Source organism: Scyliorhinus torazame, chromosome 18, assembly GCF_047496885.1.
Source record: "Scyliorhinus torazame isolate Kashiwa2021f chromosome 18, sScyTor2.1, whole genome shotgun sequence".
Lineage (NCBI taxonomy): Eukaryota > Metazoa > Chordata > Chondrichthyes > Carcharhiniformes > Scyliorhinidae > Scyliorhinus > Scyliorhinus torazame.
The window spans coordinates 142,116,439-142,260,617 of NC_092724.1; the positions used below are offsets into that span (position 1 = coordinate 142,116,439).

General features: G+C 47.2%; 3 protein-coding genes across 7 annotated transcripts; all 3 read left to right on the forward strand.

Annotated features, from left to right (window-relative positions):
• The first annotated feature begins 5,065 nt into the window (after positions 1-5,065).
• LOC140395576 (transcription factor MafG) lies at positions 5,066-66,800 on the forward strand. 2 transcript variants are annotated; one of them, XM_072483528.1, is made up of 3 exons: positions 5,066-5,204; positions 31,995-32,058; positions 60,545-66,800. In XM_072483528.1, exons 2-3 carry the CDS (start codon positions 32,023-32,025, stop codon positions 60,995-60,997), a joined length of 489 nt encoding a protein of 162 aa, XP_072339629.1. In that variant the 5' UTR covers positions 5,066-5,204; positions 31,995-32,022; the 3' UTR covers positions 60,998-66,800. The 2 variants fall into 2 exon arrangements, with proteins under 2 accessions (XP_072339629.1, XP_072339627.1); XM_072483526.1 differs by lacking the exons at positions 5,066-5,204; positions 31,995-32,058 and adding an exon at positions 35,421-35,504.
• A 27,952-nt stretch (positions 66,801-94,752) lies between these two features.
• On the forward strand, positions 94,753-104,877 carry LOC140395577 (fatty acid-binding protein 1, liver-like). Of its 2 annotated transcripts, none has more exons than XM_072483529.1 (4): positions 94,753-94,940; positions 98,520-98,692; positions 101,047-101,139; positions 104,538-104,877. In XM_072483529.1, the coding sequence occupies exons 1-4, from the start codon at positions 94,874-94,876 to the stop codon at positions 104,586-104,588; spliced, it is 384 nt and encodes a 127-aa protein (XP_072339630.1). In that variant the 5' UTR covers positions 94,753-94,873; the 3' UTR covers positions 104,589-104,877. The 2 variants fall into 2 exon arrangements, with proteins under 2 accessions (XP_072339630.1, XP_072339631.1); XM_072483530.1 differs by lacking the exon at positions 94,753-94,940 and adding an exon at positions 97,043-97,192.
• Positions 104,878-118,026: 13,149 nt separating this feature from the next.
• Positions 118,027-137,892, forward strand: LOC140395578 (uncharacterized). Of its 3 annotated transcripts, none has more exons than XM_072483531.1 (4): positions 118,027-118,179; positions 133,309-133,453; positions 134,580-134,708; positions 135,842-137,892. In XM_072483531.1, exons 2-4 carry the CDS (start codon positions 133,310-133,312, stop codon positions 137,270-137,272), a joined length of 1,704 nt encoding a protein of 567 aa, XP_072339632.1. In that variant the 5' UTR covers positions 118,027-118,179; position 133,309; the 3' UTR covers positions 137,273-137,892. The 3 variants fall into 3 exon arrangements, with proteins under 3 accessions (XP_072339632.1, XP_072339634.1, XP_072339633.1); XM_072483532.1 differs by lacking the exon at positions 118,027-118,179 and adding an exon at positions 118,187-118,293; XM_072483533.1 differs by lacking the exon at positions 133,309-133,453.
• Positions 137,893-144,179: the final 6,287 nt, after the last annotated feature.

Sequence of the window (144,179 nt, forward strand, 5' to 3'; positions counted from 1 at the left end):
TGGGGTTAGGGGCAAAGCTGATGGTCACTCTGAGATGGGGTTAGGGGCAATGCTGACAGGGTCACTCTGAGATGGGCTTCGGGGCAATGCTGACAGGGTCACTCTGAGATGGGCTTTGGGGCAATGCTGACAGGGTCACTCTGAGATGGGGTGAGGGGCAATGCTGACAGGGTCACTCTGAGATGGGGTTAGGGGCAATGCTGACAGGGTCACTCTGAGATGGGGTGAGGGGCAATGCTGACAGGGTCACTCTGAGATGGGGTGAGGGGCAATGCTGACAGGGTCACTCTGAGATGGGGTTAGGGGCAATGCTGACAGGGTCACTCTGAGATGGGGTGAGGGGCAATGCTGACAGGGTCACTCTGAGATGGGGTTAGGGGCAATGCTGACAGGGTCACTCTGAGATGGGGTTAGGGGCAATGCTGACAGGGTCACTCTGAGATGGGGTTAGGGGCAATGCTGACAGGGTCACTCTGAGATGGGGTTAGGGGCAATGCTGACAGGGTCACTCTGAGATGGCGTTAGGGGCAATGCTGACGGTCACTCTGAAATGGGGTTAGGGGCAATGCTGACAGGGTCACTCTGAGATGGCGTTAGGGGCAATGCTGACAGGGTCACTCTGAGATGGGGTTAGGGGCAATGCTGACAGGGTCACTCTTAGATGGTGTTAGGGGCAAAGCTGACAGGGTCACTCTGAGATGGGGTTAGGGGCAATGCTGACAGGGTCACTCTGAGATGGGGTTCGGGGCAATGCTGACAGGGTCACTCTGAGATGGGGTTAGGGGCAATGCTGACAGGGTTACTCTGAGATGGGGTTAGGGGCAATGCTGACAGGGTCACTCTGAGATGGGGTTAGGGGCAATGCTGACGGTTACTCTGAGATGGGGTTCGGGGCAATGCTGACAGGGTCACTCTGAGATGGGGTTAGGGGCAATGCTGACAGGGTTACTCTGAGATGGGGTTAGGGGCAATGCTGACAGGGTCACTCTGAGATGGGGTTAGGGGCAATGCTGACAGGGTCACTCTGAGATGGTGTTAGGGGCAAAGCTGACAGGGTCACTCTGAGATGGGGTTAGGGGCAATGCTGACAGGGTCACTCTGAGAAAGGGTTAGGGGCAATGCTGACAGGGTCACTCTGAGATGGGGTTAGGGGCAATGCTGACAGGGTCACTCTGAGATGGGGTTAGGGGCAATGCTGACAGGGTCACTCTGAGATGGGGTTAGGGGCAATGCTGACAGGGTCACTCTGAGATGGGGTTAGGGGCAATGCTGACGGTCACCCTGAGATGGGGTTCGCGGCAATGCTGACGGTCACTCTGAGATGGGGTGAGGGGCAATGCTGACAGGGTCACTCTGAGATGGGGCTAGGAGCAATGCTGACGGTCACTCTGAAATGGGGTTAGGGGCAATGCTGACAGGGTCACTCTGAGATGGGGTTAGGGGCAATGCTGACAGGGTCACTCTGAGATGGGGTTAGGGGCAATGCTGACGGTCACTCTGAGATGGGGTTCAGGGCAATGCTGACAGGGTCACTCTGAGATGGGTTTAGGGGCAATGCTGACAGGGTTACTCTGAGAAGGGGTTAGGGGCAATGCTGGCAAGGTCACTCTGAGATGGGGTTAGGGGCAATGCTGACAGGGTCACTCTGAGATGGGGTTAGGGGCAATGCTGATGGTCACTCTGAGATGGGGTTTGGGGGCAATGCTGACAGGGTTACTCTGAGAAGGGGTTAGGGGCAATGCTGACAGGGTCACTCTGAGATGGGGTTAGGGGCAATGCTGACAGGGTCACTCTGAGATGGGGTTAGGGGCAATGCTGACAGGGTCACTCTGAGATGGTGTTAGGGGCAATGCTGACAGGGTCACTCTGAGATGGGGTTAGGGGCAATGCTGACAGGGTCACTCTGAGATGGGGTTAGGGGCAATGCTGACAGGGTCACTCTGAGATGGGGTTAGGGGCAATGCTGACAGGGTCACTCTGAGATGGGGTTTGGGGCAATGCTGACAGGGTCACTCTGAGATGGGGTTAGGGGCAATGCTGACAGGGTTACTCTGAGATGGGCTTCGGGGCAATGCTGACAGGGTCACTCTGAGGTGGGGTTAGGGGCAATGCTGACAGGGTCACTCTGAGATGGGGTTAGGGGCAATGCTGACGGTCACTCTGAGATAGGGTTAGGGGCAATGCTGACAGGGTCACTCTGAGATGGGGTTGGGGGCAATGCTGACGGTCACTCTGAGATGGGGTTAGGGGCAATGCTGACAGGGTCACTCTGAGATGGGGTTCGGGGCAATGCTGACAGGGTCACTCTGAGGTGGGGTTAGGGGCAATGCTGATGGTCATTCTGAGATGGGGTTAGGGGCAATGCTGACAGGGTCACTCTGAGAAGGGGTTAGGGGCAATGCTGACAGGGTCACTCTGAGATGGGGTTAGGGGCAATGCTGACAGGGTCACTGTGAGATGGGGTTAGGGGCAATGCTGACAGGGTCACTCTGAGATGGGGTTAGGGGCAATGCTGATGGTCACTCTGAGATGGGGTTAGGGGCAATGCTGACAGGGTCACTCTGAGATGGGGTTAGGGGCAATGCTGACAGGGTCACTCTGAGATGGGGTTAGGGGCAATGCTGACAGTGTCACTGTGAGATGGGGTTAGGGGCAATGCTGACAAGGTCACTCTGAGATGGGGTTAGGGGCAATGCTGACAGTGTCACTGTGAGATGGGGTTAGGGGCAATGCTGACAGGGTCACTCTGAGATGGGGTTCGGGGCAATGCTGACAGGGTCACTCTGAGATGGGGTTAGGGGCAATGCTGACAGGGTTACTCTGAGATGGGGTTAGGGGCAATGCTGACAGGGTCACTCTGAGATGGGGTTAGGGGCAATGCTGACGGTTACTCTGAGATGGGGTTCGGGGCAATGCTGACAGGGTCACTCTGAGATGGGGTTAGGGGCAATGCTGACAGGGTTACTCTGAGATGGGGTTAGGGGCAATGCTGACAGGGTCACTCTGAGATGGGGTTAGGGGCAATGCTGACACGGTCACTCTGAGATGGTGTTAGGGGCAAAGCTGACAGGGTCACTCTGAGATGGGGTTAGGGGCAATGCTGACAGGGTCACTCTGAGAAAGGGTTAGGGGCAATGCTGACAGGGTCACTCTGAGATGGGGTTAGGGGCAATGCTGACAGGGTCACTCTGAGATGGGGTTAGGGGCAATGCTGACAGGGTCACTCTGAGATGGGGTTAGGGGCAATGCTGACAGGGTCACTCTGAGATGGGGTTAGGGGCAATGCTGACGGTCACCCTGAGATGGGGTTCGCGGCAATGCTGACGGTCACTCTGAGATGGGGTGAGGGGCAATGCTGACAGGGTCACTCTGAGATGGGGCTAGGAGCAATGCTGACGGTCACTCTGAAATGGGGTTAGGGGCAATGCTGACAGGGTCACTCTGAGATGGGGTTAGGGGCAATGCTGACAGGGTCACTCTGAGATGGGGTTAGGGGCAATGCTGACGGTCACTCTGAGATGGGGTTCAGGGCAATGCTGACAGGGTCACTCTGAGATGGGTTTAGGGGCAATGCTGACAGGGTTACTCTGAGAAGGGGTTAGGGGCAATGCTGGCAGGGTCACTCTGAGATGGGGTTAGGGGCAATGCTGACAGGGTCACTCTGAGATGGGGTTAGGGGCAATGCTGATGGTCACTCTGAGATGGGGTTTGGGGGCAATGCTGACAGGGTTACTCTGAGAAGGGGTTAGGGGCAATGCTGACAGGGTCACTCTGAGATGGGGTTAGGGGCAATGCTGACAGGGTCACTCTGAGATGGGGTTAGGGGCAATGCTGACAGGGTCACTCTGAGATGGTGTTAGGGGCAATGCTGACAGGGTCACTCTGAGATGGGGTTAGGGGCAATGCTGACAGGGTCACTCTGAGATGGGGTTAGGGGCAATGCTGACAGGGTCACTCTGAGATGGGGTTAGGGGCAATGCTGACAGGGTCACTCTGAGATGGGGTTTGGGGCAATGCTGACAGGGTCACTCTGAGATGGGGTTAGGGGCAATGCTGACAGGGTTACTCTGAGATGGGCTTCGGGGCAATGCTGACAGGGTCACTCTGAGGTGGGGTTAGGGGCAATGCTGACAGGGTCACTCTGAGATGGGGTTAGGGGCAATGCTGACGGTCACTCTGAGATAGGGTTAGGGGCAATGCTGACAGGGTCACTCTGAGATGGGGTTGGGGGCAATGCTGACGGTCACTCTGAGATGGGGTTAGGGGCAATGCTGACAGGGTCACTCTGAGATGGGGTTCGGGGCAATGCTGACAGGGTCACTCTGAGGTGGGGTTAGGGGCAATGCTGATGGTCATTCTGAGATGGGGTTAGGGGCAATGCTGACAGGGTCACTCTGAGAAGGGGTTAGGGGCAATGCTGACAGGGTCACTCTGAGATGGGGTTAGGGGCAATGCTGACAGGGTCACTGTGAGATGGGGTTAGGGGCAATGCTGACAGGGTCACTCTGAGATGGGGTTAGGGGCAATGCTGATGGTCACTCTGAGATGGGGTTAGGGGCAATGCTGACAGGGTCACTCTGAGATGGGGTTAGGGGCAATGCTGACAGGGTCACTCTGAGATGGGGTTAGGGGCAATGCTGACAGTGTCACTGTGAGATGGGGTTAGGGGCAATGCTGACAAGGTCACTCTGAGATGGGGTTAGGGGCAATGCTGACAGTGTCACTGTGAGATGGGGTTAGGGGCAATGCTGACAGGGTCACTCTGAGGTGGGGTTAGGGGCAATGCTGACAGTGTCACTGTGAGATGGGGTTAGGGGCAATGCTGACAGGGTCACTCTGAGATGGGGTTAGGGGCAATGCTGACAGTGTCACTGTGAGATGGGGTTAGGGGCAATGCTGACAGTGTCACTGTGAGATGGGGTTAGGGGCAATGCTGACAAGGTCACTCATGCCCACTCCTGTTGGGGTTTACAATCTCTGCCACTGCTGTGCCTGCGCCTTTAAAAGTTTTCCCGTTGCGTAGAGCTTCATGAATGAAGCCACATGACAAAACATCATCTGACGTCTGGCCTCGGCACAAGCGCAAACAACGAGTGTGGGGGGGAAATTCCTTCAATTGTCAGAAAGGGGGGAAAACGGGCCCTCTCCCTGCCTATTCCTGCCCCGGAGCTGCGCCGCTGAGTCGGAGAGATTCCCAGGAGTCGGTGAGTGGGGCGATGGCGGGGTTTGGCGGGGTGATTGGGGCAGAAAAGGGGAGCTGTTTTGCTGAGTGTGCAAACGCAATGAGAGTGTGAGTGTTTGTGTATGAGAGAGAGAGAGAGAGGGAGGGAGAGAGAGAGAGAGAGAGCTGCTGACTCATCAGCGGGGTCAGTGCAGCCTGAGTCAGGGAGAGCCTGGACACTGGGCTCTGCAATGGGGGGTGGGGGGAGAGGAAGAGGAGAATGAGACTGCTTCAGAATGAGAGCAATGCCCTAACTTCACACAAGCACGTTCTACATTTCTATCATAATGTGTCTGTATGCTTTATGTATGTGTGTGAACAGGGAGGTGCTGACTCAGGGTCCCCCCAACACACACACACACACACACACACAGTAGTTACCATCACCCTTGTGCTTAAAAGCAGATAAAGGGCTGTTTCATAATGAGACAATGTATAAATGTGATAGCACCTGACTGGAAATATATACATATGTGTGTGTATATCAAAGCTGCTGACTCAGGGCACACCATCTGGTAGCAGCCTGGTATCTTGTGTTGGACAGAAAGGGGACTAGGATATTAAAAGGACAGTAATAGGAATGTGATTGCACTGGTATGATTTTTACACACTGGAGACCTTGTGCATCTGACTGGGCCAATTGTGAGATCTATATTGGGTGATTCTGGGGCTGAGGGACTGCTCAGAGTAAGTCAGCAATAATTTTTGCTTTCTGAAGAGTGAGCAGCGAGGTTTATTTTCTGCCTTGAAAAAATACAGGGTGAATGTTAAGGAATTGCGACAGACGGACCAATGGATGGGTTTTAACAGGACAAGGCCAAACATTCTACAAATGTGTACAGATTAAACCTGCTGACTCGGCTCTTGTTAGTGAGCGTATAAAAGTGGTATTCCATTGCTGATACAGTAAGGCTTGTGATTCATAAGAATGTCATGAGAGTTGCCATAAATACATGTGTGGACCTTGGGAGTGGTGGTGGGGGTTTGGGGAAGGGAGGGCTGTGGGGGTGATGATTGATGATTCATTTCTCGGTTCTCGCTGATCATCTGGAATGGGAACAGAGAGAAGTGCAAGAATGCAACCCAATTGTTGAATTATCAGCCTGGCTCCAAAGTCTGGCATTAGTGTGGACGGTGCTCCTTTAAATAGCCTTGTCAAAAAGCCACGTATAAAGAATGCACCTGCAGATGTACAGAAGAGTTGCTTCTTAGTTCAAATTTGTCTGTAAAGGTGAGCAGTGATGTTCTCCATTGTGAGAAAAATGGGAGCATAGAGCATCAAGGAAGCTGTTAAGTGAGTCCATGGTGTTCCACTTTAACAGAAAAGGTAGCTTATTAGGGTAAATTTGTACCTGTTTAGTAATGGATGTTTACAGTGTGTTGAATTCATGTAATATCATTTTATTTGCAAGAATTTTGATGTGATTTCACAGATTATCCTGCCTTTCTGATATCGGTCAGCGCTATATTAGCTGCGGGTGAAAGCATGCTGTAACAAGTTTTAAAAATTTGTGTAGCACCTTTCGCTAATTAATTCTTTGAGTCATTTTGGCAATTAAGTTGTATTTACAAACTATAAAAGACGTGCAATTTTAGAAATATATATTTATATCTTAAAAATACCTCGCTGTGTTAAGGAGGGAGTTAATAGCTGTCATTCAACCTAAGGACTTTGCTTACAGTGGCAAATTGGATGAGTGTCATTTCATCAGTTTGATATGATCCCTTTCACTGAGTGAATTACACCCTTGTTACACGTCCCAAATATCTGTTCTCTGTTTATAGTGCTGTGTATGTCCACCCAGAAGGAATCCCACTGCTTCACCTGTGCTTGGCAGAAAGGTTTAACTTTATCAAAGGGAAAGGATCCTCAGATTTTTAATTGATCAATTATGGTAGCAACAGATCAAATGTCATCTAGTAATATATCCCTTCCATACAACCATTTTAAAACTCCCCATGCAAAGTAAACCTTTATGTTGAGACTTGACAATCAATGCTCTATAATTCTTTTTGATGATAAAATGTAGAATTGCTGAATTGTACAAGTTGTTTCGGAAATCAGTAATGGCCGTGCTTGCCTCATCTGAAGTTACTGGCATGAACTGTGTTTTTAAAGGCTTTGATTGCATTTCTAACCAAAAATTGTTCGATCTATAATCGTTCATTTATTTAAGAGTTTTGGAGTGGGATAGACTGTTGTGAGACTGGTAGTGTGGTGAGGAAGCTGCTGCATTTTGGCTCTGATTCGCTACTCAATATTCATGTCAAAATCTCAGTCCTTCCTTCAGTAACACGCTGGAATTCTGATTGTACTGTCAACATATGTACAATTACAACAAGGCATGTTTGCCAAATGCCTGGAATTAATTTCCATGAGGTTGCGGGGCAAGGTGATTCAACCCCTGGTTTTAGTTGCGCCCTTACTACTTCACCACACAAAAATGTTCTGCCTATTATTAAAATTAGTATTTCCAACATTTTGTTGGAGGTTTTTCAAAGTTCAGAAATTGCTGCATTTTACACAATTACTTTGGGCTTACTGTGGACGCAGTTAGCCAGGCAGAAACACAACAAGCGTCTTAAAATTCAGTAAACACGATGTGGTTGTACAGTACAGGCCGCAACCACTGATTTGCAGTCTAAGTTGAGTACAGGTTTTTATTGGGTGTGGGCGTGGGGGGTGACGGGGTTGGGGGGGGGGGGGGGGGCGGTGACGGGTTTGGGGGGGGGTGGTGACGGAGACCCATTGCACAGAATACCATCAAAGTCAAAATGAAATGAAGCAAACCAGGAAATAATACTGCCTGGTTTGGGTTTAAAATGCCTCAATTCCAGGTGCAAGGAAGGAGTTAAGAATTTCCACCATTTGAGGTCCTGTCAGGGAAGGATAGGTTGGAGTAGAAGCCTGTACAGCAGACCTTGGTTTCAACATTGTAGGGAGGAGAAACAAATTGCGAGGACAAGGGATGCAATTTCTGTGGAGGACTAATTGTAATGACATTGATGAAATCTGGTGACTGAGATTCTAGCGGTTATAGTGATCGAAGCTTTTTCTTGTGGTAGAAGAGCCTTCTTTCATGCAATGATATATTTGACTGGCGTGAACTTTAAAAACAAAATAAAGAGCGACAAGTTGTTGAGCAGAAAAGCAGAACCTCCAGGAGACAATGTAAGCAATGGGTAGATTCTGGAGTTCTGTTTGAGGTCTTAAGAAGAGAGTTGATATCTTAAGAAAAGAGTTGATATTTTAGGGATGTGCTGTATGGGCATTAACCCTCTCATTTTTACCATTTCAAGACAATTGGTTAAGAGACTGGACAGTGGCTTTTAAATGTTGTGCTTGAACACTGGTCCTGGTGTACCAGTTTCCTGTTCAAACAAAGCTTGTAAGAAATTGTTACAGTGAAAACTATTTAAGTTTCAGCTCTACTGAAAATTTGGAAACAGGGATGCAGCTGCTGAGCAGAGTTTCAAAACAAAACACGTTCTGGGCATCATGAACTTGCATCTTTAAAGATGAACAGTTTTGGAGAGGTTGTTAGAAATAAGTCTCCTCATTAACATCCGATGCTTTGATCTGATGGGTAATTATTCAAAATTCCATGTGTTGCGTGAATAAATAAATATGCTTTCATAAATCTATTGATCTTGTCAAAAATATTGTTTTGGAAGTATCCTTGCAATTTGGAAATAAAGCTGTGTGTCCTGTAATGCTATATTGATGACCATGTGTTTAAAAGTTGAAACGATGAAATGCTCAACAGGTCAGTCAGGATCTGTGACAAGAACAAGAGTTTAATATTTCAGCTGTAGATGCTTTGTCAGAACCGGAGAGTTCAAACATGAAAGGTTAACCCATCTGCTCTCTCCACAGATGCTGATTGACCTGTGGAGAATTTCTAGCATTTTTTTATTTCTGATTTCCAACACATGTAACTGCTTTTTTTAAAAATAAAAACATTTGTTTACATAAAGAGTTGTCTACTGAAGCACTTAAACCCTTTGCTTGATTTCTTTGGACAGTTGAGCTCCAAATTAGAACAAGCAGTGCAAAAGGGTCTGAAAAGATTGGTGTCTATAAAATAAAATCCACTTGTTGCTGCTAACGTTCACTGTGCAAGACTTCGACTTGTGTGTCTGTGTGTGCAGCTGATAACTGCCTCTTTGCCCTTCCTTCCTGAGCAGCAGATAACAATTCTCTTCTGAGGTTTTGCACATTTGTGCTACAGATACAACTACGAGTGCAAAAATAGCACATGTTTAGTTTTGCTGCTTGCTTTTTGTCAGGGGGTGGGGAATGGTGGTGTGTGTGTGTGTGTGTGGGGGGGGGGGGGGGGGGGGTGGGGGGTTGAATTTTGACTTCCTCTTCACTGTGTTCATTTGTTTTCTGGATTTCCCCAGCCTGCTTGTTCTCTTTTTCTGGTTCCTGTTGCCCTCCAGCTTTTTTTTAAAAAGCTGCCGTTACTATTTATTTTACCTGAATTTGAAATATAGATGCTGTGTCTGGAATGCCAAAAATGTGCTGTGTGTGTCTGTGTGTGTGTGTGTGTGGACTGTGGCATGCTCCAATGGAACTTTTTCCTCCGAAGCTTTTGGCCTTTCTGTTTTATTTGCTTAAAAACAGTTTCTGAAAGGTCTATCGTGAACCTGGAATTTCATTTCACAAATTTAAAAACTGAAAATGGAGGGTTGAAGTTGCTGAATAATATCTGTATGGCTTTATTCCTGCTTTATTCCTTGCTGTTCGATGGGTCAGGCAAATGCTTTCGACTTCTCTTCCCACTCTGGCGACCCTGCCCCACTGGTAGTTTTCTGTCCAGACATAGTACAATGTCAGACAGACCTTTTCTCTCGTACCATCAGAGCTGACGTCCTTTTCTCATCGGGACTGGCGCTGGATGTGCCAACCGCCCCACTTGGTTTCAGCTGTCGAACATTCCGGTACCATATTTCCAAGTCAGAAATTGGCACACCATGGGAAGCTGTGGAGCGCTGGGAAAGTCCAAGGTTGAAAAATGAGTACCGAAGTAAAATGGAAGTGTTTGTAGTGGGGTTGGTGGCTGTTTATTTTGGATTTTTATTTTCTGTAACTGGAGAATGTTGGTCAAGTAAGTTGAGATGGAAATACACTTCCTAGTAATTTTTTTCTAGCTTTTTCCCAAAGGTGTCGAGTTGGATAATTCTGCCTCTACAATATACCCCCCACACAATCTCAGCTGTGGAGGGGCACGTGGAGAGACAGAGATGCAAACGTTCTCCTACAGCAGGGAGGGGAGGCATTTGGCTGCCTTTACTTGCTTGTGGTTGCATGAAGAACCACGGAGGCTAGATTCCTTGCCTTCTTAAACTTTGTGTGGGAGGAAGGAAGAGAAATATCTTTAAATCCTCACTACGAGGGCAAATGGTATTTTATTTGGCATTTGTGCTGGGAATATACTTTAATCTCAACTGTGCTTTCAAGTTGGTTTTGCAAAGGAGGAAAATGGGTTCTGTTTGCGTGGTATTGGAACAGTAAATGGCCAATATAATCATTTTCATGAGGCGAAGTTGCTGATTCACCAGGATTACACAATTGAACAAATACCAACCCGTTCTTACTCGGGCACTGTGCTGTAATCTACACTAAAAGAATGAATGGTTTTGGAATGTGATAATGTTGGTATATGTACACCAGAATGCCTTGGCCCTTTGCACAAATATGCAGCTCTATTCTGTTCCATCTTTTTTTTTAAATGAACATTTTATTGAGGTATTTTTGGTATAGTAACAACAGCAAAATAAACAATATACATGAAACCATAAATATAGTGCAAAAGCCATTTACCTCTCATACAGGTCTCACCCTTATTGACCCCCTACTCTAATCTAAACTACTACTTTCCCTCCCCCCTCCTGTCTGCTGACAATTAATTTCCCGCAAAGAGTTGACGAACGGTTGCCACCTCCACAGTGACCCCCTCAAGGCAAACTTGATTTCTCCAAACAGAGAGAGCTAGCCTTGTCCGATAGCCAGGTCTCCGACTTCGGGGGCTTTGAGTCCCTCCATGCTAATAGTATCCGTCTCCGGGCTACCAGGGAAGCAAAGGCCAGAGCATCTGCCTCTTTCTCCTCCTGGATTCCTGGATCTTCTGACACCCTGAAAATCGGCACCTCTGGACTCAGCGTCATCCTTGTTTTTAACACCGTGGACATGATGTGCGGAAACCCCTGCCAAACTCCCCTAAGCTTTGGACATGTCCAAAACATGTGGGCATGGTTTGCCAGTCCTCCCGCACATTTTGCACACCTGTCCTCCAACCCAAAGAATCTGCTCATCTGGGCCATTGTCATGTGAGCCCAGTGAACAACTTTAAATTGTATCAGGCTGGGCCTGGCACATGTTGCGGACACGTTGACTCTACTCAATGCGTCTGCCCATCGGCCATCCTCAATCTCTCCTCCCAGCTCCTCCTCCCACTTGTGCTTCAGCTCCTCGGTCTGCGTCGCCTCCGACCCCATAAGCTCCTTATAAATGTCCGAGACGCTCCCTTCTCCTACCCACCCTCTGGAAACTACCCTGTCCTGAATCTCCCTTAGCGGTAGGAGCGGGAAGGTTGACACCTGTTTACGAAGGCAGTCCCGCACCTGCAGATACCTGAATTTGTTTTTCCTCACCAACCCAAACTTTTCCTCCAATGCCTTCATACTCGGAAAGCTCCCCTCTATGAACATATCCCCCATCCTCCCAATCCCCGCTCTCCGCCATAACCGGAACCCCCCGTCCATACTTCCCGGGGCAAACCGCTGATTATCACAGATTGGGGCCCAGACCGATGCTCCCACTGCTCCCACATGCCGTCTCCACTGGCCCCAAACTCTCAGGGCCGCCACCACCAGGGGGCTGGTGGAGTACTGCGCCGGTGGGAATAGCAGAGGCGCAGTTACCAACGCCCCCAAACTGTCCCCTTACATGAAGCCGCCTCCATACGCACCCATGCCGACCCCTCCCCCACCACCCACTTCCTTATCATGGCTATATTAGCCGCCCAATAATAGTTGCTAAAATTTGGCAGTGCCAGCCTGCTCTCTTTCTCTTCCCCCCCCCCCCCCCCAACTCCGCTCAAGCATTACCTTCCTTACCCGCGGGGTCTTGCCCGCCCAGACGGAGCCCGTGATCACTCTGTTGACCTGCTTAAAAAAGGACCGCGGAATAAAGATGGGGAGACACTGAAATACAAATAGGAATCTCGGGAGGACCGTCATCTTCACCGTCTGCACCCTCCCAGCCAGAGACAACGGAAGCGCGTCCCATCTCCGAAAATCGTCCTTCATTTGGTCCACCAGCCGGGCCAGATTTAATTTATGCAGCCGGTCCCATTCCTGCGCCACTTGGATGCCTAGGTACCTAAAGCTTCCCTTTACTAACCTAAACGGCAGCTCTCCCAGTCGCCTCTCCTCTCCCCTCGCCTGGACCACAAACATCTCACTCTTTCCCATATTAAGCTTATACCCTGAAAACCGGCCAAATACCCCTAGAGTCCACCAGATTTCTTCCATCCCCACTATTGAGTCCGAAACGTACAGAAGCTGGTCATCCGCATAGAGTGAAACCCTGTGTTCCACCCCCCCCCCACCCCCACCCCCCCGGACCAGTCCGCTCCAGCCCCTCGAGGCTCTCAGAACAATTGCCAACGGCTCGAGAGCCAGCGCAAACAAAAGTGGGGAGAGAGGGCATCCCTGTCTCGTCCCCTGGTGCAGTCTAAAATAGTCCGATGTTGTCCTATTCGTCCGTACACTTGCCACAGGAGCCTGATACAGTAACCTGACCCAGTCGATAAAGCCCCGCCCAATCCGAACCGTCCCAGTACCTCCCACAGATAATTCCATTCTACCCGATCAAAAGCCTTTTCTGCATCCATTGTGATCACTAACCCCACCTCCCTACCTTCCGGGGGCATCATGATCACATTTAACAGCCTTCTTACATTGGCTGCTTGCCCTTAACAAACATGTCTGGAACACAATCCTCGATCCTGGAGGACAAGATTTTGGCCAGCAACTTGGCATCTACATTCAACAGGGAGATCGGCCTGTAGGACCCACATAACTCCGGGTTCTTGTCCCGCATAAGTATCAGCAAAATCGTTGCCTGTGACATCGTCGGGGGCAGCACACCTCTTTCCCCTGCCTCATTGAACATCCTCAACAACACCGGCCCCAATATCCCCAAGAACTCCACTGTGTACCTGTCCGGCCCCGGGGCTTTACCCGCCTGCATGGCCTTCAAGCCCTCCACTATCTCCTCCAGCCCGATTGGGGCCCCCAGCCCTTCTACCCGCTCCCTGTCCACCTTTGGGAAATTCAGCCCCTCCAAGAAGTGCCCCAACCCCTCCGGCCCCATAGGGGGTTCCGACCAGTACAGCCTGCTGTAAAAATCCCTAAATGCCTTATTCACCCCGACTGAATCACCAACCAGGTTCCCGTCTCCTTCCTTTACTTTCCCTTTACTTTCCCTATCTCCCTAGCTGCCTCCCTCTTCCTAAGCTGCTGTGCAAGCATTCTGCTGGCCTTCTCTCCATGCTCATAGATCGCCCCCCTCGCCTTTCTCAGCTGCTCCACTGTCCTCCCTGTGGCCAGCTAAACTCCGCCTGTAACCTCCACCGTTCCCTTAAAAGCCCTGCCTCTGGGGTCTCCGCATACCTCCTATCGATCTGTAGTAACTCCTTTACCAGTCGGTCCATCTCCGCCCTGTCTACCTTCTCCCTATGGGCCCGGATCGAGATCGGCTCCCCCCTTACCACCGCCTTCAGTGCTTCCCACACCACCACTGCTGAAATTTCCCCCGTGTCGTTGACCTGCAGGGAGTTCTGAATACATTTCCTCAGCCGCTCGCACACCCCTTCGTCAGCCAAAAGTCCCACACCTAACCTCCATTGCGGGCGCTGGTTACTGTCTTTACTAACCTGCAGGTCAACCCAGTGCGTAGCATGGTCTGAGATTGTAATCGCCGAGAACCCCATGTCCACCACCACCCCCCCCCCCATCAGCTTCATGAACCCTCTTAGTTCCTTTGCCATTGCTGGCACCCTGCCCGTTTTTGAGCTTGACCGGTCCAAGCCAGGCTCCATAACGTTGTTGAAGTCCCCTCCCATGACCAACCTGTGCGAGTCCAGGTCCGGTATCTTCCCCAGCATCATCTTTATGAACTCCACATCATCCCAATTTGGCGCATACACATTTACTAATACCACCTGCACCTCCTCGAGCATACCACTGACCATAACGTACCGACCTCCCACGTCCGAGACTATACTACCCGCCTCAAACACTACCCGCTTATTGATCAGGATCGCGTCCCCTCTAGTGTTTGAATCTAGTTCCGAGTGAGAGGCCTGAGTGATCCAGCCTTTCCTCAGTCTAACCTGGTCAGTTACTCTTAAGGTGCGTCTCCTGCAACATTACCACGTCCGCCTTCAATCCCCTAAGATGCCCGAACACGCGTGCCCTTTTGACCGGCCCATTTAACCCTTGAACATTCCAGGTGATCAGCCTAGTTGGGGGGCTCATTGCCCCCCCCCCCCCTCTCCGCCAATCAGCCATCCCCCTTTTTAGGCCTGCCTCCAGCCCGTGCTCCGCACCTCCACCAGTCCATCCCCAGGCAGCCCCCGCCCCAACATCCTTTCTGTCCCTCGGCCCAAGTCCCTCCCTCGCCAGCAGAACATTCACCCCCCCCCCCCCCCCCCCCCCCAGTAACAACACCCTGTATCCCAACCCCTTTACTAAACCAAACATATGCACACACCCCACACGCTTCCGAGAGCTAGCTCGCCCAGCTAGCTTGGTGGCCCCCATCCCCGGCGCCAGGTAGCCTCCCACCTATTGTTCCCTCTCACACCCCCCCCCCCCCCGCTCATACAAACAAACTCCAACATTAAACAATCCCCACACAATTGCCCAACAGAAAAACACCAAGATCAAAACAAGCACACCTCCATCCCCCAACAGTGCAAATGAAAACCTTAACTCACTCAGCTCTACTGCTGGTTCCAAATCAATGCAAACGGCATCACAAATATCTTCCATGAAACGCAAAATGAGAAACCTTTTACAAAAACAGAGAAACAAAAAGAAAAAACAAAAACATGAACGTTGCAGCCAAGTTCAAAAGTTCTCAATCCATCACCAGCCCTTTCTTTTTCGCAAAATCCAACGCGTCCTCAGGCGGTTCGAAGTAGAAGTGCTGATCCTCATGCGTGACCCAGAGACGGGCTGGGTATAACAGTCCAAACTTCACCTTTTTCTTAAAAAGGATCGACCTGACCTGGTTGAAGCCTGCTCTCCTCCTGGCCCCCTCTACACTCAGGTCCTGGTAAACCCGCAGGATGCTGTTGTCCCATTTACAGCTCCATGTCTGCTTGGCCCTCTGTAGAATGCGCTCCTTATCCGAGAACCTGTGGAATCTCACCACCATTGCCCTTGGGCTGGTCTCCCATTCGCGGCTTCCTCGCGAGTGCTGTGTGAGCCCTATCCACCTCCCAAGGGCCGGGAGAATGCCCCATCCCCCAGCAGCTTCACAAACATGTCTGCAATGTATGCCCCAGCCTTCGGACCCCTCCGGGAGCCCGACGATTCTTAGGTTCTGCCGGCGGGATCTATTTTCTAGGTCCTCCACCTTCTCCGGGAGCTTCTTCTGCTGGTCCCTCAGCAACACCACCTCCAGCTCCACCGCAGTCTGATGTTCCTCCTACTCAGCCAGCGCCTTCTCCACCTTCTGGATCGCCCAATCCTGGGCGTCTAATCTATGCTCCAAGCAGTCCTGTTTCTGCGCAGCAAAGCCTTCCTGAATGACTTGCATCAGCTGCTCCATAGACTGCTGGGTCGACAAGCCAGAGGTCCGAACCTCCGCCATGCTGCTACAGCCCAAGCCTTCTCTATCTTTTTGTTTCTGCCCTTACGACCACTTCTAGTCCTTCTCTCCATGCACCAAAGTGGGAATTTAGTAAACAATTGCCACTGACATCCGTTTTACAATTCAAGTCCGGTAGAAAAATGGGGGAAAGGTCCAAAAGTCTGACCAGAGCAGGAGACACCAAATGTGCGACTTATTCCTTCATAGCCGCCACCGGAAGCCTGTCCCATCTTTCTATTTGCTTACTGCACTGTTGTGTCTCCTGAAATCGAATGGATCATGGTACCAGCCCGCCTGGCATTTGGCACTTTCAAGATGAGGTCATTCGTGTGGATTGAACCTTTCCTAAAGACCAGGAAAAGGGCAGCTTCATTTTGAGGATGGAGATGTGTAGTGTTCACAGAGCAGTGTTTTTAGGCGTGCAGGAAACAGGTTTGCTGCGATGCGCATTGCTGGTATTTGTATCTAGATTACTGGGTATAGTGCGACTGTCTATTTTTCATAGGCTGGTTAAAATTGAGTTATTGCCACGGCGCCGAGGTCCCAGGTTCGATCCCGGCTCTGGGTCACTGTCCGTGTGGAGTTTGCACATTCTCCCTGTGTTTGCGTGGGTTTCGCCCCCACAACCCAAAGATGTGCAGGTTAGGTAGATTGGCTATGCTAACTTGCCCCTTAGTTGGAAAAAATGAATTGGGTACTCTAAATTTTATGAGTTATTGCATTTTGTAGATGATTCAGAATGTCTTTGCAATGTGACTGCTTAACTCTAGGTAATTTCTCGATGTATTTGTACCACATGGTGAGAAAGTAATGTTGGCCATGATCTCATTGAATGGCGGGCGACACAGGGGCTGCATGGCTTGTCATAACCTCTATCCTTACGAGACTTACGACGTTGGGGATCTTGTATTCCCGGAATCCTTGGGGGAATATGTGCTTCGACGCTAAGGGGGGTGCCAGACCGATTTGAACATTTCCGGTGTAAAGCCTTGGTTGGGTATTGCCGAGTGGGGTGTGCCTAAAGCTCCTGAAATAAATCTGAATGATTTCACTCCGCTCGGTGTGGATATGCCCTTCTTGCAAGTACAAAATACTCCTGCTCCTGTTCCTAGTTCCTGTGCAAATCCATGTCCGTTTATGTTCACTTGCAAAGCTAAAGGAAGATGAGCAAATCTTCAATGGCAGATAATGGTTCACGATGATTTTGCTTTCCATGCATAAAAAACTGTCAGACTGAGAATCTAGACGTTGCCATTACAGTTAGCTGATCTGAGATTTCACTTCTCGTATTTGTTCAGGAACGTTGGGAGGGCCACATCCTTTGCTACGGAATAGGTGCATTTTGTCATGCAACTAACTGCCTTCAAAATTTCTTTCTTTTGGAAGGTGTGTGTCATCTTCTCTTCATTAAAAATTGATTATTCAGTTGAGCCAAGGCTATGGGTACTGTCTTCCCACCACCCTGCGCCGGAAAAGCACCTTGCCATGGCGCAGCGTGGCCGGTGAAAGCCAGGAGACCCCGCTCCCGGGATCGACCTGGCTCACAATGCCTCGCGAGATCCCTTAATGCCCCTTTAACTGTCCCAGTCAAGAACTTGAAGATAAGGTGGCGCAGTGGGTTAGCCCTGCTGCCTCACGGTGCCAAGGTCCCAGGTTCGATCCCGGCTCTGGGTCACTGTCCGTGTGGAGTTTGCACATTTTCCCGTGTTTGCGTGTGCTTCGCCCCACAACACAAATATGGGCAGGCTAGGTGAATTGGCCACGCTACATTGCCCCTTAATTGGAAAAAATGAATTGGATACTCTAAATTTAAAAAAAAAAAGAAAAAAACTTGAGCATAAAATCTAGGCTGAATCTTCTGTGTTGTGCTGAGGAGGGCTGTAGAGTAGGCGGTGCCATTTTGAAAAAGCATTCAGCCAGGCTGTACCTGCTCTCTCTGGTGGGTATAAAAGCAGCCACGGTACCAAGAGACAGGGAAGAACTTTGATTTATGTAGCGCCTTCCGCAACCTAGGGGCGCGCATGAGCACTTCATAGCCAATGAAGTACTTTGAAGTATGTTCACTGTGGTCATGTAGGAAATGTGGCAATCCAATTTGTGCACAGCAGACTCCCACAAACAGTGTTACGATTATGACCAAATAATCTGTTGAGGTAACACAGGTCAAGGGATAAATATTGGTCAGGATACTTGCTGTTCTTCGAAATAGTCCCATGAGAAGGGAATTTCCAATATTTATCCCTCGGCCCACATCACCATTAAAACAGATTATCTGGTCATTTGTCTCTTTGCTGCTTGTGGTATTTTGCTGACCACCACCATTTCCTACATCACAGCAGGTTGACTAGATTTCAAAACCATTCCACTTGCTGTGAAGTCCTGAGGTTGTGAAAGGTGCTATATAAATGCAAATTATATTCAGTCAAACTGTGTAAATATACCCCCGTTGCTTTAATTAATTCACTTGGTAATCTGATTTTATTTCTGAGTAACGCTATTGCTTCAGTAACTGAAGAGCAGAAAAGGAAGTAATGTTTGTTGGTGTACCGTGAACGTAAAGGAAATGAGGATATGGTTCCTGAAGGTACTGCATATTTTCACTCTGTCGTCCGCACTTATGGCCAAGTCTTTTTCATAGCCTCATGAGCACTTTTAATGTTAAATACCCATGATTATCTCTTTTTGTAACGTGATACAAAACAAGGCCAATGCAATTGTTTGACTTGTTTCTGGCAATATTTTGGTTTGAACGGTTGAGATAGTGGCGGTAACAGCAGTGTTCTTAGAAACATTCTGACAGTGTGATGCAATTTAAGCTGCAACAGCACCACACACAAGTATTTGGATAGAATTCCTACAGTGCAGAAGGAGGCCATTTGGCCCATCGAGACTGCATCGACCCTCCGAAGGAGCACCCTACCTAGGTCCACACATCCACCCTTTGCCCGTAACCCCACCTAATCTTTTGGACATTAAGGGACAATTTAGCATGGCCAATCCACCTAACTGGACTGAGAGAGGAAACCGGAGCATCCGGAGGAAACCCAAGCAGACACTGGAAGAATGTGCAAATTCCATACAGTCACCTGAGTCCGGAATTGAACCTGGGACCCTGGAGGTGTGAGGCAGCAGTGCTAACCACTGTGCCACCAGAGATCTTGATATTTTGAAAATTCCATTTGGAGAATAGTTATTTCTTCCAAATGTGACTTGAAAAGATTTGACACTGATCCACGCTACGTTACTTTCAGGTAGCTTCTTGACCCGCATCCATTGACTCCATGGAGCCCCGTGCAGCTGAAGTTTCAGACTCTGGTGTTTGAAGAATATTAATAATGAGGGTGTCCCTTTCGCACAGATTGTTGGTGTTGGCTACAGTACCTTTTCAAGTTAGCTCATGGAGCCTATAGTCCATGTTGGTGTCTGGAAAAAGAAACCCAATCGTGTGATCAGTTATCTAATTCTCCACAAATGAAACCTAATGGTTTCAATTTTTTTAACAATGTTACAATCCATTCTTGAAAATTGGCACAATCTCCACACGTTTGGTCAGGGTTTATTACCATAGTCAACTTGTATGATCGCTGCATTTCAGTTGGCAAATGATTTTGCACATCAGTAGTTACATCAGACAGTTAAAGGAGTGTTAAGTGGTTAGGCCCTTATCCTCAAGCATTCACGTGAACGGCTACACACCTTCCTGCAATTGTAAAAGTTAACTTTGAAACTCTCAATGGGAGCCACCAAATTTGCTCTACTTCGGAGGGGAGGTACAATAGTGCTGCATGTACCTAATGTATCCTTGGTTTTCAGCAACCTGTTTTGCTCATGGTAACCTTGCCATCCAGTGAGTTCCTGGAATTCTCCAGCATCAAAAGGGGACCATTTGGCCTCTTTGTTCCTGTCATTTTTTCAAGGAGATATCTATTTAATCCTGCTCTCTCTGCCCCCGTTGCTCTACAAATTTTCCTTTCAGTAGACATCCAGTTCACTTTTTGAAAGTTACTATTCAATCTGGTTCCACCACCTTTTTGGTCAATGTATTCCAGATCATCATAATTCACTTTTTACATGCAACATAAAGTTTCTCTCGTATGGGAGAGGCCATTCTACCCCTAGATCCTGCTCTGCCATTTAACAGGATGATGGCCGATCTTCTACCTCCACGCCATCTTCCCGCAGTATTCCTGTACCTCTTGATATCATTGGTATCTAGAAATCGATCAACCTCTGCTTTAAACATACTCGGTGGTTCAGCCTCCACAGCCTTTGGGGTAGGGAATTCCAAACATTCATCAACCTCCCTTACTGAAGATTTCCTCCACATCTTGGTCCAAAATGGCCGACCTCTTATTCTGAGACTGTGGCCCTTGGTTCTAGACGCACCCCCCTCCCCAAACCAGGGGAACCATTCTTCCTGCCTCCAAGCTCTTAAGAATTTTGTTCACTTGTGATCATCTCTCATTCTTCTAACTTCTGGAGAATATAGGCTCAATCTCCTCAAATCAGAAGACACTCCCGCTGTCCCATGAATTCGTCTGCTGAACCTTTGTTGCATTCTCTCTATGGTCAGTGTAGCATGGTAGCATAGTGGTTAGCACTGTGGCTTCACAGCTCCAGGGTCCCAGGTTCGATTCCCTGCTGGGTCACTGTCTGTGCGGAGTCTGCACTTTCTCCCCGTGTCTGCGTGGGTTTCCTCCGGGTACTCCGGCTTCCTCCCACAGTCCAAAGACGTGCAGGTTAGGTGGATTGGCCTTGCTAAATTGCCCTTAGTGCCCCCCAAAAAAGGTTAGATGGGGTTATTGGGTTAGGGGGATAGGGTGGAAGTGAGGGCTTAAGTGGGTCGGTGCAGACGCGATGGGCCGAATGTCCTCCTTCTGCACTGTATGTTCTATGTTCCTTTGGGTAAGGAGACAAAAACTGAACACAATATACCAGGTGTGGTCTCACCAAGCTTCTATTGAACTGGTTCTTTTCGCTGAAGTTTGAAAGAAAAAGTCAAACTTTTCTTATACCTGTGCATAAGTTGGCAGTTTTGGTGAATATGGAAGCTCATTTGGGCCGGTGTCTGCTTTGGTTTGATGTCATTTAAAACCTGACTCAAATCATTAGCTTTTTCCCTAAGCTTCAAGGAGGCTGGGAAAATGCCTTCACATGGTTTTGTTAATTACGAACATTTGAAATCGGAGCAAAGTAGGCCATTCGGCCCCTTGAGCTTACTCCACCATTCAATAAGATCACAATTGATCTGTTTGTGTTTTGAATTCCACATTCCCATCTACTCCTAATCACCTTAGATTCCTTTGCTTGACAAAAATCTTCAAATACCCCCGTCGCCTTCTGAAGCAGAGAGTTCCAAAGGCACGCAACCCTCTGAGAGAAGAATTCTCTTCATCTCTGTCCGGAAAGGGCGACCCCCCCCCCCCTATTTTTAAAGCAGTACCCCTCATTCTGGACTCTTCCACAAGAGGAAATGCCCTTTCTATATCCACCTCGTCATGACCATTCAAGATCTTGTACGCTTTCATCAAGCCACCCCTCAGCCTTCCAATCCCTCCAATCCCAACCTATCGTGCGCCAGAACACCCCGATCCCGCTGGACCTCCGAATTCTGCAGTCGTTCTCAGTTTAAGTAATTATCCCTGCCAGAGTGAACAACTTCATATTTTCCCACATTACATTCCACCTGCCAGATATTTGTCCACTCACTCAATCTATCACATCCTTCTATTCATTGCCTTACATGAGAGCATATTGTTCTAATTTAATTGAGATCTTGTTCGTTTATTTAAAAATGTGTTGGAAGTCTGTGCAAAACGTAATACTGCAGCCTGCGATGTGACTTTATTTTCTTCCCCTTACATTCACGCACACCGATCCCATTTTCTGTTTTTTCATCAGAAGCACATTTAGGAGTCGCCTGTGCTCTTTTGATATTCAAATGTAGAAGCACCTTGACCTACTTCTCAAAGCTGCAATGTCCTATTTTTACAGAGGTATAGGCATCCTAGTCAGTATGTACTTTGCTGGTGTCCCATTTCAGCCATGGAGCGCTTTTTAATTTGCACGCAGTGAAGGCACCCTCGACCCTTGTACCAGATTCTGAACATGACTAGCTTTAGTCTGCTGACTTAATTTTGTGTCTACTGATGCGCCGTGTGGTATACTGAAATACCCTGAGTTGGTGCTAGCTTGTTTCTTGTGATTGCCATCTTTTTCTTGTCGATTGCACTGTTCCATTGGATCTTTGAGCTTGGGCTGTGATTTGTGCATTGTTTATGCTGTTAGTATTGCCATCTCTCCCCTGGATGTGAACTGCTGTGCGAGTCAACAATCCCATTGTTGAGCTTTTTCGCCATGTGAGAGAATTGGAGAATCTTGACAACCAAACATGGTTTGCAACATAATACTTCAATTGTGTTTGGCTCAGTCTTTGCATGCAATGTTTCTTAAGTAGCAGATATCCATAAAAATAAAAGAACTACTCAGTTGCCCCTCTGGATAAAAGATTTAAACTTCCAATCCTTTTGATCCTAGCTCTACAAATTTAAGGAAAGGTCAAGATCTTTATCGGTCTCTAGTCATGCATTCAAACCTGGCTGGTTTGTTATGGCATGGCCAGTGTTACTTTGAACAAGACCTGCAGAACTGTGGTAGTCCCTACAAAACCTGCTGGTTGGTAATCTGTTTACCATTTTAAAAACAAGTTGCATTTATATAGTTCCTTTTTATTACTGAAAATTGTTCAAAAACACTTCATCTGAGCATTGTCACAATAATAATAATCTTTATTAGTGTCACAAGTAGGCTTGCATTGAAGTTACTGTGAAAATCCCCTAGTCGCACACTCTGCTACAATCCCCACACTCCGGCGCCTGTTCGGGTATACTGAGGGAGAATTCAGAATGTCCAAATTACGTAACAGCACTTTTTTCGGGACTGTGGGAGGAAACCAGAGCTCCCGGAGGAAACCCACCGAGAGAACGTGCACGCTCCGCATAGACGGAAGCCGGGAATCGAACCTGTGACCCTGACACTGTGAAGCAACAGTGCTAACCACTGTGCTACCGTGCTGCCCCTTGGCTACTGTGCCGCCTTCCACATAAGGAGAGGAATAGAGATGGTGTTTATAGGAAATAGTTTGTGGTGAGGCCTGAAGACAATGGTTTTGGTCTCCCCAATACTTAATTGGAGGAAACGTCTGCGCACCCAGGATTGGATGTTGAACAAGCAGCTGGAGATTTGAGGGGTTGAAGAGGGAGCTGGGGATGAGGTAGAGCTGGGTGCTGTCCACTTGGGTGTGGAACCTAATTGAGTCTGTTTAGCACCGGGCCAAATCGCTGGCTGTGAAAGCAGACCAAGGCAGGCCAGCAGCACGGTTCAATTCCCGTACCAGCCTCCCTGAACAGACGCCGGAAGGTGGCGACTAGGGGCTTTTCATTTGAAGCCTACTTGTGACAAGCGATTTTCATTTCATTTCATTTTTCATTTCATATGTATGAGAAATCGGAATGGGCCAAGGATAGAACCTAGTGGTGTCCTCCAATGAGGGGAGAGGGAAGAGAAGTCATTGTAGGCAATTCTCTGCCTATGACTGGCTAAATAAGAATGGAACCGGGTGTGTGCAGTCCCACCCAGTTAGTTGATTGAGAGACGCTGGAGGTGGATGGCCTGGTTAAAGGCTGCAGGCAGGTTGTGAAGGATGAGTGGAAGTTTGCTTTGGTCACAGTTGGATAAGATATAAATTCTGACTCTGATATAAGAGTCGTTTTGGTACTGTGGCAGGCCAGAAGCCTGGTTTGGAGGAATTTAAGGGTGGCCTTCTCGGCGGGGGGGGGGGGGGCAGGCTCGCCCCAAGACAATGCCCAAGGTGGAAGATTAATGGTTTCAATGGAAACTAAGGTGTTCAAGGTGGAGGTGAGGGTGTGGTTGCAACGTAGCAACTGCAGAAATGCCTTGGTTAAGGGGAGGGCCGCAGGCTCGATATTCTGAGGTGCCGTTGTAAGCAAATTGGGAGAATTATTTTTCCCGGGGCAGGTACAGGGCGGGAACAGAGGGAGGTGGGATTAAACATGTCATTACTCAACTGGGCTATTGTTCTGTCTCCTTTATCTCAAGTATATCTCGGTGTTCTTTCTTGACAATGTGGCAGGGGGGGGAAAAAAAGAATCAACAGGCATGAATCTTGCATCCTGCACTTTCAGCAGACACTGAAAGCACGAGCTAGCTAAATTGTACCCAAAGCGCACTGAGAATGAACAACGTATCTTAATCATTGCATTATTTCCCACTGCAGTACAAATCTAAAAGCTACAAGGACAATTCCAGCAAATGCTAAAATCATCTGTGATTAACCACATCTTAATTCTGTGTATTTGAATAGAAGAATGGGTTATTTTCTAGTTGGAAATATCATTTCCTTAAAAGTCTATTGAGGGTTTCATTTCAAAGTTTGGAGAGGATGAACAACTTTAATGCTTTGTACCTCAGAGCAGACCAGGCGTTGTGGATGATGTGGGTGGTCTTTGATTCATGACTTCAGGGGGTATTAATGGTGGTCTGAGAGCAAACCATCATCTTGGCTGCTCGCCCCAAATCAGGTGATTGGGGGGAAGAAACAGATTTTAAGAAAAAATTGGTAGTTGATCAGCCTCCCCTGTAAATAAAATATAGGTGATTGATCCAAATGGATTCACGGACAAGATATTCCCTGGTGTGTGTGTATTACTTTTGCCATGTGAATTGCTTTTTATTGCAGCTTGCATCAGTCTTCGAGCCCCTGTTGGCAGTGAGTGGGTGGCAAAAACCTTTAGCACCAGTTGTGTCCCCTGCATTAGAAAAACGCGGTTAGTCGGACTGTCTGCCAATCTACCCTGCAATCTCTCATATTATTTCTGACTGACTTAACACTTGTTTCCAAGCTGAGAAACCGTTACTACTTCCTTTTCCTATCCTTTCTCCCCTCACTCCCCTGCCAACAAATATGAATCATGATAAAACAAGATGCTTCCATCAAGCGTTTTGCTTTTTAATGCTATTTATTGAAAACTCCCTGGGGATGAGAAGGGGCAAGTGCCAGGCTCTAGCAGGGTGGAGGCTACAAATGGCAACACCGTATATGCAAAGTTAAGTAGCAATCCCTTTTGGTGCATTTTCTTGGGCATATGTATAAATAGACAAACGTTTCATTTTCCCTCTCCCACAGCCTTGTCTCTGTATTTTGAGAAGAGCCTTTTCTTCAGAACAATTTTTTAAAAAATGAATCAGTCGCATAACTTTAGGATGCAGGATCTGGTTGCTAGGCAGAGTGAAAAGAAGTCGAGAGGGCTGACTCCGGGAAGGGGAACCGAAGGGCTTTGCTGGGCTCTCCAACTCCCTGCACACTTGATATGAATTGAGAGAAAGCAGTTGCCCCAGTTAATTTCTCCTTGGCCTAGATACAACAGAGCTGCTGTAAAATATGGCGATACTGTGTAGAAAATCATTTCCGGGCAGTCTGTAGGCTCTGCAGAATGACCTGTAACATTGTAGTCTAGATTGCATTCTGTGATTTACTTTTTCTATTTGTTAAATTTACTAAAGATTAGTAAATAGACTGCATCTTCTGATTTCATAGCTGCCATTGTGGGAAAGAAGAATATTGTAAGAGCCAAGGTTTATTTTGTAGAATGTTTTTCTCTGCTTCAAACATCTGTAATTTTAAACCAGTTAATTTGAATGAGTATCGGATCTTACTCATTCGCGTATGCATCAATGGTGACCGGACACACTGGGCCAAATGGCCTCCTACTGCACTGTAACAATTCTGTGAAAATAAGGGCCAGCTCAATAATAGAAGAAATGTCTACTATTTTACTAATAGTAGACATTGAAACTTGCCCTTGCGCCAGTTTATTTTTGTTTCCTGAAGAGTTGAGTGCAAATGTTCATCTCCTGGGTTCAAAGACATCTTGGGCGAGACCTGATCCGCCCATTCTGAGCTCTACTTCCTTTGAATGATATCTTGATAGAAAGTGATGATGCTGCGCCTATGGTCCCTTGTGAAATAACCAGGGTAACCGCTGAGCAACTTTCAGCCACAGACACAAGCCCACTGCCCTAAACTTAAACCAGCCTTTGTTTTTTTTTCAGATGTCTTTCCTGAGCCAGCACTAGACCACGTGTTCATTTGACAATATTACGTGAACCTGATTTAAATGCTCAGTATGAAATAGCCATACATTCATCACTGAAAACAATGACAAAACAATGAACTGTAGACTTTGGTAACCATGATTCTCCTTTCCACTTGAAAAACAGATATAAGTTGGTCTAGAATCAGAATAAGATTTGGCATAAAGTCACATAGCCACCTAACTATTTTAGCTACTGTAAGATGTTTCTCTATCTCTATCTATTTATATACATATACTAAGGCTGTGTCAGATCAAAATGAAATCTGTTTAATTTATCTCTTCCTATGGGTGGGTGAGATTGATACAAATTGGCATGAAGTAAGAGGAAACTCTAACTTTGGGTTTAAAGTTCATGGTTGGGTTTGTTTAGTTAAGAGAGAATTTGATCAGTAATAAAGGTTATATTGGAGAACAATGCTTTTGCTGGTTGAATGATTTAATGCTCAATCAGCATTTTGGCTAGGTGTGCATTACATTTACAAGCCTAGGCACTGTTGCAAAAAATGTCAAATGTCAAAATACTGATTTCTTTCATCTCATCATTTACCCCCCCCCCCCCCACCCCAAAACCAAATTTGTCTCCTTTAAGGAGAGAGGTAAGAAGTCTCTGAACTAACATTGATGCTGTGTCAGTGGAAGGTTTGTGTCTGTAGCATTCAAAAATGAACAGCCCAGCTTGCGGACGAGGCCAATAAATTAAACAAAAATGAGAGGGGTTGACCGCCCTGGTGGGGCACTTGTGACCAAAACGAAATGTTGGAAGAAAACTAAATGATGCGGTGGTGATATGCACCCCAGCCCCAGCGGGGCCCACTGGTCACGGAAGGCCTGAAGTGTGCCTGTGGACACTGTATGGTCCCTCTCCGGGACCATCCGGCTGTGAGCTTAGTCCTGTTAGACGAGCGGTCAATCGGGTAGGATGACCCCCTCAACCGCCTACTACCTGGACCTGTTAACGGCCATGTTGGCCATGAGCAGGCTTGCGCAGATCTCCTCCTCCCTCCCCGCAAGGTGACCAAAAGATCAGTAGCGTTGGGCTGAATTGTAATCAAAAATAAAGGAGAAGTTCTTCATTGCATATATGTGCGGCAGCATAATGTTGTGAAGTACCTTTCAAATGTTTTCTTTCCTCCAGTTACCATTGCATTTGTATTGCCATCAAATAGTTTTTAAAGCCAGTCTCCACTCCCCAATTTCCGCTGTCCCTCTCCAGAGTTAAGCTTTCAAACTCTGTGCATTTCTCTTGGGAGTTGTGCACCAAATGATGCCCCAGTACTTGAGACTGGAAGAGAAAATTGATGCAAGACATAATTTTACTCCTGTATACATCTTGTTACTGAAGCAAAAAGCTTTGACCGTTACCTGTGAATAGGTCACCCATCAGTGTTCTCTGCCAAGGAATACAGTAAAATGCAGAGAGGAGAAGAGAGTGTTACGACACCCTGTGCTATTGCACGGTCAATTCCAGGCCCGCTCGACCCGGAGTCACAACACAAGTGAATTAACCAATAATTCTTATAAAAATACCAAGTGTTTGGCTCTTGCCTGCCCAATAACTACAGTCACCAGGTTTGTAAGTTTAAACACAATTGTTGTTTATTTATAATAAGAACTATAGTGGAAAGATGTGACACGAATATAGAATGGGGAAAAAATTAAGCACCAATTGCTTTGCAATGATGGATATTTAGAATTAGAAAGCACGACATGCTCTTGTTCCCTGCAGTAGGGATACTCTGGTTGTGGAATATTTATAATGCATAAGTCAGCCACCCAGATCCGTGCCGGTGTTTTACTCCACGTGAGCCTCTTTCTATCCGCCTCCATCTAACCCTGTCAAGATGTGGAGATGCCGGCGTTGGACTGGGGTGAGCACAGTAAGAAGTCTTACAACACCAGGTTAAAGTCCAACAGGTTTGTTTTGATGTCACTAGCTTTCGGAGCGCTGCTCCTTCCTCAGGTGAATGAAGAGGTCTGTTCCCGAAACATATATATAGACCGATTCAAAGATGCCAGACAATGCTTGGAATGCGAGCATTAGCAGGTGATTAAATCTTTACAGATCATGAGATTGGGTAACCCTAGGTTAAAGAGGTGTGAATTGTGTCAACCCCGTCAACAAATATTTTTATTCATTTGCACGTTTTGTTTATCTAGCTTCTCAAATGCATCTCAAACTACTCCCGATACCAACAAGTACCACGTTCTTGCTGCTCTCTTGGTAAAGCAGTTTCTCCTGAATTGGTATTTATTTGTGACTTCCTCTAGTTCTAGCCTTGCCTGCGATTGGAAACCTCTTGTCTACAGCTTCCCCATTCCAATGTAATTTGAAAGATCTTTATCAGTCTTTTTTTTCCCAGAGAAAGGTCACTCAACCGTTTGAATCTTTCCTGATATCTATAAACTCCTCGTTCCGATACCCCATTCTAATACCCATTCTTTTTGTACTTACTCCAATGTCTTTGTCCATTTTTAAAAAATATAAACTTCAGAGACCAGAAGCTGTTCACAGTACTTGTTAGCTTTGTCCAACCCAAGGTTCTGTACAACTTTTCTGTAACTTCGCAGCGTTTCAATTCAGTCCTGCTTTGTATAGTATGCTAAGACAATAATGCAAGAAGAATCAGAAATGTATCAAATCTGTTAAAATTCCCAATGAAGGGCAGCATGGTGGCATAATGGTTAGCACTGGGACTGGGGCGCTGAGGACCCGGGTTCGAATCCCAGCCCTGGGTCACTGTCCGTGTGGAGTTTGCACATTCTCCCCGTGTCTGCGATATGCAGGTTAGGTGGATTGGCCATGCTGAATTGCCTCTTAATTGGGGGAAAAAAAATAATTGGGTACTCTAAATTTTTTTTTTAAATTCCCAATGACGTGTGACTTCATATAATCTCTCTACTCTGCGAGACTAAATTGGTTATAATATTTTAATAATTAAACCACTTGGTGCACAAACCCAAATCTTGGTAAAAGCACAATAATATAATTTAAGATCTTGTCCTTCCAAGTTTGGAAGTGTTTTGAGCAAACTAAAGTGATATTCTGATAGTTACAGGTCTGACACTGATGGTAGGAACAGTTGAAGATTAAACACTCGGCATTGATTGTAATTTATTAATGTTATCAGTAGATTAAGTCAGGGTAACCAACCATTTGTGTAGGGCTGCAGAGGTCTGTACCATGGAGCGCCAAGGGTTACACACAAATTTTAAATCGATGTTCCTTTAAATTGCATTCCTGACGTTCCTTACACAAACTGATCTGTGTACTAATTTATCCTCCAGTGAGACAGCAGTTCATAAAACCAGCCCTTGCCAGAACTTTCAGTCCTTGAAATTTAAACAGGACAAGCCAGTATGCAAGAAGGAAGAAAGCTTAGATTGTTTGGGCTTCAAGGGCTGGATTGCTAATGCTTTAAGATCAGGGGTGTTACACTGCGCACACAGTTATCATCTAACCAGAAGAAATCAGCCACGGCTTTTATCCATATAGTGCCCTTTAACATAAGGTAGGTTTTAAGGTATGATTAATTTGAGGTGCGATTAAAATCGGCGATGCTCAAGAGGATAGAGTTAGTTGAGTGGTGATATCTAGCAAAGCTCTGGGGCTGGGGGAGGTCACGGTTAGGGAGGGGGAAAGACAACAGAAAACCTTGGTTTATTATTGGTTATAATAAGTTAGAATCTGAGTTGATGTTTTTGTCTCGAGCAATTAACTTGTTTTGTCTGCTGACCACATTACTCTCCGAGCAGCTAAAATATGTACTTTTTTAGGGGGGGGTCTTTCCAAAAACTAAGATGTCTGCAGTTGGCCTCATCCTGCTGTCAAGTTTTGATGGCTCTTCTACATTAGGTCAGGAGCTCATCTACTTCAAACAGGCAAACCCAATAGGATAGTGCTGGCTGCGCTGGTTCCTGCTCTCGTGCTGGCTATTCTGCGCACTATCAATAGGATGCAGGAAGCTACCACCTCATTTATACTGGAAGAGTTGTCCTGGTGCATGTGTGCCAAAAGCACACCCAATAGTGGGTGGGAAGCCAACGGAGATGAAATGGATTAGGAAGGTCAGGAGCAGGTGAACAGATCAACTGGAACGACCCCTCCTTTACCCAGCACCCAAACTGCAACCGCTTCTCTTCCCTACCTCTGCAAAGCAACGGAGCGATGCTGGGGCACAGGTCTGCAGTGTCGCAGCTTCTCCTCTATCTGGCTATGGGTTCTCTGTGAGCCTAGAGAACAATGCAGGCTCTTTGACCATTGTAGAGGCGACGCAGTTGAATGCAGAGCAGTCCACCAGCTCCCTCCATCCAATGTCCCTTATAATAACATGCAGGTTCCAACAGGTTATTTGATGACAATCAAATGGGAACCTTTGATATTTTTTACCCTTGCCTTGTAGGCACTGACATCGGTTGCAGGATTTTGGTTACAACCTTGCTGAAATCGGCAAAGTCAGTACACACAGGAATCAAAACTGGGATGTTTTCTTTAGCACTGCACCAGGCATTGTCTTTGCCCAAACGGCTAGAGGACGTTTAAACTCCTGATACTTTTATTAAAGCGTTATTCCTATACTTGGCGATGAGCCTAAAAGTAGATTTTTTTTAAAAAATCCTTTTTATAATGCTGGAAGTTGAATATGCCACCAATTTTGGCATACAGAAATATGAGTGAGTCGAGGTGTCTGCCAGAAGGTCAGTTTGGGGAACTGCTTAAAGCTTTCTGGGCCATGTCTGAGAATGCAGAATAATGGTTTACTGTACAGATCCATGGTGGTGCTTGGGTGTAGTCAGCCTGTCAGTATTGTATTCAGACTTGCTGAGTCATCATGAATCTCGCGTTTATAATTAGCTTATGAACAGCATTTGGTGCAGGGGTTGTGATGAGGCTTACACTACTAGGAAGTTCCCACTGCGATAGACAATTGAGTGATTCTGCTCAATAGTAAATTAAAGCGTCTTGTTCAGAATTCTTGGTCGCCACTCTGCTTCTGGTATTCCCCTGGGTAGATTCCAAAAGACTCTCTGTGAATGCTTTGTTTAATTGCATCTACTGTGTGCTTTATTTATAGGTAAGACTATACCTTTCTTCCTCAAATTTTCTTGCAGGTGAGGGAGATTAAAATAAAATCCTGATGACTTATTTTCTTGGGGTGGGGAGGGGGAGGGGAGATTATCAAGAAAAGCATCGTCTGTGGAACTTACAGAATGTGATGGTGTAACATGAAAATGTATTGCTCATTTTGATATAAGAATACTTCACTTAAGAATACCACATGCTGCTTCCATCTTTGCTGACATTCTCCGCCGTTGACAATAGATCGGCAATTATTTCCCCTGCCCTTTAAGCTCCATTGAGGATGGAACTTTGCATATCTGGTCAACCGCTGGTATTTTGTCCAAATGGCCAGGTGTTCACGAGCATTAGCAGAATGTTCCAGCATGCGGCAACACCAAGGCGAAGTCTAACTTTGACCTTACCTGGAATTCGGGTTATCTGTAGTGTCCCTACTGCTCAGCACAGGCCAGGGGTCAGATCGTTGGACTTCATGGCTCAGCTATTTGTTGAATAAGCTAATTGACTCTCTTGATGGCCCCAAATGGAAGCTGCATCTGGATGCAAAATATTTAATATCTTGGCTATTCGCCAAAGAACAAAACATTGCTCCAAAGAAAAGTTCACTTTTTTTGTTTTCTTTTCCCTCAGGTTTGTGTGATTGAACGTGTGCCGTGGTATGACGACTACTAACAAGGGAAACAAGGCCTTAAAGGTACTGCTGACCTCCCTATAAACGTTTAGTGCACAGGCTGCTGAGGTCCAGTGAAGCAAAACATCTTACTGGTGCTGATCCTGCGGGTCAAAATCCGCATGTAGAGTTAATGACACTGCTTCGAAACCACTCGGAGTTAGCTTCTGAATTACTCTCTGTTTAGTTTCATCCTCAAGTTAGGCACAAGAAATCATCAAGCAGTTGAACTCACAAAGAAGACTGGCCAATATTTCACTGAGATTTGTTCTTTAAGACCACCTCAGTTGGTGGCGATAGCGAGGTTTGTGGCCCGGGCCGGCGGCAGCATGCACAGCCGGCATTTGCATGCGTTTGAATGTGATTAGCAGATTGTACACTGTGTGCTCCGCCCTTCCCTGATGCTCCGCCCCTCTTGGGCGGACGTCTCGCGGGTGGGAATTACTACCAAGTATTTATTTACAAGTGCCGTGGCTGCAAAGGGGGGGAGTGGGACACTTTAAAAAAAACCACTGGAAAACCATTGAAAATGGCTCTCTGCGGGGAGGGGGTAGTGGCTGCCCAGGCTGGGGGTAGTAGTGGGTAGTGACTTGGTGCAAGGTCCGTGGACTTGGGATGTCCCCCTCGGGATCGGAGTGGACTGGCCGTTGCTGCAGTCTGTCTTTTAAATGCACCCCTTAGGTGCTACTTACAGGTTCCTGGCTGCTCACACTGCTGAGTGCTTTCTGTGCCCTTTCAATGTTCAGAAGGCCTCTGGTTATCCCTCTGGACATCCTCATACCCTAGCTGTGTCATCAAGGGTCAAGCCCAGGAGCCCACCCGGTGTTGGCACTCCTCAGAAGCGCTGCCCCATTGCAGGGGAAGCAGGGGATCAGCAGAGCTCGCCCCAGCCAGAGGACACCTGCACTGACCTTTTGGAACCCTTAATGGTTCTCTTCCCCTCTCGGGGCTGAGGCCCCACTAGTGAGCCCCACCCATCCGGATCACCAGCTGTCTCCTGGTGAGACTGACTACCTCTGCCACCACCTTCTAGGCACTGTTCAGGAGAGCAGGCTTGAGTCTGCGGCCCATGCTGGGGAAGAGAATGTCCCTCCGCTCTTCACTGGCATGGAGCCGTGGGTCCACCCGGGGGGGGGGGGGGGGGGAGTAGAGCTGGTCTTCTGTGAGCCATCTTGGTGGCGGCAGTGAGTTTGTGGTAAATGGAGCGCTTATAAACTGCTCCAGCTGCCAAGCACTTCAGCACTATCTCTGACCCTAGCGACTCGAAAGACCGCTGGGTCGGAAATTGCTCAGAATTCGCGCCACCAGAGTGGTGAACCATTTGCGTATCCCAGCTCGCTTACCGAAAAGCGCCCCCAAGGAAAATGCAAATCGCACGCATTTTAGTCATGTCAGCACTTAGTCTCCAAAACAATGAATTGTGCCCACTAACTACAATTCCGCAATTGAGAATTCTGTGATGGGCAAGTCGTATCCTGATTTCCCCAAAGCCTCCCCATCATCCACAAGGCACAAGTTGGGAGTGTTATGGGATCTCTTGAATTGCCTAGATGAGCATGACTACAACAGCACTCGAGAACGTTGACACGATCCAGGACAAGGCAGCCCGCTTGATTCGCACCCCATTCACCACCTTCAAAATCCACTCCCTCCACCACTGACGCACAGAGGCGCAGTGTGTACTGTATGAAATGCAGTGCAGCAACTCGAGGCTCCTTTCACAGCACCTTGCAAACCATGACCACAAGAGTGGCAGATACAAGGGAACACCACCACGCTCCCCTCCAAGCCACACACCATCCTGACTTGGAACGAGATCTGGCATGATCTGATTGAATGATGGAGCAGCCTCGAAGGACTAAATTGCCTATTTCTGATCCTAGTTCCCATGTTTCTTCACTGCCACAGGATCAAAACCCTGGAACTACCTTCCTAGCAGCACTGTGGGTGTGCCTGCACAAGATGGGTTGCAACGCTTGAGGGTGGTGGCTCCACACCACCTTCTCGAGGGCAATCCGGGTTGGGCAACTTTTGATGCTGGCCGAGCCAGTGACGCCCACATTCCATGAAATAATTTAATTACCCATGAGTAGCTTTCATGCTGGAAACAGCGTATTCCTAATGAGAGCCTTAGAAATTAATGTCCCAATAACAGCAAGTAAACAAGCCCCTAATGTGCCTGTGCAATCTTCTGTCTGCTGTTTTTCTTCTTTAATAAACATTTTATTGAGGTATTTTTGGTATTGTAACAACAACAAAATAAACAAACAATGTACATGAAACTATAAACATAGTGCAAAAGCCGTCTCCCTTTGTTACAGGTCCAACCTTTATTAACCACCTACTCTAAGCTAAACTAACCCCCCCCCCCTTCTGCTGACGATTAATTGTCCGCAAAGAAGTCGACGAACGGTTGCCACCTCCGGGCGAACCCTAACAGTGACCCTCTCAAAGCGAACTTGATTTTCTCCAAACAGAGAAAGCTAGCCATGTCCGATAGCCAGGTCTCCGACTTCGGGGGCTTTGAGTCCCTCCAAGGTAATAGTATCCGTCTCCGAGCTACCAGGGAAGAAAGGCTAGAACATCTGCCTCTTTCTCCTCCTGGATTCCCGGGACTTCCGACACCCCGAAAATCGCCACCTCTGGACTCAGTGCCACCCTTGTATTTAACAACCTGGACATGACATGCAAACCCCTGCCAAAATCCCCTAAGCTTCGGACATGCCCAGAACATGTGCACATGGTTCACTGGTCCTCTCGCACATTTTGCACACCTGTCTTCCACCTCAAAGAATCTGCTCACCCGGGCCACTGTCATGTGAGCCCGATGAACGACCTTGAATTGTATCAGGCTGAGCCTGGCACATGTTGCGGACGTGTTGATTCTACTCAACGCGTCCGCCCATAGACCATCCTCTATCTCTCCTCCCAGCTCCTCTTCCCACTTGCGCTTCAGCGCCTCGGTCTGCGTCTCCTCTAACCCCATAAATTCCTTGTAAATGTCAGAGACGCTCCCTTCTCCTACCCACCCTCTGGAAACTACCTTGTCCTGAATCCCCCTTAGCGGTAGGAGCGGGAAGGTTGACACCTGGTTACGTAGGAAGTCTGGCTGCTGTTTTTAATTGAGGCATGTAAAATAAATTTGATTAACACCTGCTTTAAAATAATACAGACTTGAATGGGTTGGCCCATTAATACAGCAAACAGTAGTGTGTGCCATTCGGTACTCAATCATTTTTCAAAGTGCATTGCTAGTGTGACCATTTCAAACACACAATCCACCATCTCACTTATAAAGTGTTGCCACTTAAAACAAAATGTTGTCATTAATCATCCTCTGTTTTTGGCCAGTTGCGGCCTGTGCTTACCAATAAGCAGAACATGGTTTCATGCAGAGGAAGTTGACTCAATATCGGGCCATGCAGCAGCAGAAAGTCAGTAGAACGTGTATGATCAGAAGCTGGACCCAGGTTTGTGTACACTGATCTGCATTGCAATGTGGGGTGAAACATCATTACTTGCTACACACCCAGTGCAAGGTTTAGGGGAGGTGTTTTACTGCTGGGGGCATTCTCCTGTGGTGTAGAGTTTTAAAATTGTGGTTCTGTCTGCCTTAATAGACTTGATGATTCAGAAATGTTTTGCAAACCACGAATCATAAAACGCAAGAGTTCTTGATTCCTGACAACACTCCAATGCAATTCCTGACTGGGAATGTCTAGATTTAAAGTGCTTTTATTTTCAACAAATCCGGAGTAATTCTTACAAGGAACACTCATGGTCCTCGAGGGTACAGGAAAAAAGTAATGCTGGTATGTTTAACACAGTCGTAGGTTCTGCAATCCGGCCACATGGTGTTAAATCTGAAGTGTGAAATTTAACTACATTTTGTACGGAGTGGTATGTTAAAGGAGGCAGGATGGGGCTATTTATGTTGCAAGTTGGACAATAACCCGATTCTTTTCAGGGGAAAAGCTGTTAGTAGAGATGTTGGGATGTGATGTTTCTTAGAGGGTGAGCTCAATGTTATGGATCGTGGTTTTTTCTGATCCTTCTACTGTTACTGATGCTGTTAATCACATCCAAGACTGAGCTATGTTCTATCTGCCTGTTTCTGATAATTCCCCTATCACTGTTTTGATTTGTCATGTATTCAGAATATCAATCCTCTTTGTGGCAAATACGTTGCCGCATCCTTTATGTTGCTTGAGGTAAGGCAAGAGCTGATCAATGACTTTATGCAGGTTTGTAGTGAAACTGGATCAGGAGCAATGTGTTGGGAAAACAAAGGTAGTTTTAAAAGACTTTTATAGGTAAACATTAGAAATAAGATTTAGTTTCAAGTGGGTTTAATTTAATGCTTCTGTAACAGGAAGGGTAAAACCTATAATTAGATTGAGCTGAATGAATGTCTGGGGGTTCCATAGAAACATACGTTGAAAATAGAGCCAGGAGGAGGCCCTTCGGCCCTTTGAGCCTGCTCCGCCATTCATTATGATCATGGCTGATCATCAAGCGCCTGAAGGTTCACTGAGTTGGTACCTGGGGCCTGGGGATTGTCCCAATGGTGAGAGGAGTAAATTGGGCTTATTCTCTCACGCTTAGAAGAATGAGAGGTGATTCTCGAGTGTTTCGAAGATTGAGAGGTGATTTGTTTGAAACCTGCAAAATTCTGAAGTGCTGTGATAGGGTCAATGGGGAGAGGTTGTTTCCGCTGGTCAGGGAGTGTGAAACACATGGGCCGAGGCTCAGGATAAGGGGTAAATCGTTTAAAAATGAGATAAGGAGAAATTACTTCACACGAATGGTTATGAATATTTGGAATTCTCTTCCCCAGAGAGGATGCTCCATTGTTGAATATATTTAATCCTGGTATAGACAGATCTTGGATGTCTCAGGGAATTAAAAGATTTGGGGAGAAAGTGGGAGCGTGGAGTTGAATCCCACGATGAGCCCTGATCGTATTGAAGTAGGCTCAATGGGCCGTGTGGTCTCCTATTCCTTGTGTTCCTGTACATATCCCTGTGTTTGCCTGTTCCTGAAGCTATTATGTAAATGTGTTCTTCGGTTAATGGTGCAGTCAAAGCAAAGTTCTTTGCCATTGGTTGAAGGAGGTTTGCAGTCTGACCTGCATCTGCCAAACTGCAAACAACCCCATCAACTGCAATTCAACTCTCTGACCTCAAAGCTGGTGTTTTTAGCCTAGTTAATGACCATCTTGTGCAAAGCTTCACTTTTAGCAGCAGAACAATACATGTGTATGTTTTATGGTACAACGTTTCTGCAATTAGAAACCAGCCTAACCTTCAGTGGTGCTACAAAATGTTAATGGGTGTAAAGTAAATCTAAATGCTGCGCAAAACACAACAAAGTACCGGTTGATGCTCAGAGAACCTCTTGGTGACTTTTTTCAAGAATGTATTTCTGAACTCTGCAGCCATGTGCCTGAGAGCTGGGACTAGCTAAAGTTTTCTTTTAGTTTGGAATGTGTTAGTTGTGGGCAAATTGCAAGGCACGTTTAACAGCAAAGTGTAATCCTTGATCTCTTTAGTTTCCTTCATTGGTTGAACCATGGTTGTTAGTAAGGCTGAGAGGAATATTTTCATCTTAGTTTTATTAGTTTATGATGTGTTTTCAGCCACATAGGGAAATTAGATTTCTGATTCAATTCGGAATTGCTTGAGCGATTAGCCTGTGGCACAATTCAAGTACTTGGCTGTCTGTAATTTTTCCTGGCGGTCATTGGCATGTCGCCGCTATGGACTACAGAGGGCATTTGCTGATGCTCCATGTAAGGAATTGTTAGCAAAAATAAAGTTCGTGGAAATGGAGCTAGCCTTGTGCTCTTTTGTTGGGAAGGAAACTGAGAGTAGGGCAAAAGGGGACATTCACTGGTGTGATGTGATGAGTGATGTTACCCACTGGTCGATAATGTTGCCTCAAATCTCGCTTTATACATTACTGATTTGGGTGTTAGGAAGCACAGCAAGTTCAGATGCGTGGAATGAAAGAGAATTTGAATCTAGCACAAATATGGCACCAAGTTGTATTGACCCAAATCTTTACAGGCCAAGAAGTTGTCAAACCAAGGTAGGAGGCGGTGGCGTTAGTGGTATTGCCGCTGGACTGGTAATCCTGAGACCCAGGGTAATGCTATGGGAATTGTGGTTCGAATCCCACCTGGGCAGATGGTGAAATGTGAATTTAATAAAAATATGGAATTAATGATCATGATACCATTGTCGATTATCATGAACAACCCTCTGGTTCACTAATATCCTTAAGGGAAGGAAACTTGCCATCCTTCCCTGGTCTGGCCACATGTGATTTTTTAAATGCCTTCTGAAATGGCCTAGCAAGGGCAATTAGGATGCTGCCCCCAGCCAGCGTTGCCCATGTCCCCGGAACAAATAAAATATACGGTTTTCCTCTGGATAGAAAGTCATAACCTTCGTTGATCCTATTCTTTTTGTCTCTCGACGAATCGTGAATGAAAACTCCTTTATAGGCCTCCAGTCACACACACAATTGATTATGACATGTTAGTTAAATATGGATAAGACTTGCCGAATTCCAAGTGTTCCTCACAAACTTCGGGTGGCCAACTTTTATTCACCATTAACCATGTAACTAATCATCAGGGTCCCATTTCCGACTTCAGGCTCCCACTTCACAATGAGTTGTCAAAATTTAGTCAACTGGCATGGATTAGCACATCCAAAAATACACCGCTCAGTCAGCTAAATTGGGCACTGGCACACTAAATCCTATAGCACCCTGGGGAGTTAACCATTTTATTATTTCTAACTATAGTACAGATTTATGAGGTGATTATGTCAAAGGAAAACACAAATTTTAATCATGTGAGATTAGGTCAAACCCTAACCCTACATATATGTGCGTGTGTGTATGTAAGAATAGATTATCTTGCAAAAGGAAGTTACAACAGGGCATAAACAGTCTGCGTGAATGGGCAGAATGAGCTCAATATGGTGAATGAAGCCATGCACTTTGGAACTGCGAAAGATGGATCAGAATATTTTATGGTGACGGACTGGGAGCTGTGGAGGAGTAACTGGGTTTGGATGTCCATGTCTGCATAAAAGTAATCAAAATGGCGAACCCAAAGAGTCATTGGAATTCAAAAGTGAGGAGGTGATGTTGTGCAGAGCCGTGGTCAGATACTGTTTGGAGTATTGCTTTCAGCGTTGGGCACCTCAAAAATAATATATACATCGGCCTTTTGAGGGGGCAGAGCAGTCGTCTACCGGCATTTAATGGGATAAAGTGAGAGAGGTTTTTCTTTTGAAGCTCTGTTTATATTCCTTTTGAGTAGTCATCCCATTGGGGCCTATAGAATGATGGGATAGCGCAAACTGTTTCCTTTGGGCAGTTAAGAACAATTGAGCAAAATCTAAGCAAGGTCAATGGAAGTGAAAATAGAAAGCACGTTTTGTAAGACATAAAAGTAGTGGCGATCAGGAATCCTTCGCCTGCCTCAATTGCTATGGATGGTAAACATCCAAAATTGATGGATTGTTTTTAGGTGTGATGACCTGATCAAGGGATAAATGTGACAAAAACCATGAAATAGAGTTGAGGTACAGATTCTCCATGATCTAATCGAATGACAGGATAGTCGCAAAGGGCTAACTGGCCTGGCCCTGTCACTATATTAATCAGGCAGCTGTAAGGAGTGCCTCAGGTTGAAATTAAAGGCTGGTCTGGAATGTGTGCAATGTTCCTCTGCATATTGCATTCCTGGGGCATCTTGGAAATGGAATGAAGCACCAAAATGGTGATCCTTCAATAAGTACAAGATAATTTACTAAAATTGTGGGTATCTATGAGCAACTAGCAAATATATATTTTTATTTGTTGCCGTTGGAGAAACTTTGTAGAATATATAGTTCAGAGCTCCCCCGCCCGCCCACCCCGATAAATGATCAAGTTTAGAAACTAGCCTACATTTCAGCTCAGTATGATGGAATGAAAGCTGTCTCTGCTTGCTTGATGCCTGTAAATTTGGCTAACCTCAATCCAATTGCAAAGAAACTGCCTCTAGTTCCCTTTTAATTGTACTACGTTTACCATTTCAATAGGAGGCTGGCTTATGTGGAAAACGTTAACAAGACATGAGGTTGGCCTAGGGTCGGGAGATTCAGACAGCTGTAATTTATGGGGAAGAATAGAGAAGGAAGCTTTGCTGTACCTGACCAGTGATTGCATTGTCATATTGAACGACTGGTCTGGAACACTCCCTTTTCCCAGAGCAAATATTCCTTGTGAACTATGTACAAATCACACAAAAAAATCCAAATGGAAAAATAAGGGCTCTGTGTAATAGTGGCGATCTTTGGAGCACAGTGCAAGTACACTCAGGACCAGCTCCCTTAAGACGAATGATGATGTTCCAACAGAGTAGGAACAAAGGTTTCTCTTCACTAAATTTACTCTGAGCAGCCATTCACTGTTCTTCTATTGCTGTGGCTAATTCAAAAATTACTCAACATTTCCCTATAAAAATGCATAATTTGAGAAGCAGAGTAAACAATGTGAAACCTGTTTGGTAAATTGACGTACGACACTCGGGGAAAATCCTAAACCCTATTTTTAGAATGATTCCTGGATCTCTTCCAGTGCAATTTGCTTCATGTCCCAGACAGACCCATTTGGTGCCGTCCTATTTACACTCTAGTTCACAGTAGGGAATGTCGGAACATTTCCACAGTTTGTTTTGTGCTCCGTGTGTACATCCACCTCCTGGGGTGTGTGTGGGGGGGGGGGATACGCACACACTTAAATTGCAGTAAAACATGCTTACCCGTTTATTCAAAATGTGTAAGGACATAAATAGGAGCAGGAATAGATCACATGGTTCTTTGAGCCTGCACTGCCATTCAATGGGATTATAGCTGATCTTCGGTATAGAGTCCATTTACCCACCCTATCCCCATATTCTCATGTGGCCAACAATCTATCAATCTCTGTCTGACTATACTCAACAACTGAGCATTCACTGACCTCTAGAGTAGAGAATTCAAAAGATGATGTTGTGTTGCGTTTTTTCTTTAAAACTAAAATCACTCAATCTCTCGCTGTTATATCTTTTTTTTGGGCTGCTCCAATGAAAGTTCTCATTGCAAGAACACACATGGAGCTTTTCCCAGGAAATCATGAGAGGATGCTTTCAATATGTCTATCCGTAATTAACCATAGTCCATGAGGAACTGTGGGCACATCCTTTCTGAGGGAGAGGGAATGAAGTGGTCATAGCTCGTGGGGCATGTATTCCGCGCCCAGCGTAGCTGACCAGGAATCTCTCATCCTCTTGCAACCTGCCCTAGGCATGTTGGAAACACTAGCAGGTTGGTTTTAAGCCATTGGCCAGATTCTGAACACTCCTTTTGTGGCCATCAAAGTCCAAGAGTAGGTCTTCAACTTGGATCTTCTGGCCCAGAGGCAAGAGTGCTACTTACTGAGCCACAAGACATTCTGTTCTTCTATGCAAGACAAATGGAGTAGAACCTATTGCTGTACTGGGGTCACATTCTATCCCAGTTGCTTTTTGCAATCAAAATTATTTCCATTTGCAGTGCCATAATTTATAAATTATAGATTTTTGCCTCTGGTTAATAAATTTCAAGTTCCTGATCTTTCCTGTCTGTGAAGGGGTTTTGCTCAGAATAGAAAACCCACGCGGTGACAAAATTAATATGTCATTGAATTTACAGTGCAGAAGGAGGCCATTCGGCCCATCGAGTCTGCACCAGCTCTTGGAAAGAGCACCCCACCCAAGGTCAACACCTCCATCCTATCCCCATAACCTAGTAACCCCACCCAACACTAAGGGCAATTTTGGACACTAAGGGCAATTTATCATGGCCAATCCACCTAACCTGCACATCTTTGGACTGTGGGAGGAAACCGGAGCACCCGGAGGAAACCCACGCACACACTGGGAGAACGTGCAGACTCCGCACAGACAGTGACCCAAGCCGGAATCGAACCTGGGACCCTGGAGCTGTGAAGCAATTGTGCTATCCACAAGGCTACCGTGCTGCCCTCATGATGCACTGCAAGCTGTCCATGGAGGGTCTCAGTGAGCTATGTAAATATGGCTACCTAATGGTGCATGTAATCTATTATACTAATGGCTACCCAGTGTCTTCTCATAGTTTGTTCACTTAATTATTAAAACAATGCAACTTTCTGTTCTGCCGCCATCAAAATCTCTCTGTCCAGTTACTATTTGGTTAAAATGTTCGTGTTGCTGATCCCTTTGTTAGACCTCTCTAGAAACGTGAAGTGAATAAACAACTGAAGTTTAATTAGAAATTTAGTGGCAATCGCATTATTTACAGTCCGATTTTATTTTCTGGAGATAGAAAGCCAAATCCTGGCTTAGGCCTTTTTTCTCTTTTCTCTATATAATGTTAATAGCCCTACGTGGTGAGTGGGGGAAAATAGGAAGTATTTCTCTGGGTGCACTCACCTTGTAAACAAAGGGGGGAATGCCAAGTATTAGTTTTGTGTTATTTGAAAGATGTTAAAAAAAAATATATATATATATTAAGTACTGATAATTCTACATCTGTCCAATAGTGTCAAATGTAAAGATACTCTCATGAAATAAAGCAAGCTCAAATTAGTTAGTCTATTCGATTACTTACACAGTCGTGCTCCAAGGACTAAGTAATAGCAGTTTACATGGTCGTGCTCCAGGGATTAAGTAATAGCTGTGATATTGTTTTTAATTTATTCATTTAAATTTTCTTGAGGCTGCTAAAAGTTTAATGAAACTAAAATCGATGTAATGTTCTCTTATTTAATGGCTTATATCAGTCAAAGTTACTGCACGCAGGATTGATTACACACCGTGTGTGCGTGCGCGCGTGCGTGTGTGTGCGCGCGCGTGCCTAGGACCATAGAATGTGACAGCCTACAAGGCCATTCGTTACCCCTCACGTGCTGTCCGATTGGCCCATTTCCCCATCCCCTTCTAAAGCATTTTTTAAAATCACTTTAATTTTAAATGGTTATATAGATTCTATTTCAGTCACCTGTTTCTGGTGGGGCAGACATGCCATACAGTTATTCTCCCAAATTTTATCTTCATTCATTTGGTGATCATCTTAAGCTTATGATCTTTTGGTTACTTAACTTGCCAACCAATAAAAATCCATCGAATCCCTGTAATGCAGAGATTTTTAAACCAGAAAAGCCTGTTCGGTTGAGCAACGAGCCTAGTGGCCCATCGAGTCTACAGTGACACTCTGAAAGGGCACGTTACCTCGTCCCATTCTGGCACCCCACCTAATCTGCAAATAATACATGCCTTGACAATATTTTCTGTCAGATCCTCCTTGAAGCTCCTTCGAATGAAAAGAATCGCAGTTTCTCTGGTCTGTCCTTAGTATTAAAGCCCTTCATCTCTGGTATCACTGCACATTCTCCACCATCCTCCAGAAAGGGCATCCAGAACTTGACAAGACTATTTGCAACAGCAGCGTAACCAATTATTTAGTGGGTTTAGCTTTTGCACCCCATTCGCCTACTTTTAAAACTTATTGTACTTTTCTAAAAATACGATTTACATCTTGTTTGCCACTTTGAGCCCTGCAGTCTCTTGCACCTCTGCTGCTTTGATAATGTCACCTTTCAGAATATAAATGTTTTTCCTTCTTTCAAAACGTGCATTTTTATTTGGCAACCATCTACTAACCTGCCTATGTCCTCCTGAAGTCTTTTTACAGTTTACTGTACAGTGTTTTAACTGAGAATTAACTTTAAATGTTGCTCCTGCCATGACATTTTGGATTTTACTTCTGGAAACTAGAAACTATTGCAGTTGACTATAAAAATGGGTTTTGCACCAACTGTGTATATAATGCTCCCTCTTGAACAGCAGCAGCCATTCATTTCTGGTTTACAAGGAGGGCTTTTAAGTCTTTCAGATGTGCTGTCACCCTAAACATTGTTTCTGGGAGCTCACCAACAACCAGGCTTTATTAATACATTTTGGCACTATCGAGATCTATCATGCGGATCTAGTGAAGTCTCGCGACACTAAAACGCAGTAGATATTTGAGTTACACTTCTCGGATGCAAACAAGAATCTTTATTGCCTCTATTTGATTACAATTGAGAGAAACTTCAATCTATTCTCAATAAAGTCCGGCTAGCAACGGATTTAAAGAGAAGTAACTTATAAACAATTTAACTTTCAAAATAATACAGAAATGGTTTCTTGCTTACGGAAAAACAGCTTGCATTTACTTCAAGAGTTAGAGTGGAAAAGCGAAAATATGAAAATAGAGATAGTGAGTAGTTAGATCAAAGTATAGAATGATCCCAGAATAAAGATGGCCGTGCGGATCATCATGCTTAAAGAGAATTTTATCTGTCTGAAGCCATCTGTCTACACCTCTATGTCATCCTAATTAGTTTGGATGAGAATCAAATACATTTGATTTGATGGTTAACTGTCAATCCTTAATGTGCAATATAAGTTCTGAATGTTTCATGTTTGAATATTTGTGTATGTTATGGAATGCGATTCCGTGCTTTTATCAAGACTGGTTTCTACTAGTTTTCTGCTGGCTTTGCTTTGTCCACATTCTGGACAATGGTGCCTTCATATTGGTATGGTGCTTACTTGACCTTGATCTCGATTACTGGTACAGCTTATTTCTTAATGTCAAACTGACTTTGAAAATATGTTCATCAGAACAATAGCTTGTTCATTTTCTCAGCAAAAATGTTGTTTTAATCTACAATTAGTTTGTGGATGTGTCAGGCTTTTGTGCTTCTGTTGAAGTTGTGTGTTTTGTCGTGGTCTAAGGTTATGAGTACTGAAATCCTTATTTTTAAATGGGTATTAAAACTGGGCTTTAATATTTACTTTAAAATAGCCATTTACCTATCTGAAAATAGTTGATTCCCTTCAATCTGCCCTTTGATAAATAGAAAGATCAAGTGAGATATGTCACAAAACGATGAAACAAAGGAGTAAATGCGATAGGATAGGTAAAAGCGTGAAGAGGAACTCATTCACATTGTCATTGCAGTTTTCAACAATAGAGTGGGCAAGCCTTGCATTACAGCAAAAATTATTATAATTCTTAAAGAATCATTATTATAACGCAATTAATCAAATTTGATTCTACTGATTCAGTATTAATCTATTAGCAATATGCTAATAATACAGTCAAATAATTGATTGATCAGTAACAGTTCAACAACAATATTACAGTTCTATTTCATCTAATGGTGGTGCAGTCGGGTTAGTGTGAATCATTCTGATTGTTGGGCCCTTGCATTTAGTGAACAGTTGTTTAATGCATTTGATCACCAGGAATGTCATCTAAATAATGAATCCTGCTATACAGAAGGGAAAGATTATTCTTACTGTGGACGTTGCTGTGGGTCCCAACCACCCGCAAAGTTTCTCGTAGATAGAGGTATCTGGGGGTGAGTCAAGTTTCTTGACTTCCTTTTGGATATGTGATGCCAGATCTTTAATCTCCTGTGAGTTATCTGGAATAAAAGTGCAACACTCCGCACCAATCAGGGCGCAGGTGCCACCTTTTTCGGCTGGCACATAGTCAAGTGCCATTCGATTTTGTAATGCCATGGTTCGAATTGCTCGCATTTCATCAGAACTTTTATCTAGGGCAGTGGCGATGTAATCGGCTACGTTTTGTACGATGGGTGTCTTTTATTCGGTTTATTGGCAACCCTTGTCTCCCAATAAAAAGGAATAAGTTTAGCATAAATTGCGTCTCGTAAGGTTATAGCGCGTTTATTTCTTCGAGTGACTGGTTCTGAAACATAAGGGAGATGAGGAAGATGACGGATGGCGCTCGCGAATAATATAAGACGGCTGTTGAATGTGGTGATGAATCCGTCGAGAGTTCTGGTACCGGAGGTGGTGGTGTCCATGGATACGGAGAAAGCATTTGACCGGGTGGAGTGGCGGTACTTGTTCGAAGCTTTGGGAAGGCTTGGGTTTGGGCCGCGATTTGTGGCATGGTTGCGATTGCTGTATGTGGCGCCAAGAGTGAGGGTGAGGACAAATTAAATGAGCTCACGAAGCTTTGATTTAGATGGGTACGAGGTAGGGGTGCCGCTGTTGCCACTGCTGTTTATGCTGGCCATAGAGCCATTGGCGATGGCTCTCGGGGTCGGCAGAGTGGCAGGGGATAATGAGGGGACAGAGGGAGCATCGGGCATCGCTCTGTGCCGATGAGCTCTTGCTGTCTGTTTCGGATCCGTTGGAGAGTATGGGAAGGATTATGGGCCTGTTGGGGAAGTTTGGAGGGTTATCGGGATACAGCTGAATGTAGGGAAAAGCGAGGTATTCCCGGTGAATGAGCACAGTGGGCTAATTTAAGGGGGATGCCATTTACGGTAGCGAGGGATAGGTTTAGGTACTTGGGGATTCTGGTAGTGAGGGAATGGACGGGGCTCCATAAGTAGAACTTAACGAAGCTGGTGGAGGAGGCCAGAGAGAATCTTAAGAGGTGGGATACACTACACTTAACGTTGGCGGGGAGGGTCCAAGTGGTGAAAATGAATATTCTGCCGAGGTTCTTGTTTATCTTTCAGGCTCTCCTGATCTTTATACCAAAGGCCTTTTTTCGGAAAGTGGACACGATCATCTCTGACTTTGTATGGGCGGGGAAGGTGCCGGAAGGAGGGTGGGGAGGACCCTGCTACAGTGGCAGCAGGGGGGTTGGCGTCGCCAAACTTGCTTCATTATTATTGGGCAGCAAATGTGGGCAAGGTGCGGCGGTGGTGGGAAGGAGAAGGGGTAGAGTGGGTTAGGATGGAGGAGGAATCTTGTAAGGGGTCTAGTTTGAGGGCTATGGTGGCGGCAGTGTTGCCAATGGCTCCGAGTAAGTATTCAGGGAGCCCAGTGGTGCAGTCCACGGTGAAGATATGGAATCAGCTGAGGAGGCATTTTGGGGTGGAAGGAATGTCGGTGCTAACGTCGCTGTGCGAGAATCATGGGTTTGAGCCGGGGGGGGATGGATAGTGTATACGGGAGGTGGAGGGAATGGGGCTGGTCAAGGTGAGGGATTTGTATTTGGAGGAAGGGTTCGCCAGTCTGGAGGAGCTAAGGGAGAGGGTAGAGCTGCCGAGGGGTAGTGAGTTTGGGTATCTACAGGTTAGGGACTTTGCACACAAGGTCTGGAAGGGGTTCCCACGATTACCGGGATACACCCTGCTGGAGCGACTGCTGCTTCTGGATGTGGAAGTGGAGGGAAGAATTGGGGATATATACAAGCGACAGGGGGAGCAGGGAGGCGAGCGGGTGGTGAAGTTCAAGGAGAAATAGGAAGCGGACTTGGGAATGGAGATCAATTGGAGAGTATGTAGTGAGGCACTGCGAAGGGTAAACGGGACCTTCTCTTGTGCAAGGATGAGCCTGATACAGTTTAAGGTGGTGCACAGGGTGCATATGACTCTGGCGAGAATGAGTGGGTTCTTTCAGGGGGTAGCAGATGAGTGTGAGAGGTGTGGGCGGGGGCCAGCGAATCATGCGCACGTGTTTTGGGGTTGTGAAAAATTGGGAAGATTCTGGGGGGGGAGGGGGGGGAAGGAGAACAATTTGTACCAACTGTATAGTTGATTGTTGGGAAGAATGTTTCCCAGGGTGTTTATTTGCTGAAACCTACTTTGATACAAGTTTTAATAAAATGCCTTTTTTTTTTAAAAAGGATGACGGCTGGCAGGTACTATTTATCCTAAATAGCAAGAACCTGACAAGTATTTTGGGAGCCAGGAATATGCTTTGTCATTACAAATCTAAGTACCAATGATCTGAGAATGTTTTGTTATTTGTGATGTTGTGTATGCCTGCTATTGTTGAGGACCGTTCAGTTCTTTGTAATACATTTTTAAGCTGTATTAACATTCAAATAATTAGTACAAACTATTGCCCATTTTCATCCCTTTACAGTGATTACTAGTGAGGCATATTGATCCTTTTTGTTTAATATTAGTTGGGAGGCTAATATATTGAGGATTTTTGTTAGGGTTATATTTAAGGTTGTGCCATCCTGAAAAGGTGTTTAGTGGATAGCCTGCAGATTTCCATAAGTTAATAAAGTTCTTTAAATAAATCTTATACCTTCCTTGTTCACATGAATATGCTCCAGAACAGACCACTACAGAGCGAGGGACACTCTGATAGATATACCATTCTGCTGTTTCTGAAGCATTAAAGGGGATAGTTAAGAACGGAATACCTTCTCCTGAGTTAGTAGGGGTAGCAATGCATATCCAACAATTGGAAGTGTTGAAATTTTTAGCATATATCTTAGATGTGTAAAGGAATGTGTTCTCATTCAGTTCAGGTACAACATTTACAAAGCCAATCATATAACTGAAAATGAATATTACAGTGTACATTTTTACAGATCTTAATATGCGCGCTTCACATGTGATGTGTGGATCCAACTTTTCTTTCCTTAGTATTGCTTAAAACATTGATATACTGATTAAAAATTGATATCATGATTACATAATTCGGTAATAAACAATTTCATGTATACAATGAAATGATTATACAGTAAAATAACTGAAGTTGAGTATATAATTTAGTAATAATTGGTAAAATAATGATCAAAATTGATTATGTAATAGTAATAAAATTATTAATAATAATTCACAAATGAATAATAATGCAGTAAATAGTTCAACTTTCTATTTTGATGTTATTGGCTAGTGGTGCATATGAATTAATATGAACATGTGGATTGGTGGGGCACTATGGGTAGGCATGCATTAGCCAAAGTATCTGATCAACATTAGTACTTAAATGATGAGTCCAAATATGCAAAATAGGATAAGTCCCTGAATGATGTTAATTCCTGTGCCACCCAACCAATTGGAAAGCCAACCCCAAAGAGCGTAATCAAAGGATTGGTCAAGTTTTTTTTTAAACTTTGTATTGGATGTGAATTGCCACGTCTTTGACATCCTCTGGATTATACACAAAAGCCTGTTGAAAGGGTTAATTTTCCTGCAGAAACAAAAAGGGGCGTATAGCTTGGAATGATGCCATTCGCATCTTTTTCAAACTTTTTTTTTAAATGTCACTCAAATGGACTGGGAGTAAAAGTTAGATTGCTGCCAAATTACTGCTTATCAATTGTCTTAGAACGGTGTTCTTGAAACATAGATTTGCTTTTAATCAGAGTTTTTTTTTTTTTTTAAATAGCTTCCACATTGAAGTCTTAATTTCCAAGCTAATTTTAAACATTTATATTAAAATATCAAACACAATAACTTATTGAATATATGACTGAACCAATCTTGCGCTGAATGAACTTGGTTTTCTGTAGATAAATTTGTCGGCTCTGTTGAAGAAAGCACAGCTAACAAGATTTGTTAATTTCTTAAAATTAATAAAGCAACATTCAAAATAATGACAGTTTTCTCAAGTTAACAGTTCTAGGCAACTTTTTGGCGATACGTGACTTAGGGCGTATCCATGTAGCCAGGAGGCGGGCCTTCAGTGTAGGAGTCCAGTTTGTAATCATGAATTCTGAAATTCGCAAAATCGCCACCTTCAACACGAGAAAGGAATTTCATATCTTTTCTGGAATTTATTTTCGAAGTGAGTACAGGGGTTAGATTTGTCATTAATGGAGGAGGAGATGCACCGATTGACGTGCTATTTTTAACAGTTGCTGTTTCAGACTGGGACTGGGGTCTGGGCAGGATCAAGTTTAAAGCGGCAGACAGTTCTGGTTTTAAACCAGTGACAAAATGTGTTTTAGCTGATAGATATTTTAAATGGTTTAAAACCCAGGCTGTTGTCTTTATCACTTCAATTCCAAGCTGTTTGGTGCTTAATGGGTTAAGTTGTATTACACTTTGTCTGCCACTAGGCTCGCTGCTCAACCGAACACGCTTTTCTTGTTTAAAAATCTCACCGTCTATTAAAGCTGCCATTTAGGCTTTTGGATCGGGGCCAGCAACATGTCGTGGATGGTCTCAGAATAAGATAACGGTTTGTTCTGGGGTAAAAGTGTCCTTGAACCCGAAACGGACAGATAGTCCATTTGGCCATACTCCCCCTGTGGAACTTCAATCAGTGTATTCATTGTTTTCATGTCAGTAGCAGCTTGTAATAATGTAGGATTTGATTTAGATATCACTGGTACATCTTGGGCCTTAGTTAAAATCATTTCAACTCTTCCCGTTGGTGGTGCTGTTAATTTGTCTGTCATTAATTTGTTATGACATTTCATGGTGTCCCTGTCACTTTCCAAAATACATTTTTCCTCAAGTAACTGGCACTTTTGACTTTTAAGACCATCATTTTCTGATATTAACTGTTGAAGTTTGGATTCTGCGTCAGTATTTTTCTTTTGTTGGAGTTCATCAATTTGTAATAGTAATAGCTGAGTTCTGCATTTTGAGTCTGCCAATAGTGTTTCAGTTTGATCAGATTTCTCGAGCTTAGACTTTCCAGCTCGCAATTGGTCAATGACTGCCATTAGTTTTTCTTTGGCAGTTTTAAGTTCGCAATTGTGTTTTGTGTTGGTGATTGTTTCTTGCTGCTTATGGAGTTGTGCCATTACTGCAAAAGACCATTTCATAGGTTTCTTTTGATCAATCGCGTGGTTTTTTTCCAAAACTTTTTTGACGTTTTCAAGGGACCACTGTCCTGTAAGGGTGTCATATTTTTAAAAAATTTTTGTGGATACTTTAGACAGTCCAAAATGTCTATAAATCTAAGATCTCCCAATATATCATCAACAGAGACATCTGCTACAGCACAAACTCCCCTTGAAGTTGTTCTCTACCTTTTGAAGGTTCTGAATCTATTTTAGGATTCATGTCCGCCATAAACTCAGCCTTACACACAATTCTTTGGTCGTCAACTATGTTTTTGTGCAATCTTTGATTACACCGCTGCGACTATTTACTATTCAGTCCCGTTTTATTTTAGTTTCTACGACCGGCACCCAATTGAATAACCCCTTCTGAAAAGGTCCTTTCTAAGGGGTCAAAGCACCATTTGATGTGGCTTTAAGACTTTTAATGGGTGAAAAAGATATTTTCTTACCCCAGTCTTGCCGTTTTTCGGATAGATGTTTTTGGGTCTTCCGTCCTTCTCGTCTTTATTCGGTCTTCCGATTTCCTCCGGCTCTGCGCTCCTCCCCCTTTGCCGACTGCGCCAAATTGTAATGATCTACCATGCGGATCTAGTGAAGTCTCGCAACACTAAAACTCAGTAGAAATTTGAGGTACACTTCTCGGATGCAAACAAGAATCTTTTATTGCCTCTATTTGATTACAATTGAGTGAAAATTACATTTATTCGTAATAAAATCTGGCTAGCAAAGGACTTAAAGAGAAGTAACTTGTAAACAATTTAACTTTCAAAATAATACAGAAATGGTTTCTTGCTGACGGCAAAACAGCTTGCATTTACTTCAAGAGTTAGGTTGGAAAAGTGAAAATATGAAAATAGGGATAGCGAGTAGTTAGATCAAAATATAGAATGATCCCGGAATAAAGATGGCCGTGCGGATCATCATGCTTAAAGAGAATTTTATCAGTCTGAAGCCATCTGTCTACACCTCTATGTCATCCTAATTAGTTTGGATGAGAATCAAATACATTTGATTTGATGGTTAACTGTCAATCCTTAATGTGCAATATAAGTTCTGAATGTTTCATGTTTGAATATTTGTGTATGCTATGGAATGCGATTTTGAGCTATTATCAAGACTTCTTTCTACTGGTTTTCTGCTGACTTTGCTTTATCCACATTCTGGGCAATGGTGCCTTCATATTGCTATGGTGATGTGTTTTGTCATGGTCTAAGGTTATGAGTACTGAAATCCTTATTTTAAAATGGGTAATTTTAGTGAGGGTCACGAAGAATCCAGCACAAGTTTCAAGGATACAAAGAAATAACATTTATTTACAATAACATATATGTACACAACAGTAGCAGCCTCACTTGTTGCTTACTCCTTCCTACTGGTTCCAAACTGGCCAGCTTTATTTATACAGGGAGTCTGCTAATGATTTCTCCCCCCCCCCCCATTGGGGAAGCTCATACTCCCACAGGATTGTGGGATTGTCATTAGTCCCCAGCCAATGGTAAGCAGGCAGGTTATAACCCCTCCCAAAAAAAGTCCAAAGAATCAACCGAAGACCCTGGCGAAGGAGGGCGTCGGACTCGTTTTGCCGCAGGCCGGACACCATTTGCACGAGGTGCTGGATCGGGCGGCGTGTAACGAGACGGAGACCGGCGATTCCGTGATGAACGGCGTAACGGTTGTACATCCATGGCCCGTGGGCCCGAGGATTCCCCCTCTGATGCGTCCTGTGTCTCCATCTCGGAGTCAGAGTCTGCTGCCTCTATCATCTCGGCGTCTCTATCTCCGCGCGGTTCTGTAACGACCTGCGCAGGCTTTGAGTGAGGCACCAGAGGAAGATTGTGAGGACTACTTTCCATTGTCTCTGATTTCTGCGGCTGTAGAAATGAGCTCCGGGGGCGGGGAATCTTTGGAAGGGATAGTCTTCTGGACCGAACGTGGTCTACATGTTTGCGCTGGAGACGACCCTGGGCTTGCACCTGGCAAGATATAGGGCCCGTTTGGCGAAAGATTGCGCCAGGAACCCACTGGGCACCACCAGCAAAATTGCAAACGAACACTGGGTCACCGGGCGCAAACTGCCGAATCGGCCGATGCCGAGAAAATCCCTGTGTCTGCCGTTCTTGTGTGCGGCGTACTTTTGCACCAATGTCCGGGGAAACCCTACTAAGGCGGGTGCGATGTCTCCGGCCCATTAGGAGTTCTGCGGGAGCTACCCCAGTCACCGCATGGGGGGTGGTCCTATACGAAAACAAAAAGCGAGCCAGTCTCGTATCCATCGACCCGGAAGACTTCTGCTTCTTTAGGCCTCGTTTGAATGTCTGCACTGCGTGCACCGCCAACCCATTTGAAGCTGGGTGGTAAGGGGCAGTGCGGATATGGCGTATGCCATTCATTTTCATGAACCTTGCAAACTCCTCACTGGTGAATGGAGTGCCGTTATCCGTGACCAGCACCTCGGGGAGACCATGTGTACTAAAAGTCAAACGCATCTTCTCAATTGTTGCGCAGGACGTTGTGCCGAGCATCTTATGTACCTCTAGCCATTTAGACTGGGCGTCGATTAATAAAAGGAACATGGATCCTTGAAAAGGGCCGGCGAAATCCGCATGCAAGGCCGCCCTGGCCATTCCCAGTGATGTAGGGGCGCGGCGGGCAGAAGTTTCTGATGCTCCTGGCAAATGGAGCAGTTTTGGGCCACCTTCTCAATGTCGACGTCGAGGCCTGGCAACCAAACATAACTCCGGGCCAACATTTTCATTTTGGTCACACCAGGATGCCCATTGTGCAAGTCTCTCAGTATCAGCTCCTGTCCTTTTTCCGGGACAATCACACTCGTCCCCCACAAGAGGATGCCGTCTTCCACGCTGAAATCTGACAGCTTAGAGAAAAACGCCCGCAACTCGCCTGGGAGCTGTTTATGCTGCCCACAATACCGGACTATGTGTCGAACCTTTGACATGGCTGGCTCCGTCCGGGTCCACTCACTGATCTGTGATGCCGTGACAGGCAAGGTGTCCATAAAATTTAGGGTTGCAACCACCTCATCGGTCGTGGGGGTCGACATGGGGCCGGTCGATAAAGGCAATCGGCTCAGTGCGTCGGCATTCGCTATCTGCGTTCCTGGTTTGTGCTCCAGGGAATACTCGTATGCAGCGAGCAACAAAGCCCAGTGCTGGATCCGTGCGGAAGCAATGGGCGGTATTGGCTTAGCCTCTCTGAAAAGTCCCAGCAGAGGCTTATGATCAGTCACGATAATGAAGTGGTGGCCATACACGTACTGGTGGAAACGTTTCACCGCAAAGACCACTGCCAGGCCCTCCTTCCCGATTTGCGCGTACTTTTTTTCCGCTGCAGTCAATGTGCGGGAGGCGAAAGCTATCGCTCGGCCCCGTTCTCCATCTTGTGGGACAGGACGGCCCCAATACCATACGAGGATGCCCCAATACCATACGGGGATGCATCACATGTGACGAGCAAAGGCTTTCCAGGATCATAGTGGGTTACTAACCCAGACGACGACAATTGTTGTTTTACCCGCCCGAAAGCGGTTTCTTGCGGCTGACCGCAAACCCAGGTGTGATTTTTCTTTAGCAGAAGATGCAACGGGGCCAGCGTAGTTGCCATTAGGGGGAGGAACTTCCCGTAATAGTTTACGAGGCCGAGAAAAGAACGAAGATGCGAAGTGTCAGTCGGGGCGGGGGCCTGTTGAATCGCGCGCACCTTCTCTTCGACTGGGTGCAAGCCTTTGCGGTCCACCCGATAACCCAGGTAGACTACTTCCTTTGCCTGAAAGACGCACTTTGTGCGACGTAAACTGACTCCAGCCTCCGAAAAGCGTCGAAGGACAGCCTCCAGATTTTCTAAATATTCCTGCTCCGACGTCCCTGTGATCAAAATGTCATCTAAGTAGACAGCGACAGGCGGTAAACCTCTCAAAATGCCCTCTATAAAGCATTGAAAAATAGCGCCAGCAGAGGATACTCCAAAGGGCAAACGTGTATATTCATACAGGCCCCGGTGTGTATTAATCGTTACATATGGTCGGGAGGCAGGGTCCAACTCCAACTGTAGGTAGGCGTGACTCCTATCTAATTTTGTGAACGAGAGTCCACCTGCAAGCTTTGCGTAGAGATCCTCTATGTGAGGCATTGGATATCGTTCGAGTCGAGAAGCCATATTCACTAAGTTTATAGTCGCCGCACAAGCGAACTGTGGCATCTGGCTTCATTACAGGTACAATTGGTGCTGCCCAGTCAGCGAAACGGACGGGCCTGATAATACCCAAAGTTTCCAAATGAGTGAGCTCCCCTTCTACCGTCTCGAGCAAGGCGTAAGGCACCGGGGGCACCCGGAAATAGCGCGGCGTGGCTCCTGGTTCGACTTGGATACTGGCTATGACCCCTTTTATTTTCCCCAAACTGGGCTGGAATACATCTGGGTATCGTCCTAGCACCTCAGTCAACCCTTCAGAAACTGTTTGGAGGATGTGCTGCCATTGCAAGCGCAAATGGCGCAACCAGTCCCGACCCAACAGGCTAGGCCCATGGGCGCGCACCACGATAAGTGGGAAACGCCCCTCCTGGCGTCCATAAACAACAGGGGTCATCGTAGTTCCTGCGATGTCCAATGGTTCCCCCGTGTAGGTGGCCAACCTGGCCTGTGTGTCGGTTAATGTAAGGGTCTGTATACCCTGCTTGATGCGGTTGAATGTCCTCTGGGCGATCACGGAGACCGCTGCGCCAGTGTCCAACTCCATCTCAAGCGGGTGACCATTGACCCGTACTGTCACCTTAATGGGGGCCACACGGGGAGCTGTCACACAATGCAGCTGCAGACAGTCGTCCTCCGTCTCCACATTCTCAGGAGTAGTCGCCGCAGGTTCATCCACATGGAAGATACGACCCCTGGGCTGGTCCCAGTTTCAGTCGGAACGACTGCGCCTCTGGCGCCCCCAGAACCGGCGTCCACGACGGGGTCGGCGCTTACAAGTCTGACACGGACATGGCTCCTCGTCTATTGGTTCTGGAGAAGACTCCCTTCGGGGAGGGATGTCCGACGGCCACTGCCGTCGGTCCGGACGTTGCCTCGCCCAAGGTACCGCAGGAGTGCGGGGGGACATTTTCGGATGGAAGGGGTTGCGCCCCAAGGCATGCACTTCCATTCCCTGTATCTCCTGCACTCCTCGTTCTGCGCTCTCTCGGGACAATACTATTTGAATGGCCTGTTGAAAAGTCAATGTTGGCCGAGCTAACAACTTTCTCTGGGTAGCCGCATTGTTAATACCGCAAATCAAACGGTCGCTTAACATTTCTGACAAGGTCTCACCATAGTCACAGTACTCCACAATCCTGCGTAGCCTGGATAGAAAGTCGGCAAGGGATTCTCCTGGGATCCTCTCAGCGGTATTAAACCAGTAACGTTGGACTATCGTGGACGGGGTTGGGTTAAAATGCTGACCCACTAAATTCACAAGTTCATCAAACGTTTTGATGTCAGGCGCAGCTGGGTACGCAAGGCTCCTAATCACCCCAAACGTATGCGGGCCGCAGGCGGTGAGCAATATGACCACCTGGCGCTCGTTTTCGGTGATGTTACATAGATAGATAGAATTTACAGTGCAGAAGGAGGTCATTCGGCCCATCGAGTCTGCACCGGCTCTTGGAAAGAGCACCCTACCCAAGCCCACACCACCCTATCCCCATAACCCAGAAACCCCACCCAACACTAAGGGCAATTTTGGACACTAAGGGCAATTTATCATGGCCAATCCACCTAACCTGCGCATCTTTGGACTGTGGGAGGAAACCGGAGCACCCGGAGGAAACCCACGCACACACGGGGAGGATGTGCAGACTCCGCACAGACAGTGACCAAAGCCGGAATTGAACCTGGGACCCTGGAGCTGTGAAGCAATTGTGCTATCCACAATGCTGCCGTGCTGCCCATGTTGTTTGCCCGGAAACAGTAACGCATCCGTTGTGCATACTGGTTCCAGCTTTCCAGCGCAGCATCAAAAACATCCAAACGTCCATACAGAGGCATGGTGTAATAGAAAACAACTTCCAACCTGTATCCAAAAAAAATCCAGGGAGGTGGCTTCAGCAGTGTAGACAGCTATTCACTTTAACCCTCGTCGCCAGTTTAGTGAGGGCCACGAAGAATCCAGCACAAGTTTCAAGGATACAAAGAAATAACATTTATTTACAATAACATATACACACAACAGGAGCAACCTCACTTGCTACTTACTCCTTCCTGCTGGTTCCAAACTGGCCAGCTTTATTTATACAGGGAGTCTGCTAATGATTTCTCCGCCCCCCCCCCCCCCCCCCCCCCCTCATTGGGGAAGCTCATACTCCCACAGGATTGTGGGATTGTCATTAGACCCCAGCCAATGGTAAGCAGGCAGGTTATAACAGTAATATAACTGGGCTTTGATATTTACCTATCTGAAAATAGTTGATTCCCTGTAGGCACTAATGAATATTAATTTTTATTTCATACCCACTGAGGTTCTGCACTTGCATTGACTGGTTACCACCAAGCCACAGATCATTCCAGTTAATCAACTGATTGGATTAAACAAATAACAGCACTTAATGCAATTTGTACGGGAAATTAATGACCATCTAAGCATTTAACCTGTGAACGTTTGAGACCATTGCAGTAATGAAACTATCTGACATGACTGAACCAAAAAAATAACAGGTGAGGGTGACGACAAATTTCTGATTTAAATTTTAGATATGGAGGTAGCTAAGTCCCAAATTGTTCCCAACATCAGCACTGTGAATATACACTACCCAATTCATTTATGTAGAAGACTGATTTTTTTTTATCAGGAGTTTTAATGGAATAGTTACAGTAGATACATTATCTTTTCATATATTACCTTGAGGTCACGTAACCACTTTGAATGGTACAGTTAGGAATTTCTGGCATCCTGTTATCTTAGTGAACTTTGTTCCCGGCAAGTTAGCTACATAACATTAAGTCCACCAGGCTGCTCACCTTTTCACCTTGTCTCCTCCTTTTTATATAATCCTTCCCTTTTTTTATTCTCTCTCGAGTTCACCCCTTGAACTCAGTAAACCATTCGGCCCATTGAGACTGCTCTGCCATTCAATGAGATCACGACTGATCTGATACAATCCTCAACTCCACTTTCCTGCCTTACTTCCATAACCCATGATTCTCTTAATGATTAAAAATCTGTCTATCTCAGGCTTGAACATATTTCATGTGACCAAAAAAGGTTAGGAGGGGTTATTGGGTTATGGGGATAGGGTTGAAGTGAGGGCTTAAGTGGGTCGGTGCAGACGTGATAGGCCGAATGGCCTCCTTCACTGTATGTTCTATGACCCAGCCTCTATAGCTCTCTGCGGTAGAGAATTCCACAAATTCACTACCCTCTTGAGAGAAGAAATTTCTCCTCATCTCTGACTTAAATGGGTGACCCCTTGCTCTGAGGTTATGCCCTCTGGTCCTAGACTCTCCCAGACGGGAAAACAGCCTCTCAGCATCCTGTCAAACCCCTTAAGAATTCTATTTGTCTCAATAAGGTTGCCTGTTATTCTTCTGAATTCCAGTAAGTGAGTACAGGCTCAACCAACTCAACATCTCCTCATAAGAAAATCCAGGAATCGACCGAGTGGACCTTCTCTGGGCTGCCTCCAATAAAAGTATATCTTTCCTTAGATAAGGGGGACAGAATTGTTCACCGTATTCCAGGTGTAGTCTAACTAACTATGCCTTGTACAGTTTTGCAAGACTTCCCTATTTTACATTCCATTCCATTTGCCTTCCCTATTACCTGCTGAACTTGCATGCTAACTTTTTGTGATCTGTGCACGAGGACCCCCAAAACTTCTGTGCTGCAGCTATCTGCATTTCTGCCCATTACACTGTCTATTTTAAGGTCCTTCCCTGGTCATTTATTTCCCATCTTTATTTGGAGTGAGAAGGTTGATTTCCCAACTTCCTAACTACGATTGGTGCCTTTGTATCCTTGAACATGGCCAGTTATTTTTTGTTTAACATTTTCACCATTTCTCTTAACTAATTCCTCTCCTGTCATTTATTTAACCTAAGGTAAGATGGGCAATTCAGTTAAACGTTAGAATTTGTATACAAATAGCTATTTTTGATGATGTATCAAAAATGGTGGTGGAAGCAGAAAAGTTGCATGGGTTATAGAGGGAGAATATATTTGTAATGTCAAAGAATCAACCCTCATATGAACACACTTCTGCAAATAAATAGGGCGTGATTCTCCATTTGGGAGCCGGTTCTTCATTTAAGAGACTAAGGGACTGCACCGCGTGAGTTCTATGACCCCAAAAGCAGTGCTGGACCCGAAGCGATTCACGACATCATAATGGGCTGGCGCAGGTGCCACATGGAGCTAGTGGGTGGCACTGTGGTTAGCACTGCTGCCTCAGCGCCAGGGTACCAGGGTTCAATTCTGGCCTCGGGTCACTGTCTGAGTGAAATTTGCACTTTCTCTCCCTGTCTGCATGGGTTTCCTCCGGGTGCTCCGGTTTCCTCCCACAGCCCAAAGATGTGCAAGTTAGGTGGATTGACCATGCTAAATTGCCCCTTAGCGTCCAAAAGGTTGGGTTGGGTCATGGGGTTGGGGTGGGGCTTGACCATAGGTACGGTGGTCTTTCAGAGAGTCGGTGCAGACTCGAAGGACCGAATGGCCTCCTTTCGCACAGTAGGGATTCTATGATAGTGCAACTCCAACGAACACTGGTGTGTGATTTGCTGCTGTCTGGATTGGCACCTAAGAGCTTGGCGAGCAGGAGCTGCACATAGGCACTCCACTCCCCACACATGCTCAACCCAGCCAAGAAGATGGCACAGCAGCATACCCATCCCGTTGATGGGTCGGCTGGGGCCAGGGGGGGTGCCTGGGGAGACACCCATACAACCCATGGTGCTAAGTTCACAGTGGGCAGTCAGCGAAGTGTGCAGCCACATGGCTGCCTTGCAGGCTGCAGCAATGGTGGTCCGTGCCCGCTCACCCCAACCCCTCGGCCCATGCCCCTGGGAGCGCAAATGCAATGCAAATTTATGCATGGCGTGGAATACGAGGGAGCACCGCTATCGGGCTGTCTTTTTCAACGGGCGGCCCGATAGCAAGGTCCTGCAGTCGTCCACCCCCTTCCAGCACTGCAAAGCAGCCCCCCCACCCCCAGATTGCTGGGGGGGGGGGGTTCTGTTAGTTATGGGGTCTTCCTGTTGCAGGGGTCCCTGGGGGTAGGAGGGGCCTGATAGAGGAGGGGAGGGCAGGCAATGCTTTGTGGGGATGGAGGGGAGGGCGAGTTACCCCTTGGTCCACCACAACAACAGAGCCACGCTGGTGGAGATCACCAGTCATCCGCGCCCATGTGATTCCTGGCCCTGGAGACCAGAGAATCACGGAGGGCTGGAGCATAGAATGCTGGGTCCGCTAAATGCATACAAAAGCGCGTGGTCATGGTCCTCGTTCCCGCCGCCAGTAAGGGGCCGTAGCATCGCGATTGGGTCTTCGCCCCGTCATCGAACCCCCTAATTTTACCCCAATGCTCAATTCTCCGTCCCATCGGGAAACACGATCCGGGTGTCACGGGACGGAGAATCTAGCCCATAAGATGTAACTCTCTATTTACAGCCAATTCTTTATACACGTGATTCAATTTGATGATTAATGTTCATATTGAAAATCCCTCCCTGTGTTGGTTAAACATGCAGTGTACCTCTGCAGTGGTTTGAAAGTGCTTGACGTTTAATTGATCAAATGGAAACTTGTCCTACGAGTCAGAATTTCGAAATGCTTGCTTTAAGTCGGTGCCACATTTTGAAAGCTTTCTTCTTCTTTCCCTCCCCCACAGGTGAAGCGGGAGCCAGGTGAAAATGGAGCCAGTCTTACAGATCAGGAGCTTGTCTCTATGTCCGTTCGAGAACTGAACCAGCATCTACGGGGCCTAACCAAAGAGGATATCATCCGGCTGAAGCAGCGCCGCAGAACGCTCAAGAACCGTGGCTACGCAGCCAGCTGCCGTGTCAAGCGGGTAACTCAGAAGGAGGAATTGGAGAAGCAGAAAGCAGAACTTCAGCAAGAGGTGGAGAAGCTGGCATCTGAGAATGCCAGCATGAAATTAGAGCTGGATGCCCTGCGATCCAAGTATGAGGCCTTGCAGAGCTTCGCCAGGACCGTGGCCAGAGGACCCGTCATGCCAGTTAGAGGTCCCATCACCTCTGCCATTGGCCCCATTATGCCAGGCAAAGTGGCTACCACCAGTGTCATCACAATAGTCAAATCCAAAACCGATGCAAGATCTTAGTACATACTGCTGTAGACACAGGCCAGAGCCAAACTAGTTTGTAGTAAAACTGGTCAATTTATGGAGTTAAACACAAGGTTTTTAAAAAAATAAAAAATAAAGTCCATCCTTTCTGCCCCCAAATACAATTTTTCTGCAAGAAAAAAGCAATTACAGGACTGTGGCAACTCGATAAAGTTAGAATGGTCAACCTAATTTGATCACAGCAACTAAAACTTGGTAACAATGTTCAGGGCCTTAATTTGTCCACCTCTTATCACAATTCCTGTAAAGGTCTCCAGTTTTAACTGAACCGCGTGAAATCAAAATGAGTAGGAAGTCCGATATTTACTTGGGCACCAAATTCATAATGAGTACCATATTGTATCCACAAGTGAATAAAATGGAGACCTTCATTGACTGGGAAGATCTTGCTGTATGACAGCATTTCACATGCACACACACACCAAACGATGGTGGTTCCACAGCCTTCCTAAAGGACAAGCTCATTGACCTTGCTGTAACTTGAGCAAACTTTGCAAAACAAAACAAAAAAATTGTTTCTGTATTTGAATGAAGTGGCATCATGACATGTTTAAGCATCTTCCAACATTGTACACTGCTGTAGTAGTTAAATCAATTGGGTTGTAAAATGGTCTGTCAGTACAATGTGTTGTTTTTTTTAAATTAGAGGTATTTATTTCTGATTTCAAATCTTGTGGCTAACTTTGTGCACTGACCAGTTAACAGCTTCTCACATTCATGCACATCTGAACACGGTGTACCGTATCACCATGGAGTAAGGTAGTTCAAATGACCTGTTCATATGGTTAAGTATTCCTTTCTATTCATATACCAGTGGGTCTTTCTTGACAAATTTATAGCACAAATTAGAAATTATGATTTTAATTTGTACACTTAACAAAAAGACCAATTATCATTGGCAGACTATGCGCAACATTTTTTCCAAGTGCAGAGACGGGAGGAGGCAGAATTAATAGCGCCATTTGTAACACTGAGCTGTTAACAGCAACCCTGCCATCTGCTTGTTACTATCCAATGAAGGGCAGTGGAATTTCAGGCTGTACCAGAAGCTTTTGATTATTTGAAACGTGCAGTCTTCATATCAAAACTTAATTCTTTGTGGCTTTCGATTCCTCGAAATGGGCAGCTTCTGATAACCCAGTCTCTTTCTCTGAATCTTTTTTATTTCTAGTTTATTAAATTGTAATATATAATTGTTGAATATCGTACAGTTGGAGCTTAAAAGTCTGGTGTCTGAAGTTCACAGATTTCATACTTTCCACAACATGCTGTTTCATCTCGTGCACTGTGGTCAGAGAATGATCAGATTACCACTGATGTTGAGTGGTAAAAGAAGAGCAACAGCAAGTATCGGAAGAGACACTGTTACGGTAAAAGCCCTGTTAGCTGCACGGTTTACTTTTTCTGGAAAAGGGTTATTGTTTGTTCCTTTTGACTGGAATGAGCTGCTGTTCCACTCCCACCACCATCTCTCTCTCTCTCTCTCTCTCTCTCTCTCTCTCACTCAGCCAAAAAAAATTAAAATGACTGTATTGGACTTTTTACAGACATTTGAAATTGCTTCTAAAAATCAAGTGTGAGTAGAAGGGGCTGATTAACCATATGAATGAAAAATTATTCAGAGAATCTTTGATAGTAAAAGTTCCTCTTTAGTGTATGTATACAAAGTATCTTTGTCAACATGTAAGGGTATTCGAGTTTAATTTTTATAAGTGCACAGATTATCGTACAATATTTATATACAAAAAATTACAAAAAAATTGTTTAATAGCTTTTACAGATGTTTCTAGAGTGGCTTATTGAGATCAATAGCTTTCTGGTGAATCAGTGTGTTAATTGGATCCGGGGTGATGTATCTGTGATGTGTTGATATGCAGTTTAGTGTTATTTTACAGTTGTTTAGTTCTGTATTTATTTGTGTTGTGAGCACAATGGAGTTTTATGTTGTGTGCATCTTTTTCCATCTTTTCCTCTTCCACACTTGCTACACATGTGAATTTTAAAATCAATGCAACAAACGTCAAGGAGGTGTGAGCCTCCAGTTCAGTTTGATCAGCAATCTCTTCGGAAATACTCTTATAGGCCCATTTAACCGAACCAGGAATACTAAACTATTGCACAGCATCAATGTTAACCATTTTGAGATGTGTAGTTGCTCTGCAGTTTTCTTTAAATATGGGGGATGAAATAATGATGAATCTTGAATTCCTTGAGAACCTTTTGTTGGCCTGTATACCGCCGTCAGCTCCAGAGTGTCCCCATGTTGTAACCTCTGAACTTTGTATCAATTTGTACACATTTACTGCCAACACAAACTAAGGGATTTGTTCTTTAGTTGTATTGAAGTAGAATTCTATATTACAGTTAAAGATTTGGAAATGCAAAATATATTCAATGTCTAATGTAATTTTATGTTGAATGTGTATTCGAAGGTGCTGTTCAATTGTTGAGCTGTTATTGGAGTTGCTAATTGTTCACCGTTAACCCGATGTTTGGTCTAAACTACAATTCTGTTTGGCTAAACTGCAAATATGACTTGGTTTCTCGCGCACCTCTATCTAATTGTGATATTGTACTTGTAGAAAATGCTGTTCTGCACAATTGTTTTCAGTAAGAAGAGACTTATTTTTGTCAGAAACAATTTCTATCTGTGCCATAAAGGGCCGTGCAAAATACCCTCAGCATCTCAACGGAACATGGCATTTTAACCTACCCAACAACCCGTTTAATAGCCACCAAGAATTCTTGGTGAAATCCCAATCAATCCTATTAAAACCAATAAAATGTCTAACTTGTCCTGCAGCGATCTGTTACGTTGTACAAACCTTGGGAGGTTCACGTAGGATATTTAATGAGATGTGCAACATATATTTTTAGTTCAGAAGATACAAGGCTGCACAACATATTTGCAAAACATTGCATCCACCACTATACAGTTGCCAGTTTGAGATGTTGAGTGTCTGGTGCCGACACAATGCCTGCCTTTGGCCAGCTTTTCGTGCAATGTGTAGCTGTTTTGAATAATACATAAACTGTGTGGCGATTGAAGTAATCACGTGAGGACACAGCAGCTTATCGCTAGAAATGAAGCTGAGCCTTGTCTTCTGGCAGTGAGCATATTGTTGAATGTGGAATCATACAGCCAGGTGTTAAGTGATAGTGAATAATTAACAGCCTTCCGTTTTAATTGCTTTTAACGCTAACTTGTCTGGTCAAAAATACCTGATTCTGAAGGACTTTTAAAAATAAAACATGACTTCCATGCTTAAACTGTTCAATCACAGAGTAGAGTTTTAAAAGTTGAATTGAGATGAAAGTCAAATCAATGTAATTAAATTTGTGTATCTAGTGAGGTTTTTCTCTCTCGCTTCACTTAGAAATTTAGGATGTAGTGTTATCCATTCTTGTAAATAACCCATTTGGTTTTGAGTAAACAAACCTATTTCAAATCGATTTGGGGAAAAGTAGAATAATTTTTTTTAACCACAATACCAGCAAGGTTTTGTTTCATGTATTTGTGAGGGGCGGGAAGAAGGCATGAACAGAATCATAGCATTATAATTGTATTTGAAGCAGGAGTCTTATTTCAGAGGAAAGGAAATTGCACTAGAACTGCAGTTTGTGGGGAGGGGGTGGTGTGACTTATTTCACAAGAGAATGCATCAACTCCACATTTTTAAACCGAGAGATATACTCTATGCTGACTGAGAAAGTGGCACCTGAGGTATGGGTTTCCAATGCCATTGGAGTTGAAAGGGAAAAAAAACTATTTTCATAATTAGCCCCTTTTCGAAAAAGGCATTTTTTTATACAAATCGATCAATATATAGCAAGTAGGTTAAGAAAAAAATTTCCCTCCACGCTCGGAAAATTACAAGAATAATAACTGAAACCTTGTCCTGGTTCCCATTCAGATGCTGTGGTGATTTGTTTTTCTCTGTCCTTTAATGCTGTCAGCTTGTGACGTTTATTCTGTGACTGGAGTGTGTAAGTGCTTGTTTTAGCAAGTGCTTTGTATGTGAGGTGTGTGGCGTACATGTGTACGGCTTGGTGACTGTTGTCAAGTGAGGTTCTTCAAATATGCAAGCAGCAATTGGTGTCCAGGCCAACGTGTTCGAATAGTGCCCCACAGATAACAAGGGTGACTACTTATAGTGCAAATAATGTGTTTAATATAAGGGCTAAATAGTTACTTGTGTTACAGGAGTGTTTGTGTGTGTGTGCGTGTGTCTGTTATTGTGTGCACAAAGTTATAGACTGGAGTAATACATGCCAATGGTCATTTTTATCTATTAGCACAAACAGCAAAAAAAGAACATCACTATCGTGTTTAAACCCTTTGACTTCGAGCCCACATGAAACCTATTCTGGGCATGTTGGTGAAGAATAGTTTCTTATTTTCTGCAGTAATTAAATGGGATTCAAATTGATCAGAAATCTGAAACCAAGCTGTCCGTTCAATTGGATATTCACCTCTTGCCTGATGACCAAACTTTCACACGTCACAAACCAGTAATTTGGTTTGCACTTCCCAACTTTGCAAGCAAACGTTCAGCCATACTGCTCTTTCCCTATTAATCAAATTTAGGCAAAAAAAAAGTGGAAGTATGCTACCAGACAAGGGTGTTCATCCTTCCTGGCTGCATTTTATTGTAAATACGATTGTGACCCAGGATGTATAATCCCCATCTTGCTGCAGAGCAGTTGCTCACTTTTTGGAGTTGATTGGGCAGGTATTCTGTTGCACTGTTGCCAGAGTGCTGCATCCAGCTTTGCATTTATTACAGCCCTTTGGCCAGACGCTGGCAGATTTTCAGAAGTGTTACTGCCCATTATTGGCCAAGCACATTAGTGGGTGATTGCATGTCACTGGGAAGTTAAATATAAAGAATTAGAAGTGGAAGTTGGGAAAGGGTCAGGTCCCCTTTTGTTTTTGGATCTTTCAAAATGAACCTGTTTCTGGCGATCAGCTGGGAAGTGATATGTATTGGAGGAAAATGCTACTGTAGATTTTATTTTTGCAAGGAGCTGGAGTCTAGCTGCAGTATCTTAATTTTTGACAACAGTTTTTCGATTGCAGCTGGCTAGTTTATCATTGTACTTACAACATATTGTACCAGATTCAGCTAATGCTTTTCTTGATACTTATGCAAGGCTGGGTACTGGATTGAATTTGAAGCTGATATAAATTTACTTGCCCCTCTTTGTGCAATTTGCCTGGAACTTTGGAGCCCATTGTATTTGCAAAAGATTTTCCATGGACTCGATGGGTTTACGATAAAAATAAATAAATAATGTCCTATGTCATCGGTGCAAAATAATGGGATGTAGTTCTGGGTGCTTAAGAGACCTAAATCTAAGCGCAAGGAAATGTTATTACTTTTCACTTCCCAGGAACATTGTAATCACACTATTGAGGATTCAGATAACGAGGAGGAGGCTGCTTACAACCAGCCAATATAATGATGTGGAATTTGTGCAGTATTAGATTATTAAAGGTAAAACTATTTTGTTGACTAATGCTCTGTATCACGTTCTGGCTCAAAGGGTGTAATGAATCACTGTTGTTGTACTTTGTATAAAGAGTCCATTTAATAAGTATTTATTACCTAAATTATTGTACTTTATGATCTGTAGATAAGTATGTATTCATAACCGCCATGAAAATTAACTATCCGTTTCCATTGGACACATTAATTTATTTCTGTATATACTGTATGTTTGTTGAGATACAGCTGACTTTATTTTATATATGACCAATAAACACCTTTTAAAGTGATCTAGCCTAGTGGAATGCCAAGATGTGTCTTTTACAATGTGTAGAAGAAGTGTGTGATCTAATTTGTATGTAGACTTGTTCTTCTGTCCCATCAACTTGACCTTTTTAGGAAGGGATTTATTTAATTAGTGAATGTATATAGTGACAACTAAATGTATATATTTTTTAACTAGTTAATTTCCAAGGAGGAATTTTTCTATAAAATCTCCTAAATTTTACAACCTATTTCTTTCTTGGTCTTGTGGATCATCACTTCAATCCAAGACACAATGATCCTTTAATCCAAGAAACAATGACAGTCCAATTGCTCCATTCCCCTTCAAAATGTCAAAAGATCAAACCCAAATTCAACTGAAAAGCTGGACGTATTTTGCCCTTAGCAGTATCTGAAGTGCAAAAATTACTAAGTGAAGCCTCTTTTTTTTTTTTAAAAGCAGATGACCTGGATTCTTCTATAGAAGTATTCTTTTTCTTCAGAAGCACAGATTTGCCAATGAGGTTCAGTCAGTCAGGTTCACATGGTACTTATTACATTGTGGGCTCGATTTAACTCACCGCAGCTGGTGGAAACCTGGCAGGATGGGGGAAGTTAAAATGGAACGCACGGCACTTGGCCACTTTTCCCAGCTGTCCTTTTCTCCCCGATGATTGCAATTATTAACCATACCCATCGTCGAGGTCTGAGTAGGGAGCAGTGCTGACCTGCCCACTAGGCAACGATGGACAGCAAAATAAAAAATTTTAAGCCTTTTTTAAAAATTGCTTGTGAGTTATGAGGGACAGGAGTGGTACTGCTCCAATATACTGTGGAACTGATTGGTATAGAACTTGTGGAAATTGGTGCTAGAACATAATAACCTTTTATTGGCACAAGTATGAAGTTACTGTGAAAAGCCCTTGTGGCCACATTCCAGCGCCTGTTCGGGTAAGCTTGTACGGGAATTGAATCCGCGCTGCTGGCCTTGTTCTGCATCACAAACCAGCTGTTTAGCCCACTGAGCTAAACCGGCTTTTTTTTTTTAATCAATGCCAGGGTTTGTGGAAGAAAATTAACCAAGAAACTGCACAAAATATGGAGAACAAGTAAAAGATTAAAATTGGGGGAAGCGTGCGTAAAGTAAAAAAAGTCATATCTTAAGTCTTCAAAAGTATCGCAAATCTCCACGCATTCACAATGTATTACACCCATTTTTGAATTAGTGAAAGGACTGGAGTAATCCCTATTCAATGGGAAAATCACGCACCTTAAATAATTTTGGTTTAGTAAATGAACCATTAAGTAATAATTAACTAGTATGAATTCCTTCATTGCTAGGCAGTTCAGTGAGCATCAACATTTGTGGAGTTAAAATGCTCTTTGAAACAATGTTCCATTGTGTGTTGGAACAGGTTTCGGGCTTTTTAAAAACAAAAGTCATATCAAGCACCTGAATTGTGCCAACGGTAAAATTTATTGATGTCAAATAACCCTGCCCATGTCCCGAAGGATAGTTGGACATACGGCAAGAACCCTAATAGCATTCTTTGTGGGCAAACTGTGATTTTAGGCATTCTTTGTGGGCAAACTGATTTTCCTTTCATACTTTTCAGATACCTTGGGCTTTAATTTTTCCATTCTTACCCCAATTGTTTGATTGAGCTGGAGTACATCAGGTATGTTCTTTCAGGAAAGGTTGTAGATTTGATATCCACCAAATGAAAATCTATAAGTGATCTCACAGAACTGAGGTAGATGCATTTCCAATCACTAGCAGCCTGGATCTGTTCGTGGCTCCAACTTGGTGTTCTGACTTCACCAAATAGGGAAGGAGAGAATACCAGCCGTGTTCAGGTGGGAGTCCAGCAACTCCAATGTGACTGAGGCACAAATTGATTTTATTGATTGTAATTTTGTTTTAAACTTATTTTCTCCGTAATTACGAAACTTGAAATAGAAACGATGGAAGCTGAGGACACAGCCTGCACTTATTGAGGTGGGATGGGAGGTTGGTGGTGGAATGTGTGGATACGTTTAAAATTAATTTGCAGAAACTATGGGTGGGATTCTCCGACCACCCGCTGGGGCGGAGAAACCCGGGGGTGGCGTGAATCCCGCTCCGACGCCAGCTGCCATATTCTACACGCCGGTTTTTGGGCAGGGGCGGGGATCACGCCGCGCCGGCTGGGGGCCATTGGCAGCGACACCCCCCACCCCCGGCAATTCTCCGGGCCCCGATGGGCTGAGCGGCCGTCTGTTTCAGGTAGTCCCGCTGCCGTGGACTGGATATGGTCCCACACGGTGGGACCTGGCAGGTAAGTTGGCTGGTGCGGTCCGAGGGGGGTGCCCCCCCCCCCCCCCCCCCCCCCCCAGTGGCCTGGCCCGCGATCATGGCCCACCGATCTGGGGGCGGGCCTATGCTGTGGGGAAATTCCTTCCGCGCCGGCCCCTGTAGGGCTCCGCCAAGGCCTGCGCGGAGAAGACACCCCCTGCGCATGCACTAGAATACACCGGCCAGTCTGCGCATGCGTGAACCACACCGGCAGTTCTGCGCATGTGCTAACTCTTGCAGTCCCTTCGGTGCCGGCTGGCACGTCGCCAACCCTCTGACGCTGGCCTAGCCCCCGGACGTGCGGAGAATTCCGGTCAGCCCGACGCCGGAGTGCTTTGTGCCTTTTGTACGCTGGCGTCGGGCCATCGCACGGATTCAGGAGAATCCCGCCTTATATTTTGATGAATGGTCAACTTATAGAACAAATTCCCCTGTGAGTTGGTGGGAGCAATTTGTGCTAATCTATTCAAATGTTAATTAGGTTTCTTTCAGAAATAGCAATTTGGGATACAGTATATAAATAATTTACCTCATAGGGTGGCGATAGATGAAGAGCTTGCCATAATCTTCCAATCTAGAAACCGAATGGGTGTGTGAGTGCACTTCCTGCTGATTCCCTCCCATTTCTTTATTTCTGCTGTTATCATTTTGATCCATGGGTGCTAAATGGGCTTATTGCTTGTTGAGTGAGAGAAATAAAAGTTACAACATAGTACACTGTGCTAGTTTTGGACAGCAGAACTCCGACTTTCCAGTACCTGAGAGGGCACAGTTTGATTGGTTGGTGGCCAATTAATTGACCAAAAGATCGTATTCTGCCTGGTAATGGGCGGTGATTGGGTCCTGCCTGAGTGGGATGAGAAAGGGTCAGGGGAAAGGCAGTTGGAGACCTGGACACTCGGGAAAAGACCTGCTCTCTCTTTCACCCTTATTTTTCTCCAAAAAAGATAAATCGCTGCTGTATTTCTGAAACTGCACAGACCTGAATGAATCTACAGTGAAAACCTTGAACTGAAAGCCTCCATTGAAGACAATTGTGCTACAAACAACCATCTGACACAAAGGGTGCGATCTACCAGCTGTGTTGCGCCCAAAAGGCAGTGCAGCACAGTCGATAGATGCGGGAGATCCCTCTTCTGGGATCTACCTGGCTCACCACGCCTCGCGAGGTCTAATGCAATCTCATGAGTGACCGCGATCTGAATCCTGCCCGTTGTGGCCTGGATCACTCTCAAATCTGCATGTTAGAGTGAGACAGGTATTCTCGCTCTTAAATGCTCTCCTTGACCAAATTGAGGCATTGGGACCTCAGTCGAGCGCCATTCAGTCCTGTTCTCCACAAACAGGTACCAGAAGGAACAGCACTCATGGAGAGGTCTCCCAGGTGCTTGCCTTCTGGGCAGGGTGACACTGGTACGGCTGGTGCCACCTGGGCACCCTGGCACTGCTAAGCTGACATTTTCCCCATGATGGGGATCAGGCCCAGGGTGCCCTGTCTGGGTACAGTTGGAGGGGATTTGTGGGCTGCATCGGAGTGGGTTGGTGGGGGGGGGGGGGGGGGGGGGCTAGGGGGCACTATCTGGCAGTTCAGGTCCTCGCACGGCCGGCGCCATGTTGTATGGCGCGACTGCTGCAGGTCCTTGCCGTGCACATGCACGGTCACGGACCCGACAATTCTCCAGACGTTTGTATCAGGAAGGCCCTGCGTTTTACATGGTGCGGTAGCTAGCCCCTCCGGCGGTCAGAGGATCGGTGCTGGGGCCTCGACGATTTTTCCCACGTAAAATGCCACGGAGCCTCCAAAACGCCAGAATCGGAGAATCCAACCCATGATATATGGGTTGAATTCTTGGATCTGTTAGAAACACAGGAAAGTGCACAAAGTTCTGGTAGGGAAATTGAGCTGGAGAGAATTTGGTCGCAGGTCGAATTTGGTCGCAGGTCGAGCATGAGAGGGAATTAAAAACAACGGAGAAAGTATTGGAAAAAACCCCAAAAGACAAATCTTTACAAATTGAAATGAGGGGGTTAGAATTACAGAGAGGAAAAAGCAAAAGAGAGAGTGTTCCTGCTTGAGGTTCTGGAAATTGAAAGGGAGCTGCCAGGAGATAAAGAGGAGCTTTATCTTAGAACAAACTCCTATGGCAATATGTTCAAGTTCATGTAAGCCCTCCCAGAGTTTGAAGAGAAGGAAGTAGAAACCTTTTTAGGGCATTTGAGAAAATCACAACCCAAATGAAGTGTCCAAAAGAAATGCGGACAATACCAATGGAACGTCTATTGACGGGGCGGGCACAGGAGGTTAATGCCACCCTGTCCGGGGACGGGTGGGGGGGGGAAGAATTATGACGAGGTTTTTTTTTTTTTAAAAAGGCTATTCTCGGTGCATATGAACTGGTTCCTGAGGCATATTGGCAAAGGTTTCATAAATTAAGGAGACAGCGTGACAGACATGCTGAATTTGAAAGAGTTAAGCAGAACAATTTTAATAGATGGATTTGAGCATTGGGAGTTGAAACTACCTTTGAGGCTCTGAGAGAGGTCATTCTCTTAGTAGAATATTAGAATTCCCTACCTTCCATGATAATTCATGTTGAGACCAAAGGGTGAAAACCACTGGACAAGCAGCAATAATGGCTGACGATTATGAGCTGATCCATCACCCCTATAATTTTGAAAAGGATAGGAAGTGGGAGAGTGAAAGCAAGGCAGTATCCAAGGTAAGCAATGGATTGCTGGTAACGCTCTCCGAGCAGGAAGGAAGGTACTGAAGGGTGAAGGTGAGATTCGAAAGCCTCGGTGTTAACATTGTAATAAGGTGGGACACGTTTGTTCAGCCTGTTGGAAGTTGCGAGGAAAGCCCATGGGACTTGTTGAGAGTTCATAAGGAGGATTCTGCAAAGGAAACTAAAGTGGAGAATACTACAGGGCAGACTGTAATAAGGGAAGGATCACCCCATTTTCATCAATGGATATATTGAAACCCATAATTATTTTAAGGGACACAGTGCTAGGCAAACTCTTTTACTGGAGAAAGATTTGGTTTTCCCTCCAGAGAGTTCAATGAAAGCAAAGGTATTAGTGAATGGGATACGTGAAGATTATATCCCAGTTCCATTGTACAAAGTACAATTGGAGTGTGATTTAGTGTCCGGTCCGGTAGTTGTCAGGGTGGTTAAGAAATTCCCAGTGGACTGAGTAGGCTTACTTTTAGGGAATGATTTGGCAGGAGTGAAGGTTGTAGCTTGTGATATGTTTGTGATTAATGTCTTGCATACCTCATAATGAAACATCTGTGCCCTGATGTTTCATTCCTTTTGGGGAAGGAGGTATGTACGAGCCCTTCCTGTTGATTCCCTTATTTCCCATTTATTTATTTTTGCTGTTATCATTTTGATCCATAGATGCTCAATGGGCATATATCGTCAAGCTGAGCAGGGGAAATGAGAAACTCAAAAATTAAAACATAGTACACTCTGTTAGCTTTGGACAGCAGAACTCAGATTCTTTTGGCACCTGAGAGATCGGTGGAGGACTCGGTTCGATTGCTTGGCTGGTGGCCAATGAATTGTCCAAAAGACCATATTCTGCCCGGTAACAGACGGTGATTGGGCCCTGATTTTTCAGAGAACCAGGGGAAAAGCAGCTGGAGACCTGGACACTCCGAGGAAAGGACCTGCTTTCTCTTTCGCCCTTGTTCTTCAGAAAAGCTGTACAGCTGCTGTATTTCTGAAGCTGCAGAGACTTGAATGAACCTACAGCGAAAACCTCAAACTGAAAGCCTTCGCTGAAGAAAGGTGTTCTAGAAAGAACCATCTGAAACAAAGACTCTTTTCTTTTTACTTTCATTATTATTTTCACATCCCTGACCTCCGCTCTGTGTCTGTCTGTTTGTGTGTGTGTATAGAGGGTGGGACACGTTTTAGTAGGGGGGGGGGGAGGGTGTTAGGAATTAGATAAGTTACCTTTTTTGTAAATAATGCATATTTAATAGTTATTAATAAACTTAATTGTGTTTAAATTTACAAACCTGGTTACTGTACTTATTGGTCTGCTAAGGGCCAAAGACTTTGGGTGTTTTTCTAAGAATTATTTCTTAATTTCAATTGTGTTGTGACTCTGATTCAAGTGGGGCTGGAATTGACTGTGCACTAGCCCAGGAGGTTGTAACCGGTTTAAGAACAGTCTTAGTAATTACAGATCAGTTGGTTTAACATCACTGATGGTTAAGGTCTTAGAAACAATATTCAGAAAATAACCCACACATACTGGAGAAGTTTCAAGTTAATTAAGGATTGTCAGCAAGAATTTGTAAAAAGGCAAATTATGCTTGACTAATTGTATTTGATGAAGTAACAGAGCAAGCAGGTAAAGAGAATGTAGTGGATGTTGTCTACATTGGAAGAAAATGTTTGACAAAGTACCACATAAAAGGTAGCTCAACAAAATTAAGTTTCTTGGATTTAAAAATTGGTGTGAGGACCAAAAACAGCGAGCAGTGGTTATTGGTGATTTTCGGATGGTAGGCAGGAAGAATCTACGAAACAGATAGACCTGCCTGTGCAGGCCACAAAGTTCAGAAATTTGGGCAACGTTGGGATGAGAGGAACGATGATTGGGTACTAATGAGATGTGGGTGCTGAGTTGGGTGTGTCGGGTAACAGCAGCATTGCGGCACAGTAGTTAGCACTGAAACTTTGCGCCAGAGGCCCGGGTTTGATTCCAGCCTCGGGTGACTGTGTGAAGTGTGCATGTTCTCCCTGTGTCTTCCTCTGGCAGCTCCAGTAGCCACCCCCCCCCCCCCCCCCCCCCGCTCCCTCCACCCACCCCAGTCTAAAGGTCAGGGGCTGGTTTAGCACAATGGGCTAAATGGCTGTCTTGCAATGCAGAACCAGGCTAGCAGCGCGGGTTCAATTCCCGTACCAGCGTCCCCGAACAAGCGCCGGAATGTGGCGACTAGGGGATGTTCACAGTAACTTCATTGACGCCTACTTGGGACAATAAGCTATTATTATTATTATTATTATTATTATAATAAAGATGTTGGGTGGATTGGCCGTGATCAACCAGAAAAACCAAGATCAGGAACCAGAACCTCAGGGGGTCAGTCAAGATTGTGAGAGCATCGAAGAAAGTAACCAAATGAGATGGAAATTATATGGTCATCCATTGCAAAGAAAGAGAGCGAGAGAGGAAATGAGAGGTGAATGATGCAGTTCGGTTTGCCAGGAACTGGGAGAAGAGGAAGGCCTAAAAAGAGATGGAAAGATGTGGTGACAAGAGACTTAAACACAGAAGGATTGGAAGAGGAATGGGAGACTGACAGGAGGAGATGGAGAAGGGTGATCATCCAGCACTGTGGCCAGCCGAGGTAAAATGGCAGAAGCCGAAAGGATGACTATGCTGATTCCCCAAGAGTCAGTGCGAGGATCACTGCTTTTTGTGATGCTTATAAATGACGGATGCTGGATGTTGATGAAACCAATCTTGGGAGATGTGGCAAACAGTGAGGGTGATGCAAATCGACAGCAACAGGACATTAGGTGGTAGGGTAATGGTGTCCTTTCCATCCCAAATGCATCCTCCTTGTTGGAAGAAGGCCCAAAGAGTGTATCGGGTATACTGCCCAAGTGTTAGCTACCTGTAAATGATGGAGCGTCAGTGCCTTAGGAGACTGTGCCTATCTGGTGTAGTAATTATCAGGCATTGCCAAACTCGGGGGGGGGGGGGCACGACCCGCGTTCGGTTGCGGGCGGGTGTCAGGAGGGTCGCGGAGCCATCCGTCGCGGCGCTCCAGCTCGCGCAAATCTGCGCGCAACAGCCGCCTGTTAACAACGCCGGCTGCAAGCGGCCTTCAAAAGGGCCACGAACATGTAAAACAAATGTGGCCGCACTGCGCATGCGTGCCACATCATCGGCGCACATGCGCAAGACTATGCGCATGCGGGCCGATGATCGGGCACACATGCACAGTGTGGCCGCTTTTTTTAAAAACAGTCGCAGCTTTTTTTACAAGTTCGGGAGAGGGGTTTGTTCATTTTTTTCATTTATTTTATTCATTTTTTTTTTTACAAGTTCGGGGGGATTTTATTTGATAAAATTTTACAGGAACAAAATGCAGAACTTTGGACAGATGGAGACCCAATACTTTCCGACGCCGGAAGGCTTCACCTACATCCAACAGGTTCCATTGGAGGAATGTGTACGAGGGCCAAAGGGACCCAAAACCATTTCCTCCATCTTTGCAAGCAGCAAATGAGGTAAGAGAAAATGGTGGGTCGCGAAGGTCGGCCGGCGTAGGTTGCGAAGGTCGGCCGGGTTGGGTCCCGAAGGTTGGCCGGTTGGTAAAAATGGGTCCCCGGAAAAAAAGTTTGAAGAACGCTGGTATATATAATGCACACACTGGTGGCTGAAGATGTTTGGTTCACCAGAGGGGCCCCCACTAGATAAAGACAAATTAATTCCAGTTCGATTGAGAAATTGGTTGGATTTTGCTTAACATCTTATATGGTTGTTGATTGTTTCTTAACCTTTCATGTGTTAGGCTTTGTTGTTCTTTTTCATCACAAAATACAGTTTAAAGGTGCATAATTAACTTTAAGGAGGGAATAGTGAAACTGGCGACTACTTTGGACTCGCCAACACTAAGGGCATTCAAATGGTCATTGGATAGACATATGAACGATAAGGGAATAGTGTAGATGGGCTTTAGAGTGGTTTCACAGGTCGGCGCAACATCAAGGGCTGAAGGGCCTGTACTGCGCTGTAATGTTCTATGTTCTATTCCAGTGGGAATAGTCTTGTAATATGTCTTTAAGGGATAGCAGCATGCCATCACGAGAAGGGAAATGTCACATGATCCAGTTTCAGTTTCACTTCGGCCTGTGAGCACAGCTCTGCTGCTGATGTCTTCAGGTTTTCTATCCATGTGCATATGTTCTAATGAGTCTAGTTTAAATAAATGAACCCATGGTATGTTTATGCAATTTCTTATGAGTTATTGGTGCCTTTATGTCATCATAAAAACACAACACATACAATGTAGAAAACATCACCATATTAGTGTAACAGGGTAGAGCATAAGTGCACGTTTGCAATGTCTCAACACATTGTACGGAACAGCTGTGCTTACATAAAACAAGTTGATTAGTGACAAATGATTTCAAAATTTGTAGATGGTTCATAGAACAGATATTCAGATCACTTCTGCGTGAGCTGATCCAAGCTACCGAAAAATTAATTGACTGTTCAAACCATGGCTCACGTCTTGACGTCCATTCAGATTCTGATTTGGCATCAATGTCATTTTTAAATCCATATTGAATCTGATATTTCAGAACCCATTTGGCTCAGTTGGTAGCCTCCTTACCACTGGGCAAGAAGGTTTTGTGTTTGTGTCCCTGTGTCAGGAATTGAAGGAATGCTGCACAGTCAGATTTGCAATGGTGTTATATCAGAAGCAAATTTTGTTGTCATTAACAACTTGGAGCACACACCCACGTTTTTGGTACACTCTGGTTACAGACCACTAACTTTTTGTTTAAAATAGACAACATTTGCGATTCAAAGACATTAGCTAAGAGAATAAAACCACAAACCACACGATTCCACGGTCTTTGAACAAAGAATAATAAGCTTTTCTGCACAAGGTAATAAAGATAAAACGATTTACATTATCTTGTACCCTAACATTTAAGGTTATGGTGAGGTAAATGTAAGTTGATAGGTAAACTATGGTCTAATATACACACTATTAAATAGCAAATGTGACCAAGACAGATCCCATGGATTTATCAGAATCCACCCAGACTTCAATGAATGCTGTTACTGTGAATTAACCAATGTGATTAAAACTCGGGGGGGGTGGTATTTTGAACCCTCAATGGCCATCCGCGGGATCTACAGTGTGGGCAGAAGATCATGTGAGAATCGGGAAGCGTGATTCTCGCCAGAGAGATTGCATTTCCTGATTTCCCCCGCCACTCGCTGGCGACGTTACGGGGTTTATGCCCACAAAGGGCATGAGCCTCATTTAATAGCTTCATATCAATTTAAATATTAGTGGGCCCTCCGTCACATGATTCGCCAACCCCCACTAAATATTCATATCTCGCCGACAAGACGTCAGGTCAGCGAGGTTCACAATAGGTTCGATCAGTTGCAAGGCAGTTGGGGGGATCCCTCTAGGGGCATAGAAGTACATACAGCCCCACCTGAGGGGGGGGCACGAGGGTCATGCTTGGGCAGTGCCCTGGCACATCCCCCTGGCACTGGTTGGCAGTGCCAAGCTTGCAGTGCCAACTTGTGCCAGGGGCAGTGCCAAGGACTGGCCTTGGTGGAAGCCCCATTGGGGAAGTGGGAGAGAGTGCCAGCTCTACTTCCGCGGTGTTTGGGGGGGGGGTTGAAAAGCCAGCGAGGATTGTTTGGGGGGGGGATGCTGGCCAGGATTGTTGGGTGTGGGGGGTGCAATCCCTGAAAGTTCCATGATGGGGGCTGTTAAACTGCAGCACTGATCGGGGTGCCCTTTAAAGATGACATCCCAAACTCGCTGGAGCTGCTTGCTGGCTCTGAGGCCCCACCCCACCAGAATGACAGTGTAAACCATGCACACATTTTCTCTTTTAAGAGGCTTAATATTTGGCAAGAAAACTGGTCTGTGCAATTGAAGCGTTGCATGCCAGTTTTCAGCCTGAGCCCGACATTTTACCAAATTCTGGTCAGGTTCTGCCCTCTCTCACAAGGCATTCCAGGCTTCTTCGAAGGTCTAACCTTGAAATTCTCTCAAGTTTCTCTGACCCGGGGCCTCAACGACAACCTACCTCACATGGTGTCAATCTCCTCTCCCAAGACTCTATTCCCCTGGATTCCCGAGTCTGCACTCCAGCGCTAAGTCAGTTCTTCAGTCACACTGAGAAGAACACTACTACTCCAAAGGGGTACCTTCATTGCAATTGTCCAGGGCCTGGAGTGCCCAACCCTCTGCTGCCTCCATGGATCTTCAGGGCTTCTCCCAAACACTCAACATTTAAAGTTTGCTAACCGAGCCCCTTTCTTTCTGCTTGAAACCTCTTTAGCGGCTCCTCTTTTGTAAGGAGGCAGGTCCCAAATCCACCTCCGCCGTAATGGGGATTGAACCCATGCAGTTGGCACCAAGCTAGCATAGTGGTTAGCACTCTTTCTTCACAGCGCCAGGGACCCGGGTTCGATTCCCAGCTCGGGTGACTGTCTGTGCAGAGTCTACACGTTCTCCCCGTGTCTGCGTGGGTTTCTCCGGCTGCTCCGGTTTCCTCCCACAAGTTCTGTGAAGTGAATTGGGCATTCAGAATCCTTCTTCACTATACCTGAACAGGCGCGTAGTATAGTAAGTAGGGGATTTTCACAGTAACTTCATTGGAGTGTTAATGCAAGCCTACTTTGACACCAATAAAGATTATTAATCCAATCCACAAACTCTCAAGCCAACTGAGCCAATCAGCCCTCATTGAGTTCAAGCTGCTTTGGAAACATACACTTTTACAAGCATGTAGCCTTGAACTATGGATAATGATGGTGGAGGCTCCAATTTCTTGCCACCGCCATTGGCATGTGTTGGCAGGATTTACAAGTTGATACATGTTTTGCCACTTGATGAGAACACCTTCTTAGTCATCAGGTCCTGGAGAGGGACTTGAACCCAGAGCTTCTGGCTCAGTGACAGGGATGTGACCACTATGACACAACTGTGTTATGAACATATGCTTGTTTTTGTAAGGGATGTAGTACTTGAGGGGATTTAACAGTTTTCAAGTGGGCTTTCATGAATGGAAGTGTTCCTTTAAATATAGTACAGACTATAATATATGTTCACACCTTCATTTTATTTCATCTCAACATGACACCTGAGGTCTTCCTATGATGGATACTGAATGAGTTGACATGAGTATAAAGACAAAGGGTGGAGGGTGGGGGAAGCTTAGGTTGTCATGAATTGATATAAACACAAGCGCTCACATGAGATTAGTGGCCAGGCAAGGCAGGGTGAGGATCCAGAATGGAAAGATCTTACTGGAAAGTGACCAGGCTTTCCACACTGTGAATATGACACATTGTGTGGATGAAGTCAAACACTAGCAGTCTATTGCTGCCATCAGCACCATATGGTGAATGAAAAGTGGCAATACATGTTTACAAATTCGACATGCAGTGAGCATAAACACCTTGCCAGTCCAGCTCTTGAAGGATATGTATCTGGATCATTGGAAGTTAATGTTGCAAACTATGACAGGAAAATTAACTGTGTTCATTGAGTTACCCATTCATTGCATATATACATTGACATCGAAATGCAGCTACTGCAAGTCTGCTTGGAAACCACAGATATTCTACCTGATAGACACAGGAGTGGACCAACAGTTGCATGGTTACTGGTATGTATCGAATTTAACACTGTGACCATACATGCGATCATTAATATGCCAATATGCACAAGAGACCAAGATCATTGCATTGAGTCAGTCCATGACCTACAACAAACAGACTGATTCAATGCTATGAGGATACTTCAGAGATAATGTCGCACTATATCTCAGAGAAGGTATCAATCCATCGATCAACCCTTCTCGAGTGTGTTTGTACAGGAGGAGCTTGTTTTCAAAATATTTTTATTCTCCTTTTTCACATTTTCACCAAATTTACACCCACCAGCAATAACAAATACAACGGCAAACCCCTGGTCAACAATCCCTTTAACCCACCCACCCCCCAAACAGCCCTCAACATTTTAAATACAAAACACCAAAGAAAAAGAATCAGGAATCCCTCATCGACCCATACATAATCACCAATACCTTATACATCCCAACACCCCCTCCTCCCCAACCCCCCCTCCCCCGATGTTCGATGTCATCCAATTCTTGAAAATGCATGATAAAAAAGCCCATGAGTTGTAGAACTCTTCAATCCTTCCCCTCAACTCAAACTTCACTTTCTCGAGCGTTAAGAACTCCAACAGATTCCCCCACCAAGCCGAGGCAACAGTGCGGAGAATCTGACCTCCACCACAATAGAACCTGCCTTCGGGCGATCAGCAAGGTGAAGGCTAAGACATCTGCCTCCGCACCCGCTTCTAAGCCCAGCCAATCCGACATGTACAGGAGCAGCTTAAGAGCAAGTTGAATGGCAGACAACAAGCAAGGCGTCAGGCAAGGGAAACTGTCTACTGGCCAGGGATCAACAATGATACTGAGAAGAAAGTGATGCGTGAAGCATGTCAGAGTCTCAAACCCCATCAATACAAAGGACTGTGGCACCCTCGTCAGATTCCATCACACCTTTGGTCTAAAATTGCAACAGGTTTATTCACTGCCCATGGCGATGACTATTCCTACACTGACTACTTTTCCAAGTTTCCAATCCTCAGATAATTGAAAGATATCTCGAGTGCATCCAGGGCGGACACGATGAGTGTAATATTCTAGTTGTTTGGTACACCTGACATCGGCAACAGGCCACTGACAAAATGACAGCCTTGCCACACGACCACAGATCTAACGGTCCTGCCAAGCGAATGGCTCGCACCCTTAAGGCATTAATCGCAAAGTGCAGGGAGATCACCCATATATAATACACACGCAAAAACTCTTAAACAGAGATTTATCTTTTTCTGTAGTTTTTACAGTCAACCTACTGTGAATGTACTTTCGTTTTTAATGTATGCAATATTATCATGGAAAAAATATGTTGTGATATCACTGTATGTGATCCACGGCTAATCTTGTGTGTGACAATTGCTGCTGTGCTGTCCATGGAAGTGGTAGTTGCTGACTCCATAAAGTAGATCCGTCTGCTGAAACACCCTGTGCTGCGTCTTCAATTAAACCGAGCCGGTGTTTAGTTTACCAGTTGTGTGTGTGAGACTGGTAAGGTCGTGTGAAGCAAACCGATAAACCCAACACCTGAGGGCTATAAGGGGCTGTTGGGGTGGCATGAGTTGGCACGTGTTGATGTGGAGGCATGGAGGTGGCATGGGGAGTGCGTGGGTGGTTGGCGGGGAGGAGGGGGTAATGTGATATGAGGTTTGAGGGCTAGAGGGACCAATATTGAAGGAGATAAGTGGGACGAAATCCCAGCGAACCGGGGCGGCCATTTTATCAGCCTGCCTTGGCACCCAGCACTCCCTGTCCAGAAGTCTGATCCATATCTGGGACTCCACCGCTCACCTGCCTCCCTGGTGTGAAAACTGAGTCTGATGGGGGTGCCACTTTACCCCTGAGGTGGGTGTGGCGAGCCAGGAAATTTCTGACTCGTGCTACCCACCTAAGGAGCAGAATTCCGGCCTGTTCGGGATGCTGCCAGACCTGCTTCGTATTTCCAGCATATACTGCTTTTAATTGAGAGACACAATATACTCAGGGAAGACTGAGCTCTAGTTTTTTGACAATTTTTCACTGACCGCTTGCACTTGGGAATTAGAATGCATGCTCGCTGTGGACCAAGGTACGCCTCCAAAACTGAGACTCCGAAACATATTTTTATTGAAGTTTGTTCTCGCCTTCTGCCCTTATTTTTTCTTTTGCCAATAAGTTTGTACATTTTCAATTACCAAAGTTTTCTGGTTTAAAAATTGCTTTTATGGTGCCTTCTGCCAGAAAATATTTTCAAAAACCTTGCAAACACTTGTGAAATTCCACTGGTTACATAAATGAAAGCTAATCATCAAAGTTGAACATACTTCTGATGCAAAACAGATGAGGAGGGCCCACATCAAAACCTATAATGACGCTTAAACTCCATTACTCATCTCACCACCTGATATTCTTTGGGCAATTTACATTACATTCCATGAATCCTTATTCCAGTTTAACCTGAAATTACGGGGTGCAACCTCTCAATGACATGTTGTTTCTTTGTGTGCACATGCAATGACTGATCTCATGATTTCAAAATGCATTATTTTATATTGTCAGGTAGAAATCATGATAGATAAGATATCACGCAGTAGCTGTGTTGTTATGCTACAAAAAAGAGCAGCGCAGGAACATAAATAATCAATAGACTTCACAACCACTAACACACATGAAAATGATATACAGCAATCAACAATTACGGTTTGTACAAGAATAACATTGCAAATGATGCATGCCTTGGCAGTATGCTGCTCCTGGCATGCCCTCCTGCATTGAAGCAATGTTGAGCCACTCACTTTGTGGTAGTGGTCGATTGGGGGATATGTTGAGCCATGAGTATACTGTTCGGAACAAGATATACATTTAAATATATGTGGTGAACCCTGGATTCGACTTCATTTTTTGTGGTTCTGTGAAATGACTCCTTTGCGGAGTCTGCATGTTCTTAGTGTGTCTGCGTGGGTTTCTCCGCGGGTGCTCCGGTTTCCTCCCACGGTCCAAAGATGTGCCGGTCTATGTTCTATGTTAGGTGGATTGGCCATGCTAAATTGCCCGGAGTGTCCAAAAAGGTTAAGTGGGGTTACTGGGTTACAGGGATAGGGTGGAGGAGTGGGCTTGAGTAAGGTTCTCTTTCCAAGGGCCAGTGCAGACTCGATGGGCCGAATGGCCTCCTTTAGCACTGTAAATTCTATGATCACTGGGAAATATGGAACTGTCACAGATCTGTTACGATACTGGCTTTGTGTCAATGCAGAGCAGTTTTATACTCTCTTTGATTGACAATGGACAGTATAATTTTGGAGGTAGGTTGTTGATGGTGCAAAGGATGTGAGAGTACCTCCAGATAGACCATAAGACATAGGAGCTGAATTAGGCCACTCTGCCCATCGAGTCTGCTCCGCCATTCAATCATGGCTGATATTTTTCGCATCCCCATTCTCCTGCCTTCTCCCATAACCCCTCATCCTGTTATTAATCAAGAACCTATCTATCTCTGTCTTAAAGACACTCAATGATTTGACCTCCACAGCCTTCTGTGGCAAAGAGTTCCACAGATTCACCACCCTCTGGCTGAAGAAATTCCTCCTCATCTCTGTGTCATGATATGCAAACATGCAGCTAATGAACACATAGAATAGGACACGACCAATGAGCAGTCAGGACACTCAGGGGTGGTATCTCACGATAAAAGGGATGAAGCATTCACACCCCGCCTCTTTCCACAGACCAACATCTACAGAGTGAGACAGGGTGTATCCTCAGCATCACACCCCAGCACGTGGCTTAGAGCAAGGCTGGTTCAGTTAGACTGAGTTACTACATTTAGATCAGCAGAGAGTCAAACTCAATGCAAACTGTGCTAATAGTTCAATAAAACACATTGAACTCACTTCAAAGTCCGGAGCATATTTTACTCAAAACTGCATCAAGTGGCAGCTTGTGTTATTCCAAATTACATAGCCCAACATGATACCAGGAGTCTGTTTAATCTAGTTAGTTCAACTCGGCAAGATCCGTGGCAACCAGCGAATGTAATGGCTGATGGAGAAGATTCAGGCTCCTCACCAGCTCAGGACCTCTGGCAATCTCAATGCCAACTGGCGGACATTCAAGCAGAAATTTCAGCGTTACATCGAAGCATCAGACCTCAATGGTGCGTCTGAAGCACGGAAGATAGCTCTTTCCCTCACCACAGCGGGTGATCACGCCTTGGAAATATTCAACTCCTTTCACTTCGCTGAAGACCAGGACAAGACAAAGTTTCAGTCCATCCTGGACAAGTTTGACTGCCACCGTGAGGTGAACACCAACAAAATCTTCGAGCGCTACATATTCAAGCAGCGATTGCAAGGTAAAGACGAATCCTTCACTTCATATTTAACCAACCTTAGACTGCTAGCGCAATCCTGCAACGTCGGTGATATCACTGACTCCATGATCAGAGACCAAATCGTTTTTTGGAGTTCACTCTGATCCTCTGAGAGAGCATTTATTGAAGATCAAGCATATGACCCTGCCAGTCGCGATTGAAACATGCACAGTGCATGAGCACGCTAAAAATCGCTATTCCCAGTACAAAACGGCAGAAAATGATAGACTAGCCTCCCACGAGGCAGAGTGTGTGCAGGCCATCTCCTGGATGCAGCGCCTCAACATTGACGAAAGCGGCCATTTCGCACGCTCTACCCGTGGCCCGACGCATGCGCGATGCGAACGGGATAACGAAGCGGCCAAAACCCGCACTGCACAGGTGCAGACGCCTGAGAACCACACTGCGCATGTGCAACGACGCTCGGCGCGTCAGGATGCAGACTTCATGACTTGTTCAAACTGTGGCACCACCCATTTAAAGAAACACTGCCCTGCAAGAGGCAGACACTGTTAAAACTACGGGAAGCCAGGCCACTATGCAGCCCTGTGCAGATCTGCACCACCAGTCAGGAGCCAGCGCTCCCAATTCCGACGACGGCGCATCCGGAGTGTGCAACAACGCCTACAGGCAGTGCTGCGGATCCAGATGATGAATGCCTGGACAAGGCCTACCATGTGGGCATTATTACAAAGTGTGAATATGCCACACCAGACACATCGCAAGTCCAGTCAATCCTAGCTGTGGATTCCGAGGACGAATGGCGAGCAGTGATGAAGGTCAACCACTGCCCCATCCAGTTCAAGCTGGACACAGGTGCCTCTGCCAACCTCCTCTCAGAGGCAGACATCAGACGCATTAAGAAGCTCCCCACGGTCCTTCCAGCTGCCTGCAAGCTCCTGGATTACAACGGGAATGCCATCACGGCACTGGGATCCTGCCATCTGCACGTATCCAACCGACACACACAAGCACGGTTACGCTTTGAAATTGTTCAGCCGGACAGGACATCCCTACTAGGTGCGCAAGCCTGTAAGCAGCTGAATCTCATTCAAAGGGTTTACACCATGACATCCTCCCATATGGATCTTCAAGCCGGCATCGACGACATCCTCGCCCAGTATCCAGATGTGTTCAACGGGATGGGCACGCTGCCATATCGATACAAGATTCTGCTATGACCTGATGCCAAGCCAGTGGTCCACGCACCACGACGAGTCCCTGCTCCACTGAGAGAGCGCCTGAAGGCACAGCTCAAGGATCTTCAGCAAAAAGGCATCATATCCAAGGTCACCGAACCGACTGACTGGGTCAACTCGATGGTGTGCATAAAGAAGCCTTCGGGGGACCTGCGCATCTGCATTGATCCCAAGGATCTCAATAAGAATATCATGCGGGAACACTACCCCATCCCGAAGCGGGAGGAACTCACGAGTGAAATGGCACACATGTGCTTCTTCACCAAATTGGATGCATCACAGGGATTTTGGCAAATCCAGGTGGAAGAATCCCGCAGAAGGCTCTGCACCTTCAACACACCTTTTGGCAGATACTGCTACAATCGCATGCCATTTGGCATCATCTCGACATCGGAGATATTCCATCGCATCATGGAGCAGATGATGGAAGGCATTGAAGGGGTTTGTGTGTACGTGGACAACATCATCATATGGTCCACTACCCCTGAAGAACATGTGTCCCGTCTCCACAAGGTATTCCGCCGTGTACATGCCAATGGCCTAAAGTTAAACCGGTCCAAATGTTGATTTGGCACATCAACGCTCAAGTTCCTCTGCGACCAGATCTCTCAGCATGGTGTGTGCCCGGACACAGACAAAATCGAGGCGATGAAGGTCCCTGAGGACAAAAAGGTGGTGCTGCGCTTCTTTGGTATGGTCAATTTTCTGGGCAGGTTCATTCCATACATGGCCAAACACACCACGGCCCTACGCAACCTGGTGAAAAAGTCAACTGCCTTTGAGTGGAAGACGGCACACCAGACAGAGTGGCTGGAGCTGAAAGCCAAGCTCACCACTGCACCAGTCCTGGCATTCTTCGACCCGGACCAGGAGACAAAGATATCCACAGATGTGCGTCAGGATTGCATCGGTGCGGTGTTGCTTCAACGAGATGACACATCATCCTGGGCACAAGTAGCCTACGCATCAAGGGTGATGACGCCCACTGAAACCAGATATGCTCAGATTGAGAAGGAGTGCTTGGGTCTTCTCACCGGCATCGTCAAATTTCATGATGTCTACGACCTGCCAACATTCACTGTCGAGAAGGATCATAGGCCTCTGGTCCACATCATCCATAAGGACCTGAATGACATGACGCCTCAGTTGCAGAGAATCCTGCTTAAACTTAGGAGGTATGACTTCAACTTGGTGACCACCCCTGGCAAGGAACTCATCATCGCTGATACATTGTCCCGCTCCGTCACCTCGTCCAGTGAGCCGCTGGAGATCATCCAGCACATCGAATCGCAGATGCAGCTGTGTGCTAGCACTCTCCCGGCGACAGATGAGAAGGTAGTTCTCATCCGTGATGAGACAGCCAAAGACCCCCTCTTGCAGCGCGTCATCAACAACCTGACCAATGGCTGGCAGAAAGGACAGTGCCAACAACTTTACAATGTGAAGGATGACCTGATGGTGATTGACGGTATCCTCCTCAAGCTGGACAGGATTGTAATTCCGCTCAGTCTCCAGAGCTTGGTGCTGCGCCAGATTCATGAGGGACACCTGGGCATCGAGAAGTGCGGACGCAGGGCCCGGCAAGCTGTCTACTGGCCCGGCATCAGCCAGGACATCACAAACATGGTCATGAACTGTGCGACCTGTCAGCGGTTCCAGACAGCGCAGAGCAAGGAGAAGCTCCAACAGCATGACATGGTGGCCTCTCTGTGGTCCAAGGTTGGCATCGACCTCTTTCCTGCGAATGGTCGTGACTAGGTATTGATCATCGACTATTTCTCGAATTACCCTGAGATGCTGAAGCTCCCGGACCTCACCTCTCGGACCGTCATCAAGCCTGTAAGGAGACGTTCTCAAGGCGTGGCATCCCAATCACCATCATGAGCGACAATGGTTCATGCTTTAACAGTTGCGAATGGTCCACGTTTGCCAGGTCATACAATTTCCAGCATGTCACCTCCAGTCCACATTATCCGCTGTCCAATGGAAAAGTCGAGAAAGGGGTGCACATTGTGAAACAGCGTATCTGCAAGGCTGCAGACTCTGCTTCCGACATACACCTTGCACTGTTCGCGTACAGGGCTCCATTGTCCACTGGTATGTCGCCGGCTCAACTCCTGATGAACAGGGATCTGCGGACGACGCTTCCAGCCATACACCTGCCTGACCTGGATCACCTCCCGGTGCTGCAGAAGGTGCAGCTGCTCAGAGACCATCAAAAGCAGAGCTATGACTTCTGGTGGTGACCATGGAAGGGTAGGTCGCACATTCGATAGCTCCCACCTGAAACGGACTTTCGGACCTTTTTTCCTGACTTTTCTCAGACTTTATGGGATAGATCGGTGTAGTGGACGATATTAAGAAGGATTCCCCCTCCGATGTATGGCTAATTGGACTAGAAGTGGTCATGTGAAAAGACTCAGCCCGGATAGAGTGAAGCAGTCGGAGCTGGTACCGCGGCGCAGCATGGCGGAGGGTCAGGACCAGGGAGCGGAGGGTCAGGACCAGGGAGCGGAGGGTCAGGACCAGGGAGCGGAGGGTCAGGACCAGGGAGCGGAGGGTCAGGACCAGGGAGCGGAGGGTCAGGACCAGGGAGCGGAGGGTCAGGACCAGGGAGCGGAGGGTCAGGACCAGGGAGCGGAGGCTCAGGACCAGGGAGCGGAGGCTCAGGACCAGGGAGCGGAGGCTCAGGACCAGGGAGCGGAGGCTCAGGACCAGGGAGCGGAGGCTCAGGACCAGGGAGCGGAGGCTCAGGACCAGGGAGCGGAGGCTCAGTGGTCTAAGGAGCAGCAGATGAAGTTCTTTAAGGACTGTTTCGCTGAGCTGAAAAAGGAAACGCTGGACCCGATCAAGGCTGCGATCAATCAAGTGGTTTTGAATCAGGCGGCCCAAGGGAAAGCGATATAAGAAATTGAGCTGAAGTTATCCAGTCAGGAGGACTATCTAACCGTGCTGGAGCACAAGGTGGAGGTGTTGGATGAGCGCCACAAGAGAATGCAGGAGAAGTTGGAGGACCTGGAGAACAGGTCCAGGAGGCAGAACTTAAGGATCGTTGGCCTCCCTGAAGGAATTGAGGGGTCGAATGCCGGAGCATTTGTGGCGAGCATGCTGGAGGCGCTGATGGGGCCCGGGGCGTTTTCTCGGCCCCTGGAAGTGGACGGAGCGCATCAAGCCCTCGCAAGGAAGCCTAAGGCGAATGACCCGCCGAGGGCCATGGTGGTGCATTTCCACCGGTTTTCGGACAAAGAACTTGTCTTGCGGTGGGCCAAGAAAGAGCGGAGCAGCAGCTGGGAGAACAGCGAGGTGCGCCTCTACCAGGACCTGGGGGCGGAGCTGGCCAAGAGACGTGCTGAGTTTAACCGGGTGAAGGCGATCCTCTTCAAGAAGGGGGTGACATTCGGGATGCTGTATCCAGCGCGGTTGTGGGTTACACAAGAAACCCGGCATTTTTACTTTGAGGCACCGGATGATGTATAGTCTTTTATCAAGGAAAAGAAGTTGGAAGCATCTTAAAGGACACTTAAGTTTTGAAGGAGTTATGTGGCGGCGGTTTGTAATTTTTATAATTCTTGTATCGGCTCAAATAAGAGTGTATGTGGTTCTGTGTAAAGTATTGGGCTGGGGTGGTGGTTTGAGGGTGCTTTGTTCTTGCAGAGATTGGATGTGGAGGGGAGAGGGGGGCCCACGAGGTTGGTGCTATTCTGTGGGAGGTTGGGTCTGGTTTCAAGCAATTGTTTCTGCATTGGTTTATGTTAATTTCTTTTACTTGAGGTTGTTTACTTACTGGGGACTGCAATGTTTTTAAATGGTTTATGCATGTCGGGTGAGGGGTACAAACAATAGGGAGCCAGACTGTTTGGCACCAAGGGAGGGGGCTGTCGGGGTCAGCATGGGTCAGCTGACTCTCGGAAGCGTGGTGGGGAGTGCACATGTGCTAAGATGGTGCTTGACCTGGGGGAATAGGCTTCGGGGGCTGTTACTGGGGGGGGGGGGTGGAGGGATGGAGGGGGGAGGCTGCTTCGCTGACAGGGGAGGAACTATTATCGGGGAACAAAAGGGAGGATGAGGGCGGTTGCTGCTTGTGGGGGAGTATGTGGAAGCGGGGGGCACGGGCTCTGGGCTGGCCAAAAAAAGTTATGGCTAGTGGGCGGGGGAGGAGGGGGAGCGCAGCCTGATTACGTGGAATGTGAGGGGTTTGAATGAGCCGGTCAAAAGGGCTTGTGGTTTTGTGCATTTAAAGGGGCTGAAGGCAGACGTAGCAATGCTTCAGGAGACACATCTAAAGATTATTGATCAGACAAGATTGAGAAAGGGGTTGGTTGGTCAGGTGTTTCACTCTCGGCTGGACTCAGAGACCAGGGGGGTAGCGATATTGATCAGCAAGCGGGTGGCGTTTGAGGCTAGAAAAATTGTGGCAGATAAGGGGGTAGATATATTATGGTAAGCAGGAGGGTGTGCGGGTGGTGCTCCGAACTGGGACGATGTGGGATTTATGAGACGGGTGTTAGGCAAGATCCCGGACCTAGAGTCTCATGGCTTGATCATGGGGGGGGTTACTTTAACATGGTTATTGATCCCAATCTGGACCGGTCAAAATCCAGGACTGGAAGGAGGCCTGCCGCGGTGAAGGAGTTGAGGGGTTTTATGGAGCAGGGGGGGGGGGGGGGGGGTGTAGACCCGTGGAGATTCGAACAGCCGAGGGCGGGGGAGTTTCGTTTTTTTCTCAAGTCCATAAAGTTTACTCTCGCATTAATTTTTTTTGTTCTAAGCAGGGCGCTAATTCCAAAGGTGGCGGGCCGGAGAATTTGGCGATTGCAATCTCTGATCATGCCCCACATTGGGTGGATTTGCGGTTGAATGAGGAGAAAGGGCAGCACCCGCTCTGGAGACTGGATGTGGGGTTGTTAGCGGACGAAGCGGTCTGCGGGCGGGTGAATAAGTCCATTCTGAATTACCTGGATACAAACGATACGGGTGAGGTATCAGCAGCGGTGGTTTGGGAGGCTCTGAAAGCAGTAGTAAGAGGGGAACTAATTTCGATTCGGTCCCACAGAGAAAAGATGGAACGAGCAGAGAGGGAGAGATTAGTAGAGGTGATATTTCGAGTGGATATGAGATATGCAGAGTCCCCGGACACGGGGCTCCTGAGGGAGTGTTGGAAACTACACGCAGAGTTTGAGTTGTTGACCACGGGGAGGGTGGTGGAGCAGTTGAGGAGAGCAAGTCGGGTGGTCTACGAATATGGGGAAAAGGCGAGCAGGATGTTGGCGCATCAGCTTAGGAAGAGAGAAGCAGCCAGGGAGATTGGGGGAGTAAGGAATAGGGAGGATAACATGGTCTTGGACCCAGGGGGGGGTGAACGACGTTTTAAAAGAATTTTATCGCAAACTATATGAGTCTGAACCCCCGCCTGCATCAGTTGAGGTTTCCAAGCGTGGAGGAGGACCTGGTCAAGGGGCTCGAGGCCCCGATTGAAGCAGAGGAAATTGTTAAGGGACTGGAGGAGGGCATGAAGTCGGGCAAGGCTCCGGGGCCGGACGGTTACCCGGTAGAGTTCTATAAGAAGTTCTCAGAGGTGTTGTGCTCACTGCTGATGAAGACCTTTAATGAGGCTAAAGAGAGGGGAATCTTCCCCCCCCAACAATGTCGCAGACCTCGATTTCGATCATCCTTAAACGAGCAAAAGACCTGGAGCAATATGGGTCATATAGGCCGATCTCGCTTTTGAATGTAGGTGCCAAGCTCCTGGCTAAGATTTTGGCCACTAGGATAGATGACTGTGTCCCGGGGGTGATAGGGGAGGACCAAACCGGATTTGTTAAGGGTAGGCAGCTCAATGCTAATGTTCAGAGGCTTTTGAATATAATTATGATGCCCTCAGAAGGAGAGGAGGCGGAGGTGGTGGTTGCGATGGACCCGGCGAAGGCGTTTGATCGGGTGGAGTGGGATTATCTTTGGGAGACGCTGGGTAGGTTTGGGTTTGGTGTGGGCTTCATCGACTGAGTGCGATTGCTCTACCAGGTGCCGGTAGCGAGTGTGTGGACGAACCGGCTGAGGTCAGGGTACTTTAAGCTACACCAAGGGACGAGGCAGGGGTGCCCCCTCTCCCCGTTGCTGTTCGCTCTGGTTATAGAGCAGTTGGCTTTGGCACTGAGTGTCAAGGAAGTGGCAGGGGCTGGTTCGGGGGTGGGGGGGGGGGGGCGGCGGAGCACCGGGTTTCGCTGTACGCAGACGATCTGCTCTTAACGTCTCGGACCCGGTGAAGGGGATGGGTGAGGTTATGCAGATCTTGGGGGAATTTGGCAGGTTCTCGGGGTACAAATTGAACATGGGAAAAAGTGAATTGTTCGTGATCCAGGCAAGGGGGCAGGAGAGGAGACTGAAGGAGCTGCCACTCAGGATGGTAGAGAGGAGCTTTCGCTACCTGGGAATACAGGTGGCTCGGAAATGGGAGGCATTACATAGGCTCAACCTAACCCGGCAGGTGGAGCAAATGGAGGGGGACTTTAAAAGATGGGATATGCTCCCGCTATCGCTGGCGGGGAGGATGCAGACCGTGAAAATGACGTGCTCCCCAGATTTCTGTTTGTCTTCCAGTGCCTCCCCATCTTCATCGCTAAGGCCTTTTTCAAGCGGGTAAATAAGATTATTTTGGGCTTTGTATGGGCGGGTGAAGAAAATGTTGTTGGAGCGCAGTCGGGGGAGAGGGCGGGTTGGCGCTGCCAAACTTCTGCAACTACTACTGGGCGGCGAACAAAGCGATGATTAGGAAGTGGGTAATGGGGGAGGGGGAGGCATGGGAGCGGATGGAGGCGGCGTCATACAAAGGCACCGGTTTGGGAGCACTGATAACGGCACCTCTGCCGTTCTCGCCGGCCCGTTACTCCACTCGTCCGGTGGTGGTGATGGCGGCATTGAGGATCTGTGGGCAATGGAGGAGGTATAAGAGGGTGGAGGGTGCGTCAGTCTGGACCCCGATTTGTAACAAACACAGGTTCGTGCCGGGTAGGATAGATGGCGGGTTCCGAAGTTGGCAGAGAGCAGGAATTAGACGGATGGGAGATCTATTCAGAGACAGGAGTTTTCCCAGTCTGAAGGCGCTGGAGGACAAGTTCAAGCTGCCGCCGGAGAATGGTTTCAGATATTTACAAGTCCGGGACTTTCTGAGGAAACAGGTGTTGGCTTTCCCGTTGATCCCGCCCCGGGTGATACAGGACAGCGTAGTGTCCGGTACCTGGGTAGGGGAGGGGAACGTGTCTGATATCTATCAGGAGCTGTTGGAGGTGGAGGAGACCCCGGTGGAGAAACTGAACGGCAAGTGGGAGGAGGAGCTAGGTGAGGAGCTAGTGGCGGGTCTGTGGGTGGACGCCCTAAGCAAGGTTAATTCCTCCTCATCCTGCGCTAGGCTCAGTCTAATACAGTTTAAGATGGTCCACCGGGCACACATGACGGCGGCGAGGATGAGCAAGTTTTTCGGGGTAGAAGATAGATGTGCGAGGTGTGCGGGAAGCCCAGCAAACTATGTCCATATGTTTTGGGCATGCCCGAAGCTTGGAGGATTCTGGCAGGGGTTTGCCAAGGCAATGTCCAAGGTGCTAGGTACGCGGGTGGTACCGAGTCCAGAGATAGCGATCTTTGGAGTGTCAGAAGACTCGGGCGTTCAGGGAGTGAAAGAGGCTGACGTTTTGGCCTTTGCCTCCCTGGCATCCCGGAGACGGATCCTTCTAATGTGGAGGGACTCGAAGCCCCCGAGTGTGGAGACCTGGGTTAGTGACATGGTGGGGTTTCTCAAGCTGGAGAAAATAAAGTTTGCCTTGAGGGGGTCAATGCTGGGGTTCTCTCGGAGGTGGCAGCCGTTCGTCGACTTTCTCGGGGAAAATTAAAATGTCAGCAGAAGCAGCATTCTGAAGGGGGGGTGGGTGGGGGCGGGTAGGTGCAATATGGTTAAGGGATGTACAGAAGGGGTTGGGTGGGAAATGTCTAGTTGACCATGTGATTGTTTATGTTATTATTGTTTTGTTATTGTTATAAAAATTTTGCAAATGCTTCCATAAAAATATATATATATTTTTTAAAAAGCAGAGCTATGATGCCCATTCCACCGATCTGGCCTTGCTATCCCCGGCAGACACTGTCAGGATCCAGATACCGGATGGTGGGTGGTCTGCCCCGGCTGTCGTTTTTCGACAGGCCGCGTCCCACTATTATGTTGTACATATGGCTGATGGCTCCATCGTGCAAAGGAATCGACGGGCACTGCGCAAAGTTGCCTGCCCGCAACCACTTTCTCCTCCATTTCCATATGTTGAATTTCCACCTCCTGATACCTCGCACCACGAGGCCACCAGTCAGGCTTCCATCCCGCCTGTCAAGGCGCCGTCGTCCCCTCCGCCACCTCTCCGGCGGTCGACCAGGATCAGATGCAAGCCTCAGAGACTGGACTTGTGAACGTTTGTTTTGTTTGCTCTGTTTTGTTGTTCTCCGTCAGTCACGTTAGACTGACTCATTCACATGTCAATATATTCACATACGCCAACAAAACATAAAAAAAGGGGAGATGTCATGATATGCAAACATGCAGCTAATGAACACATAGAACAGAACACGACCAATGAGCAGTCAGGACACCCGGGGGTGGTATCTCACTATAAAAGGGATGAGGCACTCACATCCCGCCTCTTTCCACAGACCAACATCTACAGAGTGAGACAGGGTGTATCCTCAGCATCACACCCCAGCACGTGGCTCAGAGCAAGGCTGGTTCAGTTAGACTGAGTTACTACATTTAGATTAGCAGAGAGTCGAACTCATTGCTAGTTCAATAGTTGTGCTAATAGTTCAATAAAACACATTGAACTCACTTCAAAGTCTGGAGCATCTTTTACTCAAAACTGCATCAAGTGGCAGCTTGTGTTATTCCAAATTACATAGCCCAACACTCTGTTTTAAATAATCGTCCCTTTAGTCTGAGATTGTGCCCTCTGGTTCTAGTTTTTCCTGCCAGTGGAAACATCCTCTCCAAGTCCACTCTATCCAGGCCTCACAGTATGCTGTAAGTTTCAAAAAGATTCCCCCTTCATCCTTCTAAACTCCAACTAGTACAGACCCAGAGTCCTCAACCGTTCCTCATGCAACAAGTTCTTCATTCCAGGGATCATTCTTGTGAACGTCCACTGGACCCTGATAGTAGTTTCACATCAATTGGATTTTTTATTGGGTGCAGTAAGATCCCAGTCTGACATAAATAAATGTTTCAAAGTTCCCATATGGAACAGTAGGTGTTTATAAGCTTGGGAGAATACAGCTGGTCCTTTCATCTCCATTGAAGTGCCGCATGGGAGATCTAACCTTAAAAATCATTAGCAGTGGCTAATCTTTTATTGGCACCTTTGGGCTGCTTTAAATGTCTTAGGAAATGAATGAATTAGTGCCTTTGAATGCTTCAGTGGCCCTTTACCTAATTTCAACAGCAAAGACCAATGGTTCGGGTGACATATAATCATCAGCTAGAAAATATAATAATTATAGGCCACACTATAAATAGTGACACCTTTTTCATTGCTTTTGTTCAAAAACAAGCATCAGCTGTATTGTTTTTTCCATTGCCTGTCCCCTGGGTTACCGCTGGTAATCCTGTAAAAACAGAAAACTACCATCTTGTTTGGTGGTGGTTCAAAGTGCTTGATAGCCTGGGAGTCCGTGATTATATTACTTTTCAAGGAGTTACTCACTCTATGTTTCGAAACTCAGCTGAGCTGCCAGTTGTTTTGCAGAACCAGCTCTTGCCTAAATCGCAGCAAGGACATTCCAAATGGCGTTCAACGGAAAGTACGAATTGGAGAGTCAGGAAAACTTTGAAGAACTGATGAAAGCTCTGGGTAAGCTTAACTTGCACCTTATGTCATTTTCCATTTAAAAATCTTTGCGCTTGGCGTAAAATACCATTGATGGCAAAGCAGCAAAAGGCTGAACCATAGTTCACCCATCTGATTCTGGAGGACAACACCTACTTTGAAAATGTGATTGCAGATTGGCACAGTCACCCCATGTTACGAAGTATATGTACAAATACGATTTGTAGAATCGTGCAATTATACAAAGGTGCTGCATTTCACCATGCAGGGAGCTGAAACATATGTGTGATTATTGAACAGGATGCTGCAGGACCTGAGGAAAAAAAAAAGGTACCTGTCACAAAACGAAATGACCAGAGAATTTGAACTGAAACTTCACTTTTTCTTCAAAACCCCGTAACGCAACAAAGCTTTCCCCTAATGATCTAGCAAAGGATGGAATGTAAATTGCAGCACTGGGTGCTGTTTGTTCCTGGCCGTTTAACATCACGGTGCTCTAATTTTGTGATTCAATGTCAGAAAAGGAAATGCGTGATCTGAACTCTGATACTTTGGCTCAATTCTTGAATCCCTTCTCATCAATTTCTAAATGGTTTCTCTTTGAGGTTTAATCCCTCCCAACTACATCGGCTTAGTTGCTTTGTATTTTCCTGCTCGAGTGTTTAGCTAGGTAATCATCCAGTTTCACATTCTTTATGCAAATCTGAGTTAATGCTGGGTTAGTTGTTATAATAACACTGTACAATATTACCATTTATTTGATTCTTCACATTTCTGCTTTTTCTTATTTTATATATAAATTTAGAGTACCCAATTCATTTTTTCCAATTAAGGGGCAATTTTAGCGTGTTCAATCCACTCACCTTGCACATCATTTGGGTTGTGGGGGCGAAACCCACACAAACATGGGGAGAATGTGCAAACTCCACACGGACAGTGACCCAGAGCCGGGACCGAACCTGGGACCTCGGCGCCGTGAGACTGCAGTGCTACCACTGCGCCACCGTGCTGCCCTCCATCTCCGCTTTTTAATCATTTTCCATAAAAACAAATACTTTTTATTTCTTGGTTGCAAGCTTTTTCTCCTATCCTAGCAGATTTTCTTTGTATCTCAATAGTTTGAAGACGGGTAACACCTTTTAATTGTATCCACCTGCTAACTCATAAAAATACTCATCACCCTAAAAATACTTACCAATACAAAAATGTCACATGCACCAATTTGCTGCAAGCACAAACAGGTGGCCAGACGCACATGAATTGCATCTGTACTAAGGTCCTGCACTCAGTGACGTCACTAGGAGGCCATGCTGAATGGAGGCTTTCTGAAAAGGGGGAAAGTTAGAGGGAGAGGCCAATGTCATGTCATTCCCAGCAGCAGGTACAAATCAGCCTCTGGGTGATGTATACACCTGTGGAGTAAAAATGGAGAGAAAGTTGGAAGGAGATTTAACAGAATTTAAAAAGAGAAGACAATTGTTGCAATTTTACAAGTGATCGCATACATCAATGTGTGTGTGTATGTGTGTGAGACAAGGAATTCAGGAAAATGTAGCTGACAAATTAAGCTGTGCTGGCACACCTGTCCCAATTCTCTCTTCCTTTCCAAAGACAACAAACTGTTTACTTCCTAGTTACAGAACCATCAAAGATCCTTGGAATGGAAGCGTAGTAAATAATTCATAGAATCTACAGTGCAGAAGGAGGCCATTCGGCCCATCAAGTCTGCATCGGCCCTTGGAAAGAGCACCCTCCACCCTATCCCAGTAACCCCACCCAATATTTTTGCACACTAAGGGCAATTTATCATGGCCAATCCACCTAAACTGCACATCTTTGGACTGTGGGAGGAAACCGGAGCACCCGGAGGCAACCCACGCACACACGGGGAGAACGTGCAGACTCCGCACAGACAGTGACCCAAGCCGGGAATCGAACCTGGGACCCTGGAGCTGTGAAGCAACTGTGCTAACCATTGTGCTACTGTGCTGCCCAATTGCAATTATGGGGATGGAATCGATTCTTTTTTTTATAAATTTGGAGTACCCAATTATTTTTTTTTTTCCCCCATTAAGGGGCAATTTAGTGTGGCCAATTCACCTAACCTGCACATCTTTTTTTTTGCTGTGGGGGTGAGACCCACGCAGACACAGAGAGAATGTGCAAACTCCACAAGGACAGTGACCCGGGGCCGGGTCAAACCTGGGTTTTCGGCGCCGTGAGGCAGCAGTGCTAACCACCGTACTGCCCGGAATCGATCCTGATAATGGGCTTAAGTAAGCAGTTTGGTTTTGTGTTTTGTAATATCTATATAAGTTATATATTGTAGGAATTAAAATTTGATCCAATCACAGTCTTGTCTTTTTTAATCTGAAGCGTTGTACAGTGCTGCGTAGAATTGAAGCAAAAGAAGTTTCAATTTCCTTAAAATAATTTATGGTAAATATCAGCAAGGCCGTGTGTATGCACGCAAGTCTGCCCTCCAATTTAAAACTTCTTTCTTGCCTTTTTCAAACTTCCAGCAAGATGCAAAGGGGCTGTTAACATCACAGAAATCTTAGGATTGACAACTGTGAGAAAACACGAGTGACCAAATTTAAAATGTATTTAAGTATTAGGAGCTGTGTTCATTTTTAATAACTGACCTGCATCAAACTATTCTGCATTCGTTAAACTTTCTGACCCTTTGATATTCAATGACATTATCATCGGTGAATCCAATTGTTACCATTGACTAAAAACTGACCAGGCATATAAATATGGCTAGAAGGGCAGGTCAGAGGCTGGGAATTCTCACCTCCTGGCACCTTGTTCATCATCCAGGCAAGGCACAAGTCAAGAGTATGATACTCTCCACTTGCCTGGATGAGTGCAGCTCCAACAACACTCAACGAAGCTCAACAAAATCCAAGACAAAGCAGTCCACTTGATTAGTACCCCATCCACCCCCGACTCCCAAGTGGCAGCTGTGTGTACCAGCTACAAGATACACTGCAGGAGCTCACCAACATTCCTTTTGCAGCACATTCCAAACCCCCAACCTCTACCACCCAAAAGGCCAAGGAGAGCAGATACGTGAAAACACCACCACCTGGAAACTTTCCCTTAGAAATATATTGCTGCATCTTCGCTGTCACTGAGCCAAAGTCCTGGAACTCCCTCCCTAACTGTGGGTGTACTTACACTACATAGATTGCAGTAGTTCTAGAAGGCAATACACCACCACCTTCTCAAGAGCAACTAGGGATGGGCAAAAAATGCTGGTCTAGACAACCACATCCATATCCCACTAGCAGGATTCTCCGGTACTGCTGAAGTCACAGACATTTGAATGGCTCACCACATTCACTGCAGAGGAGGGGGGGGCAGAAAATCCTGGCCTTATTTAGAGCACATAGAGTTTGGGAGTATGTAACTTCCTGCGATAAAACAGAGGACAGAAATTTGTCTTGTGTTTGTGGTGAGTCACAGAGCAGAATATTCGCATTCCTTTCATGTAGCCTATGTTCCATTCCTTTTCACTAACACTTAGGAGATCTGGAAAGACTTTTCTTTTATCTTGGATAAATATTGAAATATTTTGCATTTGTTTTTATTTGCTAGGACTCTCAGATGAAGTAATTCCGAAATATAAAGACCTAGGCAACGTTATTGAAATTGTGCAAAATGGCAATTCATTTCAAGTCATTTACAATTATGGTAGCAAAGTGATTACCAATGAATTGACCATTGGACAAAAGAGTGAGTTTGTGTCATTCACGGGTCACAGAGTCCAGGTAAGATTACTCAATTTTTGTAGAAGCACAAGAACACTTTTGAGCAAGCTTTCAGTCTAACAAGCCAACTCCCTCCAATGGTCCATGTGTGACTCTCCATGTCTGAGGGTCTGTGAAAGGCAGAAAACCACTGGTCACATTTCAGTTTTGCTCCCGTGAAGCCCAAAAATGACTGAGTGAATTCCTTGAAACATTGGTCGGAATTCTCCGGCGATTCAATTTCCCCGCTGACAGTGCAGCCCCGCCAGCGGGTTTCCCGGCGACATGGGGTGGTTACAATGGAAATCCCATTGACAAGTGCGGGAAGATAGAATCCAGCCACCAGCGAATGGCACGCGGCCGAGAAACACGCGGCTGACAGACCGGAGAATCCCGCCCATTATTTCATCCTGTTCAATTGCATTTCATGAGTGATGTTCCAATGGTTGAAACAAGTCTGGAACAGAGTTCAATGGTGTATTTGGCTATCCACATCTCTAATTACTTCTCTTGTCTTTCACCCATTCTTACGTAGCTATTTTCCAGTTTTAAAGTCTTCCATGATTTCTGTTCCTCAATTCCTATTCAATACCTTCCTATCTTCAATATTTGGCTCATGAAACCCTGAAAATGTATACTGAAATTCAAATATTTTTCTTTTGAAAATTTCTGCTTAATACTTACATTAACATCTACATTTAATATTAAATCTTTGATCTGAAACCTTCAGAACTATCCTCAGGCCATTACAAACTCTGCACACATATGATTCAGGCATCAAGCTTCACGCCAGCCCAAGCGCATGGGCTAACTAATGCCGTCAACTGTTGAAGTTAAAAGAAAAGCATACATCGGCAGTATCAGGGAATGCTGCACTCACTGGAAGGAAATTGGGTACAGGAGTAGGCCCTTTAGCCTATTGAGCCTGTTCTGCAACTCGGTGAGATCAGGGCTGATTATCATCAGTGACCTAACTCCATCTAACTCAACCTTGGCACAATATTCCAATACCGTTGGTGAACAAAAGTCTATCCGTCTCTCAACTAAAATTAACTATTGACCTGGTATCAATTGCTGTTTATGGAAGAGAGTTCCATACTTTATATTTTTTCCATACTCTTTGCATGTAAATTGTATCCGAACTACTGAAAGATCTAGCTCTGATTTTGAGGCCATCAGCCCAGTCTTCGACTCTCCAACAAGCCAAAATGGTTTCTCTCTATTCACCCGACGATTCGGGCAGCATGGTAGCACAGTGGTTAGCTCAGTTGCTTCACAGCTCCAGGGTCCCAGGTTCGATTCCCGGCTTGGGTCAATATCTGTGCGGAGTCTGCACGTTCTGCCCGTGCCTGCATGGGTTTCCTCCAGGCGCTCCAGTTTCCTCCCACAGTCTAAAGATGTGCACGTTAGGTGGATTGGCCATGATAAATTGCCCTTAGTGACCAAAAAAGGTTAGGTGGGGTTGCTGGGTTACGGGGATAGGGTGGAGGCGTGGGCTTAAGGAGGGTGCTCTTTCCAAGAGCCAGTGCAGACTCGATGGGCCGAATGGCCTCCTTCTGCACTGTAAATTGTATGTATGATTCCTTCATATTTAGCAAACTTCAATCAAATCACCTCTTGACCTTCTAACTTTCAGGAAATACAGCATTAGTTTGTGTAATTTCTGCTTGTGATTTAACCCTTGGTTTTATTGTATTAATTGCCCTTGAACTGAGTGACTTGCAAGGCCATTCCAGAGGGCATTTAAGAGTCAACCACATTGCTGTGGATCTGGATTCACTTGTCGGCCAGATTAGGTGAGCACAGCAGATTTCCGTCCCGAAGCGACATCAGTGAACCAGATGGGTTTTTCCGACAATTGACGTGGGCTTGATGGTCATCACAAGACTTTTTAAGTCCAGATTTTTATTGAGTTAAAATTTCACCATCAGCCGTGGCAGGAGTCAAACCCAGGAATTGAACACAGTTCCCCAGGTGTGCTGGACCTAGGGCTTTGTATAATTTGAGCATAATCTCTACCCCCTTGTCTTCTAATCCTCTTGGTATGAAGGCAAGCATTCCATTAACCTTTTTGATTATTTTCAGTACTTGTCCATGACATTTTACTGACCTATGTATATTAACCCGCTGCTTCTCTATTTGGACCTCTACTGTTTCTAACTCTTCACCATTTAGGGGATACGTTCAGATAGAACAATCTTTTTTACATCCAAAATGGCTAAGCTTACGGATGTAGAAATCAAAGTTTTGCCCATCGTTATCAATGATTAGTCTTGTAAATTCGTCATGAAGTGTGGAGAACATTGGGGACACTACTCTGTTTTTTAAAAAAAAACTTTTGAGGAACCTTTAATTATCTTGTTGTTTGCTTTAAGGCTTTGGCAAAGCTCGGAGGTGAGAATAAGCTTGTCATCACAATGGAGGGACTGACTGCAGTCATGGAGCTGAGTGGAGACAAAATGATTGAAGTAAGTTGCTGTTGTTATTGGCACTGGCATTGAAGGATTTGGAGCTGCTCTTTGAGATTACTCACAGATTTATCAATGGCACAATTCTGCGAGTGCCAGGAAATCACATTAGGTTTCTGGAAACCTCTTTCCAAATCACAGACTTGAGTATTCAGTTCTGAAGTTTAATTTAGTTATTTCCTGTATTGATATTTCAAGTGAGTACATGGACACATTATCAATGCATGTATTTTAAAAACCAAAATAGAATAAAATAACATTTGAGCTCATTCTGCTATGATAAATTAAACAGGAGATACTATCATTCTAGTTACTGGACCAGAACACGAATCATATAAAGGCCATAGATAACACACTCAAACCAGCAAAGAGTTATGATGGATGCCCCAAGTTATCCAAAATGACACAATGCATTCACCTAGGATCAAAGGCACTGGTACAGGCATTTTTAAATTCCCTAACTGGCTAAGCAATAATGAACTTGCTTCCAAATTAAAGGCTACAGACAGTACCAACAGTCTATTTAATGGATATCTGTACACAAACACATCAATGGAAGGGCTTGTGCAGCCTGTTTGACTGATACCTAAATATCAAGGAAGACACCATGTGAAGGAAAATTCTTCTGAACTGACAGGGGAAATTTTAACCTACTCTGCCCCTTTTGGATCAGGGGCAATGTTAGTTTTACATCCTGCCTGATTTTGATCTTGATGGAATTAATAATCATGTACAAATATTCTCCAATATTTATCACAAAGGTCGACAGACAAAACTATCTTGAATTGAACTTTCAGTTGAATTTGTAAGCCTCCAGTCGAACGGAACTACAACAATGTGAAAGTGGATTACTGTTCCCTTGCCGCCGGTACATTGGCCATTGAAAGTTTTCTGAGGTCCTGGGCAGCTGCCTGAATAGGGTACCCACTCGATTTTTAAAAGGTGGCTAGTGGGTCAGTGGGACCCCTTTGACGTTTTTGGATTGAGTTGGGAGAGGTTGCACAGTGCATCCTACACCTGGTATTAACAGGTGGCTGGGGAGAAGGAAAGTAGATTTGACTATATTTTTGTCAGACTTGGAGGGTCAGAAGTGGGGCCATTGCCATTATAACATCCCCGCCCAGGCAAAAGATTGGGATCTCCTAGGAACTACTTTCCAAGCCAGAGTTTAACTGGGCCACTTGATTTTGTGATGGTTCCAAGTTGGCCAGCTGCCCCGGGAGCATCGCCTCTGGTTGCAGCCCTTTGGCGCAATGCTGATGAGACTTGGTCCTCAAAAAGAGGCAGCTTCCCATAATCCGGTCAGCCACCCAAAATCTGCCCCAGGAGAAAATTGACCTCACTGTTCTTCTTAAGATAATGATTCTACGCAGTTAAATTTTAAATATCATCCTAAATTCCCTCCTGAAACCTTTCTGCCATTCCGCCTCTCTCTCTCTCTCTCTCTCTCTCTCTCTCTCTCTCTCCCTTAAGCTGTTACTTACAACTTACTTCTCTGATCAAGCTTTTGTTCACTGTTCTAAAATCCCTTTATGAGGATCAATGTCAAATCTTCATCTCAAGTGCTTTGGGACATTTTACCATGTTAACAGTGCTATGTAATGATAAGTTTTTTGTTATTGTCCATAACTTAAGATTGCACACATTTATAGAAAGCCATAGAAGTGTTTACTATAGTTTAAGAGGTGTAATGAATCTTAAAGGACCTATCACTTCCACGAGGTCGTTTTCATTTACGGGATGTGGACGTCGCTGGTTAGGCCGGCATTTATTGCCCATCCCCTAGTTGCCCTTCAGAAGTTGGTGGTAAGTTGCCGCCTTGAACCGCTGCAGTCTTTGAGGTGTATGTACACCCACTGTGCTGTTAGGGAAGAGGTTCCAGGGTGTTTTCCCAGTGACAGTGAAGGAGAGGCAATATATTTCCATGTCAGGGTGGTGAGTGACTTGAAGGGGAACCTCCAGGTGGTGGGGTTCCCAGGTATCTGCTGATCTTGTCCTTCTAGATGGTGGTGGTCATGGGTTTGGAAGGTGCTGTCTATGGAACCTTGGTGAGTTACTGAAGTGCATCTTGTAGATGATACACATGGCTGCCACTGTTCGTCGGTGGTGGAGGGTTTGAATGTTTGTGGAAGGGGGAGCAATAATGTGGGCTGCTTTGTCCTGGATGGCGTTAAGCTTCTTGAGTGTTGTTGGAGTTGCACTCATCCAGGCAACTGGAGAGATATCCATTACACTCCTGATTTGTGTCTTGTAGATGGTGGATGGGCTTTGGGGGAGTGGGGGCGGGGGGGGGGGGGGGGATCAGGAGGTGAGTTACTTGCCCTAGGATTCCTAGCCTTTGACCTGCATTGGTAGCCACAGTATTAATATGGCTAGTCCAATTCAGTTTCTGATCAATGGTAACCCCCAGGATGTTGATTGTGGGGGATTCAGCGATGGTAATGCCATTGAATGTTAAGGGACGGTGTTGATCCTTTCATAGGAGATGGACATTGCCTGGCACTTGTGTGGTGCGAATGTAACTTGCCACTTGTCAGCCCGAGCCTGGATATTGCCCAGGTCTTGCTGCATTTGGACATGGACTGCTTCATTATCTGAGGAGTCACGAATGGTGCTGAACATTGTGCAGTCATCCGCAAACATCCCCACTTCTGTCCTTTTGATGAAAGGGAGGTCATTGACGAAGCAGCTGAAGATGGTTGGGCCTAGGCCATTACCCTGAGGAACTCCTGCAGTGCTATGCTGAAGATGAGATGAGTGATCTCCAACCACCACAACCATTTGATCCTAAACAGCTTCATGCTTTGTCAGAGGATTTATAATGTGTTTTCTGAGATTCTTCAACTCATGGTAAAGTGTTACTTTCACATTAGCCCATGACAACCGGGTGCAGTAGTTTTAATATGCCAAAATAAAATACTATAAAGCTACTTTGTTTACTTAAAAAATGTATTTTAATAATTTCTGTATAATTTTTTTTTAAATATTGACTGATTTCATATTTGGCAATTATTTAAAAAGTAAATAGAAGTAAAACCGGTAGAAACAGCCAAAGGACATTCTGAATTCAATGGGATTATGAAGTCTCAATAGCTTGCAAATTTCAGTAGATATAAATCCTCTAGGTTATTTATTCTTAGATACTGTCGGACCTTACTCTTAATTTTGGAACTGATCTTATTTACCCTCATGCTTTTGCTTACAGTCTTATAAAGAAAAGTGCTTCTTTTGTTTGAAACATCAACCTAATTCTCTATTTGCAGATACTGCCAGCCAACAGGGCAATTTCAGCACATTCTGTTTCTTTCCTTGCTTCACCTACACTGGGATATGTTAAGATTAACGTTAAACTTACATTTGAAGTGCTTCATTTATGTCCTTTGTCTCATTTCTTCTAGACTCTGACCAATGGAGAAATAACCGCAAGGAAAATTCGGAAAAAGATTTAAAGTATAGCAAGTGAATCTGAACAATATGAAGCCTGAATTGCACTGTCAATTTATACAATTGAAATGAAAGCAAGGCCGGCAGATTAATAACTATAAATGAATTATTATTTACACACTTTGGTATAAAAGTATTTTTTCATTCTCTGTCTATGTTAAATTTGTAAATCTCTAGTCACTGGGTAGTAGGTTGTGATTATGTTGTATGGAATCAAATGCTGAGAAAGAAAGGTATCAGGTTTATAAATAATCATTTGATTTGTGTAAACTGAATAAAGTGTTCTGTAAAGAATTTAGCCAGCCTCTGGTGTTTTCATGTTAAGAGTATCATTGCTTCGCAATTTAGTCAAAGGGCATTTTCTTGCCAACTGTACTTGTTTCATTGTGAAAATATTCTAATTCGGATGACTACGTGTGGAGGAAACATTTTTATAGTATAACTAAATAGATCCGGTAACCTATGAGTGAAGAATCAGAAATAATTGTAAATGATTATTTACAGGTAGGATAAAAAATGTATTCCATACTTACCCCTTTAATATTAAAATATCATCTGTGATCAGAGACTCTCTTTTTTTAACAGAGAGATAGATTGTTGCACTTAACACTGACATCGGTGCCACCCGTTGCTGCCCAGTTTTTATGGAGTACCTCCCAATGACTCAGGAACACAGGACAGATTTTAAAATGGTTGATGTAGTATTCTAATTCATGCCTAAACACAAATATTTGGAAAACATAGTTGGAGCATCAGCTTTCCCTTTTTAAAAAGATATTGAGGAGATCTTAATAGTGGGGAAAAAAAGCCAAAGCAAGATTGGATACGTAAAATTACTAAACATGCATAAAATAATGAATCCCTAAATTATTACTTTAATTATGATTATTGCCAAAGGAAAACCCACCTTCCAGATTTCTTGAAAGATTTTCTACAATCGACAACAATCTGTTTAATAGCAAGGTCAGCCCCGCCACCTGGAGGCCAGATGCTCTTTGAAAGGAAATCTCAATTCAAACATATTGAAGACTTTACCTTAATTGGCCACGGGTAATATGAAGGATATTTTTACCCAACTTTGAGACAATTTTGTGGCTGTCATGTATTCCATTATACTGCTGTTTCATTGTTAAGCCTTTCCTTTCCTTCATCTAGTCTTCTCTTGATAATTTGGAGTTGATTTTTGCACCAAAAGACATTTGAATTATCCAATGATTTGAATTAATTTGAAGCAATATATAAAAGCACAGCAAATTGGGAAATATTTGAATTACTGTATCATTTGAATTATCTCTCAAATAAAAACATATTGCTTTACTCTCTGGAATGGTAATTTTTCACATTTATATTTACACTGCGCTGCTAATTATATTTCTCTGAGAAAATTCAATTGCTATTATAAACTGCCTGGGATTGCCTTTCCATTTGCTGAAAATAAGAACGGGATGATTCTATTCAAGTATGCTGGTCGACTGTGCAATTAATAGAGAGGTTGCTGCATTGTGTCAACACATTGTGTTTTATTAAAATTACCATTTGGGACAAGCACTTAAACTACTGTAGGGCCCTGAAGTGACATAAAGCCCCCAATTTGACTTTGATTTATTTTTGGTGCATTCTCGTTTGAATAGAGGTTTAGGGAGAGAGGAGAGATTTGCTTTGTTTACCTTGACGGGACACAATGCAGAACATGATGCGTAAATTAGAGGGATTTCCACACAAACATAGTCATTAAACAAGCCACATTTGCAAGTAAAGGATAGGAATAAACAAGGATTTACTTTTTTTATACGAAGAACCAGATTAAGACAATAAAGAATTTAACATGACATTACAATTCTGCCATCAACAAATTGATTAAAATCATGGGCGGGATTCTCCGCAATCGGCGCGATGTCCGCCGACCGGCGCCAAAAACGGCGCGAATCAGACCGGCATCGCGCCGCCCCAAAGGTGCAGAAACCTCCGACCCTTGAGCGGCCGAGCCCTAACCTTGAGGGGCTAGGCCCGCGCCGGGCTGATTTCCCCCGCGCCGGGCTGATTTCTGCCCCGCCAGCTGATGGGAAAGGCCTTTGGTGCCCCGCCAGCTGGCGCGGAAATGACATTGCCTGGCGGCGCATGTGCGGGAGCGTCAGCGGCCGCTGACGGCATTCCCGCGCATGCGCAGTGGAGGGAGTCTCTTCCACCTCCGCCATGGTGGAGACCGTGGCGAAGGCGGAAGGAAAAGAGTGCCCCCACGGCACAGGCCCACCCGCGGATCGGTGGGCCCCGATCGCGGGCCAGGCCACCTTGGGGGCCCCCCGGGGCCAGATCGCCCCACCTCTTTTCCCCCCCCCCCCCCCCCCCCCCCCGGAGCCCGCCCGCGCCGCCTTATCCCGCCGGTAAGAGAGGTGGTTTAATCCACGCCGGCGGGACAGGCATTCTAGCAACGGGACTTCAGCCCATCCGGGCCGGAGAATTGCCGGGGGGTGCCCGGCAACCGGCGCGGCGCGATTCCCGACCCCGCCGGATATACGGTGCTGGAGAATTCGGCAACCGGCAGGGGCGGGATTCACGCCAGCTCCCGGCGATTCTCCGACTCGGTGGGGGGTCGGAGAATCGCGCCCATAGTTCCAAATATTTTGAATGGAGCACAAGCTTGTAACCCTGATAGAATCAACTATTTCCTGATAGATCTGATAGGTAAAAAGGCTATTTTAATGTAAATATTAAGACCCAGTTTTAATATCCATTTTAAAATGAGGATTTCAGCACTCATAACCTCAGATCATGACAAAACACATAGCTTCAACAGAGACACAGAAAGCCTGACACATGCATAAACTAATTGGAGATAAAAACAACATTTTCACTAAGCAAGATGAAAAAGCTATTGTTCTGATGAGCATATTTTCAAAGACAGTTTGACATTAAGAAATGAGCCGTACCAGTAATCGAGATCAAGGTCGAAGTAAGCACCATAGCAACATGAAGGCGCCATTGTCCAGAATGTGGATAAAGCAAAGTCAGCAGAAAACCAGTAGAAAGAAGTCTTGATAATAGCTCAAAATCGCATTCCATAGCATACACAAATATTCAAACATGAAACATTCAGAACTTATGTTGCACATTAAGGATTGACAGTTAGACTTCCGGCTGCGGCTAGGCGGAGCTAAGCCGCACGAATCGGCAGCTCCCGCGAAGACGGACTTTCGGGCTCGATAGAAGAGCCCCAACGGGATTTTTTACACAGCCAACCCGTGGGGAAGAGAGGAGAGAGGTCCCCCACTATCCTGTATGGACCAGACCCGCAGCAAAACGGCCAAGAAAACGGCACTGGAGCAGCGGGAGAAGAAGGGTAAAATAAACAAAATGGCAGCGGCCGGGGACAAAGAAGAGATGCAAGAATTCATTAAGCGCTGCTTCGAGGAGCTGCGCAAGGAGATGGTGGCGCCGATGCTGGCATTAATTGAAGGACTTGGTTCAACCCAGAAAGCCCACGAGGTGAAGATCCAGGAAAAAGTGAGTGAGAATGATGACGGGCTCTTGGGCCTGGCGGTGAGAGTGGAGCGGCACGAGGCGCTACACAAGACGTGGGCGGGAAGACTCGAAGACCTGGAGAACAGGTTGAGGAGAAACAATTTGAGGATCCTGGGTCTCCCAGAAGGAGTGGAGGGGGCCGACGCCGCGGCATATGCGGGCATGATGATCGGGCCGCTGATGGGCGCGGAGGCCCCCACGGGGTTGCTGGAGCTGGAAGGGGCGCACCGGGTGCTGGCGAGGAAGCCCAAGGCAAACGAGCCGCCAAGGGCGATGGTGGTGAGATTTCAACGGTTCACAGATAGAGAGAGGGTCCTGAAATGGGCCAAGAAGGAGCGGAGCAGCAAGTGGGACAATGCAGAGAACAGAATATACCCGGACTGGAGCACGGAGGTCGCTAAGCGGAGAGCGGGTTTCAACCGGGCCAAAGTGGTGCTGCATCGGAAAGGGGTGAAATTTGGAATGTTGCAGCCAGCGCGACTGTGGGTTACACATAATGGCCAACACCACTACTTCGAAACGCCCGAAGAGGCGTGGACCTTTATACTAGCTGAAAAATTGGACTCTAATTGAGGGTTTGTGAGGGTGGGGGGTATTTGAGGGTTGAAGTATGATGCCGGTTGTATATAGGGGGGCAAGCACGCGCAGGGAATGTTATATGGGCTGGGGACGAGAGACAAGGCCGCAACAGAAGCTGCGTCGGGGGGGCGGAGCAGGCTCTGGAAAGCGCGGGGTTTTTCTCCCGCGCGCGGGAAGAAATGTGGGAGGGGGAGCGTAGGAACATCTACTGATGGGGAGATTCACACACGGGGGGGGGGGGTCAAAGTGATGGCGGGGGAAGCCGGGGTCAGCAGGCGTCAGCTGACTTATGGGAGTGATATGGGGGGAGGAAAAAAGCTAGACAGGGGTCTAGCGAGGGGGGGGGGGAAGGGGGGGGGGGGGAAACAGGGTTGCTGCTGCACTGGCCGAAAGGGAATGGGACACAGAAGAGATGGCCGGGACGGAGGTAAGGAAGACACGGACACGGGACTGGCCCAGAAAAGGAGATGGCTAGTCCGGCGGGGGGGGGGAAGGGAAGAGGCCGGCGGCGGCCAAGGTGCTCAGGGGGTTTATGGACCAGATGGGGGGAGTGGACCCATGGAGGTTCGCAAGACCGCGGGCCAGGGAATTTTCTTTCTTCTCCCATGTGCACAAGGCATACTCCCGGATAGACTTCTTTGTGCTGGGCAGGGCGCTCATCCCGAGGGTGGAGGGGAGGGAGTATTCGGCCATAGCCGTTTCGGACCATGACCCGCACTGGGTGGAAGTGAGGCTGGGAGAGGAGAGGGACCAACGCCCGCTGTGGCGGATGGATGTGGGACTGTTGGCAGATGAGGTGGTGTGTGGTAAGGTAAGGGGGTGTATCGAAAGGTACTTGGAGGCCAACGACAACGGGGAGGTGCGAGTGGGGGTGGTATGGGAGGCGTTGAAGGCGGTGATCAGGGGAGAGCTAATCTCCATCAGGGCTCATAGGGAGAAGACAGAGGGCATGGAAAGGGAGAGGTTAGTGGGGGAGATTTTGCGAGTGGACAGGAGATACGCAGAGGCACCGGAGGAAAGATTACTTGGGGAAAGGCGACGGCTCCAGACGGAGTTTAACCTGTTGACCACGGGGAAGGCAGAGGCACAGTGGAGGAAGGCGCAGGGGGCGACCTACGAGTACGGGGAAAAGGCCAGTCGGATGCTGGCACACCAGCTCCGTAAGAGGGCGGCAGAGAGGGAAATAGGGGGAGTCAAAGGTGGTGGGGGAGCAATGGTCCAGAGTGCAACAGAAATAAATAAGGTATTTAAGGCCTTCTACGAAGAGCTGTACAGATCCCAGCCCCCAGGGGGAGAAGAGGGGATGGGAAGATTCCTGGACCAACTGCGGTTCCTGAGGGTGGAGGACCAAGAGGTGGCTGGTTTGGGGGCACCAATCGGGTTGGAGGAGCTGAGTAAGGGATTGGGGAGCATGCAAGCGGGGAAGGCCCTGGGGCCGGACGGGTTCCTGGTGGAGTTTTATAGAAAGTATGCGGACCCGTTGGCCCCGTTACTAGTGAGGACCTTTAACGAGGCAAGAGAGGAGGGGTCCCTGCCCCCGACAATGTCGGAGGCGACAATTTCCTTGATCCTGAAGCGAGACAAGGACCCACTGCAATGTGGATCGTACAGGCCGATTTCGCTCCTAAATGTGGACGCTAAGCTATTGGCAAAAGTGCTGGCCACGAGGATTGAGGACAGTGTCCCGGGGGTGATATATGAGGACCAGACGGGATTTGTAAAGGGCAGGCAATTAAATACGAATGTGCGGCGGCTCTTAAACGTGATAATGATGCCATCGGAGGAGGGAGAGGCGGAGATAGTGGCAGCCATGGACGCGGAAAAGGCCAGTGTGGTGACGAACCGGCGGAGGTCGGAGTACTTTCAGCTGTACCGAGGAATGAGGCAGGGGTGCCCTTTGTCCCCCCTGTTGTTTGCATTGGCGATCGAACCCTTGGCCATATCACTGAGGGAGTCTAATAAATGGAGGGGTGTGGTCCGCGGGGGGGAAGAGCATCGGGTGTCGCTATACGCGGACGACCTGCTGCTGTACGTGGCGGACCCAATGGAGGGGATGGTGGAGGTCATGCAGACTTTGAGGGAGTTTGGGGAGTTCTCGGGCTATAAGCTCAATGTAGGGAAGAGCGAGCTTTTTGTACAACAGGCAGGGGACCAAGAAAGAGGGATAGGGGACCTACCGCTGAGGAGGGCGGAGGGGAGTTTTCGGTATCTAGGGATCCAGATAGCCAGGAGCTGGGGGGCCCTACACAAACTAAATCTGACGAGGTTGGTGGACCAAATGGAGGTGGACTTCAAAAGATGGGACATGTTGCCGCTCTCGTTGGCGGGTAGAGTGCAGTCGGGAAAAATGGTGGTCCTTCCGAGGTTTTTGTTTGTGTTCCAGTGCCTCCCCATCGTGATCACCAAAGGCTTTTTCAAGAGAGTAGGTAGGAGTATTATGGGGTTTGTGTGGGCGAACAAAACCCCGAGGGTAAGGAGAGGGTACTTGGAGCGCAGTAGGGACCGAGGAGGGCTGGCGCTGCCAAACCTAGGGAGCTACTACTGGGCAGCAAACGTGGCGATGATCCGTAAGTGGGTTATGGAGGGGGAGGGGGCGGCATGGAAGAGGATGGAGATGGCGTCCTGTAAAGGAACGAGCTTGGGGGCGCTGGTGACGGCACCGTTGCCGCTCTCGCCATCAAAGTACACCACGAGCCCGGTGGTAGCGGCAACGTTAAGGGTCTGGGGCCAGTGCAGACGGCATAGGGGTGCAATGGGAGCCTCGGTGTGGTCCACGATCCGAGGTAACCACCAGTTTGTCCTGGGGAAGATGGACGGGGGGTTCCAGGGCTGGCACCGGGCGGGGATTAGAAGAATGGGGGACCTGTTCATCGACGGGACATTTGCGAGCCTAGGGGCACTGGAGGAGATCTTTGAGCTACCCCCGGGAAATGCATTCAGATATATGCAGGTGAGGGCTTTTGTGAGGCGACAGGTCAGGGAATTCCCGCTGCTCCCACCACAGGAAATTCAAGACAGGGTGATCTTGGGTGTATGGGTCGGGGAGGGCAGGGTTTCGGCAATACACCAAGAGATGAAAGAAGAGGGGGAAGCGCTAGCAGAAGAGTTGAAGGGTAAATGGGAGGAGGAGTTGGGGGAGGAGATCGAGGAAGGTTTGTGGGCTGATGCCCTGGGTAGGGTCAATTCCTCCTCCTCATGTGCCAGGCTCAGCCTGATACAATTTAAGGTGGTTCACAGAGCGCACTTGACGGGGTTGAGTAGGTTCTTTGGGGTAGAGGACAGATGTGGAAGGTGCTCAGGGAGTCCGGCGAACCATGTCCATATGTTTTGGTCATGCCCGGCACTGGAGGGGTTCTGGAGAGGAGTGGCGGGAGCAATATCTCAGGTGGTGAAAGTCCGGGTCAAGCCAAGCTGGGGGCTCGCAATATTTGGAGTAGTGGACGAGCCGGGAGTGCAGGAGGGGAAAGAGGCCGGCATTCTGGCCTTTGCGTCCCTAGTAGCCCGGCGAAGGATCTTGCTAATGTGGAAGGAGGCGAAGCCCCCTAGCGTGGAGGTCTGGACAAACGACATGGCTGGGTTCATTAAGCTGGAAAGGATTAAGTTTGCCTTAAGGGGGTCTGCGCAGGGGTTCTACAGGCGGTGGCAACCGTTCCTCGACTACCTCGCAGAGCGTTAGAGGAAGGTCAGTCAGCAGCAGCAGCAACCGGGGGGGGGGGGGGGGAGGAGGGAACGAGAGATTGTTTGAGGGGATGGATGAGCGGGGGATAACATGGAGGGTGGGGGAAACTGGCACGAACGGGCAAGAGCCAGTGTATAAAGCTCTGTAAATATTTCATCTCACCATGTATATATCTTGCTCAGGGCGATTTCGTCTTATTTTGTTACGGGGGGAGGGGGGGGTTCATTGTTTGTAAGGGGAAAAAATTGTTTTGTTTTGTTAAAAAACTTTAATAAATATATTTTCCAAAAAAAAAGGATTGACAGTTAACCGTCGAATCAAATGTATTTGATTCTAACCCAAACCAATTAGGATGACATAGAGGTGTCGACAGATGACTAAAGACTGATAAGATTTCCCTCAAACATGATGGTCCGTACGGCCATCTTTATCCAGGATCAACCTATACTTTGATCTACCTACTCGCTACCTTTATTTTTCATATTTTCACTTTTCCACTCTAACTCTTGAAGTAAATGCAAGCTGTTTTGCCGTAAGCAAGAAACCATTTCTGTATTATTTTGAAAGTTAAATTGTGTTTCCGTTACTTCTCTTTAAGTCCTTTGCTAGCCGGACTTTATTGAGAATAGATTTAAGTTTCTCTCAATTGTAATCAAATAGAGGCAATAAAGATTCTTGTTTGCATCCGAGAAGTTTAACTCAAATTTCTATTAAGTTTTAGTGTCGCAAGACTTCACTAAATCTGCATGGTAGATCTCTTCAAACCCAATCAGTTTTGCCTGACGACGTGAGTTCCTGAGGCAGCATATTGGGCAATGGAATCTACAATATCTTTACAATTGTGTCCATCACTCCGGCTGGTCAGCATGGAGACAGAACAACATGGATTCAGAGTACAATTGAGCAACCCTGATTTTTGTAATTGCCTTCTCCAAAAGTGTAAAGTACATCTAAATTCCATTTAAAACAAAGCATATTAGTAAAGCTGTAATTCCCCAGCTTCACGCCCCTGTGTTGTAATGAGCTTACAAATTGTAAACTGGGAAGTCACTAAGACAATCAGACTTTACTTGGGTATTGTACTCTTAAAAACTCCTAAGCCTAGCTGCAGAAATGTTGCTATTTCAACCTGCTTCAGAAGGAGGCTCTTTCATCAATGAAGGAGGGAATGACAACTAGAGAGATGTCAGAGCATCTAGGAGATTAGTGATGATGCAAGGCCACGGAGGGATTTATATGATTCCCCAAAATGGGAGGTGGACTAACTAAAAAGAGAACTATCTTCAATGTCTGGTATTCCTCCCTTTAATGCTTTAGATCCAAGGTGTTCCTCAGGAAAGTTGGCAATTTAGGATGTGTAAAGTCATTCAGCTGACATCATCCATGGGTTTAAAAAGCAACCAGCTAACTAACCATAAGATGACCAGTCTCCATTTTTTCCTGACTGCTGATCTAAAGCTTCCTTTCATTCCTTTAATGAATGCAGACCGAGTGCTGCTGTTTCCAGTTTCCAGACATACTTTTCAAATGAGACAAAAATAACCTTAATTTGTATCTCACTTTTAATTAAAGGGACGTTTCATAAAGCTTCATTGAAGAGTATTGGGAATGGAAATACACGCCACACTGAAAAAGACATATTCGGAGATGGGGACGAAAGCTAATTATTTGAAAAGATGAGTTCTGAGAAGTTTGTTCATAGACGTTAGTTCATAGTTCATGGAATTTACAGTGCAGAAGGAGGCTATTCGGCCCAATGGGTCTGTACCGGCCCTTGGAAAGAGCACCCTACATATGTTTTTAAAGAATAAGAGGTGGAGGAGCAGAGAGATCTAGGGGAGGAATTCTAGAATTCAAGGCCAAGATAGTTGAAGATTTTAGCATCAATGGAGGAGTGAAGGAGAGAGAGGAAAACAGAGGGATGAAATCAGAGCATCTTAGAGCTCATAGGATGCGATTTAACAGCCGCATTGTGCCCAGCAAGAACCTGTGTGCTCCGGGTTAGATCATGGGAGATGCCCAAATCGGGAACCGTGTCGTGCGCCACGCGGTTTGCGATCTAACCAGCCCGCTCCCGTTGGTGGCGTGAAGCTAATTGAGGCCAATTAAGGGTAATATCATTAGTGAGATGGAAGCCCGATCTATCGGCCTCCCATGATCTCACCGACTCCAGTGAGAGGTCACGCGGGTGCCAATCAGTCTTCTCAGCTTTGACCTGGAGAAACTCACCTCGGACTTGATACCACACAAACATAAAACATTCGAGAGGTCACGATAAGAGATGGAGCGATAAACCCGGATGTCATCAATGTATATGTGAAAACTGACTCAAAGCCTGATAATATTGAGGCACTGTATATGGTCAGGAAGAGTAGGGCAAAATGATAGAAACCTGGAGGACTGGTACAGATAAAAAATGATGATTAAAAGAACCAAGGGGGATGTTGAAAGAAATCTTTTCAGAGGATGTCATTACAATATGTGTGGGTAAATGAAACAAAGCCATTGCTGAAGATGGGCTGGTTAAGGTGAGATATGCATGACTCATGCAATGGAAATCCCATGGAGATAGACAACAGGGAGATAGAGAACGGGGAGATATAATGGTGGATAATGATCGGATCAACATTGTGAAATGCTTCAGCTATGTCAAAGAGGGGTAGCCAATATTGTAGGATACCACATTTAAAAAACAAAATAACATTGTCTGCATCCAGACTTCCGTCCACACAGTTGCTGTACTGCGATCTTCCTTGTAACAGGTGGCACTCTACATGAAAGCTGCAGTTGTTTGTGCTACAGTATGGGCCAATCATAAATAAACTACAACTCCCTGTTCTTACAAGGACAAAGGGAAATTCTGGATTGGATTTGAAGACTGGACAAAACAGACTATGGACGTTGTGTAAGCAGTTCATTATGCGTGAAAGAGTGCAAAACGAATCCCATTGTGTGAATCCAGTTGGATGTGGTGATCTGTGGATTGACTTAATTGTATCACAGAAATTTACAGCCACTGCACATGTGCCTGCTCTCCAACTGGTGATTTCTACTCTAATTCCACATTGATATATCCTTTAAAATTATTTTTTATAAATTCACAACCATTTTAAATATTTCTGTGAACTCTGCCTCAATAGTTGGTTATATTAAATCATTCTATTCTCTCACATCTTCTGTGTGTAAACATTTCCTTCACCTTCCCCTTTATTCTTTTTCTTCAGTTCATGGTTTCATTTTTAAATATTTTTATTCTCCATTTTCACATTTTCTTCAGAATTTACACCCCACCAACAAACAGTAAACGGTAACGAATACAATGTCAACCTCCTTATCAACAACAACGATCCCATCCTCCCACCAACCCCCAAACAACGACCCACCTGACAATATAAGCATCAAATAAAACAAACCCTCCCAAGGTGGGAAAAAAAGGAATAAAGAAAAAGGAATCAGGAATCGCCTATGGTCACTATTTACATATATAGTCCACCCCCCAACCCTCCCCTAATATTCAACATCATCCAATCCTTGAAAGAGTACCGTGAATGACACCCAGGAATTGTAGACAGCCCCCCCCCAAACTCCTCCCCTCTACTTCCTCTTGTAAACTCCTCCCCCCAACCTCGGTTCCTTCCCCCAACTTTTCACCCTGGCTAGACTCACCGAAACCTGTTCTTAAACCGGCCAGCGTGGAGGCCCCCGCCCGGGTCTCCTCCCCCCTTGCCCGGTCCCAGGTAAACCAATAAATACCCTTTAGCACACAACCCCCACATACACACCCAAGCCCCAAAGAACCATCATTGCAAATGAAAGTCCCAACTCTTCCCTTGCCCAAATATACACAGCGTCGACTTGTTTATTACATACACCAACACGCAGTGAAAAAATAAAGTTACATGAGGCTACATCGGTACACGACCATTTCTCAATTCTACCACAGTCCTTCTGCCTTCACAAACTCCTCCACCGCTTCCACCATCCCAAAATAAAAGTCCTTAGATTTGTAGGTCACCCTCAACTTAGCTGGATATACTATGCCGCACTGCACCTTGCTGATGTACAGTGCCTTCTTCACCCGGCTGAAGGCAGCCCTCCTCCTCACCAGCTCCACCGTAAAGTCCTGACATATGCGTATACCAGCTCCAGCCCACTGCACCTCCCGCTTCTGCTTTGCCCAGCACAGGACTTTCTCCTTCACGCTATACCTACGGAAAAACACTGTTACTACTCTTGGCGGCTCACTCACCTTTGGTATAGGCCTCCACGACCGATGAGCCCGATCCAGTTCATATCAGGAGGGATCGTCCCCCTCCCCCAATCGCTTCGCCAACATCATGGCAAAATACTCCATCGGCCATGGGCCTTCCACCTCTTCAGGCAGACCCATCCTCAGATTCTGCTGCCGGGATCTGTTTTCCAGGTCTTCCATTTTGGCTCGCAGACCCTTGTTGGTCTCCATCACCTTCCGCAACTCCTTCCCCATCGAGGTGAGCTGATCACTGTGCTGCGATATTGCCTTTTACACTTCCTTCAGTGTCTCATGTTGCTCCATCACCTCCGCCACTGTGCTTGATACCGCCGCCCTCACCGGGGCAATCCCGTCTCCTTCTTCATCACTTCCATGTGCTTTGTGAACTGTTTTTCAAGTTCCACAGCCATCACCTTGATCATTTCTTCTGCTGTGAGCGACGCGGCCTCCCCCTGGTGCTCCAGCCTCCGCATTCCTCACAGTTCCTGCGCTGACTTTTCCACTCACCAGCGGACTTTCATTAACCCCCTTTTACACGGCCGTTTTTCTCCCAAACGTGGACATTTCTCCTCCCTGTGCCTTCTTACAGCCTTTTCAGCCTCCGTTGACCGGCCGTTAAAACTCCAAAGTTTCTATTCCCGAGCGGGAGCCCTCCAGTGGGCGGCTGCCTCCCGCCCGCCGTCACTGGAATTCCCCCTTCAGTTCATGTCTTATTATGTTTACCAACAAGCAAAACCTACCTTTCACTTTTGTTCTTTCAATTGTTTTATTGTGTCAGAAACCTCCCTTAAATCTCTTTCTCAATAACAAAACTCCATTTCTGAATGGAGAACTCGGCCGGTAATGTGTGTTTTGTGTGGATGTATATATTGCCACCTACACTGTGATAAAACACATGAGCCCATCTCCCTTGGGCTTGACTGCAGTTCCATTGTGTGTGGCACACTTTAATGCCAGTGTTTATGCTCCATCAGGTCCCCTGCTACTCTTCTTTTAACCCTTTGTATCCTTCATCCTTTCCCCCTCGTGTTTATTTCGCTTCTCTTTCAAGGCATCTCTGCCATTTGCCTCCACTACTTTGCGATAGCGTGTTCCACATTCTAACCACTCTCCTGAATTGATGGATGGCCGACTTCTTTTTCTGCCCCTTACTTATCCGGTGACCTGCGAGTTCAAGAATGTTCCCTAACTCGTTCTCGGCCCCTTTCAGAAAATCCTCGAGTCTTCCCTTTTCCAGAGAAAAGAGCTCCCAGCCTATTTACCCCCCTCCCCGACGGTGTAGCCTCTCACTTTTGGTGGCAATCCAGTAAATGTAAACATGCGGTTGGAGAATGTGTGAACCCAGTCCTACTGCACGGAGCTCCAGCTCCAGGGATTGCAGAGTGCTTGGGCTGAGGGGAGGGGTGGCTAGGTGCTTGGAGAGAGCTCGGTGTGGGCTGCAAAAATGGCTTTGCAAGTGTTGTTTGCCTGCCTAAATTTCACACCAGCCTAAACTCCGACCGAACGGCGGCGGGGGCCAGTGTTACTGCCGAGTGGCCGCTTGCAGCCTTCGGGCCACGCTGTGAAGGTTTGTGGTGGTGCAGAACGCTTTGGGGCTGCAAACATTGTGCACAGCAGGGAAATGAAGGTCACGCAATGTTATTGACACAGGGCGACATACTTCGAGGTTTCATTCCTCCAGGTACACTGACGAGTCCACAGTGAAGAGACCACACAGTCAAAGGCAAAGGAAATAAATTCTGCCCAGGCTGCAGCGAGGACTCGCTTACTTTTGAGTACTATTTACTTCAGGCTTGACAAGGTTATATGTGCTTTGGGACATTTCAGGTCAAAAGGCTTCTCTTTAGAACTCGGGGCAGTTGGAGATTTATCAGTTCATAAACAAGTGCAGGATCGGGCGGGGGGGGCTCTGGGCGAGGTGGAGGAAAGAAAAGAGCAAAAGAGAAGTTCAGTATTGGAGTGGTTGAATGACAAAGGGGTTGATGATATAAGGTGGAAGGAGATTGTTGGAATTAAGAGGACGCCCACTGCCCAGTTCCAAAGGTAGAAAATAACCCACAGGAACATGACTTCAAATATTTTTTTAAAAATATTTTAAAGTTTTTTAACACAATTTTTCTCCCTTACAAACAATAACCCCCCCCCCCCCACCCCCGTAACAAAAAAAAACGAGAAATCACACAGAGCAAGATATATACATGGCAAAATGATATATTTACACAGCTTTGTACACTGGCCCTCACCCGTACGTGCCAGTTTCCCCAACCCTTCATGTTATCTCTTGCTCATCCACCCTCCCAGGCAGTCCCCCCTCCCCCACCCCTCTCCCAGGACGCCCCCCCTCCCCGAAGGTTGCTGCTGCTGCTGACCGACCTTCCTCTAACGCTCCGCGAGATAGTCTAGGAACGGTTGCCACCACCTGTAAAACCCGTGCGCAGACCCTCTCAAGGTGAACTTAATCCTCTCCAACTTTATGAACCCAGCCATATCATTTATCCAGGCCTCCAGGCTGGGGGGCTTCGCCTCCTTCCACATTAGCAAGATCCTTCGCCGGGCTACTAGGGACGCAAAGGCCAGAATACCGGCCTCTTTCGCCTACTGCACTCCCGGCTCGTCCACTACTCCAAATATTGCTAGCCCCCAGCTTGGCTTGACCCGGACTTTCACCACCTGAGATCTGGCTCCCGCCACTCCTCTCCAGAACCCCTCCAGTGCCGGGCATGACCAAAATATATGGACGTGGTACGCCGGGCTCCCTGAGCACTTTCCACATCTGTCCTCTACCCCAAAGAACCTACTCAACCTCGCCCCCGTCAAGTGCGCTCTGTGGACCACCTTAAATTGTATCAGGCTGAGCCTGGCACACGAGGAGGAGGAATTAACCCTACCTAGGGCATCAGCCCACAGACCTTCCTCGATCTCCTCCCCCAGCTCCTCCTCCCATTTACCCTTCAACTCTTCTACCAGCGCTTCCCCCTCTTCTTTCAACTCCTGGTGTATTTCCGACACCTTGCCCTCCCCGACCCATACACCCGAGATCACCCTATCTTGAACTTCTTGTGCCGGGAGCAACGGGAATTCCCTCACCTGTCGCCTCACAAAAGCCCTCACCTGCATATATCTAAAGGCATTTCCCGGGGGTAACTCAAACTTCTACTCCAGTGCCCCTAGGCTTGCAAACGTCCCGTCGATGAACAGGTCCCCCATTCTTCCAATCCCCACCCGATGCCAGCTCTGGAACCCCCCGTCCATCTTCCCCGGGACAAACTGGTGGTTACCCCTGATCGGGTACCACACCGATGCTCCCATTGCACCCCGGTGCCGTGTCCACTGGCCCCAGATCCTTAGCGTTGCGGCCACCACCGGGCTCGTGGTATACTTTGTCGGCGAGAGCGGCAGCGGTGCCGTCACCAACGCCCCCAGGCTCGTTCCTTTACAGGACGCCATCTCCATCTTCTTCCATGCCGCCCCTTCTCCCTCCATAACCCACTTGCGGATCATCGCCACATTTGCTGCCCAGTAGTAGCTCCCCAGGTTTGGCAGCGCCAACCCTCCTCGGTCCCTACTGCGTTCCAGGAACCCTCTCCTTACTCTCGGAGTCTTATTCGCCCACACAAACCCCATAATACTCCTGCCTACTCTCTTAAAAAAGGCCTTAGTGGTCACGATGGGAAGGCACTGAAACACAAACAGAAACCTCGGAAGGACCACCATTTTGACCGACTGCACTCTACCCACCAGCGAGAGCGGTAACATGTCCCATCTTTTGAAATCCTCCTCCATTTGCTCCACCAACCTCGTCAGATTCAGTTTATGTAGGGTCCCCCAACTCCTGGCTATCTGGATCCCCAGATACCGAAAGCTCCCCTCCGCCCTCCTCAGCGATAGGTCCCCTATCCCTCTTTCTTGTTCCCCTGCCTGTAATACAAAGAGCTCACTCTTCCCTACATTGAGCTTATAGCCCAAAAACTCCCCAAACTCCCTTAGAGTCTGCATGATCTCCACCATTCTCTCCATTGGATCCGCCACGTACAGCAACAGGCCATCCGCATATAGCGACACCCGATGCTCTTCTCCCCCTCGGACCACCCCCTTCCATTTATTAGACTCCCTCAATGACATGGCCAATGGTTCGATCGCCAATGCGAACAACAGGGGGCACCCCTGCCTCGTCCCTCGGTACAGTCGAAAGTACTCCGACCTCCGCCGGTTCGTCACTACACTTGCCATCGGGGCTCTGTAAAGGAGCTTAACCCAATTGATAAAACCTACCCCGAACCCAAACATGCGCAGCACCTCCCAGAGGTACTCCCACTCTACTCGGTCAAAGGCCTTCTCCACGTCCATAGCTGCCACTATCTCCGCCTCTCCCTCCTCCAATGGCATCATTATCACGTTTAAGAGCCGCCGCACATTGGTGTTCAGTTGCCTGCCCTTTACAAATCCCGTCTGGTCCTCGTGGATTATCCCCGGGACACAGTCCTTGATCCTCGTGGCCAGCACTTTTGCCAGCAACTTTGCATCCACATTGAGGAGCGAGATAGGCCTGTACGATCCACATTGCAGTGGGTCCTTGTCCCGCTTTAGGATCAAAGAAATTGTCGCTTCCGACATTGTCGGGGGCAGGGTCCCCTCCTCTCTTGCCTCATTAAAGGTCCTCACCAGTAGCGGGGCCAACAGGTCTGCGTACCTCCTGTAGAACTCCACCGGGAATCCATCCGGTCCCGGGGCCTTCCCCGCCTGCATGCTCCCCAAACCCTTGCTCAGTTCCTCCAACCCAATTGGTTCCCTCAAACCAGCCACCTCTTGCTCCTCCACCCGCGGGAATCTCAGCTGATCTAGGAATCGTCTCATCCCCTCTTCCCCCGCTGGGGGCTGGGATCTGTACAGCTCTTCATAAAAGGCCTTGAATACCTCGTTTATTTTCGTCGCACTCCGAACCGTGGCTCCCCTTCCATCTTTGACTCCCCCTATTTCCCTCGCTGCCATCCTCTTACGGAGCTGGTGTGCCAGCATCCGACTAGCCTTTTCCCCATGCTCGTAGGTCGCCCCCTGCGCTTTCCTCCACTGTGCCTCCGCCTGTGGTCAACAGGTCGAACTCCGTCTGGAGCCGTCGTCTTTCCCCAAGTAATCTTTCCTCCGGGGCCTCTGCGTATCTCCTGTCCACTCTCATAATCTGCCCCACTAACCTCTCCCTTTCCATACCCTCTGTCTTCTCCCTATGAGCCCTAATGGAAATTAGCCCTCCCCTGATCACCGCCTTCAACGCCTCCCATACCACACCCACCCGCACCTCCCCGTTGTCGTTGGCCTCCAAGTATCTTTCGATACACCCCCTCACCTTCCCACACACCACCTCGTCCGCCAGCAGTCCCACATTCAGCCGCCACAACGGGCGTTGGTCCCTCTCCTCTCCCAGCTCCAGTTCCACCCAGTGTGGGGCATGGTCCGAAACGGCTATAGCCGAATACTCCGTCCCCTCCACCCTCGGGATGAGCGCCCTACCCAGAACAAAGAAATCTATCCGGGAGTAGGCTTTGTGTACATGGGAGAAGAAAGAAAATTCTCTGGCCTGCGGCCTTGCAAACCGCCATGGGTCCACTCCCCCCATCTGATCCATAAACCCCCTAAGTACCTTGGCCGCCGCCGGCCTCTTTCCAGTCCTTGATTTGGAGCAGTCTAGTGCTGGATCCAACACTGTATTCCATCCCTTCCCATTATCAGGCCTCCTACCTCCAGGTCCGGAATGCGCCCCAACATGCGCTTCATGAATTCTGCATCATCCCAGTTCGGGGCGTATACGTTTACCAACACCACCCACATCCCTTGCAACCTACCACTCACCATTACATATCGCCCTCCATTGTCCGCTACAATAGTCTTGGCCTCACATGACATCCGCTTTCCCACCAATATTGCCACCCCTCTATTCTTCGCGTCCAGTCCCGAGTGGAATACCTGTCCCACCCATCCCTTTCTTAGCCTGACCTGGTCCGCCACCTTCAGGTGTGTCTCTTGGAGCATGGCCACGTCCGCCTTCAGTCCCTTTAAGTGCGCGAACACTCGAGCCCTCTTCACCGGCCCATTCAGGCCCCTCACATTCCACGTTATCAGCTGGATTGAAGGGGCTCTCACCCCCCCCCCCCACGCCCCGCCGACTAGCCACATGACTTCAAATTTAATCAGTAGTCAACAATTAACTAGTCAAATTTAATTACAAGTGAAATAATATTCAAAATGAGAATATGCATCGAAATACTACAAGTACAATAAATAGCCAGAACAAAAACAGGAATCGACAGGTTACTCGGGTGAATGTTTTGGATACTACCTTTCTGTAGAATATTGTTTTGTGCATGTATCCTCCCCCTCTTCCCTCATCTCTCGGTATATCTCTGACACCTTGCCCTCTCCGACCCACCCCCCCAAAAGCACTCTGTCCTGAATCCCCTGTGCCGGGAGCAGCGGAAATTCCCTCACCTGTTGTCTTGTGAACATCCTCACCTGCATATATCTAAGGAAGTTTCCCCGGGGCAACTTATACTTTTCCTCCAATGCTCCCAAACTCGCAAACGTCCCATCTATAAATAAATCTCCCACCCTCCTAATTCCCAACTGGTGCCAGCTCTGAAATCCTCCATCCATCTTTCCTGGGGCAAACCTGTTGTTGTTCCTGATTGGGGACCCCACCAGGGCTCCCCGCGCACCTCTCTGTCGCCTCCATTGTCCCCAGATATTCAATGTTGCCGCCACCACTGGGTTTGTGGTAAACCTTTTTGGTGAGAGCGGTAGCGGCGCCGTCACCAGCGCCTCTAGGCTCGTCCCTTTACAGGACTTTCACTCCAGTCTTTTCCACGCCGCTCCCTCTCCCTCCATTATCCATTTACGAATCATCGCCACATTGGCGGCCCAATAGTAGTTGCCCAAATTCGGTAGCGCCAATCCTCCTCTGTCTCTGCTACGTTGTAGGAACCCCCTCCTTACCCTCGAGACTTTCCCTGCCCACACGAAGCTCGTGATGCTCCTGTCTATTTTTAAAAAATAGGTCTTAGTGATTAGTATAGGGAGACATTGAAATACAAATAAGAACCTCGGGAGGACCATCATCTTAATTGCCTGCACTCTGCCCGCCAACGACAGAGGCTGCATGTCCCACCTCTTGAAGTCCTCCTCCATTTGTTCTACCAATCGTGTCCGATTAAGTCTGTGTAAGGTTCCCCAGCTCCTAGCGATCTGAATCCCCAGGTATCGGAAGTTTCTTTCCACTTTCCTTAGAGGCAGGCCTTCTATCTCTCTACTCTGGTCCCCAAGGTGTATCACAAATAGTTCACTCTTCCCCATGTTAAGCCTATATCCCGAGAAATCTCCGAACTCCCTCAATATCTGCATGACCTCTGTCATCCCCCCCCACTGGGTCCGTCACATACAACAGTAGGTCATCCGCGTATAGCGACACTCGGTGTTCTTCTCCCCCTCTAATCACCCCTCTCCATTTCCTGGAGTCTCTCAACGCCATGGCCAGAGGTTCAATTGCCAACGCGAACAACAATGGAGATAGCGGGCATCCCTGTCTTGTTCCCCTATATAGTCGGAAATACTCCGATCTTTGCCGACCCGTGACTACACTTGCCGTTGGGGCCCCATAAAGGAGTTTGACCCAGCTAATAAACCCGTTCCCAAACCCAAACCTCCTTAACACCTCCCATAAGTACTCCCACTCCACCCTATCAAATGCCTTCTCTGCATCCATTGCCACCACTATCTCTGCCTCCCCCTCCACTGGGGGCATCATTATCACCCCTAATAGTCGTCGCACGTTGACATTCAGTTGTCTCCCCTTTACGAACCCTGTCTAGTCTTCATGCACCACCCCCGGGACACAGTCCTCTATCCTCAATGCCAGTACCTTTGCCAGCAATTTGGCGTCCACATTCAATAATGAAATAGGTCTATAGGACCCGCACTGCAACGGATCTTTATCCCGCTTCAGAATTAGCGATATCGTCGCCTCCGACATTGTCGGGGGTAAAGTCCCTCCTTCCCTGGCCTCATTGAACGTCCTCACCAACAGCGGGGCCAACAAGTCCACGTATTTTCTATAAAATTCCACCGGGAACCCGTCTGGTCCCGGAGCCTTCCCTGCTTGCATATTCCCCTGCCCCTTAATAACCTCGTCCACCTCAATCGGTGCCCCCAGGCCTTCCACCTCCTGCTTCTCCACCCTCGGGAACCTCAATTGATCCAGGAACTGCCGCATCCCCACCTCACCCTCCGGGGGTTGGGACCTATACAGTCCTTCATAAAAGGTCTTGAACACCTCGTTTATCTTCCCTACTCTCCGCACTGTAGCTCCCTTTTCGTCTCTAATTCCCCCTATCTCCCTCGCCGCTGTCCTCTTTCGCAGCTGATGGGCCAGCAGGCGACTAGCCTTTTCCCCATATTCATACCTCCTCCCCTGTGCCTTCCTCCACAGCACCTCCGCCCTTCTGGTGGTCAAAAGGTCGAACTCCGTCTGGAGTCGTCTTCTCTCCCTGTACAGCCCCTCCTCCGGGGTCTCCGCAAATTCCCTGTCCACCCTTAAAATCTCCCCCAGTAATCTTTCCCTTTCCTTGGCCTCTGTTTTCCCTTTGTGGGCCCTAATGGAGATCAGCTCTCCTCTGACCACCGCTTTTAGTGCTTCCCATACCACTCCCACTCGGACCTCCCCGTCGTCATTGGCCTCCAGGTATCTCTCAATACAATACATCCCCGCACTCTTCCACACACTCCCTCATCCGCCATCAATCCCACATCCAATCGCCAGAGTGCTCGCTGCTCCCTTTCCTCTCCTAGTTCCAGGTCCACCCAGTGTGGGGCATGGTCCGAAACCGCTATGGCTGAATACTCAGCTTCTTCCACCCTTGAGATCAACGACCTTCCCAGAACAAAAAAATCTATCCGGGAGTACACTTTATGGACATGGGAGAAGAAGGAGAACTCCCTGGCCCTCGGTCTAAGAAATCGCCATGGATCCATTCCCCCCATTTGGTCCATAAACCCCTTGAGCACCTTGGCCGCTGCCGGCCTTCTTCCGGTCTTCGATCTGGATCTATCTAACCCTGGGTCCAGCACGGTGTTGAAGTCCCCTCCCAATATCAAGTTTCCTACCTCCAGGTCCAGTATACGACCCAGCATCCGTCTCATAAATCCCGCATCGTCCCAATTCGGGGCATATACATTAACCAGCACGACCTCCATTCCCTCCAGCCTGCCACTCACCATTACATATCTACCTCCGCTATCTGCTATGATGCTCCTTGCATCAAATGCTACCCGTTTCCCCACCAATATGGCCACCCCTCTATTCTTTGCATCTAGTCCTGAGTGGAACACCTGTCCCACCCATCCTTTCCTTAACCTAACTTGGTCCGCCACCTTCAGGTGCGTCTCCTGGAGCATAGCCACGTCTGCCCTTAGTCCTTTCAAGTGCGCGAGCAGTCGAGCCCTTTTAATCGGTCCATTCAGGCCTCTCACGTTCCACGTGATCAGCCTCACTAGGGGGCTACCTGCCCCCTTCCCGTGTCGACTAGCCATCACCTTCTCTAGGCCAGTCCCGTATCCCGCCTCCGCCCTCCCTCTCGCTCCCCAGGCGTCGCATTCCATCCCCGTCCACCCACTCTTTATCCATTTCCTCTTTGATTTCCGCAGCAGCAACCCAGTTATCTTCCCCCCCCCCCCCCCCGCTAGATCCCCTTCTAGCGTGATTGCTCCCCCCATATTACTTCCGCAAGTCAGCTGACTTCAACTGACCCCGGCTACTCCTGCTCACTCCTTGACCCCCCCGTGTGGGGAACTCCCATCTGCCTTGCGCCTGTCTTCCCGCCATTATCTTTCTGGCGCGGGAACATCCCTTTATCTGACCCGCCTCTTGTGGCGCAGCTCCCTTTCCCCTCCCACTCCCATTCCTCATTCTCCGCCTATGTCCCTTCTTTTCCCTCCTCACCGGCGCCCACATTTCTTAGTGTCTCCCCCCATCTCAATTTACTTCTCTATTTACATCGACAATAACATTCCCTACAGTATCAGTCCCTCAGTTCCGATCCAATTTCTCCTCTTTAATAAAGGTCCATGCTTCTTCCGCCGTTTCGAAATAATGATGTCTCTCCTGTTACGTGACCCATAGTCGTGCCGGCTGCAGCATCCCGAACTTCACCTTCTTTTTGTGTAACACCTCCTTGGCTCGGTTAAAACTCGCCCTCCTTCTCGCCACCTCCGCACTCCAACCCTGGTACACCCGTACCACTACATTCTCCCATCTGCTACTCCGTACTTTTTTAGCCCATCTCAGGACCTCTTCTCTATCTTTAAGGCGGTGAAATCGCACGATTGTCGCCCTAGGTGGTTCTCCCGCTTTTGGTCTTCTCGCCGGGGTCCGATGTGCCCCCTCCACCTCCAAGGGGCCCGCAGGGGCCTCAGCTCCCATCAACGAGCTTAGCATCGTGCTTACATAAGCTCCACAATCCGCTCCTTCCGCTCCCTCAGGGAGACCCAGTATCCGAAGGTTCTTCCTTCGCGCTCTGTTTTCTAGGGCCTCAATCCTTTCAATGCACTTTTTGTGGAGCGCCTCGTGTGTCTGTGTTTTGACCGCCAGGCCCAGGATCTCGTCCTCATTATCCGTCACCTTCTGCTCGACCACGTGGAGCTCTGTCTCCTGGGTCCTTTGTGCCTCCTTGAGCCCCTCAATTGCCTGTAGCATCGGGGTCAGCACCTCCCTCTTTAGTAGCTCCACACACCATCTCAAGAATTCGTCTTGCTCGGGCCCCCATGTCGCCTGGGCTTTCTCCGCCGCCATCTTGTGTCTTCTCCCTTTCTGTCCCTATCGTCGAGGATTCCTCGCGCTGCAGCCGCCCCCGCCGATATTTTCCTCTTTCGTTGGGGGGGGGGACTCCCTATCACTCACCCCACACCGGGTTTTGTTGCACGAAAATTTCCCGTTGGGGCTCTTAAAAGAGCCCGAAGGTCCGTTGGAGCTGGAGCCGCCGAAACGTGCGGCTTAGCTGGTCATCGCCGCAACCGGAAGTCACTCAGTAAGTTTTTAATAACTTTCTGACAGGTTGAGGCATTACGAATGTGAGTAAGTCTGGAGGCTTGAAAACATTTTTCCCTTTAATGAAGATATTCCTCAGACAACACGTATCATAGCAAGCCGTGTGCGTTAATAGTCCAAGTGTCAGTTCAGAGATTTTCCCATTATAATGTTCTGAATCTGAATATCGTCTCTTGTTCATATTTTCCCTGTTGATATTCCTGAGAGGTTCCTCCATGCTGGATAGAATTCTACAAATATGAACGATTGTATTAAGTTCTAACGACAGGCTATCTACCTGGAACAATGGGCTAGATTCTCTGATTTTGAGGCGACGTCGGTTTGGGAACAGTAGCGTTTTATGACGATTCCGGGACCAGTGAGAGGCCAACACTCGGCTCTCGTGCCAAAGACATCCGGACAGTGGCTGGGTCCATGGCCGAGCATCGCCACCCCCGGACCACCCCCCACCAGTCCCTCCAACCCTCGCCGAAGCCCCCACCGGGCAGCGGCTCGGCTCCCCCCCCCCCCCCCCCCCCGACTGTGACAGTGCTGGACACAGTCCGCAGCCGCTACGCGAGGTTGATGAAAACTGAGAGCACAAGTGATCCGCGCCGTCGTGAACTCAGCCCATTGGGGGCGGAAAATCGGGGGAGGGCCTTCAGGTGCCGTCCTGAGGCTGTCCTAACGGCGTGCGGCGTACTCCCCGATGGTTGTTTTGGAGGGGGCGGAGCATCCGAAAACAGGCACCGCCCCCGATTCGGTTGTAAAAAGGGATTCTCTGCCCGATCACCGATTACGATATCGGCGCTGGCAACGGCAAATCCCGCCCATAAACTCTGTCTCTCTCTGCAAAGACGCCATCTGACCTACTGAGTGTTTCCAGCTTTTCCTGTTGTTTTATTTCAAATAGGCTGGTCTGAACAGAGGCATTTTCTGTTTTCAGATAGACATGGGATGTGATCCTCCATTTTGAATCTTGATGTGGAAGACTTTCATGTCAACTCTGGCTGTTTGAAAAGCTGAATGAATAAGCTGCAACTCGCCCTATGCCTCACAAACTCCAAAAGTCTTAAGTTAAATTAGCCAACATTTCAGCTTTTGATTGCGATCCAGTAGTGATTGCTGGATTGGGCTCGGACTTCATTCCCCCTGTCACCCTGTGGAAAGTGCTGCTAAGTTTCGCTGTCCAGGATCACATGGTTGTCATTGTTGAAGAACATTGGGCGGGAGTCTCCGACCCCCCCGCCGGGCCGGAGAATCGCTGGGGGGCGGCGTGAATCTCACCCCCGCTGGCTGCCGAATTCTCCGGCGCCGGGGTTTTGGCGGGGGTAGGAATTGCGCCGGTCGGCGGCCGCTGGCAGTGGCCCCCCTGGCGATTCTCTGGCCAGCGATGGGCCGAGTGGCCGCCGGTTTTAGGCCGGTCCCGGCGGTGTAAATTAGACCTGGTACTTACTGGCGGGACCTGGCTCTGCGGGCGGCCTTCGGGGTCCTCTGGGGGGCGCGGGGGGATCTGGCTCCGGGGGTGCCCCCATGGTGGCCTGGCCCGCGATCGGGGCCCACCGATCCGCGGGCAGGCCTGTGCCGGGGGGGCACTCTTTCCCTCTGCACCGGCTGCTGTGGACCTCCGCATGGCCGGTGCGGAGACGAACCCGCCTGGCATGCGCTGGGATGACGCCAGTACACGCTGGCGCTCCCACGCATGTGCCAACTCGCCCCGGCCAGCGGAGGCCCTTTGGTGCTGGTTGGCGTGGTGCCAAACCCATTCCGCGCCGGTTGGCGCGGCGCCACCGCGCCGGCACCGGCCTAGCCCCTGAAGGTGCGGAAGATTCAGGTGGCCCGATGCCAGAGTGGTTCACGCCACTCCTCAGCGCCGGGACTGCCCACCCCGCCGGGTAGGGGAGAATCCCGCCCCTGGTCTCTGCTGAACATAGTGGGCGGGATTCTCCGATGGCGAGTCAGAGTGTTCACGCCATCGTGAACGCCGTCGCTAACGTGCCGCCGGCAGCATCGATTCAGGCCCCCGAAAAGGGACCAGCAGCGGGGCCGCGAGAAACGCGGTGGGCGTGGTTCCAGAGCGGTGCCGTCATTGCGTGACACCCGGATGACGCGGCGCAGTGTAATTTTATGTGTGCAATCCGCGCACAGGCCCCGACACAGAGAGATGGCTGCGCCCCGCCCTGTCGCTCCCAGGTGCCGGGACAATGACCTGGAGACACTGCTGGATGCAGTGGAGAGCGGAGGGCGATCCTGTGCCCAAGACGTGGCCACCGGCACCCGGCCAGCACAGTCAGGCGCAGCTGGCGTGATGTGGGCATCGGGGGTAACGCTGTGGGGCACACCCCACGCTCGGGAGAGCAGCGCCGCAAGAAGCTCCACAACGTCACGAGGGCAGCCAGGGTAAGTACCCCTAGAGTCCCCCCGGGCCACACCTCACCCCTCCCTCCACCCCCCCCCCACCATGTGCCGTACGCCCCCCCCCCCCGCCCACGCAGGAGGGGGAGGGGGCACCACGTTCCACCCGACCCGCATGGGCACCACTCCCCCTTGCGAGCCACTGTAGCGTGGTGCCCAGCGCCCCCCCCCCCCAGTCATAATGTTCCAACATCTGCGCGTCTTGCTGCTGACCGCCTAACTCTGACACTCTGCCCCCCCCCCCCCCCCCCCAGAGGATAAGACAGCCACAACCATCATGCGTGTGCAAGAACCGGAGGGGGATCACCTGTTCTGCCCCCCCTCACCGTCCATGAGCAGAGGGCTCTGGACCTCGCTGGGGGAGCCGCCACCCGGGAGGTAGCGCCATGCCAGATCGGAGGCGCAGCACCAAGTGAGACTCCCCTGCCTGGCTACACTCCCTCAGCCCCTCCTCCCCTAACCCCCCCTCACACTCCACCCCCTCACACTGCCCCCCTCCTCCCCCTAACCCCCCTCACATTCCACCCCCTCACACTGCCCCCTCCTCCCACTAACCCCCCTCACACTCCACCCCCTCACACTGCCCCCTCCTCCCCCTAACCTCCCTCACACTCCACCCCCTCGCACTGCCCCCTCCACCCCTAACCCCCCCCACACTCCAGCCCCTCACACTGTCCCCTCCACCACCTAACCCCCCCTCACACTCCACCCCCTCACACTGTCCCCTCCACCCCCTAACCCCCCTCACACTCCACCCCTTCACACTGCCCCCTCCACCCCCTAACCCCCCTCACACTCCACCCCCTCACACTGCCCCCTCCACCCCCTAACCCCCCCTCACACTCCACCCCCTCACACTGCCCCCTCCACCCACTAACCCCCCCAACACTCCACCCCCTCACACTGTTCCCCTCCACCCCCTAACCCTCCTCACACTCCACCCCCTCACACTGCCCCCTCCACCCTCTAACCCCCCTCACACTCCACCCCCTCACACTGCACCCTCCACCCCCTAACCCCCCTCACACTGCACCCCCTCACACTGTCCCCTCCTCCCCCTAACCCCCCTCACACTCCACCCCCTCACACTGCCCCCTCCACCCCCTAACCCCCCTCATACTCCACACCCTCACACTGCCCCCTCCACCTCCTAACCCCCCTCACACTCCACCCCCTCACACTGCCCCCTCCACCCCCTAACCCCCTCTCACACTCCACCCCCTCACACTGCCCCCTCCACCCCCTCACACTCCCCCCTCACAATGCCCCCTCCTCCCCCTAACCCCTCTCACACTCCACTCCCCTCACACTGCCCCCTCCTCCCCCTAACCCCCCTCACACTCCACCCCCTCACACTGCCCCCTCCACCTCCTAAACCCCCTCACACTCCACCCCTTCTCACTGCCCCCTCCACCCCCTAACTCCCTCTCACACTCCACCTCCTCACACTGCTCCCTCCTCCCCCTAACCCCGCTCACACTCCACCCCCTCACACTGCCCCCTCCACTCCCTAACCCCCCCTCACACTCCACCCCCTCACACTGCCCCCTCCGCCCCCTCACACTCCACCCCCTCACACTGCCCCCTCCTCCCCCTAACCCCCCCCTCACCACTCCACCCCCTGACACTGCCCCCTCCACCCCCTAACTCCCTCTCACACTCCACCCCCTCACACTGCTCCCTCCTCCCCCTAACCCCCCCCCACACTCCAGCCCCTCACACTGTCCCCTCCACCCCCTCACACTCCACCCCCTCACACAGGACGGGGACTCAGGACGGTGACGGACAGAGGACGGCCAAACAGATGTTGGACAGACTGGACACGGCCCCTCACATGGGCCGGAGACAACGTCCATCGGTCTGAGGCTCGACCCAGGAGACCCCAGACCTGGGGTCCGATGAGGACCTGGACCTTGTGTCACTGCTGTCACCCACACCCCCCCACCATCGCAGATACCCTCACCTCGGTTGGGCACATTAGTGATGAGGCTTCTGGGACACTGACTGGTGTGCACCACAGTACGAAGTCTTACAACACCAGGTTAAAGTCCAACAGGATTGTTTCGATGTCACTAGCTTTCGGAGCGCTGCTCCTTCCTCAGGTGAATGCAGAGGTATGTTCCAGAAACACATATATAGACAAATTCAAAGATGCCAAACAATGCTAGGAATGCGAGCATTAGCAGGTGATTAAATCTTTACAGATCCAGAGATGGGGTAACCCCAGGTTAAAGAGGTGTGAATTGTGAATCGCCGAGCAGAAACTTATAGCCAAGTTCCACACACATGAGTGCGGCCTCAACCGGGACCTGGGATTCATGTCGCATTACATTCATCCCCCACCATCTGGCCTGCGAAATCCTACCGACTGTCCTGGCTTGACACAATTCACACCTCTTTAACCTCAGCAGGCCATGGCCCAGTCTCAGCAGGCCGTGGCCCAGTCTCAGCAGGCCATAGCCCAGTCTCAGCAGGCCATGGCCCAGTCTCAGCAGGCCATGGCCCAGTCTCAGCAGGCCATGGCCCAGTCTCAGCAGGCCATGGCCCAGTCTCAGCAGGCCATGGCCCAGTCTCAGCAGGCCATGGCCCAGTCTCAGCAGGCCATAGCCCAGTCTCAGCAGGCCATGGCCCAGTCTCAGCAGGCCATGGCCCAGTCTCAGCAGGCCATCACTGAGAGCATCGGCCGCCTTGCGCACGTGCTGAATGGCGTCGCACAAGCCCAGAGGGAGATTGCACAGTCCCTGACAGGGATGGTGCATTCGTCAGCACGAATGGCTGACAAATTTATTTTACAGGTATGAACCTGGGGTCATGCTGTCGGGACATCGGCCCATCCGGGCCACTGAATAGCAGGGAGCCCGGAGAATCGCCAAACTTAGCACCTCGAGCGATTCTCTGGGTGGCACGGACCTCAATCATGCCGTTCTCGCCGGTTGGGAGAATGGCGGAACGGCGTCGGACTGGCGTCGTGCGAAAATCAGGCGCAAGCAGCGATTCTCCCAAACGGCACGGCATGGGAGAACCCTGCCCCGTGTATATGATAATATTTAAGCTTCATTCCGGAGAAGTGATTGCATCAGTACTTCTCAAATGTGCTTTCTGAGATCCCTCAAAGTGTGCTATTCTGGTATTTTTATCGCTGAAGTTAGTTTATTTAGACAATATCATGTAGGGCATTTCATGAAATGTATATTTTCTGCGTATTTCTTTCTGCAGAATGGAGAGTTACGAAGAATTCTGCCAAGCTCGACTTGCTCAGATCAAAGCTAAAGTTAAGTTGGAGAAAAGTTCTCTACCAACAACAAACAACTGCAGAGGTTCTTTGATTCGGTTTCATGGTACTGCTATACTTCCACCAATGGCAAGTGACCATGGCCCTGCCATGTCTAATCTGACTTCAAATTCCAAAATGGTGGGGGTAGGAGGGGGGATGGGGAGAGACAAAATTTAGAGAAACCAGACCTTTCAAAGGAAGAAAATGAAATTGTGCAAAAATGTAAGTGCAAGACTAATTGGGAGTGTTTGGCGCTGTCTGGGCAAATGCTTGTACCAAATTTAGGTGTGTGTACATTGGCGGGCCAACATCAGGAAAAGTACACCTCAGAAATGTTTCAATGAGTTTCACATATCATGAATTACTTAAAAATATAATAATTGAAGGGCGGCACGTGGCACGGTGGTTAGCATTGCTGCTACAGCGCTGAGGACCCGGGTTCGAATCCCGGCCCTGGGTCATAGTCCGCTGTGGAGTTTGCACATTCTCCCCGTGTCTGCGTGGGTTTCACCCCCCACAACCCAAGATGTGCAGGTTAGGTGGATTGGCCACGCTAAATTGCCCCTTAATTGGAAAAAAAATAATTGGGTACTCTAAATTTATATAAAAATATATATAATCATTGATGTTACAGAGGCAAATGCAGCAGCCCATAGACTAGTTTATTCACTGAAGTCATGTTATTTATATTGTATCATTATGGATGTGGCAGTTTTTGACACATTTGGCAATATTTTTTAAACACCTTTATCTATATTCTGATTGGGCTCAATTGACATTTCATTAGTTACTTTGTCAACTCTTTAGTAAGGAAGTGGTTAAATCAGTTTGTATGCTACATTGACTATGTTCAGAATTTGTTTTACTCCATCAGAGAAATGGACGATAAGAACAATGAAATGATTAAAATGGCTGACAATTTATTTAAAATGTTCTACATTTACACTTTGCTGCATGCCTTGTATGTGAGGCTCACCAGACCAGTGAATGAGTGCTATATATAACATGCCTGGCAAGTGTGGCCTTCCACCAAAATCAGACTTCAAATATGCAAAATTAAGTTTATTTGCAGTGACAAGAAATGGGCAATTTTCACTGGATCATATTAACTGATCGATATTAACTGTCGCTTCTAACAATTAGCATTTATTGTTCTGTAAGAGGAAGAAAATACAAAAAGAAACATTTGTTAAATCATACTGGCTCTTTTCAGCTTTCTCCAGAAGAGAGGAAAGAGATACAGAGATTACAACTGAAGGTCATGCACAACAGTGAAACTTCAAAGGAGAAACTGCATGAATCACAAACAAATATGCAAATATTGGAGATAGACAGTGCGCAGGTGAGGCCTTCCTATTTGTTATTTAAATTTATCAGGTTTACCGTTTGTTTAGCACTGTATTGCAAGGTTCATTTGTTTGTAAAAACACAAGTCCAGGGACCCTGCCAGGTTAGTTACATTTCGTGAGCTCAGACAAAATGGGTGGGTGCTGTTGTATTATATTCTGCGATGCTCTGTTTTCCATCTAATCTGTAGTTCCTGGTATGTAAGTGTAGTCTAAATTATACCATGGCAAATTTCAAAAATTAAATACAAGAGTAATTAAAAAGGCTCCTAGCACCATGACCTGCATATTCTCTTGAAAATATAGTGGCGCTTTCCTGCTAGGCTATCAAATTAATTGGTGGGTCTTCAGATCAAATGGATAGCAGAAATTAGACTAGATTTCAAAATGAACAACTCAAAAAATCGGAGAACATTAATCGAGTAAATGTGGGGAAAGGACAAAGGAATAGGACTAAATGGTTAGCACTCGCAGATTGAGCCTGGGTGCAATGGGAGGAATGAATGATCAGTGTGGTACATTGCTGAGATCCCAAATGATGAGAAATTGAGGCAAGGATATCCAATCTGCACCGCTTGCACATTCCGTCCAATGGCAAGGTAGACAAGCACATGAATGAACAATGATGCCTCGGAATGAAATCCTGGGCTGAAGAGTCAGTTTAGAATGCGAACTGGCGGCATTGACTGAATCCTGGGAATAGACTGGAGTTTAGGAGAAGCTAGAGAGGGGAGAAGTAATTTAGCAAAATAGAGGGAACAGAAGGAGACGGTGTGTTTCAAAACACGGTAGCACAGTGGTTAGCACTGTTGCTTCACAGCGCCAGGGTCCCAGGTTCGATTCCCGGCTTGTGTCACTGACTGTGCGGAGTCTGCACATTCTCCCCGTGTCTGCGTGGGTTTCCTCCGGGTGCTCCGGTTTCCTCCCACGTCCCGAAAGACGTGCTTGTTATGTGAATTGGAAATTCTGAATTCTCCCTCAGTGTACCCGAACAGGCGCTGGAGTGTGGCGACTGGGGGATATTCACAGTAACTTCATTGCAGTGTTGATGTAAGCCTACTTGTGACAATACAGATTATTAAAAAGTAATTCTTTAATAGAAGTCTGATTTTTAATTGTTTTTTTATAGCTAATCGAAGTGTCATCAGTTAAGGACAGCCCAGAAGATTGCTCATTTTTAATGTTACCTGACATGTCTGTGAATAACGGTCCTGTTAAACTGATGAACAGTGGATGCATAAAGGATTCCAACTTGACCACTGTGCACAAAACCTCACATGGACACAATCAGCCTCAAATATTTGACCCTCCTGTTGCACAATTGTCACATGACGTTGAAGAAATATGTACTACAAACCTTATGACAGATCCTACGCCTGTATTAATGAGGTCTGATTTGATTGATGAAAATGTTTCAAGTCACCCTGCCAGTTTTTCATGCTTGGGTCTTGTGGCAAGTGATAGTACAAGGGCCAAGAGTCACAATAAGAATGGTCCTAAATCAGATGATCCTCAAAAAGCAGCTCCTAATCCTCTTCAAAATGTTACTGTACATAAAATAACTGATGCACCGAAGCACAAAGCTAATAATTCTATCAATAAACAAGATAATTTATATGGTATTGAGAGTGATGACTGGATTGAAAAACCTACAGGAGATAAAACCAATAGCCATAACTCCGAATGCCTCCATCATCCTACTGATAGACCTGATGTGAGCCAGAATTCATCACCCGACACCCCTGCACTTAGCCTACAGAGTCTATTGAAAAAATCCAGAGAATATCGAGATAGGCAGAGACAATCCAAGCTGCTTAAAACCTTGCAACTCAATATTCCAGGAGAAACCCTTTCTGACAAGGAAAATGAATTGGATGCCATTAAAGTGGGCAAAAATATCAGGAGGAAAAGAAATGATTCAGGAAAAACCATGCTGCCTAAAACAACCTTAAAACCTGAACCAGCTCGGCCTTCTGTTTTCTTACCTTGTTCCCATACTTTTTCTGAACACGACCAAACATTCATAACCTGTGATGTGAGCACAGGAGAGTCAAACTTAGGGCTACACAAGTTACCAAAGGAGAATAAAGCTGCCAAAATAGATGAGGTGGTTCCGAACAACACCCTCAAGTCCTCAAAGCCATTTAAAATGATACGGAAGTGTTCCTGCTCCAAGCGAAGCCCGGTGCAATTAAACGCTGCAGAGGAAGCACCTCAGGGCCAGGAGGGAGGTGACAACTTGAGTGGCTCTGCAAAAATTCAAAATGGAGGTTTCATGGCGCCCAAATTAACACTGAGCAAAAGTCCAGAGTTTTCAAAGAAGTGGATACGCCCATCACAAAAGCTGCTAGTAAGTACTCCAATCAGCGTGAGTCGTGAAAAGAGTGAACAACAACAGCACAGAGGAAGTTGTTCAGACACAGCAGAGGACCGAGCAAAGATCAGCCAAGCTCCAACACAGTGTGTTGCTGACCTGGGAATGAACCAGGCCAATCCGAGAGCTCTAACAATAGGTTTGCAAACCGCACTAGCTTCATCCTGTGAAGTAGCAAGAAATTAGCAGTTACTCAACAATGAAGCAGCTGCATTACAGAGAAACAGTGACTCCTTGCGTATCATGTACACACAGTGGGACGATGAAAGTACTGACGCTGCAGTAGCTGACTTACATTGGAATAAAGGACAGAATGATCTGAGGTTTCTGTCACATGAAAATTCTATACCACGGGCTGTCAATGGTGTTCCTGCTGCATTTCATGCCAAGAAATTGCAGTCCTTTGTGACACAAGAAATACGATGCCCCAGCCAACAGTTATTGGTACAGTGTGCATCCACAATAACAGCACCTCAGGTTGCGAGTCTGAAGTCCACCATTCATAAGTCTGCAGACAGAACTTCAGAAAGCCAGACTATTACCAGCAAGTGCTGTGATTATGGATTCACCTTTTCCACTTTGGACACAGGATTTTAATTTGAAGCAGGAGGTGGATAATTCCAAAACCTCCACCACTCCAGAATTAGGACAGAATCAATTGGACTGCAGCATCAAAAGGAAATTATTCCTGGATACTGCCAGCAGTGGACAGGAACAGCAACCTGTTTCTCTGACTGCATCCTCCAAGGTATCTTTACAGTGACAGTCGGTATGTTCCAAAACCTGTTCGAGGCCAGCAACAAGGAGTGGGGGGGGCGGGGGGGGGGGGGGGGGGGGGGACCACGAGAGATGATTCCATTCTGTCTGAAAAAGAAAAGAAAAGCACAGCCGAAGCCGGGGGTGGGAACAACCATACACCGATCCAGAGGGCAACGAAATGCACGTAGGGTCAGTTAAACGAAGGACAAACTAAACCTCTCTGTATAATAAAGAAAATTAGCGCGGGCAAGAAAAATGTGATGTGTATATATACAACTATTTATAAATATGGGAAATGCCAATAAAAATATATATTTTTAAAAGAACTAAGAAGTTAAAAAGAGAACTCACCTCTTTGGTAAGTAGAAGCCGTTTAATCAACTTGCGTTGAAGTAATTTTGATAATCTTATATAAAACATGCAGCACCTCATCTTCCATTTTCTGTGGGATGGAAAGCATTTTTGTTCTCAGCTATTTAATGGTTGCACTTATAATCTATAAACAGTGTGTTAAAATATTGTTTAAAAATCCTCACAGTTCCCCAATGTGACCAAATGATTTTCAACAATTCCATTTGTGGAGGTGCATGGAGCAATGTTTCTTTAATCCACAAAGAACTATGATCATTGACATTAGGTAAGGACACATTTTGGCTGAGATACTCCTGGTGTGATTCTCCCCAAAATGACGAAGAGCAGGATTCTCCAGCCATGCCCGCCCGACGACCGGGAATTCTCGCCCAAGGTCAATGGACCTGTACATGGTCCGCGGAAGAATCCGGCCTGTTTTGTGTCATTTTGGGCGAGTTTGGCGGAGTGATTCCCGTTGGGTGTGTTCCAGACAGGTATTCACCCACATTTGGCCATTTTTTTGGGAGCTTGGGGCGTTACTCACCCGGTAAATCCCACACTTAGATTTTTTTCTGCAGCAGGGAACTAAAGCTGCCGCCAAGCCACCTCCTCGGAGATCGGGCCCCCATTTTTAAAGGGAGCCCAGATCTCAAAATAAGGTTGAGAGTCCCCCCTCCACCCATGGACATCGTGACCCCACCCCCCCCCCCCACACACACACAGACATGGGCAACATTCCCAATCCTCGATCCCGGAGGGGCAACCACCCCATATCACTAAAAATCTGTACGACCCCCCCCCCCCACCATCCAGGCATGAGGGTGATGCGGCCCTACACCCATCCATCCTCTTGGGCATCGTCCCTGCACCCCACCAAGTGAAAATACCTCGCTCTGGGGTCGTTGACGCCCCCCCCCCCCCCCCCACCTTTAGGAGCCCCCCCTTTCAGGCCCCCCCCTTCGCCCGCACAGCTTTCATAGCCTCCCTTCACCCTCCCCACCCTTCATGTCCCCCTTCAACCACCCCCCTTAGATGGGCATGGCCCCCCCTCAGGCCCTGTCTCTTGGCAGTGCCCAGAATACCCGGGAGGTGCCAACATGGCAGCCAGGCACTGCCAGGGTGCCGGTTGGCACTGCCCTACCCTATCCCCGACCATCCTGCCTCCGAGCCCCACAGCATCGCTATCACACTAATCCGGGCCAGAGTGGGTTCTTGCCGGTGTGACCTGTGACTGCTGGGAGCCGGGAGAATGCGGTCTCTAACGGGCGGCGCATAAGGCTCATTTAAATATGATTATCTGGATCACGCCAAGATTAATGATGTTGAAAATGTAAAAATCGAAACAGTTCAGCTTTCATACTTCCATCAATATAATTAATGAGGGAAGAAAATCATGTATATAATCTCTTCTACACACAGCGACTTGTCCTTCCCATGCTTTATGACAAGGTTGTAGATGCCAGTGAATAATGGGGTATTTGAGTCAGTATGGGTTCCGCTGAACTGTGCTAATTGTGCTGTCTGTGGGGTTGAAAACATCAAATAATACTTTCAATGCACTGATGTAGCAGAATTACCGCATAGAATAGCATCACTTGATCTCTAACACCACAAGCACAAACTGATTCTGTTCAGAATTGTTGATGCAGATTTGGTGACCTATTTACGTGTCCCAACATTCAATGATTCTATGTAATTTACTTCATATTCTGGTATGTACTTGGGAGCAGGTGAATAAAGATTCTTCAGTACATCCTCTTTCAATTTAAAGGGAATGCAGAATCTCACGAGGAAAGACATAAACAGGCTCTGAAGTAAGAGAGCAGATCAGAATTTGAACATTAACATCTCAGGGACTGCAGTCCATAATGAACTCAGCATACAGGTCCCATTCGGGGTTTGGGTGACTCACATTTGAGATTTTGCACAGGAGTGATGAAGAAATTGTTTATTTTGTTTGCTATCATAAAATGTTATGAAACATTTTGAGGATCTTGGTGGAACTGAGAGGGACAGATGTGGGGATATTCTAGTGTGAGAGGGGAGGGTGTGAGGCTTAGTGGAGAGGCACTCACTAAGCGGGGAGCGCATGGTGGATGACCCGGAGCAGTCCAGGGCTGAGGGGCAGGCCTTTCTTAGGAATCTTCACCACTCACTTTGGTTTCCTTCTCTTTTCAGTGTATGATTCTGGAGAATCATGGAGCCTGTTGAGTTGCCGTTTCTACCACTTGTGATAGCGCAGCAGCAGAGACAGAGACATGCGGCTGCACGTGACCAGGACCAGCGCCCTGCTGAGGAGGGGGAGGCTGAGCACATCGCTGTATAGGGAGCAGCACAACAAAGGGAACAGCCCCTTCTTGAGACATGACCGACAAAGGGTCTTCCAACGTTGGACATCCTATCTACAGATCTTGGAACCACAGAACCGGAGATGACCGCAAATGTCCCGGAGGATGGTGGACCACCTTTGCCATGTCCTGCAAGAGCTGGCACCACATGGGATAGGAGGACACCCACTGCACATGTGTGACCACATGATGAGAATCATGCAGGTGTGTGCCGGTTCCCGGGAACATTCATGGCAGATACATCTGGGGACGTTCACAGATCCCAGATGTCTTTGAGGGAGATGGCTCCTCAGAGACAAGGGATACCCAATAAGGAGGTGGCTGATGATGCCAGTGCGGAGGCCACAAAGTGAGGCGGAGACTCTACAATGAGGCTCATGCTCCATCGCACATGCTGGTCGAGTAGGCAATTGGACTGCTCAAAATGCGGTTCCGGTGCCAGTCAGGGGGTGCCCTTCTATACATCCCCAGAGGGTTTCCTGTGTTATTGTGGTCTGCTGCACTTCCACAATTTGTTGATGCAGAAGGGAGAACACCTGGACCCGGAGGAGATGGAAGAGTAACATCTCCTCTGATGAGGAGGAGGGTGATGAACGGCATCCAGAGGAAGAGGAGGATGGACCTCGGGCCATAGCCAGGGCCCACTTGGGCTGTCGGGCAAGGGATGCTCTCACAGCCTCTCAGTTTGAGGATGGGCAGGCCTAGGGGTGAGGCTATCTCCAACATGGGGATCATTAGTGTTGTGCCAATGCTAACTTTCTGCGATGGTGCCCGATTCCATGGGCAGGGTGCTAAAGCCATTGGTTGGACTCTGCAAGAGAACGATGATGACTTGCATTGAGGACAGAGTGATGCTCCTCTCACCCTCAGCAATATATGTCTGACTTCAGCCTGGTAGAGAGCTGAATGCATCCTGCCAAGGAACAGGCTTATTTTTTTTTTAGATAAATTTAGAGTACCCAATTAATTTTTTTCCAATTAAGGGGCAATTTAGCATGGCCAATCCACCTAACCAGGGGTGAAACACACACAAACACAGAGAGAATGTGCAAACTCCACATGGACAGTGACCCAGGGCCAGGATCGAACCTCGGACCTCGGCACCGTGAGACAGCAGTGCTACACACTGCGCCACCGTGCTGCCCGGAACAGGCTTATTATGGGGTTTAGAGACACGAAATGAGCTCTCATCTGCCACCATCCCCTTTGTGGTCAGGGGACCTGGTGCTTTCCTCCAACTAACCTCTGGGGTGAGCAGGCTCTCAGCACTTTGTCACCCCCTTCCAGCTAGCAGTGCCACCTGGGCACCTTGACTGCCAGGCTGGCACCCAGGTGGCACTGCCAGGGTGCCTAGGTGGCACCAACAGTGCCAGGGTACCACCCTGCCCAGAGGGCATGCACCTGGGGGCCTCCAATCCCCTGGGAGACACCCATGAGTGACATTCTGTCTGAAGACCAGAATTGAACGGCGCTCACCTGAGGTCTCCAAGGCAAGGGGGATAGATCCTGCACCTTGGTTAGATATCGGGAACACATATTAGAGGACACATATTAGACTGTCTCCCTCTAATATGCGGATTTGCCAGAAAGTGATCCCGCCCACAATGGGTGTGATTCACATTGCAACACCTTGCGACATTGCGTTAGATCTTGCAAGGCACGGCGAGCCACGTAGATCCCGGAAGTCTGATTTCCCGGCATCTACGCGTCGCATAATGCATTGCGCCACGCCATGCTGCTTTTCGGGTGCAACGCGACCGATATATCCCGCCCATTTGCTCTTCTCTGCCTCCACAGATGCTGCCAGACCTGCTGGGTTTTTCCAGCATTTTCTGTTTTTCCTTTCATAACACCGCTCCTACTCACCTTGTGGCTGCTGCTGTATCCAGTTCTGTGGGAAATATCAGGTAAAGTCTGCCAAATCCTAAACACACATTACATTTTTAAAAAGCCTTTCCTCGTGTTGCCTCTGGTTATTTTGCCAGTCATCTTGCATCTTTGCCCTCTGGTTATCAATTGGTCAGCCATTGGAAAAAGTTGCTCTTTATTTAGTTAATCCAAATGCTTCATCCAGGTAACATCCTGAGAAGCATTTGAAGTAAGTCTCTTCTGTACCCCCTCCTAAGCCCTGGATCAAAATCCTGAAACTCCCTCCCTAACAACCGGAATGTAGCGATGAGGGGATTTTCACAGGAACTCCATTGCAGTGTAAGCCCTACTTGTGACAATAATAAAGATTATTATTATTGTCACTCATGCTCTTCTGGCACGTTCAGTACTGGGGTAAGAGCAGCTGATATTGTCTGGTACTTGAGTTTTCTTTAGCACCACTTACCCTAGCTGGTCATAAAGCAACTCTGGTCACGGATAGCTCCCTGGCCGACCCTATTATATCTCGCAGACCATAACCACCATTTTGGCCTCCAGCATGAGTTCTGTTCCCTTTTGATTGACTCCATTCTCATCCTCCAGTACTTATTCAGGCTGTGAGAAACTTCTGCATTTTGCTCTAAATAAAATCACCCATCCTGTGCGGGGAATGGAAATACCACAGAAATGTGCAGAGGGGTGGGAGTACACATCCCTCTTTTGAAATAATGTTACACGATGAGATGCAGAGATGTTAATCTTGAAATTAGTTTGCAAAATACACCTCTAGATATCCTCTCTGGCTTAGTGGAGATTCTAATCTATTTCAAATGAACCCATTTTGGTCCACACTTAAAATTGTGGCAGAAGACTGTGAGATAAACATGTTCTCCCACTTATATTGAGAACATTTCAAGACTGTTCAAGCTAAGAATTTCCTCTCCTTTTCACAGATGGTTGACTGCACAGAATCAAACAACACTGAAGAAACTTTAGATCTTCTCTCAACATTAAATGAAACAGCAACAGTGAAAGAAGCACCCAAGAAGGCCATCGTTTTCCATCAACTGTTGTCAACTGCTGCCATGAACATACAGACAAACATACAAAATACGAGCAGATTTTGGTCATTCAGCCCCTCAAGCCTGCTCCGTCATTGATAAGATCATGGCTCTGAACAGTTTGTCTTTCAAGTTCCACATTCCCATCTACCCCCAATAAGCTTTGATTCCCTTGCCTAACAAGAAGCTGCCTTAAAAATATTCAATGACAGACCCAGCCTACACTGCCTTCTGAGACAGAGCGTTCCAAAGTCGCACAACCCCCGAGAGAAAAAGAATGTCTCCTCATCTCTTCTAAAAGGACAACCCCTAATTTTAAAATAGTGCCCCCTAGTTCTGGGCTCACCCGCAAGAGGAAACATCCTTTCCACCTTGTCAAAACCATGCAGGATGTTGTGAGAAGCGCCTGCAATTCATTTACATCCTTCCTTAAATAAGGAGACCAAAACTGACCGCAACATACAAGATGTGGTCTCACCAATACCTGTACAACTGAGGGATAATAGCCATACATTTATATTCAACTCCTCTCATAATAAAGGTTAGCATTCCATTTGTCTTTTTAATTATTTGCTGTACCTGCGTACTAACCCTTTTATGACTCATGTATGAGAACACCTAGATCCCTCTTAACCTTGGAATTCTGCAGCTGTTCTCCATTTAACAGGGTCCCAGGTTCGATTCCCGCTTGGGTCACTGGCTGTG

Excerpts from the sequence above, each read along its gene's own strand:
- LOC140395576 (XM_072483526.1), top strand. The coding sequence starts at position 35,424 with ATGCAGAGGAAGTTGACTCAATATCGGGCCATGCAGCAGCAGAAAGTC. Across the intron at positions 35,505-60,544 it reads TGATCAGAAGCTGGACCCAG|GTGAAGCGGGAGCCAGGTGA; the intron begins GTTTGTGTACAC and ends CCTCCCCCACAG.
- LOC140395577 (XM_072483529.1), top strand. The coding sequence starts at position 94,874 with ATGGCGTTCAACGGAAAGTACGAATTGGAGAGTCAGGAAAACTTTGAA. Across the intron at positions 98,693-101,046 it reads TCACGGGTCACAGAGTCCAG|GCTTTGGCAAAGCTCGGAGG; the intron begins GTAAGATTACTC and ends GTTTGCTTTAAG. Across the intron at positions 101,140-104,537 it reads GTGGAGACAAAATGATTGAA|ACTCTGACCAATGGAGAAAT; the intron begins GTAAGTTGCTGT and ends CATTTCTTCTAG.
- LOC140395578 (XM_072483531.1), top strand. The coding sequence starts at position 133,310 with ATGGAGAGTTACGAAGAATTCTGCCAAGCTCGACTTGCTCAGATCAAA. Across the intron at positions 133,454-134,579 it reads CTGCTATACTTCCACCAATG|CTTTCTCCAGAAGAGAGGAA; the intron begins GCAAGTGACCAT and ends GGCTCTTTTCAG. Across the intron at positions 134,709-135,841 it reads TGGAGATAGACAGTGCGCAG|CTAATCGAAGTGTCATCAGT; the intron begins GTGAGGCCTTCC and ends GTTTTTTTATAG.